This window comes from Theropithecus gelada, chromosome 20 (genome assembly GCF_003255815.1).
Source record: "Theropithecus gelada isolate Dixy chromosome 20, Tgel_1.0, whole genome shotgun sequence".
Classification (NCBI taxonomy): domain Eukaryota; kingdom Metazoa; phylum Chordata; class Mammalia; order Primates; family Cercopithecidae; genus Theropithecus; species Theropithecus gelada.
Window position 1 is genome coordinate 23,694,011 of NC_037688.1, and position 144,179 is coordinate 23,838,189.

Consider the following 144,179-nt stretch of genomic DNA (forward strand, 5'->3'; position numbering starts at 1 on the left):
ATTACATTCTGGTATGGCTGTATTTGTAAACTTCTTCACAGTGGAGATAGGGATTCTTGCACTCATGTATTCTTTCAGCAGATTTGGTTAAGGACCTACTGTGATGGTCAATTTTATGTGTCACCTTGACAGGGCTAAGGGAGTCCAGAAAGTTGGTATGACATTATCCCTGCGTGCATCTGTGAGGGTGTTTCTGGAAGGGATCAGCATTTGAATCAATAGACTGAATAGAGAGGATCACTCACCCTCACAATTTCAGGTGCTTATTACCCATTCTGTTGAGAGTCTACATAGAACAGAAAGGTGAAGAAGGGCAAATTTGCTCTCTGTCACTCTCTCTTTCTCTCTCTGCCTCTCTCTCAGCTTGAGCTGGAACATCCATCTTTTCCTGCCCTTGGACATCAGTGCTCCTGGTTCCTGGGCCTGCAGACTCAAGCTGGGACTGACACAAATTCTTCCTCTGTTCCTCAAGCCTTAGAGCTTTAACCAGAGCCACACCACCAGCTTCCCAGGCCCCCAGCTTGAACACACCAGACTCTGGGACTTCTTAGCCTCCATATTTATGTGTGTCAATCCCTCATTAAAAAAAAAAATGTTTTTCAGGATTCATGTGGTGGTTCATGCCTGTAATCCCAGCACACTGACAAGCCAAGGCAGGAGGATTGCTTGAGACCAGGAGTTTGAGACCAGCCTGGGCAACATAGCAAGACCACATCTCTACAAATCATATTTTTAAAAAATTATCCTGGTGTGGTTGCCTGCACCTAATCACTTGAGCCCAGGAGTTCAAGGCTGCAGTGAACTATAATCATGTCACTGCATTCCAGCATGAGTGACAGAGTGAAACCCTGCCTTTAAAAAGATGTTTTTCTATTCATCCAAACAATTAGTTTTGTTTCTCTGGAGAATCCTAATATACCTACTATATCTCAGCTATTATGCTATCTACTAAGGCTTCAGAGATGAAAAAGAAATAGTACCTGACCTACAGAAAGTTTCAGATTAGAAGTGAAAATAAGAAAGGGATTAGAAAAAAAAAGGAAATTTGAGCAGGTTAATATTGGGAGGATAACCCTTGAGTGTTTCCAGAAGTGACAAAGCTCACACGGCTCTTTCCTATGTTCCCAAAATGGAAGAAAGTTGTATTGAGATTGAGGTCATGCTGTATCACTTCTGGTAATTTTGCTACCACCAAGGCTGATGTATAAGCTGCCAGTATGATCCCAAACTCAACAGAAATACAACTACTTTTTCTACCTTTCAACCCAGTTCTCAGAACCTGGAAAGAGGACTCATGGTGTTAATCCTGAATGTGTGGCAGAAAGAACTAGGTTTGTAACCTCATAAACCTTACTTCACATTATCCTAGACATCATATCCTTCACATTATCCTAGAATAATGTAAACTCTGAATCTCAGTTTCATAACTTAAAAATAGGAATGAAACCTACCTCATGTGTTTGTTGCATTAGATGACGTAATACAAAAGTATCTAACACATAGTAGATGTGTAGTTACGTTAATTCTTTTTCATTCGTAAGTGTTTCTTTAATGTTACTATTGCAATCCATTTTCTAATAATTAGTATATCATGCCATTAGTTGGCAATAAAGGTATTAGTTTAAACAGGTAGCAGGAAATACAGTAAAATAAAGTTCAGCCCGAGACCCCAAAGGTATCTTGGGCTTTGCTTCCTGAGTAAAAAGATCCGCTACCAATAGTCATTAATGATTTAAAATTGAATCACTTACAAAACAATCAGTAAAAGGGTGATAATTTTTCATGCTCAGAAACGATGACCCGTTTGGGGCTTCAATATTAGCAGTAACAGTGTTGTCAATATGACACCAACACAGTCCGTAATTAATCAGATCCCAACCCCTTTTGTCTGCTGGGAAATCTCCGAAGTCTGCTCCCAGTGCCTTAAAAGATAAAGGTTGACCTTGCCCCACTTGCCTAATAATAATTTATAGATGTGTAAACATTTACCACAACAATTACAGGTCAGCCTAATGAAATTCGAAGAGTACAAGTCACGAAAGACCTGAGCATGCATCATAAATTCAGAATCAATCCCACAGGCTGAGATCTGCAAATAAATTACAAGTCAAGTCAAACCCTTTCAAGAGCAGACCTTTTCCAGGGTCTGGGGAAATTGGGGGTTTTGTGGTCTGACTTCCTTAAAGGATCTGAATGTTCATAGGCCAGGTTTTAAATGCTAACTCTGATATTCTTCACTTGGAAGTCATTTATCCTTCATGAGTCTCTGTCTTCCTAATCTGTAAACTGGGTGGGTGGGGTGGAGCTTCTATACACAGTAGTTGTGAGTGTAAACAGTCACTTCATTCATCGGATAGGTGCTTATTAATTATCATCCAGATCCCAGAGATCTAGCATTTAACATAGTACCAGGCATCTGGCAGACATGAAACAAATGGTGACTATCACATTATATTTGATTTGTTATTCACAATAATAACTGGCATTAGGGTGATTATTGGAAATTTACTCCTTGCAAATTTTATCCTGTAGCAAGTTTATTGCTTAGGGAGTTAGAGGACCAGAAGAGAAATATGATACTGGGAGAAGGTAGAAAGCTGCCAGTAAGTAGGAAACCCCCAGGAGACTGGTATTGCTGTTCAGCAAGGGGGAAAAAGAAACAAAGGAAGCTTCTCTCTTGCTTCAAACAGAATTACTAAGGAGGAAGAACTGACATGAGCTGAGGGTCTCCCATGCCAGGCTCTTTGCTAGAGATGCACTTAAGCCACATCACTGACTCCCTGCAGTCATTCTGCTGAGTTCACTATTGTTATTTCCATGGAAGTGGCAATGTAATTGACAGTCCAAGAGACTAAATGCAAAGAAATACAAATAAGAGGAAAAAAAGGTCTTCAATTATAAACTAATACATTTGGGAAGAACCTGTGGGGACATATGACTCCCAAAGTCTAATGGCAAGTCCCAAGGGGTGTGTGAGTCCAGCATAAAGATTCTCAGGGTGTATAAAGACCCTGATCCCCGATCTAGGGAGAAAACACTTACCCAAGCACAGGTAAGAAAATCCCCATTTAGAAAGCAGGAAACAGCTGGAACCTGTCAACCTCCTTGGGAGGCCCCTTGAATGGGACAGAGACTTGAAACACCAAAGTACCACCTGCCTGTTGCTCCCCGCAGCCGTGCATCCTAAATCCTAAATCACGAATGAGAATATTCAGGAATAAAGCTGCCCCATCTAAGACTTTACAGACAGCAATTGTCATCTGCTCTTAGCAAAACCTGATCCTGTTTTTTTTGTGTGTGGTTTTTTTTTGTTTTTTTTGTTTTTAATGCAAATGTAAGACAAGTACCCTGAATGTCACACTTAAGGAACACTTTGTCTCTGATTAATCCTAAATGTGGCTATTCAGCATGTGTACTATTCTCCTTAAGTATAAACCCCATTTGTGAAGAAAGATTTGTTTCAGCTGATTGCTTGGCTACAAATCTCATCCCTGATTTTCTTTCTCTCCCTTGTTACTTAAAAGAACCAAGTTCAGACCTCTGATTGTTAAGAATATTTTGAAGTAGAGAATCTTGTCTCTTACATATTGATCCATTTCCTGGGTAACCCACACCTTATTTCAAGCCTCTCAGATTTGGGGTATACCTTTTTTTTTTTTTTTTTTTGAGACAGAGTTTCGCTCTTGTTGCCCAGGCTGGAGTGCAATGGCGCAATCTCGGCTCACCGCAACCTCCACCTCCCAGGTTCAAGTGATTCTCCTGCCTCAGCCTCCCGAGTAGCTGGGATTACAGGCATGAGCCACCACACCCGGCTAATTTTGTATTTTTAGTAGAGACAGAGTTTCTCCATGTTGGTCAGGCTGGTCTCAAACTCCGCCCACCTCGGCCTCCCAAAGTGCTGGGATTACAGGCATGAGCCACTGTGCCTGGCCGATTCGGGGCATACTTTAAAGAAATGTCCCCCAGTATAGGCCAATGACAAAAAGCCAGGTTTGTGAGGCCAGTTCTTTTAGGATAGAAGCTGACTGGGCTATGGGCTACTTGTGTGATGGTTGACAAGTTGCTACCTCTCTGTGCTCCAGTCACTTATTGTCAAAGTTGTGAGACTTTAAAGAAAATATTTATAAAGAGCACTTAGTGCCCGTTGTCTATCAAACCCCCAACAGATGTTAGCTAGCATGATCACCGTCCTTGTGAAATGGGAGGAGATAGCTGATGTGTTCTCTTCTGCAGTTTGTCAAGATCTTCTCTTAAACACCTGGCATCCATTTCTGTGCTCCTCCACCTGTTATACTAAAAACGAAGCCTGAGCCCTTCCTAAGTGCCAGGCACCTGTTACAAATTTTACAAGCCTCATCTCACTATAGCTCCCAGAGGAAGGTGTAACCCTGTGGTCTGCATTCTACAGAGGAGGCACAGAGAGGTGACCTGGGCCAGAACGCGAGCCTCTGGGCTCTGCAGACTGTCTCAGAGGTGCTGCTTCCTGAAGTCCTCTGACCTGCCGTCCCTCTTCAAAATCAGGATAAGCATCATCAATGATTGCCTATAGGGTCTGGGAAAACTTTCTGGGAGATGTGAATGTTCTTCTTTATCTTGTTGGGGTTTGGTTACATGAGGATGCATTTGTCAAAAACTGTAGTATTGTGTGACACTGTACATGAATTTTAACCTCAACTAATAATACCTCTTTAAAACATGCAAGGCAGAGAAGGGTAGAGTAGAACTGGCGGTAGGGTGGTAGGAAACCATTGGCAGTGGTGCAGGGTACAGAGGCTGGGGCCATTGTGTGGCTGTGGTTCAGGAGGCACTGCTAGTGGAGAGAACCAGAGCCAGTGTTCTCAGCCATCTGTCCCTCGTATGTGCATGGTCTGAGTTTTGGGGGTCTCTCAGGGACCCCTAAAGGGCTACTATACCAGTGCCCTCATCTTTCACCCTATGGTCCTACCTCAACTCACATCCCCTTGGAAGAAATTGAACGGAACTTCCTCTTCCAACAACTGCAAATCCTGAGCACCCCCCATCAAAAGACACCCAGTGCATGGATCCCCTGCAAATCCACCCTGTCTCCCTCTGTTATGCCCATCTTCATGGGAGGGGCGCCCTTGAAACTGACGCTGAAGGTGGGGCAAGGTGAGCCACCAATCTTTTCTGCAGCAACATGACCAAAAACTTCAGGGTCTTGACTCCACCCCTCTGGGTAATGGTGGTGGGGGTGGTTTCCGGTGATACTGAGATGAGTTGGTGTTGATGTCAGTCTCCATACCCCATCATTAATTGTGTGATCTAAAAACCTTATAACCTTATAGAGGCTTGTCTCTCAATCCATTGAAGCCCAGGATCTTGAGCACTCAATTTATTTTTATAATTTTTAAAAAAATTATTTAATAAACGTTGTTCTCCGTTCCCAAACCCCTCCCCCAGTTACCTGCATCCCAGCCATTCTTACCAGTGGGAGTTATCAAAATATATTAAGCTCTATCTCACCTCCACACTTTTACATCCTCCACTATTCTCTCTACCTGGGATCTGTTTCTTCCTACTTCATCTTTCCAGCAATTTGCTAATTCCTCTCAAGATTCGGCTCATGTCCCTCAGTCTGCAAATGCAGCAGATCGTGCTGACCCCACTCCTAAGTCGCAGCCTTGGCAGGACTGCACTGAGCATCAGTCTCCCTCACTGGTCACAGCCTGTTAATAACAGGGAATAGGAATCCTTCACTGTCTCATCCTCAGAGCTCAGTACACAGTAGGTAATCAGCACATGTCCGTTATGGACTGAGAGCAAATACCTACCCACAAATAAATAAATAAAGCAGTGCACTGCAAAGATCCCCACCTTCTGGGTCTGGGACTCCCGGCCAGAGAGGCCCTTCTGGGCGGGAGTTGGGCTGAAATGATGTTCTCCCACCACACCTCTTCCATCCACCGGAACTGCCAGCGCTGCTGAAGGCAGGACCCCTGCGTGTACTGGGCCTCGGAGCAGGGAGCCTCTTCCAGCTGCTGCAACAGTTGAATTGAGGAGGGTAACGCCCTCTCCGAGTTTTAGGTGGCAGAGGGGAGACAGCTTCTCACGTCATCCCCAGTTCACATGGATAGATTTCTTTGTATTATTATTATTTTCATTCTGAACTCCCAAAAGTAGAGAGCATCAAAGTGAGCAGTAAGTAGGAAGACTGGAGCTTTGCTAAACCTAAAATTCTGGGACATTGGAGCAAAGGAAGAGGCTGACCCAGAGGGTGAGCGGCCCCACCTCCGGAGCCCAGGGCAACACGGCCAAGGATCTCAGGAAGGCCTGGATGCAGGGTTACCATGGCAACAGAACTGTCACAGGCCCAAGGTCTTGCTGGGTAAGCACAAATGGATGGCATGCAGGATCCCTCTTTTCATTTGAAAATTACCACTAATTTGCAATTAGTTGGAGGAAAATTGGAGATGGAGGAAAGGGAATTGCTCTTTTCAGCAAACAACCATGACCACTGAAAACTGACTTTTCACCAGAGTCATAATGGAGAGCAAAGAAAACTTGTCTATAAAGAACACAGGCTTTGGACTGTGTTCAGTCCAAGGACTGAATCCTGGTTCTCTCATGTCCTGACTCTGTGACCTTGGAGAAGTATCTTAACCTCTCTGGCTTTGCTTTCTTCTCCTAGAAAACATTTCTAAAATACCCACTTGCAGGATGGATAGGAAGGTTAAACAAAATAATAGAAGTCAAGTCCTGGACACATAGTAAGTGCCCAGCTAATGATGACTCTTATCACTATTTGAGGTTTTCATTCATTCACATAATCTTCTTTCCTTCCCTTGCCATTTTCTTAATTTATCCAATTCATCCATTCCACTAATATTTATTAAGCACCTATCTGCCCAAATGTCTTCTACGTACCATAGCTCATCACATCAGAGACCCAAGAGCAGCCATCAGTGAGAATTACATCCTACCTGCGGCCCCAGAGGCCCCCTCACATTCACTTCCTTTTCTAGGACTCTTTCATGTCCCATCAACACCTCCTCCTCTGCACTCCTGCCAATTGGCATCACGTGTCTCTCTTGGTCCTTTCAGGAGCTGAAAACATGTGAGGAGCTGTGGTTCACAAAGTCAATAGCATGAGGCAACATCAAAGGCAGAAACTGTGGTAGGGTCAGGGCTCAGCTAAGTCCAGGTGTCTCTGGGCTCTCAGATCTGAGCAGAAACTGGGTCCTCATTGTCTCTGAGGTCTCAGCCCCAGGACCATTATGCAGCGTGGGCATCACCAGTGTCTGGGGAGAACATGCTGGAACAGCATGCTGTGAGGCCTTTGGTTGTCCCAGTGAGCTGTTCACTCTGCCTGGAGGGCTCTTCTCCCTGTGCCTTGGGGAATATCCATTCTTCAGCCCCCAAGTCTGAGTCCCCAGAGTATGTAGGAAAAGTCTCTCCCTTCCTCTCTCTTTCTGTGTGTGCAACCCCACCCCAAACCAAGAAAGGGAGCTGACAGCCAATCCCAAAGACAGAGGTGATGGAGGCTTGTCAAAAGAGCCCCTGTTCTCCAAGGCCATGTAGCATTGCAGCTTAGGAGGATGGGCTGCCACCAAGTCCTGCCTCCCACTAACCGTGTGACCTTGAACAAGTTACTTCTTGAAGCTGCAGTGTGTTCGTTTGCAAAAATGAGTAATGGTGATTTAATATTTCCAGGGGGCATCCCTGCTGTCCAAGCCTGAATTGTGGGGCCAGGAGTTAAAACTTCTCTTTCAAGAATCAGGACACAACTACTAAGCGTGGCAGCAGCTTGATAATGATGAGGATGAAAAACGAAAGCCCCCTAACCTGCACATGGTGGCCAGTAAACCAGAAGAAAACCAAGATCATTGTGCTGTGCCCAAAGAAGTTGGCATCCAGAACAGTGCTAGCTGTTGGCATTTCCAGCTCACCTTACTCCCATTAGGATGGATGACGTTAACTAATGAAGAATTATCCACCCACATTGCAAGCCGCAAGCAATTATGAATTCCATTACCCAGCAACTTGGCCAAGATTCCTCCTGGCTCATCCACAGATGAGAGAAGTTCCACCCAGAGAACAGAGGCACCTGGGAAACAGGCAGTTAATTGCTGTGGAAGACTGACTAATTAAGTCCTTCCCCAGTGCCAGCCTGTGCTCTCACCGCGATGCCTTGCTCCTTCCCTATGGTGTGAAGGTGGCAGGATGGAAAGAGGGCAGAAGGTCAGAACGACCATGTTCAAACAACTGTTCTGCTGTGTGATCACTGCAGACATGGTCTAATCTCTTCGAGCTCTTTTTGCCTCCTCTACCAGATGAGGCTGATACTATCCTAAGGAAATATACATGTGTGGAGAATGCCCTCTGCATCCGAGCATCCTTGTTGATGGACACAGACCATAATAGTGACAGTGACCTGGATGAGGCTTTATCATAATGCTCATAACAACAGCTCATATTTTTCAAACACTGGTTCTTCCAAGCATGGGGACTTACCATGCATTATTTTATTTAGTCTGCAAAATAATTGTCAAAGGTATTCTTATTACCCTCTATTTGACAGACAGTGTAATTGAAGCTTAGGATTAAATGGTTTGCCAGTGATTATATCACTTTTTTGCACAAGCTAAAATTTGAATCTAGCCCTTCTGACTCCAGATCCATTGTTCCTAACCCGCATCCATGCTGCCTCCACTAATCTAGACCACTCCACTGTTGCCTCTGAGGAACTTCAGTGGCCTTTAGGTCTGCATCTTACAGTGCAGTCATGCACCATATAATGACATTTTGGTCAACGATGGACTGCATATAGGATGGTGGTCACAGAAGATTATTATGGTGCTGAAAAATTTCTATCACTTAGTGCCATCTAAATGATCCTGACCCTGTGCAGGCCTATGCTAATGTGAGTTTGTGTGTCTTAGCTTTTAATTAAAAAGTTTAGAAAGTTAAATAAATACATTTTTAAAATAGAAAAAAAAAGTTTATAGAATAAGAGTATATTCTATAATATCTTTGTATACCTGTACAATGTGTTCATGTTTTAAGCTAATTATTACATGAGTCAAAAATTGTTTAAAAATTGAATGTTTCTAAAGTAAGTTATAGTAAACTAATTTATTAATAAAGAAAATAACTTTGTATATATTTCATGTAGCCTAGGTGTACAGTGTTTATAAAGTTTACAGTAGTATACAATAATAAGGCCTTTCACATTCACTCAGCACTCACTCCCTGACTCACCCAAAGCAACTTCCTCTCCTAGAAGCACCATTCATGGTAAGTGCTCTATGGTATTTACAGGTATACCTATACAGGTACACCCTACACAGGTGTAAAAATTTTAATCTTTTACAGGGTATTTTACTATACCTTGTCTATGTTTCAATAAACAGTTACAATTGTGTTACAACTGCCTACAGTATGCAGTTCAGTTACATATGGTATAGATTGTATCCTAGGAGAGAAACCCCAAACATGTAACCTAGGTGTGCAGTAGGTTATACCACCTAGGTCTGTGTAAATATACCCGATGATGTTCACATGCCAAAATTGCCTAGTAACGCATTTCTCAGAACATATTCCTATCATTAAGCAATGCAGACTGTAGTAACTTAATAGCATCACAGATGTTAGGCATGACAAGTCCTAGTTGAGATTTTGCTTTCTTTTAACAAGGATCACAGTGTACAGGGCATGTGAAGGAGTATTTTGCATCTGTCACACCAGGGTGCAACCAATCTCTGATTAATGCTGTTAATTCAGCTAATGTTGACTCGTAAATAATTCAACTAACACTGAAACACTTTTGTCACTGCCTACCACTGAACACCAACTAATATTGGCACTCCTGTCCAAGCATGACTTTCTGAAGTCGAACAACCATTGATCCAAAGGGTTGGCCCTAGAAATGTTCTCCTTACTCATGTCTCCTAAGCAGGCATTTTCCACCATCACACATCAGCTCAGTCTGCCAGTGAAGACTCAAGCTTTGCTGGCCAGCATTATTCATGATCAAGACATGGTCTTGAAGACTCACCCTGAGTGCCAGCAGAATTTCAATGGCGCACTTGTTCATCCTTTAATTCAACAAACACATACATCTAAGATGCCCCTCCACAACCATGGTCTCCCATCATGGCTGAGGTGCAGAGTCACCAGCAAGTGGGTATAAGTGGATCCCTGAATGCAAACCCAGAATTATTGAATGAACATCTCACAGATGGAGTCTGAGCATGCGTTTACAGAGCAGGTGCTCAATAAATCTTTGTTGAGTAAATCTATAGCAACAATAACAGGTGCTGCTTCTTGGGCTAATGCAGTAATACTGCTCAGATCCTGGCTCCACTATTTCCCAGTACTATGTGACCATGGTGTTTCTCAATCTCTCTGCACCTTAGTTTGCTCCTCTGATATAACCATAGTACCTAGACTGGATAAAGAAAATGTGGCATAGATACACCATGGAACACTATGCAGCCATAAAAAAGAATGAGATCATGTCCTACCTCACTGTTTTTTAAGTTTTTTGAGATATAATTCACATACCATACAATTCATCCACACTATGTAATTCAATGGCTTTTAGTATAGTCACAAAATTGTGCATCCATCATCACAATCAATTCTGGAATATTTTCATTAACCCCAAAAGAAACCCCATATCTAAGAATAATCACTCCCCCAACCCTCTTCCCATGCCCCTAAACCTAGTCAACCATGAATCGACTGTCTCTGTAGATTTGCCTATTCTGGGCACTTCATGTAAGTGGAATTATACAATATGTGGTCCTTTGTGACTGGCTTATTTCATTATCAATGAGCATAATATTCATGAGGCTCATTCATGTGGTATCATGTTTCAGTACTTCATTCCTTTTTATTTCTGAATAATGTTCCATTGTATGGATATGCCACGTTGTTTATCCATTTATTGTTTGATGGGCATTTGGGTTGTTACAACTTTTGGGCTATTGTGAATAATGCTGCTACAAAGATTCATACACAAGTTTTGTGTAAATGTACATTTTCCTTTCTCCTAAGTGTATACCTAGGAATGGAATTGCTGGATCATATGGTAACTCTATCATTTAACCATTTGAGGAATTGTTTTCCAAAGTGGTCATAACATCTTAACCTCCCATCTGCACTGTATGAAGGCTCAATCACCCTCATTCTCTCCAACACTTGTTATTATCTGTCTTTTTTATTATAGTTATCCTATTGGGTGTAAAGTGGTATTCAGTGCTATTTTTAATTTGCATTTCCATGACGGCTAATGATGTTGGGCATCTTTTCATGTGCTAATTGGTTATTTATATCTCTTCTTTGGGGAAATGTCTGTTCATATTCTTTCCCCATTTTTAATTGGGTTTTCTTTTAATTATTGAGTTGCAATAGGGTCTTTATATTTTCTAGGTACACATCCTTTTTAATTTTGATCGTGTCCAGTTTAAATATTTTTTCTTTCATTACTGTGTCTTCAGTAGTATATCTAAGAAACCATTGACTAATACAAGGTTATGAAGATTTATACCAGTGTTTTCTTCAAAGAGTTTTATAGTTTTAGCTCTCACATTAGAGATTTGATCTCTTTGAATTAATTTTTGCAAATGGTGTAGAGTGACCACCTTCATTCTTTTGCATGAGGATATCATTTTTCCTAAATCATGTATTAAAAAGATAGTAATTTCCCCCACTGAATAGTCTTGAACCCATTTCAAAAACCTTTTGAACATGTTATGGTTTATTCTGGACTTCCAATTCTGTTCCATTGATCTATATCTCTATTATTGTGCAAGTTCCATACTGTTTTGATTACCACAACTTTGTAGTAAGATTTAAAATTGGGAAGTATGATTCCTCCATACTTACTCTTTTTAAAGATTCCTCCATCTATTCGGAGTCCCTTGAATTTCCATATGAATTGTAGGATAATTTATAAATTTCTGCAGACAAGTAAGCTGAGATTTTGACAGAGATAGTATTGTATCTATAGATTACTTTGGGTAGTATTGCCACCTTAACAATATTAAGTTGTCCAATCCTTTCAAACAAGCTGTTTCTCCGTTTGCTGAAGTCTTCTTTAATTTCTCTCAAAAATATTTTGTAGTTTTCATAGTAAACATATTGAACTTATTTTTTAAATTTATTTTTCAGCATTTTATTCTTTTGGTGCTAGCTTAAATACAACGTTGTATGGAAGCAGTGAGAGCGGACATTCCTATCTTGTCCCTACTCTAAGGGGAAAAGCTTTCACTATTAAGTATGATGTAAGTTAGCTGTGGGTTTTGATAGATGCCATTTATGGGGTTGAGTTAGTTATCTTCTATTTCTAGTTTGTTGAGTATTTTTATTATTAAGTAGTGTTTAATTTTTGTTGAATGCTTTTTCTGCAACTTTTGAGATGATCATGTGGTTTCTGTTGTTTATTCTATTGAGGTAGCATATCACATTCATTATTTTTTAAATGTTAAACCAACTTTGCATTCTCATTTGGTCATAGCATATAATCTTTTAAGATATTGTTGGATTTTATTTGATAGTATTTTTTGAGGATTTTTACGTCTATATCATAAGAGAGATTGGTTTGTAGTGTTATTTCCTGGCAATATCTTTATCTGGTTTTGGTAGCAGAGTAATGCTGACCTCACAGAATAAGTGGAAAGTGGGGGTATCCTCTTCTATTTTTTGGAGAACTTTGGGAATAATTGGCATTAATTCTTATTAACTAAATGTCTGGTAGAATTCACCAGTGAAGCCATCAGACCCTGGGTATTCTCTACGGAAATTTTTAAAATTCTAATTTAATGTCTTTACTTGTTAATGGTTCATTTGGACCTTTCTATTTCTCCTTGAGTCCTTTTAGGTAGTTCGTATCTTTATAGGAAGTTTTCTATTTCATCTAAGTTTCCTAATTTGTTGGCACACAGTTGTTCATAGTATTCCCTTATACTTGACTTATCTATTTTTGTAAGGTCAGTAGTAATGTCCACACTCTCATTTCTGATTTTAGTAATTTGAGTCTTATTTATTTTTTTCTTAGTGGGGGTATTGAACATCTCCAACTTTTGTTTTTGAATTATCTGTTTCTTCCCTCAATTCTGTCTGTCTTTGCTTCATTTATTTTGTGGCTCTGTTGTTAGGTGCATACATACTCATACTTGTAACTTTCTGATAGAGTGATCTTTGTATCATTATAAAAAGTTTAACTCAAGTAACATTTTTTGTTAAAATCTAATTAGTCTGATATTAATGTAGCCATTTCAATCACTGGATTTTTATGAGAAGTTAAATGAGCTAATCTATATGAATCACACAGAAAAGTATGTAGCAAAGGGCACATGTTTAATAAATATTGGCTAATACTGTTACCTACAGGACACTATTGGAGTGGATTTACATGTCTGATTTCAGTTAAAGCTCTCCACATCCACCCCTGAAGTACACACAGTTCTCTGTATCTTATAGAAGAAAAAAATTGAAAAACAAAAGTTCAAGTAGATTACCCAAGATCCCCAAGCCAAGAGGGTGATTCTAATTGAATCTGACTCCAAAACCCATTCTCTCTTCTGTGTGTTCTACTTGAGATGTTGTGGCCAAATCTGTTATCTATAAGATACTAATTCTATACTTCAACTGAAGATAAATTGTAGTGGTCAACAACATGGACTTGGAGGCATGACCTGGAGCCACCATTCATTAACTAAAAAACTTTAGCAAGTTATTTAGCTGCATGTCTCAGTTTCCTCTTCTATATCATAATGATTCTGATGGTGTCTGCTCCAAGGGGTCACTATGAGTATTAACTGTAATGATATCAGTAAATTTCCCAGCACCTAGAGATCAGTCAATAAGGACTGGTTGTTACTAATATTAGAATTATTACTATGGCTACGTAATGGGTGAAGATGTACACTAACATATTAGTCCGTTTTCATGCTGCTGATAAAGACATACCTAAGACTGGGTAATTTATAAAGAAAAAGGGGTTTAATGGACTCACAATTTCACGTGGCTGGGGAGGTCTCACAATCATGGTGGAAGGTGAAAGGCATGTCTTACATGGTGGCAGGCAAGAGAGAATGAGAGCTAAGTGAAAGGGGAAACCCCTTATAAAACCATCATATCTCGTGAGACTTATTCACTACCATGAGAACAGTATGGGGGAAACCACCCCCACATTGGCAATGATTTGATTATCTCCCACCGGGTCCTCCCACAATACATGGGAATTACAAGTGCTACAATTCAAGATGAGATTTGGGTGGAGACACAGCCAAACCATATCACATATCTACCAGGGAATGTAAGAACTGCCACAAGGTAGACAGGAGGAAGATATGTGTGTGTGTGTGTGTGTGTGCATGCGCGCGTGTGTAGAGAAAGAAAGTCTCCTCCCAACTCAGGGACCATCAGAGGCATCCTGAGAAGTGTGACATTTCCTTAGGACCGTCGATAAGATAGAGTAAACCAGACAAGCAAGGCAGGACTGACCCGATGAACAGCAGAGTCAAGGCACCAAGGCAGGCAAGTGCCTAAAAGCTAAGGCCTGGGAAATGTGCTTGATATTCCCCATCAGCACAGCCCTGGCCTCCTCTGAGAGTGCTCTCCTAAACTCAAGGTGATATAAATATGAAAGTACCTCAATAAAGGAAGAACAGATGGCCCAAGGTATATAAGAAAGGAGCTACATCACAAGGTAAGAATCTACATTTCCCCACTCCACCACTGCTTCTCACCTGTGCTGTTTGCCTTGATCTCTGATGAGTTTATTCAGAGCCCATCTGCTTGGTGCTAAAAGCTCTGTGGGGTGCAGAGGATTGGTTTTGGAAGTAACATCCTGGAAAAGTAAAAGCTTCCCTCAGATCTGTGCTTAGCTGAGAATGGCCCTGCTATGGCATCCCTCAATACTGGACTAGTGCAAAGAACCAATGATCCAGCTGAGATCTGGGAAGGGAGCATGAGAGGCACTGGGATGTCACATCTTTCAGCACTACCTCAAAGAGAGGTACACTCTGGTACTGTACCCCAACCCTGCCATATCAATTCTGCCACTATGATCAGCTCTCACAGAGCACCCTGACCTGCAGAGTGGCAAAAATCAGGATGGCCTCCTGAGGGACATCAGCATGTCTTGCCACTTTCTGAGACAAATTCTTCCTCCAAATTGCTCCAAGCCTGGCTTTGGGCTTAGGCACTTCACAATCACGACTTTGTTTTCGCCTAACAGCCTAGGTGTTGGTTGTTCTTTTTATAAAGTTCATATAATCCACATGAGTCTCAAAGAGGAAAGGTCACTTACCTAAGGCCACAAAGTCACAAACAAATGAGCCAAAGGTAGCTCTTGAATGCCATCAATGCTTTTTGTTTAGGGGCATGGAATATCAGGCAGCTCAGTGTGACTCCCGGAACACACCAGGTGTAGCAAAGTGGAATCTTTTGGGCTCAGATCATAGGCCCGTCTCAGAATAATGGAACAAGTAAAGAGAAGGAGGCAGGGGCAGTAGGGAAGGGCCAGGGGACAAGTGGAGAGTCTCTTCAGCAGCCCCCACAAGCTGGGCAAGGCAAAACCACCTGCAATGCCAGATCAGAATGTGGAAGGTGCCTTGTCCATATCTCTACAAAAGGACACAGAGACTCAGACTTGGGTTAAAGAGTCCAATTCATGGGAGAATAGACTGCCAAAGACAAGCAGTAGGATCAACATTTATTTAGCACTTACTGTTTGTCAGAAGCACTCATATGTTTAATTCCTTTGTAGCCCCTGCTGTGGCCCAGTAAGGGGGTGGTTTGTACTCTTGTTCTGCAGATGAGGATGCTATAGCAGTAACAAGCTGGTAGCTCATAGTTCCACGTTTTCTCTTTCGGTGGCATACTGGATAGGTGACACTTTTCAATACCTGGCTTTTAGGGGGCCACATAATCGAGTTTTGTTTGGTGGAATTGGGAAAAGGGTATATAGATTTCATACACACTCCCAGATCTTCACATTTCCCCACAAGATCCCCCAAGTTCCCTGTTCCACTGCAAGCTGGATGAAGATGATAAAGTGGGGCTCAGGAACCCCAGCCAATGGCCGAGCCAACAGACCAAAGGAACCTGGGTCCCTGGATGACAGCATGGAACATGTTGATGTAGACAGAGCCCTTGCAGAAACCCAAGAGACACAGCCCTGAAGATAACCTGCTGTGAGACCCAGTGTTCAGTCACTTCCTGACTCTGAGCCTCAGTTTCCCTTTCTGCACAAGATACAGGTGGCACTGGATGATGCCCAAGGCTTCTCCAAGGCTGCCATTCAGAGATGTGTGTGCTCCTTTAAGCAGGAGAGGAAGAAGAAAGATGCTGAGGACTCCTCCTCCTTCCTTTCCATGGGCTCTGGCTGGCTTTCTTTGAGGTTGTCTGCTGGGGCTTGTGTGGAGCTTCCATTTAAACTCAGCAGAACATGCCAGGTGAGGGATTTGGATACACCCAGGAGCATGACTGGTACCTACCCTGCCTTTCTCAGCATTGTCCCTGATGAGTTAGTTCATTTTTCACCTCCAATAGGCATGCCCCACTTACCTCCATCTCCCTGGTGAGGAGCTCACCAAGATGACACCAAAGCCTCCAAACACGGGCTCTCCGGCCTCCTGTGAGCCGGCAGGTGCAGCTCCCCTGCAGGCACCAGGCTAGAGATACTTGTCATCCTTCCTCCCCTCCTGGACACTCATGACAGGGCAGTGACATTTCATTTGCCACGGAGAATCACAGCCAGTCCCCCTGCACTCCAGACCCTGGAGACCTGCTGAAGCGGCGGGAAAGCCAGCCTCTGCCTGCAAGGGCCACGAAGCCCATTTCTGTCGCCTGAGTCCTAAACAAGGGACACGCCTGGCTTCCTAAAGCCCTCCCTGGCTTATTTGATGTTGGTGCATTTCGCTCCCCACTCTCGCTTCCCCGTCTCCCTCCCGTGAATATCTGTCTCTACCACTCACTCTCCAGAGGCATTTGTCTGCTGGGAAAATAGCGGCTGACAGCAAAGGTCACCGCGACCAGCTCTGACTCGCCGCATACAAATAGGCCTTTCAGCGAGGGGCCCTGCAAAGCAGGCCCAGGTCCTATTACTGATAAATCCTTGAAAATACTCTAATGTATCTTCATTTCAGGGAAAACAACTGCCTTCAAGGTTGTACTGAGAAAATAAAGCAGGCGGCGTGGTGAGGGATTCGAGAAGTTGGCATTTTCCCGAAGATTAAAAGATAATAACACTTCTATTAGGATCACTCCGCCACGCTGTATTGATCTCATCAGGGAAGCCACTGCAGGTCTAATATGAACAGAGCGCATTCTGGAATTAATCACGGGGGGTTTTATTACGGTTCATAGGGCGTTTCGTTCAAACTCCATCGTTTGCAATATTTATGGCCGCACTCCCTGGCCGTTATTAAGTGCCAGTGTGCCACGTGGAGCTGGGCCTGCTGGGTTAGAACACAAAGCCATTCTTCAAAAGTAAATCTTATCTAAACTGTGCACACAAAGCCAATTATGTTTTGATTTACATTTTAATTCTGCTACAGATGCCCCACGCTGGAGTGGGAGGGGCCAGAGATGAAGACCTGATTGGAAGGACCCCGTTCATAACCTGACCCATGTCCCCCCAGAGATGGGACCTCCTCAAGGAGCTCATTCCCTTTGCAGAGCCTCAGCTTCCAGATCTGTAAAATGGGCATGATAGAACCTGCCTCCCAGGGCAGCACAAGAATTAAGTCAGACAGCATTTACAGAACATATGCCACAAAACTGGCTCCAATGAACACCCGGTGATAAACACTGCTCCTCTTTGTCACATAGTTTTTTCTTCTTTTGGAGACTTTACCCGACTTGGATTCAGGAGAGACTAATCTAAGCAAAATATCCAATGAAAATAGATTTTTTTTTTTTTTAAATACCAAGCTTAAGATAAACACATGAGTATGTTTTATAATCCATGGAAAGGAGCTTCTAGTACCCTGGTTTCCACCTCCTTTTTCCTGTAGATTAGGGACACCTTTACCCCCACAATGTGGGATTAACCATCAGCTTTTGGGTAAAAGACTTACCATAAATCTCCTGAGTTTTTGTAAAAAAATAAATAAGATAGAACTGGAACTGGGCATGGTGGTTCATGCCTGTAATCCCAGCACTTTGGGACACCTAGTGGGGAGGATCGCTTCAGCCTAGGAGTTCAACACCAGCCTGGAAAATATAGGAAGCTCCCACCTCTACAAAAAATTTAAAACTTAGCTGAGCGTGGTGGTGTTTGCCAGTAGTCCCAGCTACTTGGGAGGCTGAGTTGGGAGGATGGCTTGAGCTCAGGGGGAAGAGGTCACACCACTGCACTCCAGCCTGGTGGCAGAGTGAGATCTGGTCTTAAAAAAAAAAAAAAAAAGATAGAACTGGAAAGGGTTTAGTCCAGGACATCACACAGAGTATGCACTCAATAACTCAAGGCTTTGTGTCATCAGTAGAAGGAACAAGAGGAACAAATAGTAGTTGTAAAACTACTAGTCAGAGTAGCAGGACTAGTAACCATGGCAGTAATTTTAAAAGTTATAGTAGTAGTAACAATTGTATAAGCAAGTAGTATTCATAGTAATGGTAGCAATAGTAGGAGTACTGATGGTAGCAATAAAAGTAATAGCAGTAGTAATAATAGGAATATTCCAGCTCCAGATCGTATTACCTCTGTGATGTTAACCAAGTCATTTAACCACCCTGAGCCTCAGGCTCATCACTTGTAAAATGGCAGTAAAAATATCTAACTCTCATGGATCTTATCCATAAAAAATCAGATGCTGTAGGTAAAACTCTGCCTGGCCCACCACAGGCTCAGGAGGCATTAATTTCCTTCCCCATCACCCTTCGTCTGTTTATAATCTCTGCTTACTCCCTGCCCTGTGCTTCTGAGGCTCCAGCGTTTTGTGACTGCATGTCTGGAATGTGCCTGTGTGAATTGTTAGAATGTGAAGAGCATCAGGAGTCTGGTGAGTCTTGCTGCAGGATTAAAACACTAATAGTCCTATCTTCATCCCAGGGCAGATGTGAAGACTCAATGAGAAAATGTAAGGAAGCCCTTCCCATGGGACCTGCTGCACCATGGGCACTCCATGCCAGATGCCAATAGAAAAAGACTCTTCACTCTCCTGACCTCAGTTTCCCCATTTACATGATAAGACTCATGTATATATCTTCTATTTCATAGGGACCACAAGCTCAAGAAACCACTAGAGCCCTTCTTGAGGACAGAGGACTTAATTGTCTCTTCTTTCCAGAGGCCAGTATAGTCCCTTGCAGATAACAGGCATCCTATTAACAATTATTACATCAATCACACCACATAGAAATTCACTCCCACAGCATCAAAATGAGGAGGTCATGTGGCCTATTCTACATGAATATCTCTAATGTGAAGAAGTTCATCATCCTGGGATTTAGCCCATTTCCTCATTAAACAGTGATAAGTTCCTGATGGGAAGCTGAAATCTATGTCTCCATAACTGCCACCCTTTAATCCTAATTCAGGCCTTTGGCATCACAGGAAACACTTTCATGTGACAGGGCCACAAGTGTCCCATTAGATTCCCCCGTCTTCCTCTTTCACTGGCTACACAACACCAGTCCTTCAACTGTTATGCTTATGATATGGTTCATTCACTTACCAACTCAGCAAGCACCAATTATGTGTGCAGCTGGATCAGGCCCGCACTGGATGCTAGGAGGACAGTGCTGGAAAACGATGGGCCCAGGGAGTGAAGAACTAATGGCCCTGTTTACAAGTGTCTGCAGTGACTCGGCTCTCCTCTCCACTGCTCCACTATGGGTTCCCCTCCACAAGTACAGGCCCTAGAGCTGAGCCCCAACTCCACGCACAGTCTGACCAGTTTAGAGAGAGACCCTAATATACAGTAAATATCCTGTATTTTTATACAGGATATTTTATACAGGAAGAGGCCGGGCATAGTGGCTCACACCTGTAATCCCAACACTTTGGGAGGCTAAGGTGGGCACACTGCTTAAGCTCAGCAGGTTGAGACCAGCCTGGGTAACATGGCTAAACCCCATCTCTACAAAAAAATACAAACAATTTAACTGGGCATAGTGGCATGCTCCTGTGGTCCCAGCTACTCAGGAGGCTGAGTTGGGAAGACTGCTTGAGCCTGGGAGGTAGAGGATGCAGTAAGCTACGATTCTGCCACTGTACTCCAGCCTAGGTGACAAACTGAGATCCAGTCTGGAAAAAAAAAATTCCAAGAAAGTATGGTTGAGTGAATGTTTCCTAAATGGATATTACCTTCCTCCTTCTATTATAAAGGTTATGTGATTGCTAATGTATTTGTCTTGCAGGAAAAGCCAAGTGACAGGCCAAACTGGAATGGGTCCCATGGGAAAGAAACCAAGTGTTTGAGCATCTCTCACCTAGGAGTGTGCAAAACCAGGATGCAAGAGTGCAACAGCAAGGTCTGCTAGCCAGAGACTGCTGGGTGCCTGCCTGGAGGCGGCTTAAGGCAGAGTCCTTAGCAGGAAGGCTGATGCCAGAACCCTGGGTGGAATAGTGGGTGGTGAGCTCACAGGGCTCATGGGGACAGGGTCAAAGAGCTGGGACAGAGAGGGAAGAGGTGAAAGTCAAGTGTGCAAGTTGGAGGGAAAACCAAAATCAATAATTGGGACAGGGATGGACTTCTGATGCATTATGTCTGTTGGTTGTGGCCAGTTATGGTTGCAAAGGTAAAGAGGCATATGAACTTAGTCTGTGGAAGACACCCACCTGTGCTTCAATAAGAAGACAGGGGAGAGAGAGAACAAGTGAGGAAAGGAGGAGGAAGAGAGAGAGAGCACACAAGGGTGAGAGTAGAAAAAATAGGGCAGCAGATAAGTTGGACTAGAAGAAGATGATCTATGGCATATTCGAATATTAAACATCAACCTTGTGAGCACTCTGATAAACTGGGTTTATTGAATAAGTCATCTTACCATAAAATAGATTTGCATTTCCCTCCCCGCAGTGTCCTGGTTCTGCGGCCTGATAAACACAGCAGCATTGCCACCGTAATATGCACCTCATAAATCCACAGATTCCGGTGGCTTCACTAGAAACCCAGAGAGCTTTTCCAGAACTATTGCCTGAAAGCCTGGCTGCTTCCTGAGAACCCCCTTCCTGCCCAGAACAAGCCCTTGGAGCAAACCCTAGAAATAGACACAAACTTCCGTGGAGGAAAAAAGCATGCATCACATCTTCCTATTTTAGCTGAGCAAACCCACCACTTTAGGAAGTGGCATCAATATAGCATTATGGATTTTGAAGAAACACACAGGAACACATCACTTAAACACCAAAATACTGGTTTCTACCCTTACATCTAACAGCAGAAGGAGCAGGCCGAGGGCATAGAGACAAGAAGCACACCAGGGGTTACCCTTAAAGACCAGTCCATTTTCTGTTATGCTGAATCCAGAGGCTAATTCTCAGGGGTTATAAAGGAACTGTAAAAAATATATTTTGATTCACAGGCTTTCATTTCGGCTCAATTTGAGAATACTCTTACTAAATCTATAGCTCCCAACCTTCTCCATTAAAGTCTGACATACTTTATATTGAATATGCAGCTCACCCTTGAACAATACGGCCTTGAACTATGAGTGTCCACTTACACATGGATTGTCTTCTGCCTCTGCCACCCCTGAGACAGCAAAACCAACCTCTCCTCTTCCTCCTCCTCGTCCTCCTCCTCTTGAGCCTACTCAATGTGAAGATGAGGAAGATGAAGACCTTTAGGATCATTTACTTCCACATAATGAATAGTAAATAAGTTTCTCTTATTTAAGATTTTCTTGGTAACATTTTCGTTTCTCTAGCTTACTTTATTATGAGAATACAATATACAATACACATACAAAATATGTGTTAATCAGCTATTTATGTTATCAATAACGCTTTCAGTCAACAGTAGGCTATTAGTTTATTTCTGGAGGAGTCAATGTTATACATGGATTTTTAACCATGTGGGGGGTCAGTTCCCTAAATCCCTATGTTGTTCAAGGGTCAACTGTATATCTGTGTTGAATATATAGACATATATATAAACAAACATAATTGAATATATATGTGTATGTAATATGTATATATGCATGTGTATGTATACACACAGGCACACACATATATGAATGAAATAACAGAAGATAGTCCAGTTGAAAACTCCTGTTGATTTTTGAGTCTGGGTTTAATTCTGCACATGGTGAACAAGAACAGCATGTTCTATAATTGTAATGCAACACAGATATACTAGCATGAGTCTGAGTGTTGGCTGTTTTGATTTGTGAGTTCACCCAGAAGAAAAACCAAAAAATAGATTTGCATTTCTGGGGGCGGAAGAAAATGCAAAAACATTAATTTATTGAGGTTAAAGATAAATCCCAAAAGGAGAAATGCAAATGACCAATCAACATGAGGAACTGCTCAGTCTCTTGGATAATTAAAGGAATAAAACTGAACCACTAATGAAATTTTATCATGGTTTGTCTTTTAATTTGGCAAAGCCTAATAAAAAGTAATAATACTCAAAACTGGTAAGGCTGTGATGAGACAGTTATTCATCGATGAGTCAAAAATAGATGGGCATATACTGCAATTTGGGGTGTATATTAATATCCTAGAAATTATTTATTTGACCCACTTAATGATGTCTTCAGTAAAGAAAGAGTTTTGTTGTTTGTATAATTGCAGACAGAAAGTCTGGGGATCACCCAAGATGAGAAAGTGATATTCCAACATGAGACCTGGGGAATAAAAAACTTAGGATGAGAAGAGGCTTCAACAATGAAAGAAGAGGACCTTCCAATCTAGGTAAGTGACTAATCCTGGAAGTGACATTTCTCAGAGCCACTTTGCCTGCAGGTTTTACCAAGTGCCCTGTGAAGAGGGATCAGAATAAAGATCAGAGCCACTCTGAAGGCTACCTATCATTGTGGAATTAGAGTAACAGAGAGTTCCTAGCAAGAATATGCATTGGTGGGCCAGGTGTGGTGGTTCATGCCTGTAATCCCAGCACTTTGGAAGATCGAGGCAGGAGAACTGCTTGAGACCAGGAGTTTGAGACCAGCCTGGCCAACATGGTGAAACCCCATCTCTATTAAAAATACAAAAAAAGTTACCTGTGCTTGGTGGCATGTGCCTGTAATCCCAGCTACTTGGGAGGCTGAGGTACATGAATCGTTTGAACCCAGGAGGTGGAGGCTGCAGTGACCCGAGCCAAGATTGTACCACTGCACTCCAGCCTGGGTGACAGAGTGAAACCCTGTCTCAAAACAAACAAACAAACAAACAAACAAACAAACAAACATGCCTTGGTGGAATCCAGGCAACCTTATCCAGTCCCTGTGTTGTCATGAGGTAAAGGAAAACCTTGGGAATACCATAAAGCACAAAACCAAGCTGGCTTTATGTAGATTCTAGGGGCTGAGTGGGGAGAACAGGATAGCACTCCCTAAGAGCTCCATAAGAACTCCAAACCCAAGGGCCCTCATTGCTGTCTGCAGCAACATTCCATTATGTAGGGACTTCTTGAAGGGCCAGTGAGTGCCTTTCCAGCTGCCAGCCTGCGGTCGCAGCAGTGCACCTGGTCACCAAAAATAAGTAACATCTAGAAAACCCAGTGTCACTGAACTTAACACATTTCTCTTAAAAACTATCTTCTAAAACAGATAAAAACTTTATTTTGGCAATAGAAGACAATTTGGGAGTGATTTCAAGGTGCCAAAGAGCCACAGATCTTTGCAACTTCCTTGTCCTGTCCCTCATTGAGGTGTGCGGTTTTCTCATGTTCTCTTGATACTAAAAGAATAAATGCAGATTTGTAAACAAAGTTGCTTATGGTGACTGCATGCTGTTGACACTGGACATGCATATTTTCAGGTTTTTCCAATATTATTTGGCCAGAGGCTATTCAAGGGCTTCGTTGTTGAAGAAGCCACTGGCCCCTTCTTTCCTGGTGCTCACTTGAGTGACTTTCCAGGATCAAAGGGCTAAAATAGAACACCTCAACTAAACAGAAATTAACCATCTGCTGGAATGAATTTCTATATTTGAATCTGTTGAGAATTTATTTGACAAATTCAACGTATCCATTCATAAAATGTGTATTGAATTCTCATCAGACCCTGTTCTGGGTGCTGGAGGTTAAGCAGTGAACCAAAGAAAACAACCTTGCCTGTATAGTTACTGCACTTCAGTAGGGGGAGGACAGAGGTGATGCACATAAAAACCCCATCTCCACTAAAAATACAAAATTTAGCTGAGCATGGTGGCATGTACCTGTATGTAGTCGCAGCTATTGAGGGGGTTGAGGCTGGAGAATTGCTTGATCCTGGGAGGCAGAGGTTGCAGTGAGCCAAGAAGATCGCACCCCTGCACTCCAGCCTGGGTGACAGAGCAAGACTCCGCCTCAAAAAACAAACAAACAAACAAACAAACAAAGATTCATATCTTGCCCGTGTCTCCACCTCTTCATCTCTGTGGCTCATGGTGAAAGATGTATGACCATCACTTGCCTCTGTAGCTCCATTCAAGACCCTAAGAGTCACTGGCCTCAGTTGGACCCCACATAGAGGCCCCCAAAGGTCTCTGCATCCAGGCAGCCTGACTTCAGCCTTGCTCTGACAATGTAGGGCCTAGTAACAGGACCCTGGCTTGGTGTAGGGGTCAAATCTATAGCACCTGTCTCAGTTTTGCTACCACACTCCTTCCCCTGAGATAAAGGACTGATAATTCACCAACAAACTCAGACCCTGGAGAAAGGAGGCCCTCAGTTTCTCCCTAGACTATTTGGAAGGATTTGTTTCATGCAGAAGCTCAGTTTGAATGCAGCAGGGAATTCATGAATGGGGAATAATTATGAAAAGATCTCAGGAACAGACTGGAAAGGGCTTTTTTTCTCCCAGCTTTATTGAAGTATACATGGTATGCAAAAAATTGAACATAACTAAGGTGTACAATTTCATGAGTTTGGAAATATGCATACTCTCCTGTTACCATTGCCACAAAGTAATAAGCACACTTATAACCTCTAAAAGTTTCCTTAGGTCCCTTTTTAGATTTTCCATGGTAAGAACACTTAAACATGAGATCTCCCCTCCTAACAAATTTTTAAGTGCACAATACCTTATTTTTTAATTACAGGCACGATGTTACACAGCAGATCTCTGGAACTTACTCACCTTGTATAATGTAACTTTATACCCATTGAACAGCTCTCCATATACTCCTTCCACCATCTCCTAGTAACCATCATTCTGTTGCCTGCTTCTATACATCTGACTATTTTAGATGCCTCTTGGCATATGCAAAGAATAATAGAGTATTTGTCTTTCTATGACTGATTGATTTCACTTAGCATAATGTCTTCAAGTTTCATCCGTGAGGTTACAAATCATAGGTTCCTTCTTTTTAAGGGTGAATAATACTCTATTGAATTTATGATTTTGAGCACTTTTTCATACCTTTGTCAACCATTTGTATATCTTCTTTGGAGAATGACTGTTCAAGTCCTTTGCACATTTTTAAATTAAGTTATTTTGGGTTATTTTGCTATTTGGTTGTAGGAAATGTTTATATATCTTGGAAATTAATCCCTTATTAGATAGCTGGTTTGCAAATATTTTCTTATATTCAGGAGGCTGTCTTTTCATTCATTCTGTTCATTGTTTCCTTTGATATACAGAAGCTTTTTATTTTTTTGAGACGGAGCCTCACTCTCCCAGGCTCTCCCAGGTTCAAGTATTCCCTGCCTCAGCCTCCCAAGTAGCTGGGATTATAGGTGTGTGTCACCACGCCTGGCTAATTTTTGTATTTTTAGTAGAGACGGAGTTTCGCCATGTTGGCCAGGCTGGTCTCAAACTCCTGACCTCAGGTGATCCACTCGCCTCAGCCTCCTGAAGTGCAGGGATTATAGGCTTGAGCCACGGCACCTGGCCGATATACAGAAGATTTTTAGTTTGATGTAGTTCCTTTTGTCTATTTTTGCTATAGTTACCTGTGTTTTGTTGTCACATTTAAAAAAAAAAAAAAAAAAGATTGCCAAGACCAATGTCAAGAAGTTTTTTCCCTGTTTTGTTCTAGGAGTTTTACAATTTCAGATCTTAGGTTTAAATTGTTAATCCAATTTGCATTGATTTTTGCATATGGTGTAAGATAAGAGTTTGATTTCACTCTTTTTCTTGCAGATATCCAGTTTTCCCAACATTACTTTTTGAAGAGACTCTCATTATCCTATTCTGTGTTTTTGGCACCCTTGTTGATGACCTGTTGACCATATATTCATGGGTTTATTTCTGTGGTATCCATGTTGTTCCATTGTTCTATATGTCTATTTTTATGACAGTACCATACTGTTTTGATTACTATAGCTTCATAATATATTTTGAAATCAAGAAATGGGATGCCAGTAGCTTTGTTCTTCTTGCTCAAGTTTAGCTCAATAACTTGAGCTATTCAAAGTCTTTTGTGATTCCAAATGATTTTCAGAATTTTTTAAATTTCTGTAAGAAATGTCTTCGATGTTTTCATAGGAATTGAATTGAATTTATAGATTGCTTTAGGAAGTATAGATATTGTAACATGATCAATCTATGACCACAGTATGTCTTTCCATTTATTTGTGCCTGTCTTAATTTCCTTCTTCAGTGTTGCCACTTCTAGTCACCATTTTACTGAAAGTGCTGGCCAGAACAATTAGGGAAGAAAAAGAATAAGAGGCATCCAGATTGAAAGGAAGACGTAAATTATCTCTGCCTGCAACTGGCATCATCTTGTATGTAGAAAACACTAAAGATTACACCAAATAGAATAATTTGCCAATAGAATAGAATAATAGACTGCCAATAACACCAAAAATAAAATAAAATTTTGGAGAATAAACCTAACCAAGAAGGTGAAAGGCTTGTATACAGATAGGGAAAGTTCTGAACGTCAGGCCATAAAGTTCAAACTTTATTTCATAGGCAATGGAAATCATGGAAGGTTCTGAGAACATTACTGAAAATTTGTAAATGCCATTTAAGAGGATGAATTTGGTGACTGAATATGTGACAGATTGGCTAAGGGAGAGAATAGAGGCAGGAAGACCATTTAAGAGCGAGTTGCAAAAAAACTGAGCAAGAATTGAAAGGGAAGCAAACTAGGGAAACAAATGTAGAAAGAAGTGTCCAAATACTGCTCAGGTAGAAGGGGCAGGGATGGAAAACCAACAAATATGAGGGTAAGATACATGGTAAAACACCAACAACTCAAGTTTTCCACATCTCGATGGCTGGAGGAATGGAGGTGGCATTAATGGCAACTGGGAATTTTCTACATAGAAACTCCATGCACCTTTCAAACTGACTTTGTGTGGGAAAGATCTCCTTCCCAGTACCTGAAAGTCTGATTTCCTCCAGAGTCTACAGTTGTTGGTACATGATCAATATGCTATCTCAGGGGAAGGAATTTGGTAGAAAAACTGAGACACTTGCTACAAATCTGGCCTCTAAACCAAGCCAGAGCTCCATTACCAGGTCCTAAAAAATATAGGCTTGTGAGAGAATGCCAAGAGTTTTATTTCAGATATACCACATTTGAGGTACATTCAGACATGGAGGCTAGGGGTGTGCAGTTAGTTGCAAGACCTAGTTCTGGAGGTAAGGACCAGCATGGAGATGTGGAAACCACCTACATGGAGTCTTTCTTGACACACACAGATGAGATTGAAAAAAGAAATAGTGCAGATAAAGAGAAGAAGAGGACAAAGGCATTCAGAGGAAACTTACAAGTGAGTGAAGGAGGGGGAAAGAAGAGAAAGCTTCAATATGGTAGACAGCATGAATAGTTCATGAAGGCCACAGAAGAAGCAGCTTTGAGCAAAAGAGCACAAGTGAAGGACACTATATCTGGGGACTAAAATGGATCCATTGGGCTTGGCAATTTAGATGTTTCTAAAGACTTTCAAGAGATTTCTTAACAGAGGGATGGAGTTCATGTTACAAGAGGAAAAAGGGCAAGGTATTAGAAGGCCAAGGATGCAGGTATGCAAGTCATTCCAAGAAGCTTGGGAGTGAAAGGGGCAAAAGTAGCAGATGAGTCCACCCCGCAAATACCATGGAGTCAGGTCCAGCTGAACCGCTGACCATGTCCTTCTCCACTAAAACACCGGTACCATGGCTTGTACAGTCATGATGAGAATTACATGAAAATATGACAACGTAATATTACAACAGTTAATATTTATTAAATACTTATTAGGTATTCTTCACTGATCAAGTGACTCCCTTCAAAATCATACAGAATGTGGCAGCTCCATTCCAAGATGGCTGAATAGGAACAGCTCCAGTCTGCAGATCCCAGTGTGATTGATGCAGAAGACAAGTTATTTCTGCATTTCCAACTGAGCTCTGAAGAGACCAGTGGTCCTCCCAGCATGGCGTTTGAGCTCTGAGAACAGACAGACTGCCTCCTCCAATGGGTCTCTGACACCCTTTATAGCCTAACTTACAGACACCTCTCAGTAGGGGCCAACAGATACCACATACAGGCAGGTGCCCCTCTGGGATGAAATTTCCAGAGGAAGGATCAGGCAACAATATTTGCTGTTCTGCAATATATGCTGTTCTGCAGCCTTCACTGGTGATACCCAGAAAAACAGGGTCTGGAGTGGACCTCCAGCAAACTCCAACAGACCTGCAGCTGAGGGACCTGACTGTTAGAAGGAAAACTAACAGAAAGGAATAGCATCAGCATAAACAAAAAAGACATTGACACCAAAGTCCCATCTGTAGGTCACCAACATCAAAGACCAAAGGTAGATAAAACCACAAAGATGGGGGAGAAGCCAGAGCAGAAAAGCTGATAATTCTAAAAACCAGAGCACCTTTTCTCCTCCAAAGGATTGCAGCTCCTTGCCAGCAACAGAACAAAGCTGGACCGAGAATGATTTTGACAAGTTGACAGAAGTAGGCTTCAGAAGATCGGTAATAACAAACCTCTCTGAGCTAAAGGAGCATGTTCTAACCCATCACAAGGAAGCTAAAAACCTTGAAAAAAGATTAGACGAATGGCTAACTAGAATAAACAGTATAGAGAAGACCTTAAATGACCTGATGGACTGAAAACCATGGCACGAGAACTTCATGACGCATGCACAAGCTTCAATAGCTGATTCAATCAAGTGGAAGAAAGGGCTTCAGTGATTGAAGATCAAATTAATGAAATAAAGTGAGAAGACAAGGTTAGAGAAAAAAAGAGTAAAAAGAAATGAACAAAGCCTCCAAGAAATATGGGACTATGTGAAAAGACCAAATCTACATTTGATTGGTGTACCTGAAAGTGACAGGAAGAATGGAACCAAGTTGGAAAACATTCTTCAGGATATTATCCAGGAGAACTTCCTCAGCCTAGCAAGGCAGGCCAATATTCAAATTCAGGATATACAGAGAACACCACAAAGATACTCCTCGAGAAGAGCAACCCCAAGACACATAATTGTCAGATTCACCAAGGTTGAAATGAAGGAAAAAATGCTAAGGGCAGCCAGAGAGAAAGGTCAGGTTACCCATAAAGGGAAGACAATCAGACTAACAGTGGATTTCTCAGCAGAAACGCTATAAGCCAGAAGAGAGTGGGGGCCAATATTCAACATTCTTAAAGAAAAGAATTTTCAACCCAGAATCTCATATCCAGCCAAACTAAGCTTCATAAGTGAAGGAGAAATAAAATCCTTTACAGACAAACAAATGCTGAGAGATTTTGTCACCACCAGGCCTGCCTTACAAGAGCTCAGGAAGGAAGCAGTAAACATGGAAAGGAACAACTGGTACCAGCCACTGCAAAAACATGCCAAATTGTAAAGACCACTGATGCCATGAAGAAACTGCATCAATTAACGGGCAAAATAACCAGCTAATCTCATAATGACAGGATCAAATTCACACATAACAATATTAACCTTAAATGTAAATGGGTTAAATGCCCCAATTAAAAGACATAGACTGGCAAATTGGATAAAGAATCAAGGCCCATCAGTGTGCTGTGTTCAGGAGACCCATCTCACATGCAGAGACACACAAAGGCTCAAAATAAAGGGATGAAGGAAGATCTACCAAGCAAATGGAAAACATAAAGAAGCAGGGGTTGCAATCCTAGTCTCTGATAAAACAGACTTTAAACCAACAAAGATCAAAAGAGACAAAGAAGGTCATTACATAATGATAAAGGGATCAATTCAACAAGAAGAGCTAACTATCCTAAATATATATGCACCCAATACAGGAGCACCCAGATTCATAGAGCAAGTCCTAAGAGACCTACAAAGAGACTTAGACTCCCACACAATAATAATGGGAGACTTTAACACCCCACTGTCAATATTAGACAGATCAAGGAGACAGAAAGTTAACAAGGATATCCAGGAATTGAACTCAGCTCTGCACCAGGCAGACCTAATAGACATCTACAGAACTCTCCACCCCAAATCAATAGAATATACATTCTTCTCAGCACCACATCACACTTATTCCAAAATTGACCACAGAGCTGGAAGTAAAGCACTTCTCAGCAAATGTAAAAGAACAGAAAATATAACAAACTGTCTCTCAGACCACAGTGCAATCAAATTAGAACTCAGGATTAAGAAACTCACTCAAAACTGCACATCTACATGGAAACTGAACAACCTGGTCCTGAATGACTACTGGGTAAATAACAAAATGAAGGCAGAAATAAAGATGTTCTTTGAAACCAATGAGAACAAAGACACAACATATCAGAATCTCTGGGACACATTTAAAGCAGTGTGTAGAAGGAAATTTATAGCACTAAATGCCCACAAGAGAAAGCAGGAAAGATCTAAAATCGATACCCTAACATCACATTTAAAAGAACTAGAGAAACAAGAGCAAACACATTCAAAAGCTAGCAGAAGGCAAGAAACAACTAAGATCAGAGCAGAACTGAAGGAGATAGAGACACAAAAAAACCCTTCAAAAAATCAATGAATCTAGGAGCTGTTTTTTTGAAAAAACATCAAAAAATTGATAGACCGCTAGCAAAACTAATGAAGAAGAAAAGAGAAGAATCAAATAGATGCAATAAAAAATGATAAAGGGGATATCACCACCGATCCCACAGAAATACAAACTACCATCAGAGAATACTATAAACACCTCTACGAAAATAAACTGGAAAATCTCAAAGAAATGGATAAATTCCTGGACACATACACCCTCCAAGACTAAACTAGGAAGAAGTTGAATCTCTGAACAGACCAATAACAGTCTCTGAAATTGAGGCAATAATTAATAGCCTACCAACCAAAAAAAGCCCAGGACCAGACAGATTCACAGTCAAATTCTACCAGAGGTACAAAGAGGAGCAGGTACCATTCCTTCTGAAACTATTCCAATCAGTATAAAAAAAGGGAATCCTCCCTAACTCATTCTGTGAGGCCAGCATCATGCTCATACCAAAACTTGGCAGAGACACAACAAGAAAAGAGATTAGACCAATATCCCTGATGAACATCGATGCAAAAATCCTCAATGAAATACTGGCAAACCAAATCCAGCAGCACATCTAAAAGCTTATCCACCACGATCAAGTAGACTTCATCCCTGGGATGCAAGGCTGGTTCAACATACGCAAATCAATAAACGTAATTCATCCCATAAACAGAACCAATGACAAAAACCACATGATTATCACAATAGATGCAGAAAAGGCCTTTGACAAAATTCCACAGACCTTCATACTGAAAACTCTCAATAAACTAGTTATTGATGGAATGTATCTCAAAATAATAAGAGGTATTTATGACAAATCCACAGCCAATATCATACTGAATGGGCAAACATTGGAAGCATTCCCTTTGAAAACTGGCACAAGACAGGGATTCCCTCTCTCATCACTCCTATTCAACATAGTGTTGGAAGTTCTGGCCAGGGCAATCAGGCAAGAGAAATAAATAAACGGTGTTTAATTAGGAAAAGAGGAAGTCAAATTATCCCTGCTTACAGATGACATGATTGTATATTTAGAAAACCCCACCATCACCACCCAAAATCTCCTTAAGCTGATAAGCAACTTCAGCAAAGTCTCAGGATAAAAAATCAATGTGCAAAAATCACAAGCATTCCTATACACCAATAACAGACAGAGAGCCAAATCACGAGTGAATTCCCATTCACAATTGCTACAGAGAGAATAAAATACCTAGGAATCCAACTTACAAGGGATGTGAAGGGCCTCTTCAAGGAGAACTACAAACCACTGCTCAATGAAATAAAAGAGGACACATACAAATGGAAGAATATTCCATGCTCATGGATAGGAAGAATCAATATCGTGAAAATGGCCATACTGCCCAAGGTAATTTATAGATTCAATGCCATCCCCATCAAGCTACCAATGACTTTCTTCACAGAATTGAAAAAAACTACTTTAAAGTTCATATGGAACCAAAAAAGTGCCTGCATTGCCAAGACAATCCTAACCAAAAAGAACAAAGCTGGAAGCATCACTCTACCTGACTTCAAACTACACTACAAGGCTACAGTAACCAAAACAGCATGGTACCGGTACCAAAAAAGATATATAGACCAATGGAACAGAACAGAGTCCTCAGAAATAACGCCACACATCTACAACCATCTGATCTTTGACAAACCTGACAAAAACAAGCAATAGGGAAAAGATTCCCTATTTAATAAATGGTGCTGGGAAAACTGGCTAGTCATATGTAGAAAGCTGAAACTGGATCACTTCCTTACACCTTATACAAAAATTAATTCAAGATGGATTAAAGATTTAAATGTTAGACCTAAAACCATAAAATCCTTAGAAGAAAACCTAGGCAATACCATTCAGGACATAGGCATGGGCAACAAAACACCAAAAGCAATGGCAACAAAAGCCAAAATAGATAAACCGGATCTAGTTAAACTACAGATCTTGTGCACGGCAAAAGAAACTATCATCAGAGTGAACAGGCAACCCACAGAACAGGAGAAAATCTTTGCAATCTACCCATCTGACAAAGGGCTAATACCCAGAATCTACAAAGAAACAAATTTACAGAAAAAAACAACCCCATCAAAAAGTGGGCAAAGGATATGAACAGACACTTCTCAAAAGAAGACATTTATGCAGCCAATAGACACATGAAAAAATGCTCATCATCACTGGTTATCAGAGAAATGCAAATCAAAACCACAATGAGATACCATTTCACGCCAGTTAGAATAGTGATCATTCAAAAGTCAGGAAACAACAGATACTGGAGAGGATGTGGAGAAACAGGAACGCTTTTACACGTTGGTTGGAGTGTAAATGAGCTAAACTCTTGTGGAAGACAGTGTGGCAACTCCTTAAGGATCTAGAACTAGAAATACCATTTGACCCAGCAATCCCATTGCTGGGTATGTATCCAAGTGATTATAAATCATGCTACTATAAAGACACATGCACATGTATGTTTATTGTGGCACTATTCACAATATCTAAGACTTGTAACCAACCCAAATGTCCATAAATAATAAACCGGATTAAGAAAATGTGGCACATATGCACCATGGAATATTATGCAGCCATAAAATAGAATCGGTTCATGTCGTTTGCAGGGATTTGGATGAAGCTGGAAACCATCATTCTCAGCAAACTATCACTAGGACAGAAAACCAAACACCACATGTTCTCATTCATAGGTGGGAATTGAACAATGAGAACACTTGGACGCAGGGCAGGGAACATCACAAACTGGGGTTTTTCAGGGTGGGGGCTGGCGGAGTGATAGCATTAGGAGAAATACCTAGTGTAAATGATGCATTAATGAGTGCAGCAAACCAACATGGCATATGTATACCCATGTAACAAATCTACACGTTGTTCACATGTAGAGAAGGAGAGGGAGAAGGAGAAGAAGATCATCATACAAAATGTGGCTCATGCCTGTGATCCCAATATTTTGTGAGGCTGAGGCGGGCACATCACGAGGTCAGGAGATCAAGACCATCTTGACTAATACAGTGAAACACCGTCTCTACTAAAAATACAAAAAATTAGCCAGGCGTGGTGGTGGGTGCCTGTAATCCCAGCTACTCGGGAGACTGAGGCAGGAGAATCGCTTGAAGCCAGGAGACAGAGGTTGCAGTGGGCTGATTTCGCCACTGTACTCCAGCCCGGGCGACAGAGCAAGACTCTGTCTCAAAAAATAAATAAATAAATAATTAAAAAATTATACAGAATGGTGCCACTTCCCCATTTCACAGATGGGGATTTGAGGTGCAAAAACATCAAGTAACTTGCCCAAGGTCACACAGCTAGCAAACAACAGAACCAATTCAACTTCAAGCAATCCGGCTCCAGAAGCTGTGCTCTTGGTCACTACAGTGCAGAGGTCAACAGTCTGTTACTGTATGGCCTGTGAGCTAAGAATGGTTTTCCCACTTGTAAAGGGTTTGGGGTGGGGGAAGAATATTTTGTGACATGTTAAAAACGATATGAAATTTAAATTTTAGTGTCTGTGAATAAAGTCTTACTGGAACACAGACACAAACACAAAAGAAGTTTGGAAGTGAAAAGAAGTGGTAGGTTGAAAAGAAGTGGGATAAAAAAGGGTTGTAGCTGTTTTTTAGGCTGAAACTTAAACCAGCAGGAAAGGAAAGATCTACTGAAAGGGAGATCCCACAAAAGGCAAGTCACTGAAAGAACAGCACAGATGCTTTCAGTTCCAAGTAGTGAAATGTCCCACGAAAGGGGCCTTAACAATACAGCCTTATTTTTTACGCACACAGTAAAAATTGTCAGCCACATGTTTTAGGAAGCTATGGAAGGGCTAGAACAAGATGTGTTTTTCATGCAGTCAGAATCCAACTGACATCAGATGTACACGATTGGCATGGAAACCAGGAAGCTTGAGGGACTCAATTTTCAAAATTTGTTTTACAACTATATTTGCATTTTGTGTGGGTGTGGATGGTAATTGTGATGCTCAGGCCAGTGCAAGGACAAAAACATATTTCTTAATGAGTCTCCTAATGCTGTCCTCACTAGCTAATCAATACTTGTGTTTTGGGACACCAAACATATTTATGCTAATGATTTTCCCATCTAAATGTAACTATAAATGTTGCTCTGACAGCTTTGCTGCGGAAAGGTCCATTTATTGTGTGCGGGGGCATCAATAGAACGAACAGGCCTGCGATCCCACGTATGCGCTGCCCTCCTTTCCCATTCCCCAGGCCCTCCTAGTATCCCTCCTAAAGGATCCAATTCCAATTTCTGGGGCCAATACCACTTGGCTTAAAGTGATGAATCGCTCTCATTAAATTAGGGTTGGTCACCTTCGTGTGACTATTTATTTTGCCCTGTGCCTATCGACCGTAGATTTTATTGATTACTAATTTCAGCTAAAACAGTCCTCAAGCGTCACAAATTCTGGCTCACTCTGCTAATACTGAGAGAAAGAATAGGAACCAATGGATGGAAGGTGTCTGCTCAGGGAGGATTTTCTACAATCAAGATGACCACAGAATGGGACCATTGAGCTTGAGAGAAAGTCATTCCTCCTTACTGGAATTTGTTTAGACATTTGACAGTTTTCAGTTTATCCCACATTGGGTTCCCCAGGAGGTGTCTAGCATGTAGTATGTTTAAGAGTATTGATCAGATCAAAGCCCGTGGAAGGGAAGGTGATATGGTTTGGCTCTGTGTCCCCACCCAAATCTCATCTTGTAGCTCCTATAATTCCCACGTGTTGTGGGAGAGACACAGTGGAAGATAACTGAATCATGGGGGTGGGTCTTTTCTGTGCTGTTCTCATGATAGTGAATAAGTCTCATGAGGTCTCTTGGTTTTAAAAATGGGACTTTCCCTGCACAAGCTCTCATCTCTTGTCTGCCGCCAGGTGAGACGTGCCTTTCACCTTCAGCCATGATTGTGAAACCTCCCCAGCCACGTGGAACTGTGAGTCCAATAAACCTCTTTCGTTTGTAAATTGCCCACTCTCAGGTATGTCTTTATCAGCACCGTGAAAATGGACTAAAACAGAAGGGAGGGGAAAGGAGAGGAGGGGAGGGAAATTGGTTAACAAAAGGAGAAAATCAAGCATGATGCACACCAAATACCAAACTCAGCTGACGCTATGGGGAGCTCCAGCATTAGAATGACCTTTCATCTTTGCCTCAAGTTGAGCCAAGAAACTTTATACTCCCATATCTACTATTCATTGGACAGGTCACCCCAAGAAGGGATGTGATCTTAAGTGGGTAGTTTCTGACAGCATCCTTAAAGAGGTTGACAGACTTCAAACTTGTCTGCCGACACTACCCTCTACAGCTGAGATCATCAGACCTTACTGAAGGGAGACTTCAGCAGCACATCACAGCATCCACCACAGTGCAACAAGAAGTAAGCCTGTCTCCACCAGTGTGGGAAAACAGCATGCCCCTCACGCCCAACCCGGAGCAACCAACATGTATCAGGGCTGGAATCCTTGGACTCAGATAAGGAGACTTGCCTTCTGAGAGACCACTCGTAATCCCTGTCTGGGTGGGCTAACTCCTACAATGGGGTGCTGGCCTCCAGTTCCCTGTCCCAGCTTTTTAGTTCTCCACTGAGGCTGCAGTTGGTTCTGACACCTCCCTGATTCCAGAGGACCATAAGCCCTGGTCAGTCTTTTGAGTCCTTACTGAGGCATCTGCCCTGCTTCTCCTCCACCACAGGTGGTTGAAGCACAGATCCCCACCCACTCCCAGCATCCAACTTCTCTACTGTGTTGTCCCTTGTCAGATAACAAGGCCTGCTTAGCTCTACACAGCGCTCACTTCATTAGGTTAACAAGGAGCCACTGAGGCCTGGGGCAGTGGCACAGTCAGGCTCTTGGTCCTACCTTCTGTCCACCTCCCAGTGCCCACCTAGCAGGAGCTCATCTTAGATGACAACACAACCTCATGATGGATGTGACAAAAGGTGAGGTTGCAAAAGATTCTGAGGGGCTTTCAGTGACAGGTTTGTGAAGTTGAGAATGAGTTCCATTTATACCACAAAGCCCAGCGATACTAATTAGTAACTGGGAGAAATGGAAAGAAGGGCATGACCACAAATTCATCAGCCACTGTCACTCCTCACCCATTCATCCATTCCTTTTTTTTTTTCCTGTTGTCATAAGTCTATGGTAATTTATTTTTATGCTTTTATTTTGATTTTTAAATCAATGTATTTTCATATATTTGGGGGGTTACAAGTGCAGGTTCCTTCCATGCATATATCACATAGTGGTAAAATCTGGGCTCTTAGTGTACCCATCACCTGAAGAATGAACACTGTACCCAATAGGTAGTTTTCAACCCTCACATTCCTCCCACCCTCCCACCTTTTGTTGTATCCAGTGTCTATTACTCTACTGTCTATGTCCATCTGTACCCTTTGCTTAGCTCCCACTTTTAAGTGAGAACATATGGCATTTGACTTTATGAGTTATTTCAGTTAGGATAGTGGCCTCCAGTTCCATCCATGCTGCTGGAAAGAATATGATTTCATTCTTTTTCACGACTGAGTAGTATTCCATGGTCCATTCACTCATTCTGTCAGCAAGCGCTGATACCTATGTTGGGCTGGTTTCATGCCAGTGGCTAGGGACACAAAAGCCAACAGGCCTGAATGAAAAGCCCCATGTGCTCTTTCCCCCATGTTCCCACTTCATCTCATAAACGTGGAAACTTTTGCTTTTATCCACCCATTTTCCTTATGTAGGGAAATGTCATGGTGGGAACTCTGATTCTCCACCTTCTCACTTGCCACTCTGTTTCCTCCTTCCATCTAATCCAATTAGTCAGTTTAGATTTAATGAGCTCCATTTTCCTAGTGGTCAGGGATGCTGCCTCAAAGACTCTCCCTCTTCCCTTTGCCATCCAGACTCTGGTGCTACACATCTCCTTCCCTTCCCCACCTTCCTATTATGATCCCAGCAGGGCAGGACTTCCCTGTTTCAGGGGAAAAGCCCACCATTCTCCCTCTCTCTCTAATCTGCTCTCTGTTGACGTCTTTGGTTGATGATGGCATAACTGCAGTCCTTTTTTACAAAGTTGGATAGCTAAGGGATTTGGAACTCACTCTACAAGCTATGCTCTATTGCCTGTGGTTTGTGCAAGTCTGTGTGTCCTGAGGTTTAAACACAGAAAGGCAAGTAGTAGATACCTCTCATTCCCAGGTCTAAGCCATAAGCTCGGATACAGTTTACTAGAGTCTCCAGGTTTGGTGGTCACTAAGTGTTCTGCAACCATTGTTAGAATAGATAAGGGGATCCCCATTTGGCTATCAGTTCTTTTGAATACATCTGTATATGTATTCTTTAATAGTCAGAACCTTGAATGGGAAGAAGAGTATTTATTTTGCCCAAATCTCTAAGAAAACATGGTCTGGAGTTTATGGTCTTGTGGTTAAAGGAAAAAAAGATATTGTAAAAATATACATAACCTGGCTTGAGGGAGGCCATTGGGAAAGGTTTCCTGGAAGCATTGAGTGCAGAAAAGATAGCTCAGTGGATGAATAAGTTAAATGAAGGTCAAGGAGCAGAGGGAGACACAGTTCAGTCAGAGGCAATGGCACGAGCAAATGCTCAGGGGCTGACCAGGGCATGCTTGGAGGGGAGAGTCACAGCTAATCGGGGCTGGTGTGTGAGAGCTTGCATCCAGCCAGAAATAAGCTCATGTGACACTTGCAGGCTGGAAGGAGAAAGTGCATCCCTTATTTTCTGATTTCTGTCTGGATCCCTGGAGATGTACAAGCACATTAAGCCATCATCATTCACCCATGATACATTCATCTGTGGTCTTGATCGGCTCTCCCGTCTTGGAAAACAGATCTGACATGAACTTCCTTCAAATGCTCTGAACAAGAAGTAAATGCCAGTCAAGCTAGGACCATGCATTGCTTATACCGGAATGATGTTGAGTTTCCCAGAGAAGAGAGAATTCAAGAGAAGCCTTGAGTGAACAATAACTATTAACAACGAGGCCTCCATTACCTTTGCCTACTCTCCCTATGTCTAACTGGTCTCCCTGCATCCAGTCTGACCCTCTTTGATTTGCCCTTCAAAGCAGCCACACTACAAATCATACCACATCAGAATATGAGGCTTCAATAGCTCCCCAAAGTTGTCCAAATAAAGTCTGATTTCTTTATTATAATGTCACAGGCTGAGTTCTTCAAGAAATAGACCCTGAGACAAATATTAGCATGCAGGAATGTATCAGGGAGCACTCTTGTTAACAATTCATGAGGAAGAGAAGGGGTCAGAAAGAGGTAGGATTGAAGAGAAGAAACTGGGTTGTGATGCTGTCCCGACAAAGGCCTCAGTCAACTGCAAAGGAAGCTCTAATGCTAGATGACCTTTCAGGGTTGACCCAAGTTGGGCAGGAGGACCAAGCCTTAATACCCACATGCAACAAATCTCAGATTCAGGCTACCGTAGGTACAGAGGCATAGCCTTGGAAAGGGCAATCCTTGATCCAAGACAAGTCCTGAAGAGAACCAGCAGCTGAGAGAAGTCTGCCAGCAGCTAGGGGAATAAGCCGTCAGTCCTGAAGGGAGATCTGAGTGGTACCTCAGCACATCCAGAATCTATGTTATTCAGTGATTTTTATAGCTTTTTATGACCTGCTGTGTTCATTTTCTAGGGATACTATAACAAAGTACCACAGACTGGGTGTCTTAAACAACAGAAATTTATCTTCTCACACCTACAGAAATTTAAAAGTCCAAGATGAAGGTGTTGACAGGGTTGATTTCTTCTGAAGTCTCTCTCCTTGGCTTGCAAATGACCATCTTCTTCTTGTGTCTTCACAAGGTCCTTCCTCTATGTGTATCTGTGTCCTTGTCTCTTCTTCTTATAAGGACACCAGTTCTATTGGATTAGGGCCCACCCTGATGACCTCATTTTATCTTACCTTTGTGTTTTGTTTGTTTGCTTGTTTGTTTGTTTTGAGACCAAATCTTGCACTATCACCCAGACTGGGGTTCAGTGGCATAATCTCAGCTCATTGCAACCTACACTTCCTGGGTTCAAGTGATTCCCCTGCCTCAGTCTCCCAAGTAACTGGGATTACAGGTGCATGCCACCATGCCCAGCTAAGTTTTGTGTTTTTAGTACAGATGGGGGTTCACCATGTTGCCCAGGCTGGTCTCGAACTTCTGGGCTCAAGTGATCCACCCACCTCAGACTCCCAAAGTGCTGCGATTACAGGCATGAGACACCGTGGCCAGCATACCTTTACTTACCTTTTCAAAGGCCTTAGCTCCAAACACAGTCGCATTCTGAGATACTGGGGTTTAAGACCAGCATGTGAATTTTGAGGAGCACCGTCTGTCTAATTCTTTTTCCCCCCAGAATTTTGTTTACTTGTAATAGCTTTTAATCCTTAAGGGGTACAACACAACACAGATTCCATGTCCTATGGCCTTCACAGAGAGGTTGCTTCAGGATTTGGGACCAACCACGCTACTGTTTCCACGGGAGCAAGTGACCTTTTCCCAGATAACTCAGGCTTTGGTTTGCTACCAGGACACACTGTATTATCCTTTGCTTTGTACACATAAACATATCTCTTGCCTAACTAAAATCCGGCTTCATCTCAGGCATCTTAGGCACCTTCAATTTTAAGAAGAGCTGTGTGTTCCCTCTGGTTTGGAAGACGCTTCCAGCAAAAATGACCTTGGGCCATATCCTTTCAGGCATATTTGGCATTTTAGAGATCCTGATCCCAGCAGGCCTACACAGGTTCCGCAATGGCAGAAGGAGAACTACTGGCTGATTCTTGAACATGCTGTATACCTTGCACATTCTGTGTCCTCTGCTAGAAATGTCCTCCCAACCTTATCTGTCCAGTGAAAACCTCTGTATGACCTATGTCTCCTTCAAGAGTCAGCAGATGTGTGCACTCCTCTCAGAAGCCTTCATTACTGTTTCATGTCCCTTTAGGCCCTTCCCTCTCATGCCCCGTGATGAGATCAATTGCCTCAGAATCTTTAGGTATCAGTCAGTGCATGCTGTTTGGGTAGCTGATTGATGGGTTTTGTGTTGACTGATTTATCAATGGTTCAATCATGGCCATGGCCCACAGTCTTTCAATAGATGAGACCTCCATGTGGATATCTCTTACATATATGAATGCCTTCACTCTGGGTGAAGAAAAAGTAGATTCAGGAACCATATATCTTAGTTTCTATTTTTGGGAGGCATAATAATGGCTCTCCCAAATATGTCCATGCCCTAATCCCTAGAAGCTGTGGATATGTTAGGTTACAGAGCGAAGTCAAATTAAGTTTGCAGGTGGAATTGATATTGCTAATAAGCTGACCTTAAAAAAAGGGACAGTATCCTGGATTATCGAGAGGGACCCAGTGTAATTACACAGGCCTTTAAAAGCAGAAGAAGGAGGTGGAAGAGACAGTCGGGGGAGATATAAATATGGAAGAATGATCAGTGAGAGGCAACATTACTGGTTTTGAAGAGGGAGGAAGAGGCCATGAACATGGAAAATTTCTATAAACTGGAAAAGTCAAGAAAATGGATTCTCCCCTAGGGCTCTAGAAAGGAACACAGTTCTGCTCATACTTTGATATTAGCCTAGTGAGACCTATGTCAGATTTCCAACTTGCAGGACTATAAGATAATAAATTTGTGTTGTTTTAAGTCACTAAACGTATGGTAGTCTGTTACAGAAATGGAAAACACAGGTACTATTCTAAACAAATCCCTTCCAATCACTGTCTTCATGCTTTGATCCTATTTCGTATGTGCCAGGGAGGGATACCTGAGCTCACCAGCATTTGGGGAGTTTCCTGATTCAATGGCCAGGGCCTCGAAAGATCTATGAGAACCCATGATTTTAATGCATTTAGTGAATTTTATTGAGAGTGCACTCTATGTGGACACTGTGATAGAAGCTATGTCATTTTACAGAGTCAAATATGTCTCAACTTGCTCAGCCTATAAGATAGATGAGGTATGTAGGTAGCAGCCAAGCAAGTTCATAAGAGGGAGCAATTGTTCCTAACAGAGATCTGTTAGAGCACAGTTACCAGGATCTCTTCATTTTGAAAAGCAACCCATCTTGTGAGAACTTTCCGACTGGCTGTGAGTATGTACGACCTTAAGGGGCATGGTCCTCTTCTCTGTTCTATGTAGGACAAATTCCTGCAGAAAGTGAGACTGGCACTGAATAAAGTATAGAAAGCACATCTTTCTTGTAGGAGAAAAGGCACGGAATGTCACGATGGCAGCACTCTGCTGGAGGTGCACCTCGGGGATGCTAATCTTACAAAAACTAATGTGCAAGTTGACAGTAAATCTGTAGGAGAATGCAGTGCACAAAGACCCAAACACAGATCACCAGCAGGAGAGACTGAGAGAAAAATGTCAAAGAAGGAGGACACCAGCCAGACTTTGGAGAGCCCATTGGACAAGAGGGAGCCATGACAGATTCTTGAGGAGAGGAGTCAGAGTGAGGAGAGGGGGCAAGACGAAACAAAAAAGAAGAATCTTGAGCCAATTATCAGCGGCCTCCCTGAAGCCAGACCATCGACTTTTCTTACCATTCCCAACTCCTTGAGTCTGAGAGAGCTGATGTAGTTTTTAAATGAACATTGACAATATTGTGAACTTTATTCACTTAATCTCCATTAAAGTCATTGAGGATGATGCATTGACTTTTTAAACTAAAAAAAGAAAAATCCTGAAAATAGATTCTCAAAACTCGGACCAACCATCCAAATACCATCCAAACACCATCCACACATGCCGTTAAAGGTTAATAAAAAAGTTCATAAACATTGAGGGATTTTTATTCCTATTCTCTATGAATGACTTGAAAGATTAATTATATTTTAACAAAAATAAATTGTCACACTCTTGAAACCTGTCATTAAAATGTGAGTCTTAGTCTATAGATTGGAAGGTAATAAATAAAACTGTAAATAATATCTATATAACTCTTTGCATTTTGCATGACATTTTCACATGCATTATGTCACTGGACTTCACAAAACTCCTGAGGACTTGGTATCATAAAGACTCAGAGAGGCTGCAAGTCTGAAGACAACCTCAGGCAGCCTCACTCTAAACTCTGCTCTTTCCACAGAATCACTGCACCTCTTATGTTTGAACAAATGGTACGACATGTGTGAGATGAAACATGACATGAAGCCAGACAATATCATAACCAAGTGAAACACCAGACAAGGCCAGGGTATAACACAGACTTCCCACAAAGCCAAAGCAAGGATGGGCTCTCGCTCGGACACAGTGACCTTATTCCAGGTCCAGAAATGCTAAAATAAAAGCTGCCAGTGAAGAACAGGCCTGAATCATCTGAAAAAATGTATCTGCTGTGAAGAATGCAATTTCCATTCCCTGAATGGTAAGGCATCATGGACTATTTCACACTGGGTTTAATCACAACGTCAAGGATTATTGTCCAAAGCCCGAGTCAGGCAGATCCGACCACGGCACATTCCAGACCAACAAAACCAGGGAAGGAAGCAGGATAGAGATTTGCTGATATGAAATAAAGGAACAAGCTTTGAAATGAACTCTTTCAAACTCTTATCCTGCTCCAGTCAAAATCTCCACATCTCCCAGCCAGGTTAATTGGACACACAGCCACCCATGGCTGCCAACAACCTTCAGTGCCTACCATGCGAGTACAAAAGAGACATTCCCACTGGCCACTGCGCTGCAACTAGCTTGCCTGTTCGTCTGGGGAAATGACATTTCTCCATCAGGAACCTCAGGGAAGAGGAATCAACAGGTTTGGATGCAGCCATATGCCAGGTACTATGCTAGGCCCTTACTAATATTTTCTTACTGACTTCTCATGAACATCATGCCAAGCTGATAAAAGCTCCACTGTGCAGAGAAAGAAACTGAGGATCCAAGAGTTTAATAAATTTTTCTATGGTCATAGCTCCCCTATCATTTGCAGGTTAAAAGCTTCACTCATTTGTGTCCTCCATAGGATGTGATGATGTGACCTATGCCTATACGCATACCCCACAGAGCTGGGATTAAACCCAAGGCCACCTCACACCAAATCCACATTCCAGTGTTTTCCAAATAAACAAGTGAATAAAGATATTTCTACCACACCATGCTACCTTTTAATGATGAGATAAACAGGGAGAAAAAGGCCAGGTATGGTGGCTCACATCTGTAATCTCAGCACTTTGGGAGGCCAAGGCAGAAGGACAGCTTGAGGCTAGGAGTTTGAGACCAGCCTGGGCAACATAGAGAAATCCTGTCTCTACCAAAAAAAAAAAAAAAATTCTTAAAAATTGGTAGGCACAGTGGCATACAAATGTGGTCCTAGCTACTCTGGAGGCTGAGGTGGGAGGATCACTGGAACCCAGGAGTTCAAGGCTTCAGTAAGCTATGATCACACCACCGCACTCCAACCTGGGTGATAGAGCAAGACCCAGGAAGGTAGGTAGGTAGGTAGGTAGGTGGGTAGGAAGGGAGGGAGGGGAGGGGAGGGGAGGGGAGAGAGAAGAGGAAGGATCTACATTAGAATGAGAAAGAGAATAAAAACAATTGGAATAATTGAACCAAGTTTGGAAACAACCAGAGTATTCCTAATATCAGTTGCCTGGACCCAGACTGTCCCTGGAGAATTATCTGAGGAAAGCAACTACACCATTTGAAATGTGTCCCGGGCGCTGACACCTCATGGAAAATAGGGCTCCAGGGAGACTTTACATGGTGGTCTGATGAGGCAGTGTGGAGAAGAACACAGAAGCCACTATCCTCCCAGGTCACCGGGCAGCCCTGTTTGACAGCACTTTCACTGTGGGAGGCACTCCCCTCCCCTGACAAGGAGCAGCCCATGTCAAGGCTGAGTCCTGCCGCATAGTACCACTGATGGCTGTGACTTGAATCCTGTGCAAAGGCCAATCTCCAGTCCCCAGACACACAGTCACAGCCTCAGGAAGCTCAGCTCCCACATGAGGGTGAGTGACATGTACAGCAGGTGACTCACTGGCTCTTTGGAACCCAGAATGGAACTGGCCATTATGGAGTGCCTACAGGGAGTGGGCCAGCATGGGCAGATTGATGCTTGGCTATCATTTTGGTACAGCTCAACATGTCATATGAGACTCGGTCCCAGTTTTATCCCCTTCCTCTCCAGTCTAACCACTGCCATTATCCTAACAGACATGCATAGAGTAGACCTAGCTAACTGCTGCCAGGGTGCTAGGAGTAGCAATTGGGAGTGGAAGACACCACGGGGCTTCACATCCCAGCTATTGACAATGAATAATCATTGTGCCCTGAGCAAGTTGCTTCTTCCCTCTATGCCTCTGTGTCCTATCTTTAAAATAGGGATTGTTATAAGATTTAAGGAGAGAATCCATCTAAATCATTGAGTGTTGTACTTAGAACCATGTTCTGTTTTGTTTTGTTTTTGAGAGGGAGTCTCGCACTGTCGCCCAGGCTGGAGTGCAGTGGCCGGATCTCAGCTCACTGCAAGCTCCGCCTCCCGGGTTTGCGCCATTCTCCTGCCTCAGCCTCCCGAGTAGCTGGGACTACAGACGCCCACCACCTCACCCGGCTATTTTTTTGTATTTTTTAGTAGAGACGGGGTTTCACTGTGTTAGCCAGGATGGTCTCGATCTCCTGACCTCGTGATCCGCCCGTCTCGGCCTCCCAAAGTGCTGGGATTACAGGCTTGAGCCACCGCGCCTGGCCAGAACCATGTTCATAGTCATTTTCACTTCTCTGCTGTTAACCCACCAACATCCTGGACCTCAAGGTCACCCAGAAGTTTCTGGCTCTAAAATCTTAAAATCTAATGCCTGACTCCAGCCTACTTCCTCTCAGCTCCCTTAATCATGAGGCATCCTTTGTCTGACTTTATCATGATGTCCAGTCCCCTGAGTTGTTCTGTAAACACATCAGCTCCCGGCCTAATCCTCCCTTCATGCCGCTGCTATCATCCATCACTCAGTCATTCTCTGAGCTCTTGCTCTGTAGCTCCTCTGCTGCGATTCCCAAGAGCACCCAACCATCTGCCCCGGTTGCTGCCCCACTAGCCCCTCCTCATGCTGGAGAAAATGACCCAGTCATGCCCTCTCCTGGGTCCCATCCCAGCTGTGACATTGGCACACCTTGGTCTCCAGGCAGATCCCCTCCATTGTTCTAAGCAGACTTGCTCCATCCGCTGTCCTCCAGCCTCCAGCCCCAGCTCCATGCCCGGCTCACAGCAGACGGCCCCACTTTCTACCCCAAAGTGATCATTAGAAGGGTTGGGTATAAACTTCTCCAACAGTTTGCTTCACTGCCCACACAAGCCTACACATCTCTTCTTACCATATCCTCCTCCTCACTGGAAGATGTGTCTGCTGCCACCTTTCTCTGTGCCTGGGCATCACTCAGGACTTTTGCTCATCAATTGTCACTTCCGCATTCTGTATGGCTCAGCTTCCCCCCACCAGGAAGAACCTTTCCCTTCAGCATATCAGTGTGCTCAGAAGGCAGGGCACAGTGGCTTACGCCTATAATCCCAGCACTTTGAGAGGCCAAGGTGGGTGGATCACTTGAAGTCAGGAGTCGAGACCAGCCTGACCAACATGATGAAACCTCATCTCTACTAAATACACAAAAACTAGCTGGGCATGGTGGTGCACACCTATAATACCAGCTACTCAGGAGGCTGAGGCAGGAGAGTCACTTGAACCCAGGCAGTGGAAGCTGCAGTGAGCCAAGATTGCACCACTGCACTCTAGCCTGGGTGACAGAGGGAGACTCCATCTCAAAAAAAAAAAAAAAATTAAAATTAAAAAAATAAAAACATATATGTTCAGAGCTCCTACAGCTCAAAAATAAAACAAAACAAAACAAAACAAAATCCCCCTTGGCTTTCTCTCTCCCTCCAGCCCCATCACACAGACAAGCTTCTTCAAATGGTTATCTATACTTCCCCTTCCCTCTCTGCTCCCTCACCCGCTACTGGCCCTGTAGTCTGTCTTTCCACAAAATTGCTCTAAGGTCAGTAACAAATGTGGAGTTGCACTCGACTCCCTTCTCTTCCTCACTTCTGTCTAATCATTAAAAGTTCCATCAATCCAGACTTTATCTGCTTAATAGCTTTTAAATCCTTTCCATCTCTCCATGCATCAGTGATGTGTTCTGGCCTTCCAAGCTCATCCAAAGACATCTACTTAAAACCCCCCAGTCGGGCCCCTACTCCATGCCAAAGAAAGAAAATAGAAATGTGATTCTCCTTGCTCAGCATTCTAAAATAGTCCCCACTGTGTCGCAGGACAAAAGTCTGCTCTCCTCTACATGGTGGAGACCCTTGTTGGCCTAGCGGTAGTGAACATGTCACCAAAGGAATAACTGAAGTATGATAACTAAGAATCTAACTGGACATAACTGCCCCTCAGCCACAGGCATATCCCCCTTTTGTAAAATGCTTTTAGTAGGAGATAAAAAGTTTTTCAGAAATTTCAGAGAAAATTTATCAAATACGGTATAAATTGAAATTTTTATGGCATAATATAAATACCCATTTTTCAGGAACTATTTTTATGTAGTTATTTCTCGAGATGGTTCTTCCTACCACAGAGGGTGCCACCCAACAGAGAAGATGCTATAAGGGGCAATTTTCATATGATCTGGATGTTACCTCACGTGGTATTTGCAAGCTCAGGATCAAAGTGTCCTTCTTTCCTTCTGCCCACAGCATAACCAACAATTTGTTGCAATCCTCAACTCTCAAATTCGAGCATGCTGATTTAGAAATACAGGACAGCCATTATTATCCTCCTTTCCAGATGAGAGCCTTGAAATTTTTAAAAAAAAAAAAAAAAGAGGATTTTCCTTAGGTTTCATGTATAGTGCCCATAGCAGAGTTGGGACCAAAGCCTGGTTCTTCACCACTGTGGGGTGGGGTGTCTGCCCCCAGGAGCCTGGGGTCCACAAGGTCCCATAGGAGAAACCCCTCAGGATTAGGGACCCCATGTGTGTTAGTACAGAGGCTGTGATAGATACAAAGTCCTGGTTAACCATACAGTTATGTGATGAGGAGGACAGGACTGAAGAGGAGACAACAGAAGAGGATCCAAAAAAAAAAAAGGAGTAGGGAAGAGATGCACCCAGCCCCAGGAATCCCAGGACAGAGAGGAAACAGGACATGCTGAACTCTCGACTTTGGCCCCCACCAGGAAGCAGAGCCCTGCGCTCACTGCTCTGACTAGGGGAAGCACTGTGTTGCCTCAGAGTGAGAAATCATTTCACCAGTGCATCTGGTCCTCGCTCTAGAACACCAAGCAGAAGGTAGTCCAATAACTACTCGTTCATTTTTGTTTCCTTCCCATCAGCATTCTACTGAGCCAGTTAACCATTCTAAATCACTTCAGACCTCTGGTGGCCAGGCCAACTCCTGGCCCTGCCATTCAAGCCAAATGTACACCACCATTGACATCACTACACAGTCTGCCGTGCAGCAAGGATTCACTTCCCTTGCTAGTGTGCATGTACACACATACACACACATTTTCATAACATGCTTTCTCTAACCACGATCTCAGAGTCAATTAATGACCAGATTCTCCACTGAGTTCCTCAGCTTCAGTTCTCTTCCCCAGGCATCTCATAGCAGCAAGTCTATGTAATCCCATTGATATGTCTCCCTCTCCCCAATCCCCACACTCCCTGCCTTGGCCTAGAACCTCCTCCTCATCCCTCACCTGGATTGTGTCTTCCTGATCCTCTTCTGCCTTCCACACAACCACTTGAGAAGCATCTCTGAAACAAAATATGACCACATAACTCCTCTGCTTAACTTCGTCAACTCCATTGCCCACAACAACAAATCCGAAGCTGATGTCATCAGCCACATCAGTGAAGTCCAATTCTTCAGCTTGCTCATCATTGAACCATTCATTAATTCATTAATCATTCATTAATTCATCTACTCAACAAATATGCACTCAGTGTCTACTCCATGCCAGTGCTGTTCTAGGCACTTGGATAGATCAGAGGTGATGATCCTTGCCTTTATGGAGCTTACATTCCAGCTGAAGGAGAAAGCCATGATTAATAACCCTATAAGGATGTATATTACAAAGTATGTTAGAAGATGGTAAGTGCTATGGAAAAAGGAAGAAGTAGGACAGGGGAAAAAGGATCTAGAGTTACTGGGATGGGGTAGGAGGGCTGCAAAACTAGTTGGTCCAAATTAGCCTAAATAACACTGGAGTAGACTTGGAAGAAGTGGGATTGCTAGTGTCAAGGCTCTCGAAGCAAAGATCACTCCAGGCAGTTTGCATTGGAAAAGCCAATGCAAAAGCCCTGAGTTGAGAGTTCAGCGGGGATATTGGGGGAACAGCATAGAAACCAGTGTGGCCAAAGTGAACAAGAAGGAAAGGATAAGGAGATGCCATGACAGAGGGAAAGGGCCACATCATGGTCCTCTGTCATTCCCCAGCCTGATCCTCACGGGTCTTTTCTCTAACACTTGTCAATGCTGCAACTCCAAAGACTGGCTTTCCTGATGCCTTAGAGCTGTGCCTATGTCCTGATGCCATGGTTGTCTGACCACAACCCCCTTCCCCAGCCCAGAGCCCTGACCATCACACTCTCTATGCTCCCATATTCCTTGACCATAATGTTATTATACACTAAACGCACTGAATGCAATTACCCTACTCACTGGCTATATTACCCACTGGACAGAGCTCCTGCAAGAAAGAAATTCCGTCATCTCATGCCTCTTTTGTCCTACGAAGCACCACCTGGCTGGCTAAAGAATGGGTGGATGGAAGGAGAATAGGCAGTAGAAGGTTAGGTAGAGGTTAAGTTGAAAAATGCTGCTTTGCCTGAAAATTGAGATTATCTTGGCCAAAAAGACACTGAACCTCTTTGAATCTCAGTTTCTCTATATGTAAAATGAATATGGCAATCCTGGCTTTACTTGCATTCCAGAGTGATTCTACACATCAAAAAAGAGACTAGGGCCAGGCTTGGTGGCTCGTATCTATAATCCCAGCCCTTGGGGAGACTGATGAGGGAGAATCACTGGGAGTTAGGGGTTTGAGACCAGCCTAGCCAACATAACAAGACCCCAAGTCTATAAAACGTAAAAAATAAAAAACAAAATTAGCCTGGCATGGTGGCTTGTGCCTGTAGTCTCAGCTACCAGAAGACTGAAAGGTGGGAGGATCAGATCACCTGATCCCAGGAGTTTGAAGCTGCAGTGAGGTGTGATCATACCACTGCACTCTTGCCTGGGCAACAAGTCAAGACCCTATCTCTAAAAAGAGAGAGAACCCATATGCATATCTTATGGATTTTGGGGGGTGGGGGTCCAAGTGAAGAGGATCATCATTATTGTTCTCATTGCTGTTAATTGCAAAATCCTGTGTCCCTGTTTACAAAAATTATAAAATCCTGGATGCCTCTGGTTCCAATTATAACCCAGTGATGTGTCCTTGGTTGCAGCAGAGGCAATGCTGGGGCAAAGTTTATCTTGTGTCACATGTGATTTGTTCTCAAAATGGAGCAAGGAGAGCCTGACTCTCCATGGAAAAGAGCCCTTGGGTGATAAATTAGTAGGATCTTTCAATGCATCCCAACCCTTATCTGTGCAGGCAGGGCTGGCAGGCACCAGCTGTCTGAGCCACACCTGCCGTGGGAATGCCAACCAGCCCTCCTCCCCCAACCAATCCCACCCCCACAAATTGTCAAAAAGGCATCATGACAGATAGAGCTCCCGCATGCCACAAGGTAAGTGTTTAAATCTTTTATAAGACAGTCAATGGCCTTTATAAACCCTCAGACAAGAATTACAGTGTCTGAGATGGAGCTGAAAGTCAATGGGAAATTGATTCTGTCTAGCTGGTGCTGTTTCAAAAAGGAGGCTTGCTGGGTGCCTTCGGGACCAAACGTGCCATCTCCAATCTGTCCCCAGGGCCCGGCGTGTCACATGCAGAGAATGCTGTGATGCCAAGGACCATTTCTGGGCAAAGCAACACCAACGAGGCAGCCGCAGGCTCCCACCACAGGAAGGCCCTGGAGAGCACTGACGAGCACTGGGGATGGTTATAAAGTGTGTTTACCTTCCCAGAAATTGATGTCAGTACCAATCTGATGTCATTGCCTGCACCCCAGGCAGGGAAGCCAGAGGATGATAAACAGCCATTGATCTGGTGGCCACCATTGGCAGGGCACACCTAAAATTACTCTCCTTTGCTAATGACCCCATTAGCCATTGGATCAAACACAGTTACAGGGTGTGATGATGCTGTGGTTATTTCTTTGCCAATACCCATTGGCCTGATCCATACCATCTGCCAGGGGATGCCAAATCTGGCAGCAAAGACCCTCTGTTAGGGATGAGGGAAGCCCAAGGGTCATAGCCTGGTCACAGCCTAGTCATGACAAGGATGTCTCTGGGGTCAAGGTGAGTGCATGGACTTTGACAGGTAAATCAAGGCTGGGTGTGGTGGCTCACACCTCTAATCCCAGCACTTTGGGAGGCTGAGGCAGGCGGATCACTTGAGGTCAGGAGTTCAAGACCAGCCTGGCTAACACAGTGAAACCCCACCTCTAAGAAAAATACAGAAATTAGCAGGGCGTGGCGGTGGGGGCCTATAATCCCAGCTGCTCCACAGGCTGAGGCAGGAGAATCGTTGGAACCCAGGAAGTGGAGGTTGCACTGAGCTGAGATCGCACCACTGTACTCTAGCCTGGGTGACAGAGCAAGATTCCATCTTGAATGAATGAATGAATGAATGACAGGTAAATCAAATAGCCCCAGTCTGAGGAGGTGGCAGGGTAGAAAGAGCACCCACTTTGGAGTCAGGTAGACCTGGAGTGGAGCTCTGCTCACCATCTTGTGCCAAAACCAGAATATGAGAAAGCAGACAGTGCTCTCTCATGAAGCAGATGGCCTGAATTAAGCAATGAAAATGGTAACTCAGTCTTAAGTACTGACCAGGTGCCAGATTCTGGAGCCACCACTTGCCATCCGTCACCTCGATCCTTCCCTACCATCTTGAGATGTACAAGGTATTATCTCCATTTTCTAGGTAAGGACACCGGAGCCCAAGGAATTTCAAGAGATCGATTCTTCCAACAAGAGCAAACACTAAGCTTATGTTTATAGCAGGTCTGTTCTGTGCTGGGCACTCTCCAAGGGACACAGCTATGAGACATGCAAGACAGATGGAGCTCTAAGGTCAGGCTTGTGGCAAAGCCCAGACTGGAGTCAAGGCCTCCTGAAGTCATGCGCTGTATCCTCTCCCCTGCAATTCTCCCCAATAGGAAGGACTTCTCAGTCCTTCCCCAGTTCAACGTGCCCTTTGTATTTCTCCAGACTCTTCACCTTAGTTTTCAGATGAGATCAAGGGAAGTTCTGATACTTTCTCAAGGCCACACAGTGGGCAGGAAAAGCATCTGCAATCTTGAAATGAGATCAGTAGAATTTCAGGTCAAGTCTGTTTTCTTCATGAGCTGCTTGTTTCCTGAAATATTGCACTTTATACCTCCACCCCAGGTCTAAAGGAAGCCAGCAGTGCACGATGTGCCATAGACAGTGGTAGATAGGCAGAAGGTGAAGGTCTCTGTGCACTGCTCAGAAATATTTGCATGGCCTACAAGGAGAGCCATCTCATCAGGTCAGCTAAAGGGATGGAATGAATTAGCACCCCAGCATCCCATTTTTGGTTAAGTAACACCATTGGTACTACATGGTCAGGTGTCTTTGAACTTCAATAAAGGAGCTTTATTTGAAAACCCTTCAGGGTGCCAGAAACACAGTCATTTCCCACAACAGCTGTCTACCCAAGGCAGGCTTAGCAAAGAAAGGCGAGTATCACTGGCTGTTATAAAGGGGTGGGAGCAGGAGCAGTGTGGCGGTGGGATTATTAAGGATGAGGTCAGGCAGGAAGGGACAGCAAAGGCGAACTTTCCTGTTGTCAGACAGAGACACAAATAAACACTTGCTGGCAGCTGGAAATTCAGTTCTTAAACCCTGCAAAATGAGAAAAACCTAGTATGCTCAGAAAAGGCATATTTTCTGGCAGGATGAGACAACACAGAGCTGGATTTAAGCCAAGAGCCACTCAGCTGTTTGAGTACACAGTGAGAGGCCCAGAGGTCAACTTCAGTCTTTCCTTCCCGGAAAATGGGTATAAAGCAAAGACCTACATGTTTAGGGGTCTGATAGATCTATTCATCTATCAGACAAGTATCCAACACCAGCACTATGCCAGGCACTGGGAAATCAGTTCAGAATGGGACAGACTTGCTCCCTGCTTTCATGGAATTTATCATTTAGCAGCGAAACCAAACATGGAAAAATGCAATTACAAGAGGGCACCCTTGCTTTGACGACTCCTGGGACAATATCATTCAGAGCAAACCAATGAAGATGTTTGAAGCCAAATGTAATGAAGCCAATGATGAAGCCAATGAAGGTGTTTAGTTCTTTTGACTTCTGGAGGGAGTAAATTGGTGGATCAAGGTAACATTGCGCCCCACAGCTTACAATTGCAACACTTCTTAGAGTCTCATATTCACAGCTGCGGCCAAGGAAACCAGCTGGGTGGGTGGTCACTTCTTCCCAGACTAGTCAACACACATGTCCCCAGGAGCCAATGGTGATGTAGCTTCCTTATTTATTTGGTTAAAAATAAATTGTTCTTATTTATTAAAACATTTTTTAAAAACCTTAAGACACTACACATGAAATGAAAAAGCCATTTCCACCTATTAAAGTGCTTAAAATGCGATATTCTCTTTGACTTTTGCTATTATGGCAACTGTATAAGCATTCCAAGTGTATAGAAAAGATGAATAAGTCTGCCAAAATGAAAATAATTCTACATAGTAGTATGAGTGTCTTCACTAAACCTCAATGTTTTTATTCTCTGGGTCCCTTTTGTTAGAAGTGAAGTGAGAGGCAAAAAATATACATGGAGTATTAAGATTACATAGTGTTAGTGCTACTAGGGACATAAAAGACAGCAGAGACCGGCGCAGTGGCTCACACCTGTAATCCCAGCACTTTGGGAGGCTCAGGTGGGTGGATCTGGAAATTCAGTTCTTAAACCTTGCAAAATGGGAAAAACCTAGGAGAGGTCAGGAGTTCGAGATCAGCCTGACCAACATGGTGAAACACCATCTCTACTAAAAAACACAAAAAATTAGCTGGGCGTGGTGGCAGGTACCTATAATTCCAGCTACTTGAGAGACTGAGGCAGGAAAATCACTTGAACGTGGGAGGCAGAAGTTGCAGTGAGCTGAGATCATGCCGTTGCACTATAATGGGCAACAAGATTGAAACTCTGTCTCAAAAAAATAAAAAGGCAGCAGAGGCCAACCATGTCACTTGAAGCAGGAGAAAACAAGTCTTAGAGTGCTGACACATCTTGTTCAATGTCACACAGTCACTTTGTGGTCCAACTGAGACTCCAAGTCATAAATCTTGAACCATCAGGACTCAGAATTCCTCAGACTGAAATCAATTCCCTAATAGAGTTGGTAGCCATTAGACAATAAGCTCATTGAGGGCAAGATATTGACTCCTGGGACAGTATCATTCAGAGCAAACCAATGAAGATGTTTGAAGCCAAATGTAATGAAGCCAGAGTCCAGTTGCTGATTTATAATCCCACCCAATGTTCTGGCACTTAAAGTCTCATTGTGCCTATGACCCTTGTAAGTACCAGGCAGGCATTTCTCAAGCAAAGAAACACATCATTTTCAACATCATTTTAGTGGAATTATATAAACATTTATAAAAGTATCTATTTAAAAACATTTTTATTTGCATTTTAAGTAAACTTTCTATATGACCAAGCCCCAGACGGGTCCCATGCACGCGTTTTCTAAACAAAAGATGACTAGTGCTGTGATAATTAATCAGTTGGCATTGACTGAAGCACTTAATGAAATGAAGCATGAACTGTTTGAGAAAGCAATTGAAAGTCATCATACATGCCATGAATCATCTCTTGAATGCACATTTATTAAATCAGAATTCATAACTTTGATATTTTATCTAACAGGTTTGTTACCCTTTTGAGACTCTATTGGTGGATAAAAAAGACAGATGTTTCCAGAGCTAAATTGAAGAGGGGTGGGGGAGAAACCAGCCAGACATCAATTAAATAGAGCAGGCAGCAAAATGCCATCACCCAATGTCTGGTTTTTTTGCTATTGTCTTGAGATGAAATCCAATAAAAACTTTTGCAAGTGAGTAGGCATTGAAGCAGGGTGCACTGCTGAAGGTTTTGGGGGTCTGCCTGACAACAGGTGGATTTTGTGATGATGGTTTAGGAGGCGATGATGAATTTGGGGCTTGCAGACATGATTGTCATTAGGGGAAACTTCAGTCAAGCAAGAGACAGATTGATGCAAAACACTATTTTTACTTCCTCAGGGTGCCAGGGAGCTAGAGGGGAATCAGAATCCTCTCCTAGTTTCAAGCTCTTCAAAGGCACCTGCTCCTTTTAGTTGAAGCAAATATATATCACATCAATGTCACATCCCAGGACTATTGTCCCAGGCACCTCTTTGGGTGATCAAATGAAAGTGGACTGAGAAGTGTGTGAAGATGTTTAGCTCTTTTGACTGCTGGCAGCAGTAAATTGGTGGATCAAGGTGACATTGTCCCCCATGGCTTACAATTGCAACACTTCTTAGAGTCTCATATTCATAAAAGCAGACCTGGAATCCTTATAGGCAGCCCTCTTGTGCTGAAAATAAAGGAGACCTTCCCTTTTAACTGCTTTGATACAATGTGACCATTCTCCTCCAAAGCCTTTTAAACCCACCCTTTTACCAGCCAGAATCAGAGTCCAGTTGCTGATTTACATTCCTACCCAATGTTCTGGCACTTTCTTTACACAGAACAACACACCCATATAATGACTTTTCTCCATCATAATCTAAGTAGACCGCTAGAATATGCAACAATAGGATCATCACAAGAGTGAACCTGAGCATTGACACATTTAGAGAAAATTATATAATGTGTTAGTCATCCTACATGGTGACAGTGCCTCTTCCCCTTTATCTATGTTAAGCAAAGGATATGCAACTTCATTTCAAAACCAAAAACAAGTAGAAGAAAATATGTATAATTTGAGCAAGGCAAAAATTGCCAATGAATGTAACAAACACAGACTGCCAAACTCTCTTCCATCTCTTGTTTTTTTTTTTTAAGCCAAACTGGACAACAAGGTATTCTACAGAGACACACAAAGTTTGCAATTAAGGTCAACTCCTTGTACTCAATTGGGAGTGAGGTTGAGGAGGGGCTCCCTGCCCAGGAGGGAGCAGCATTTCTCCAGCACAGAGCTTCCCACACTGAAGGTCTCTCACAACCACCTGATTGCTGGGCCCCAACCCTAAAGTTCCTGATTCAGTGGGTCTAGGGTGGGGCTCAAGAATTTGCATTTCTAAAAAGTCTCTAGGGAATGCTGATGTTGCCAAACCGGGTACCACAGTTTGAGAACCACTACTGTAGGCAAAGAAAGCTTCATTGGCAAAACATGCTACTTTCTCCAAGGCAAGATGGATGAGATGGAGTTCATGGGCCATCGAGCCTGTGTTGTCATCGGGTGTTATGCCCCCAAATAACCAGGTTCATTGTTTTGTTTGGTTTTTCACTTTTCCTTCATCGTTTGCAGTAATATGCCAACCCTTAAGTTTATTAATACCTGCAGTGAGATAGGAATTCATCCTCACGTCATTAGAGTCATCACTGTAGAAGGGGGAGAGGCACTGAAATCCTCCAGACCTGCCATATCACTGGGCCTCTGAGGAAACTGAGATCAGAGAGGCTGAGACATTTGCCTGAGGCCACAAAGCAGAGACTGAACAAAAAACCCAGGGCTGCTAACACCCAATTCAATCCCTTCGCTCTAACTCAGCCCAGCCACTTCCCTGAGGAAGTTGTTTGAAATATCCTGCTGCTTCTAAAAGAGCGATTTTCTGTTGATAAGACTGTTCTTTCCTGGACCAGTGGTTCTAAACCTTGGATGGCTACACATTAGCATCCCCTGGGGAGCTAACAAATGATAATACTACTAGGCCCCACTTCAGAGATTTTGATCAATTGCTCTGGGATGGGACCAGGCATATAATTTTTTAAAGCTCCCTAGATGATTCTATAACATGTAGCTGAACTTGAGAATTACTACCTAGACTGTGGATTCTCAAAGGTAGTGTCCATTCCCTACTCTGTTAGTAGCAAGATCTTAGAAGATTCTTAGTAAGCATGTATTGAGGGAAAGACTAGAACAATGCTAACCAAAAAAAAAAAAAAAAAAAAATCATCATCAGCATCACCTGGTATATTAGTCCATTTTCTTGCTTCTGATAAAGACATACCCACAACTGGGCAATTTACAAAAGAAAGAGGTTTAATGGACTCACAGTTCCCCATGGCTGGGGAGGCCTCACAATCATGGCAGAAGGCAAAAGTCATGTCTTACATGGCGATAAGACAGAATGAGGGCCAAACGAAATGGGTTTCCCTTTATAAAACCATCAGATCTCATGAGACTTACTAACTACCATGAAAACAGTATGGGGGAAACTGCCCCCTACGATTCAATTATCTCCCACTGGGTCCCTCCCACAACATGAGGGAATTATGGGAGCTACAATTCAAGATGAGATTGGGTGGGGACACAGTCCAACCACATCACCTGGGAACCTCTTAGAAATACAAGCTCTCAGTCTCCACTCCAGATGCACTGATTCAGAGGCTCTAGGGATAGAGCACAGCAAACTGTTTTAACCATCCCACTAGAAACTAGATCATTCTAATGAATGCTATCACTGGGAATCTCTAGAACAGAGGAATCCAAATATGCATGGAAACATTTAGTTAGAAACATAAAACTAAAATTAGAGTCTATGGGAAGACAATGAAGCATTGTCCCCAAAAGGTGGTGTGATAATAATTGTGTTAGCAATTCAGGGTTGGTGAAAGAAAAGGGAGAAGCCCAGGTACATTATGGATGCTGTGAAGGGAGGGGTGGAGACAAGGCCGGAGAAGTCACTGAGACCTCGAATAGCAGACTTGGGAACTGAGGATCTTGAATTGTGGACTCAGGAACTGAGAGTTACTGTGTGTCTAAGGGAGCAAGGGATTGGGGACAGCAGTCATCTCACTGGACAGTAGAAGGCCATCTCCAAGGGTACAGGTCCCAGGGAGGTCCTCTGATCCTCACAACAGTGGGTGAAATCCTGCAGGTAAATGGTGCAGATACCCAATGAGGGATCATGGAAAACATGGACTTAGAAACCCCCAAAATCCTGGCTTTGTAGCATACTAGCCAGAAGTCCTTGAGCAAGGGACTTATGTTTTCTGAACTTTAGGTTCATCATCTCTAAAGTGAGTACAATCACTACTTGGCAAGGTTGTTATAAAGTTTAAATTATAAAGATATGTAAGCAGCTGGTGCAGTGCCTGGAGAGTGAGTGTTGCTCACACCTAATACCTAGAATCCCATTTCAGATGAGAAAGCATAAACCCCCAATCCGTTGTTCTTCTAGTGCTGACCATAAGGAAAGCTGGAGAGGTACACAGCTCACCAAACCACAAGAAAGGAAGTGGACCCTTTAGAAAAGGACAGGTTTAAGTATGTTTCTTCTAGAACCCTTCCTGTATTTGGTGGTTGAGTTCCCAGGCCAGCTCGCAAAACCCATTTTAACTTGGACTCTCTGAATTCAGGTCCACAACCCTGAGAGGAGAAAGGCACTGGGCAAAGAGAGAGCAGTAAATGACCCACGCTGTGTAGTACCCCTGGCCTCTCTCCAGACCAGGGCCAAGGCCACCAGCACCATTGAGTTAAGAAATTGAAAATGTCATGAGTGTTTCCCAGCCTGGTGTTTACCCACCGTTTGTGCCCAAGAATACTGAACTTAAAGGGACTGGCAGGAAATAAAACCAAGGGAGACATTTCTTTGTAGTGTTCTTTAAAAAAAAAAACAAAAGTAAAAGAACTCCACCTAAAGTAATTAACTTAAAAGCATATGGAAGTCACAGCAAAACTGAAAGGGCACAATCTGGCTTTGAAGATGAGCACACGCAGCAGGTGTGCACTGCTCGATGAAATGCGAAGATGGTTCTCATTCTACCGTTCCCCAATCATGTCCCTTGGGAAAGTGGCACTTCCTGGGTGCATTCCATGCATCTGGCTTCCGGAGAGCCCTTTCCCATAATCAGGAACTGTTTGTTTATTCAGTAATCAATAAGTGCTCATTGTGTGCCCAGCAACGGACTGAGAACTAAGGAACGAAGATGAATAATGTGAACTGTGGTGCGGCAGGGAGGGTACTTCATCCATCCTTCAAGGGGTTCACTGACTAGATTGCTAGAGGCAATTGTTCTCATTTAGTCCCAATAATAACACTACTAGATGGGCATTACAATCTTTCCCATTTTGTAAATAAGAAAATAAAGACTCAAAAGAAAGAAAAATACTACCTGAATGATTAAGTAAAGGAGATGGGATGTGAATCCAGGACTTTATGTCTCCAATAACAGGGCTCATGCCATATATACTGTTCTCCTCTTTCTAACCCTCAGGAATCCCATGTGTAAAAGCAATGACTTGAGGAAATAAATAAGAGATGGGGTGTTGCTCTGTCACGCAGGCTGGAGTGCACTGGCACAAACAGCTCAGTGTAGCCTCAACCTCCTGGGCTCAGGCAACTCTCCAGCCTCGGTTCCCCAAGTAGCTGGGACTACAGGCACGTGCCTCCATACCCAGCTGATTTTTATTTTTTGTAGAGATGAGGTTTCGCCATGTTGCCCAGGCTGGTCTCGAATTCCTGAGCTCAGCAATTCGCCCACCTCACCCTCTCAAAGTGTAGGGATTACAGGCGTGTTTCCTAAGAAACACCCGGCCGTGTTTCTTATCAGACTAATGCCAGAGAGGTATAATGAGACATGTTCCACCCCCGCTTTGCATTATAGCTTGGAACAGTCTCTCAGGTTAAATTTTAAGAGCCCTGGTTGAGGAGGAAGTCCATTCAGATGGTTGGCAGGGGGTCTTCGAATTTTATTTTTGATTTACAAGGTCTATTCTTCTAATGCTTTGGTCTATTTTTAAGCACACAGACATACACATGTTGATGAAAAATGCCAAACTGTAAAATAGATTGATGAGGTTTATTCTGAGCCAAATGTGAGTGGCCATAGCCCATGACACAGCCTGAGCAGGTCCTGGGAACATGTGTCCAAAGTGGTTTGGTTACACTTTTTGATTTTATGCATTTTAGGGAGGCAGAAGTTACAGGAAAAGACATGTATAAGTCAATATGTGCAAGGTATACATTGGTTCTACCAGGAAAGGCCAGACATCTCAAAGCAGGGTATGGATTCAAATTGCTTCTTGGCAATTGGGTGAAAGAGGTAAGCAGTGCCTGCAGAATTAAAGTCAGCATAAAGACATGCTTGAGTTAAGATGGAGGGGGGTTGTGGAAGCCAAGGTTCTTGTTGTGTAGTTGAAGCCTCTAAGTAACAGGCTTCAAAGAGAAAAGATGGTAAACGTCTCTTACCAGACCTTAGACCTTAAAAGGTGTAAGATTCTCCAGAAAAGACAGCAAAAGAAGGAGATTCTCTACAGAAAGCAACTTTCGCCTACCAAAAAAAAAAAAAAAAAAGGCTTTGCAGGACCGTTTCAAAGTATGTCAAAGACATATATTTTGGGGTAAAATACTTTGATTTCCTCCAGGGCCTGCTGTCTGTCATGCAACGCTATTCCAGGGTCAGGTTGTAGTTGGGTATCTTGTTGTTACAAGGAGTCTGTTTTGTCAGTCAGGAGCTCTATTCTAATGATAATGCTGGTCAGCCGTGCCTAAACTTTCCCATGACCTCCTTTTCCATCATATTATGGCCTGAACTAGTTTTTTAAGTTTTCTTTGGGATCCCCTTGGCCAAGAGGAGGGTCCATTGGGTCGGTTGTGGGGCAGAGGGGCTTATAATTTTACTTTGATTTACACGCAGACATGAAGAATGCCATTTGTCATCATTAGTTTCTTGGTTTTTTGGGGTTTTTGTTGTTGTTGTTGTTGTTGTTTTGTTTTGTTTTTTAAGATAGCATCTTGCTGTGTTGCCCAGGCCAGTGGCATGATCTCAGCTCACTACAGCCTCAACCTCCTGGGTTCAAGTGATACTCCCACCTCAGTCACCTGAGTACCTGGGACTACAGGCGTGCACCAATACACCCAGCTAATTTTGTATTTTTTGTAGAGACAGGGTTTTGCCATGTTGCCCAGGCTGCTCTTGAACTTCTGAGCTCAAGTAATCTTCCTGCCTCAGCCTCCGAAAGTACTAGGATTACAGGCATGAGCCACCACACCTGGCCTAGTTTTTACTGCTAAGAAAACCTAGGAGAAGAGACACTATCTTCCTCTCTAGCTAGGGCACTAAGGATGCTCCCTGCTTTGCGAAGAGGAATCTCTGGAAAGCTTCACCCAATTCACAGGAATTCTAGCTCTGCCTAAGGCAGGCAAAGGGACCCAGGGGCTCATGGAAGTCTATCAGATAAAGCCTGGCTCTTTCATTCTCCAGCCACAGGCAGAAGATGAAATAAAGAATGCTGTAAATCAACCATCACATAATCACACATTTTTGGAGTTTGCTTGTAATTAGTCTATATTCATAGTGCTGTGTGGGTAGAGAAATCTGCGCCCAAGGAAACTCTGAAAACCAACATGTTTGTTTCAACTGACTGATCTACAGGAACCATATGCCAAGTGACAGACAGCTGAATCCCTCCCCTGTCTGCAGACCTAGGGCCATGCATATACAAAATATACCTCAGGACAGTGTTTCCTGCTTCTGTTCCCCAGGCTCACATCCCACATCATCTCATCTGGCTCTGCCTTATCCCGTTTGCATTTGCCAAGATTTCCCCTCAAGAAAGCAAGTTTTTATTATCACGCTGACTTCTCAGGGACAGTGACATCAGTCAGGGGATGGGGACAAATGGCCACCAGGAAGAGTGCCAGATGTTTCATCCATCTTCAGCCCTCCCAGAGGCCCTACAAAGGAGGCATTCTACCACCTGAATCTCCTATGACTTAGGCTGGGTCCACACACTGCGTGGACTGGAGAGCCTGGACTAAGATTGAATTCACGGGACCATCTTATTTCATGCAGTAATAATAATTAAAAAACATGAAAACTAAAGTACAGAGGATTTGCAGTTTCCAAATTATATGCACATCTGACATTTCGTTTGAGCCACATAAAGACTTGAAGTTTGACTTTGTCTTTACCTAGTGATTTTGGCCTCCTATTGACAATGTGACTGTGTTGCATCATCTAGGAAAAGTCACAAAACCTTCATCTGATCCTGCTGGATCTCCACATATGACAAAGCCCAAAGGTCTTTTTCTCCTTTCTAGCAGGCCTTAGCATAGCACTTAGTGTAGGAACTATAGGAGTATGACCCATGTATAAGGTTTATGTATGTACAGGAGAAGGAGGTGGGTTTCTCCCATCTTGAAGAAGTGTTGTTTATCTGATCAGCTTTCACAGAGTGTCGACTCCCTGTCTGCAGACTAGTTGCATTGCCCCTGTTTAGCCAGACCCAGAAAGACCCTAGGACACTATGCAAACAGCAGAGGGGTTTGTTGAGAATGGATGAGCTCAAATTATGTGGTAATATACACAGGTATGTTAGACATTTAATTCTGAAAGTATCTCCTGCAACTAACAATGTCGCCTCCCCACCGCCCAACCTCACCACAGTGATGTCTGTGGTCTGTTTCATTTTTCCACCTCTAGTGCCGAGCCCAATTCCTGGCACACAAGGCATGCTCAATAAATATTTACCATCTGACTTGTTGAATCAAACAAAAGAATTAGAAAAGCTATATCTGTTTTGTAGGTTTATTTTGCTGGATTTTTGCCCCCTGCGGTGGTCAAAGACAGTAATTCTCAACCTTGCCATCCACATTAAAATCAGAAGCTTATTGGATGAATGGGGGCACTGAGATGGTGTGTTTGTAGACTGATACAGTGGAATAAACTGGGGAGCTTTGACCATGTACCACGTGGGTCTGGTGTCCGTGATAGCAATGGAGGCCAGAGGCTGGTTTCTTGTGGCTCCGGGCCCAGCATGGGAAGATGGGGTGCGATGCCTTCCTTCAGCTCGGAGCCTGAGATACAGAATCTACTGCTGAAGAAGGCAGAAGCCACAGTAGCCTCAGGGTATGTGTCACTATTCTCCTGTTCTAAAAATTGCTACATCTGTACATGAACAAGCTAATAAAAATGTCTGTGCCACACGGTTGAGAGCTTTATTACCCACTGTCGAGCTCCTCGATTGTTTGGGGCCCTCTCTTTCTAGCCTAAGCACTTGCTCACCGAGGGCAGGCTGGCGCCCAAGTGGGTACTCTTGCATCCAGGTACCAAACCAAGTGGACATCCCATGAAGGCTCCATTTTCTGCTGGCTCTCCCGGGATCTTCCTTTGTCCTTGGGGTCCTGTCTGTTTCACTTGTTCTCTTTACTCACAGTCTCGCTCCCTTACCCTCATGCCCATGCAGCCTCTATCTGGAACTTTCCAAAGGGCAATCCCCATGAAGAGACAATGTCCTACCTGCCCAGCCTCAGGCAGAAGCCTCAGGACAACTCAAGGACTTGAAATAGGGACAAAGGGGAGAAGGGGAGGGGCCCCTCAGAAAAACCAAACAGAAAATCAAGGCCAGAAGAAGAGACAATAGCAGCTTACTGACCTGTGAGGGCGACTGGGTGAGAGCGGAGTGAGGTCAAGATTTCATCACCTCAGACTTGCTGCTGGTCCCCGCTCCCCTCCAGTGAGCTGCATGACCTAATCACATCCTGTATCTTGGTGTAATGTGCACATCTGTACAACTAGAGGAAACTACCCTCAGTGATCTGTGAAAATATTTGATGCTATGTTGCTGCTTTCCCAGGCCCTTACACAAGGAAGGAAGGGGGAGAGAGAGGGAGGGAAAAAGGGAGGAAAGGAGGGAGAGAGGAATGGAGGGAGAGGGAGGAAAGGAGGGAGAGAGGAATGGAGGGAGAGGGAGGAAAGGAGGGAGAGAGGGAGGGAGGAAAGGAGGGAGAGAGGGAGGGAGGAAGGGAGGGAGAGAAGACAGGAGGGAGAGAGGAAGGGAGGGAGAGAGTGAGGAAATGAGGGAGAAAGGGAGGAAAGGAGGGAGAAAGGGAGGGAGAGATACAGGGAGGAAAGGAGAGAGAGAGGGAGGGAGGCAGGGAGGGAGAGAGGAAGGGAGGGAGAGAGGAAGGGAGGGAGGCAGGGAGGGAGAGAGGGAGGGAGGGAGGGAGGCAGGGAGGGAGAGAGGAAGGGAGGGAAAGAGGGAAGGGAGAAACAAGGGAGAGAGGGAGGGAGAGAGAGAGGGAGGGAGAGATACAGGGAGGAAAGGAGGGAGAGAGGGAGAGAGGGAGAAACAAGGTAGAGAGGGAGGGAGAGAGAGAGGGAGGGAGAGATACAGGGAGGAAAGGAGGGAGAGAGGGAGGGAGGGAGAGAGGGAGGGAGGGAGGCAGGGAGGGAGAGAGGCAGGGAGGGAGAGAGGGAGGGAGAGATACAGGGAGGAAAGGAGAGAGAGGGGGAGGGAGGGAGGTAAGGAGGGAGGTAAGGAGGGAGGCAGGGAGGGAGGGAGGCCATACTCTGGGATAAAAAGTAGACACATTCCTCTACCCTTTCAAGACATCCTTCTGGGTCCAATGTGAGACCTTGGGAAGAAAATGAACATGATATACGCCTAACAAACCTGGTGTGATTGCAGAGTCTTTTCAAAACATTGTGCTTAAGGGACCCCCAAGCCAATAATGAAAGCCCCTGGGCTGGAAAAGGAGTAAAGAGAGGAGAGAGAGAGAAGGAGAGAAAAGTAAGAAAGAAGACAAAAAGTTGGCGTGACAATGATAGTTAGAGCAAGAGGAGTAACAGCTGCCCAGGGCCTCTGTGGGCCGTGCATGTGCTAAAGGCTTCCTGTGGGCCATCTCGTTCTTCCTCTAACAGCCCAGAGAGGGGCTTTCTAGGAGACGATCACCAGGACTCAAAGAAACCTGACCAAGGACACACAGCAGTAGGTGGCAGGGCTCAACTCCCTGGTGGAATGTCTGGGGACAGTCCGTGATGGTGGCACTGCTCCCACACCCGATTGTGCCTGCCTGTCCTCTTGTCACTGTCTCTCACTAAAATGCAAGCCCTTCCATGGCCCAAGTCCTTACGAGTAAAACAGTAGTGAGGACACCCACCCCTGTGGTGTTGTCGTAAGGATTAAATGCATTGATTGACTTGCGGAACTTAACAGAAAGCCTGAAACCTAACAAGAGCTCAATAAATGGTGGCTGTGATGAGAAGGCAGATGAGGACCACGAGGGAGAGGTGTCAGGATGTTTCCGTTCACCTGTGAAACCTCAACATGCAGCCAGACCTAGCACCTGACTGGCATCCAGAAAGTGTGCTTGGTTGAAGGCACGCATGCAGAAACACAAGTCTAAAGTCTGAGGCCCCCCAGCTGGCCCAGTCCTGAGTCAACCCCAGCCTTTCTCACTCAGACGCCCCAACTCCCGTCATGGCCTGGCCAGTGTCAGAGCACAGCTAGCAACCCCTACTGCTAGCAGGACACAAGTTAACACTCATCTCCTCTGCGCAGGAGTCCTCTCCCTCTCCTTGCCCCTTTCTGGAGCCCTGTTCTTCTTCCACTCAGGAGTCAGCAAGGAGCTACTTCTTACTGCACCGGAGGCTTTCAATCACAGGACAAGGCAGAATCAAATTGCAGGAGTCTGGGGGAGCCTCTCCCCACCGGAAATGCCCACAGACTCTGCACCTGGCTGAATGATTGACTGGAAAGTCCAGCTGTCAGTTTCTCTAGCCTCCATTTCCTCTCCTGCAAAATGTCTACACGGCCAGGTATTGTGAGAATTAAGTCACTTCCTGCTTTGGAAGCACCAGAAACAGAGGTTCATTTTCTTTTTTTTGAGATGGAGTCTCGCTCTGTGGCCCAGGCTGGAGTGCAGAGGCACAATCTCAGTTAACCGCAACCTCTGCCTCCCAGATTCAAGTAATTCTCCTGTCTCAGCCTCCCAAGTAGCTGGGATTACAGGTGCCTGCCACCACACCCAGCTAATTTTTGTATTTTTAGTGGAGTCAGCATTTCACCATGTTGGCCAGGTTGGTTTCGAACTCCTGACCTCAAGTGATCCACCAGCCTCAGCCTCCCAAAGTGCTGGGATTACAGGCGTGAGCTACCGCGCCTGGCCCAGAAGCTCATTTTCCCTTTTCTTTAACCACACAGATGTTTGCACAGACACAGTCTCTCTCAGTTCCCGTGCCTGTCCTGTTCAGTGTGCGGCCTCTCCTCATTTGCCCTCCAGATCTGAGCCCTGGGCTGCTGGGTCGTGTGAACGACATTGGCAGGCTTCTTGCCCTGGAGCTCTCACTTGGGTCCATCTGGCAGGTGCTGACAAGAGATCAGAGGTTGGAAAGGGAGCAAGGTATTCACTCTGGAGCTCGCCCTTCCAGCTGCAGGTCCATGGCAGGTTCTGGGAACCCTTTCTTGCCCTACTACTGAGGCCTAGAGATGATCATTGCCCCCAGTGTTGCTAGCCCCAAAAGTGCTTCACCATCCCTTGCTGATTTTCCCTTCACCTTCCCAGACTGTTACAAATGGTTTATTTATTGACCTCTCCTCAATTCCCCCATTTGAGGGTACCATCTGTCTCCTTCTGGGATCCTGATGGATACCCCAGGCTCCTCTCTAGGTTCACAATGTTCTCTGTTACTGGAAGCACATTCTCAAGGCCCACTTTTTCCAAGAACCGTCCCCATCTCAGCCGTAAGGTAGATCTCCGTGCTGACTTTCCACCTACCATTTGGCTTGCATCACCCTCTCCCTTTCACTATCAGACCTCAGTCTATGAACACAACCTCTCTTGCAACCATTCAAAAGGAACTCAGGCTCTCTCAAGCCTCTCTTCATTCCCCCTCGGTGCCCGGCACAAGCCCTGTGTGCTCTGGGGAGTTTTAAGAGACCGATAAGCATTTCCTCCCTCACTCCCACTCTGGCGACATCGCTTTGGCATTTCTGTTTTAAACACCAGTGATCTTATATGCTGACCTTTTCTCAGTCCCTGACTCATAGGAAGATTTCGCACGGGGATGCACCTGTCCTATCCTCTACCCCCAACTACCTGCAGGGGGATGCCTTCCCAGAACCCCAGAACACTGAGCCTGAAGAACCCCTAAGGACCTGTTCCTATCCCCTCATTCTGCTGATGGGGAAGTGGAGAATCAGATTGTGTAAGGGACTTCCCAAAAGCTGCAAGATGAGTTTGTGAGAAGGGAGACCGATCTAACCCATGGCCTTCAGGGTGCGGCGTTTACAGAGAGCCCGAGGGCACCTGGCCTTGTGTCAGATGCCTCACGCATCTAAGTGCCTCTTCAATGCAGGTGCCCAGCCAGGTGTGACCACATGGGGGCCACAGGAATAACACGCGGCATCTTCCTGAGGGTCTATCGTCTTTCAAGCTTTGAAGGAGAAAAGTGAAGAAGGGTTAAGTACACTAGGGTGAGGCAAGGGAGGCCCCTGCCTCGGAGCAAAACTTAAAAGATGCCAAAACCTCAGTAATCAAGATAAATTATATTTTAATGCAGTACTTTTTAAAAATCCAAATTAATGCCCCAAAATTCATTATGAACAAAACATCAAAACTGTAAGTAAAAATGGCATTCCATCCTGTATTTGCACAACTCTGCCTCACTTGCTTCCCCCTAATCCCAGTGCTGGTTCCAATAAAACTTTATTTACAAACAGGAATGGCCAGTTTGACAATCTGAGTCTTTAAAATATTGCATCCAAATGTTATTTATCTTGATCACTGAGTTTTTTGTTTTGTTTTTTGTTTGTTTGTTTGTTTTGGTTCCTCAAGGTGAGGGCCTCACTCTCCTCACCTTTTTCCTGGCTGGCTCACTAAGCTAGTAAATCATTTAAAATAAGCACAAATAAAGCAAACCAAGTTATACCGACAAGTGGAATACAAAAACCCTGTGACTTTTTTAAGATAAAACAACAGACTTGTGCTTTGGGCAATACTGTCAAACTCCTGGAGCTCTGCGTTCACCCTCTCCTCATTTAGGGGTATTTCACAGCAACAGAATTGGACAGGATTATCCTGATAAATTAGGTGAACCATTCTGTTCCACTTTTGAGATGAGGAAGCCGAACCTGAAAGCTGCTGGGTGAACCGTCACACGTCACCGAGTTAATGGATGATGAGAACCCAGGTAAACTGTTGGCTGGCTGGCTGAGTAAAGACACACTTGCATCTGAATCCCTTTCTTCACGTTAATAAAAATAGACAAGGGAGTGACCTGAATATGCCTCATTGAACTTGTCAACCCACTTCTCCCCAGACCAAGCGCACCAACCTTCTGGAAGAACAGGTTAGGTGACATAATTGTTACTTTGGTTAAAAAAAAAAAAAATCGGCCAGGCGCAGTGTTCACACCTGTAATCTCAGCACTTTGGGAGGCCGAAGCGGATGGATCACCTGAAGTCAGGAGTTCAAGACCAGCCTGGCCAACATGGTGAAACCCCGTCTCTACTAAATACAAAAAAAATTTGCTGGGCATGGTGGCGCATGCCTATAATCCCAGCTACTCGGGAGGCTAAGGCAGGAGAATCGCTTGATCCTGGGAGGTGGAGGTTGCAGTGGGCTGAGATTGCGCCATCGCACTCCAGCCTGGGCAACAGAGTAAAACTCCATCTCAAAAAATAAAAAAACAAACAAACAATCCAGGAGATTGGTAGATATCAAATACTATCACAGTTATAGGGACTATCAGCATTTTGGAAGCTCCATGTAAGTTTCAAATCTGATCCAATTATGTCCTAAAGGTGGCCTAGAAATGAAAGCTGGGGCTGTGTCAGGGGACCTTGGTGCCACCTGTGCCAAATTCATCACCCTCCATTCTTCCTCTGATGGCTTCTCTCTCTGGAATGACATCCTCCTTCTCCCCAGTCCAGGCCAACTTCGCATGAATTTCAAGACTCAATGTCACCCACCCTTTGCATAAGCCTTCCTGGACACCTCTTCAGCATTTGTGCTGCCTCTTTTGCATTCATTCATTGACTTATTCATCCAATTCATAAATATCTCAGGAATTTCTTTAGCTCAACACAGTGCAAGGATCTGAGGACACAGTCGAGAATAAAGAGACTTTGTGCTCTCATGGAGCTCACGGTATTGTTCCCATGGGTTCCAGTATCTCCCTGTCTCTTGTGGTGGGGTGGCGTGCTTCCCTCTTGCTCTCCCCAGCTTGACCAGAGCACCTCAAAACCATGTGCTATTTATCTATTAATCCTCAGGGCATAGCTGGACTCAGCCCAGAAGAGATGCTCAATATAAATGTGAATGAGTGAGTAAGTGACCTAAATTGGTGTTTACCTTGCACTGGTGTTGCAGGTTGTCTGATCATCATGCCCATGAGCTCTGCCCTCTGGCCATTTCTATCATCACACAAATTCCCACTGGGGACATCTACAAGAAACAGAGCTGCTTTTCCATCTAAGGCAGTCAGCATCAACCGGCTGGGGCAGGAATATTCCCCATAGCTCCAATCAGTGCACATCTTGAGCCAGTGGTCCAGCAGGGCCTCAAAGACAGCATGCCTAATGCAATCCTTTTGATTGGAAAGTGGGCAAAGAGCTCTCAACGATCCACTTTCCCTTAATTACATGAAGCAAACACCTCCTCAAGTACAGCCACAGAAGCCTGTTTGAATCTTTTCCCCCCAGCCCTCCCATCCTGCCCACTGACCAGCATAGAGGAGTTAAAAAGCCAAGAGCTGCCGAACGAATTGAGAATAGGATACACCAGTCCATCTGCCTGGGGCAGTGGGTTCACATGTGAGTCTGTAGCATCACATCCAGATTTCTGCTCTTGTTCCCAGATTCCTTATGTAAATCTGTAGACTGAGTTCACCTCGAAATTTCAACATGCTTCTAAAACCCTAAACCTTGCTATAAGTTATGGATCAACTCAGAAGGGGTTAGGCAGGCCAACAAGCCCTCAGCTAGCTTACGAGGGATGAGTCAAGTCTGAACAGCCACAGATCTTACAAGGGAAGCCCCAGGGGGTGGAGGGCCAGAACCCCAGATCTTCACACGGGAACACAGGGCAGCAGGGCCCACTCCTTTTCCTCTGCTGGCTCGACCCTGCTCCTTCCTGGCCTCCTCCCTGGCTGCTTCTCTGACCTCCCAGCCTGCAAGCAGACAATTAAGCCTCTGCAAAGACTCATTTCCCTCTGCTCTAGCACTCCATGACCTGACCTTGACTTGTAAACTGACCTTGGTATTTGAGGCCTTCCCTAACCTCATTCCCTCACTCCCAAAGCGGCTGTGTTTCAGAATGTTCTCCAAATTTAAATCTCTGCATTGATTCAGAGACATTTGTGGGCAGACCACAGACCTCTTTTCTAGTAAAACCCTCCTCCAACCCCTGGGTATTCTCCCTCTCTCTCATATATATGTGTGTCTCATATATATATGTGTGTGTGTGTGTGTATATGTGTATGTATATATATGTGTGCACATATGTGTATCTATATGTGTATATATGTATGTGTATACACACACACATATACACACACGTACATATGTGTGTATTTATGTAACATTAGTTGAATGCATAGCATGTGCTGGGGGAGAGAACTAATGCTTCACTGAGAACCTACCACAGGAAAGAACTTTATCTTGAATTTCATTCCATTTTGGGGGCCAGATATTATTATTGTTCTCATTTTCAGTTGAAGTTGCAAAGATAGAGACAGACTCAACCACTTGCCCAAGGACCCACAGATAAATGGTGCGCAGCACTCACATCTTGGCCTCTTGACTCCCACCACACCATCCAGTCACCTGCCCACCTGCCCAGATTCTGCCCGTCTAGATCCCACCCTATGTCTGTGAGGTTGCCAGTTGCATTAGTCAGGGCCTGGTGGGAAAAGGGTGATGGCTCACTCCAAAGGATATTTAAGGAGAGTTTGATAAAGCTATTCACCTATGTGTGGGTAGGAAAAGCCACTGGGACTGTTCAGGGTGGGATCCCAAGGCTTGGGGCAGGAAGGAGCCATCACCACTGCAGCCCAGAAGAGGGAAGGGGAGATAATGGCCAGAAGCAGAATCAAGGGGGCTGTGTGGTGAGGGGTCTGTGGCTTTATGCCAATAGGTGCAGCCAGCTCGTGGGCACCCCCAAGAAGATATCATAGAGTATAAACACCCCAGCACCCTCTCCCCCAGGCCCCACTTTAACCTCTGATCTCCTGTATTTGCCATTGACCAAAACCAATAGTAAGCCAGAAGGCAAGGGGGCCAGATGGGATTCCAGACAGATCAGCATCCCAAGACAAAAAGCCAGGGGCATCCACCCTTGTCTAGGTGAAAATTCCACATCTTAAGTACAAGAGGACACATAATGTCCCATCGGCCACTGAGTTGTTGCAGGGTAATGTCAGTCTGATCATACTCACACCAGTCCTCTGATCACAAAGTTTTAGTTTGTAATCATAGTTCATCTTCCAATGTGCATTCCACATTCCCCTTAGCCTCTGCTTGGGGGAACTTCCTTACCTTGGGAGAGAACCAACGCTTTATTTCTGTGAGGTGTGAGTCTTTGATAGCCTTGTTTTTATTGGGTTGCCACAGTTGAATTTACTAGGACTTTGGGAAAGGGAGTATTAAGAGTTAAGAGGTGTCCCTGCAAATATCCTGAGCTACAAATATAATCCTCTTTGCCCACTCCCCCAATTCGCCTTGGTAATTGGGACCTCTTCCTGGGGCCAATTCAGTGGCACTCTTTTTTGCTTGTTGATTGAATGGCATGAGGAACCCCAAATATCCAAAAGATGTTTTGGCCTTCAATTGCACCAGCGTTTCTCACTGTAAAATATTAGGACTAACCTCTGTTTGGAATGGTGCAATGCTGTTTACATAAATCATCACATCCAACTCTCAGTACAAACTTGTGAGATTAACACTCATTATCCCAGTCTATAGATGAGAAAAGGGAGGCTCAGAAAAGTAGACTAATTTTCCCAGTATTACACAGAGCTAGTGTCTGAATACTGGTACTGAATGCTAAAGCCTGGGGCCCTTCCCTTGCCCCAGGCTGCTGCCTGCAGGAGTGCATAGGCCAAGATTGTCCCAGGAGTGTTAGATATGTATGTCCAGACAGACAGCCCTTTGGGCTTTTAGAAAATATCATTTATTTCCCTCCATGACCCTTTCTTCTGCAAGCCCCAAACATCACAGAGCTGGTGGGAGCAAAATGCTCTTTTCATATTTTGCAGAGGACCTGATGCGGTTTTCTAGTCTTGACTGTCCAGGCTCAAGACAAAAAAAAAAAAAAAAAAAAAAAAAAAGGTCACCTGGAAAAAGCCCCCTCTTATAACCACTGCAGCCCCTGACAACTGATTTCTAGGCCTTTCTTTGAGGGGTAGAGACTGATAACAGCAGACACATCTCTCGAGGCTGGATTTTTGAGTTTTTTAAATTAATTTATCTTTAATTGACAAATAATAATTATGTACATTTGGGTGGTACAATGTGCTGTTTTGACCTATGTATATGCTGTAGAAAGATGCAATCAAGGTAATTAATGAATCTATCACATTGCCCACTTAACATTTTTTTGTGGCAAGGATATTAAAAATCTAATCTTTTAGCAGTTTTGAAATATGCATTATTATTCACTGCAGTCATCATGCAGTGCAACAGATCAGCAAAACTTCTTCCTCCAGTCTAACTGAAACTTTGTACTCTTTGATGAACATCTCCTCTTTGCCCATCCCTCCTGCTACCCCACCCCTGCCCCATCTCTGGTATCCACCTATCTACTATTTCTAAGACAGAATTTTAGATTCCACAAATAAGTGAGATCATAGAGTATTTGTCTTTCTGGGCTAGGCTTATTCACTTAATGTAACATCCCCCAGTTCCATCCAAGTTGTCACAAATGATAGCATTTGTTTCTTTTTTAAGGCTGTATAGTATTCCATTGTGTATATATACCAAGTTTTCTTTATCCATTCATCCCTTGATGGACACTTAGGTTGTTTCCATATCTTGGTTATTGTGAATAAAGCTGAAATGAGCATGGGAGTACAGATATCCCTTCAGCATACCTATTTCAATTCCTTTGTATGTCTTCCCAGTAGTGGGATTGCTGGATCATATAAGAGTTCCATCTTTAGTTTTTTGAAGAACCTCCATACTATTTTCCAAAATGGCTATACTAATTTACATTCCCGCTAGCAGGGTACAAGAGTTCTCTTTTCTTCATATCCACACCAACACTTGTTATCACTTGTATTTTTGATAACAGCCGTTCTAACAGGTATGAAGTGATATCTCATTGTGGCTTCAATTTGTATTCCCATGATGATTAGAGATGTTTAGAATTTTTTCCATAAATCTGTTGACCATTTATACCTCTTCTTTTGAGAAATATCTTGTTCCTGCTCTTAGATGCCTTGCCTATTTTGTATTGGGTTATTTGTTTTTTCACTGCTGATTTGTTTGAGCTCCTTATATATTCTGGATATTAGCCACTTCTCAGATGTGTGGCTTGCTAATATTTTCTCCCAATACATAGTATAACCCATCACTCTGTGGATTTTTTCTATGGTAATGCAGATGCTTTTTAATTTGATGCAATCTCCTTGTCTATTTTTGTTTTTGTTGCCATGCTTTTGGAGTCCTATCCATGAAATAATTGCCCAGGCCAATGTCATGGGGCTTTTCTCCTTTTACTTCTAGTAGCCTTACAGTTTCAGGTCTTATATTGAAGTCTTTTATCTATTTTGAGCTGATTTTTGTATATGGTATAAGCATGAAATTTCATTTTGTGCATGTGGATATCTGGTTTTCCCAACACCATTTATTTTTAAAAATTGTCCTTTCTCCATAGTGTGTTCTTGGCACCTTTGTCAAAATTCAGCCCAAATGTCCATCAATCAAAAAGTAGATAAAGAAATTGTGGGGTGTGTGTGTGTGTGTATATATATATATATTATATAATATATATATTTTATATATATATATATATATATAAAAAAAGGGATACAACTTGGCCACAAAAAAAGGAATGAATTAATGGCCTTAGCAGCAATCTGGATGGAACTGGGGACTATTATTCTAAGTGACTAACTCAGGAATGGAAAACCAAACATCTTATGTTCTCACTCATAAGTGGGAGCTAAGCTATGAGGATGCAAAGGCATAAGAATGATACAGTGGACTTTGGGGAATCAGGGGAAAGGGTGGGGGGGGTGGTGTGAGGGATAAAAGACTACAAATTGGGTTCAGTGTATACTGCTCGAGTAATGAGTGCACCAAAATCTCAGAAATCACCACTAAAGAACTTACTCACGTAACCAAATGCTACCTGTTCCCCAAAAACCTATGGAAAAAAAATTTTTTTTAAATTATCGATAGTAAATATTTGGGTTTATTTCTGGGCTTTCTATCCTGTGCCATTGGTCAATGTTTTTATTCAAGTACCATGCTCTTTTGATTACAATAGCTTTATAATATATTTTGAAATCAGAGCATTTGATACTTCCAGCTTTGTTTTTTTTCCTCAAAAGATTCCTTTGACCATTTGGGGTCTTTTGTGTTTCATGCAAATTCTTAAATTGTTTTTTCTATTTCTGTGAAAAATGACATTGGAATTTTGATAGAGATTGCATTGAATCTGTAAATCTCTTCAGGTAGTTTGGAAATTTCAACAGTATTAATTCTTCCAATCCATGAACATGAGGTATCTTTCCATTGTTTTTCTTCAATTTCTTTCATCAATGTTTTATAGTTCTCAGTGTACAGATGTTTTACCTCTTCAGTTATTTTATTTTTTAAAGCCTATGGTAAATTGAATTGTTTTCTTAATTTCTTATTCAGGGAATTTGTTTTTGTTTGTTTGTTTCTGAGATGGAGTTTCACTATGTTGGCCAGGCTGGAATACAGTGGCATGATCTCAGCTCACTCCAACCTCCACCTCCTGGTTCAAGTGATTCTCTTGCCTCAGCCTCCTGAGGAGAGTTTGTTGTTAAACTATAGAAGCACTACTAATTTTTGTATGTTGATTTTATAACCTGCAACTTTAATAAGTTTGTCATTTCTAACAGTTTTTTGATGGACTATTTATGGTTTTCTATACATAAGGTCATATCATCAGCAAACATACACAATTTCACTTCTTCCTTTCCTATATAAGTACCTTTTTTTTTCTTGCCTAATTGCCCTGACTAGGACTTTCACTACTATGTTGAAAGGAAGTGGCAAAGTGGGCATCCTTGTCTTGTTTCTGATCTTAGAAGAAGGGCTTTCAACTTTTCACTGTTTAGAATGTTAGTTGTGGGCTTGTCATACATGGCCTTTATTGTGTTGAGGAACATTCTTTCTATATCTATTTTGCTAAGAGTTTTTATCATAAATAGATGTTGAATTTTTTCAAGTGCTTTTTCTCCATCTATTGAGACGACCACGTAGTTTTTTTCTTCATTTTGTTAATATGGTGTATCACATCTATTGATTTATGTATGTCAAACCATCCTTGCACCCTTGGGATAAATTCCACTTGATCGTGGAGAATTATCTTTTTAATGTGCTGTTGAATTCAGCTTATAAGCATTTTGTTGAGGATTTTTATGTCTATGTTCATCAGGGATATTTCCCTGTAATTTTCTTTTCTTAGAGCGTTCTTGTCTGGCTTTAGTATCAAGGTAATGTTGGCCTTGTAAAATGAGTTAAGAAGTACTTCTCCTCTTCAAGTTTTTGCAAGAGTTTGAGAAGGATTGCTAATAGTTTTTTCTTTAAATATTTGATAGAATTCAGTAGTGAAATCATCAGAAGAAATTAAAAGGTAAATTTAAAAATATCTTAAAAATGGAAACACAACATACCAGAACTTGTGAGATGCAACAAAAGCAGTCCCGAAAAGGAAGCTTATAGCAATAATTGCCCACATCAAAAAAAGAAAGATCTCAAACAAGCAACCTAACGTTACAACTCAAGGAACAAGAAAAAGAGCAAAAAAGGCCAAACTTAGCAGAGGGAAAGGAATAAAAAAGATCAGAGCAGAAATAAACAAAATAGAAACTAGAAAAAAAAAAACAGCTAAACTAAAAATTGGCTTTTTGAAAAGATAAAATCAACAAACCTTTGGCTAAACTAACAAAGGAAAAAAGAAGACTCAAGTAAACAAAATTAGAAAGAGAAGATATTACAACTGATACCACAGAAAAAGATTCGTTAGAGACTACAACGCACAACTATACAACAACACATCCCAGCATTCTGGGAGGCCGAGGCAGGAGGATTCTTTGAGCCCAGAAGTCCGAGACCAGCCTGAGCAACAGAATGAGACCTCATCTCTACTAAAACTACAAAAACTTAGCAAGGTGTGATGGGGCACATCCGTAGTCCCAACTACTTCGGAGGCTGAGATGGGAGGATTACTTGAGCCCAGGAGGTCAAGGCTGCAGTGAGCCATGATCGTGCCACTGCACTCCAGCCTGGGTGACACAGTGAGACCTCATCTCAAAAAAAAAAAAAAAAAATGCCAGAGAAGTAGGAAATCTAAACAGACCAATAATGAGTAAGGAGATTGAATCAATAATAAAAAGTCTCCCATTAAAGAAAAGCCCAAGACCTATTTAATGGCAGATGGAGCCACCAGATAAAGCATCTTTGCAAAACTCCAAAGCCTCCTTTCCATGCCCCTTCAAATTAAAAGAGTTCCCTCTACTAATATATTAACTAAAATGAAATATTAATGGCTGTCCTCTATTATTTATTGGCTGTTTTTGGAGAATAAAATATTGAGACCCAAAGAGGAATCAATTTCTATGAAACCTCCCTTTCCTGAGAGGGCTTGATTCGTGCCACATAATAAAGAGATAAGCTTATCAGCTGCATCAGTTCAAAGACGTGTGCTGTAAATGTTGATTTTGAACCAATAAGAAGATTATAAGCACTGTCATAAAATATCCTTTCAGGATGTAAATTACTCAAAGCCCTTCATGGGCAGACACAGTATCTCATGCCTCAGTGATCCCACTCTATTCAACACATCTCATTTATTAAAGCCAGAGAGGCCCTCTGTTGATAAAGCCCCCTAAATAAATGATAACCTTCATCTCCTTCTTCCAAATTATTTTCACGATTAGAATTTGAAATGTTCATGATGGAGGTGTCATGTCAAAAATTATGGCCTCTGTAAACCATGTACGCATCTTCATTGGCAAGCTCAGCTTCACCTGACAGTCAAGCCCCAAGCCCCTATTTGTTAGAGCAGGACAATGGGTCTAGCAGTGCAGACAAGCTCTGAGGGCTCATCTTTACAATGCTCAGCTGTGAGATGCAGGATGTAATGGAATGAAAGGGCTTGGGCTGCAAATCTGCCTTGCCGTTCAGTCTCAGCATGACCCTGCATGACTCAGGGCGTGCAGTATGCCCTGGACAAATCACTTAACCTCTCTAGAACTGAGTTTCTCTTACAGGGAGGTAGGAAATAATATGTGCACCCACCAGGCACAGAGTCTGGCTAATAGTAGGTTCTCAGTAAATACTTTTCACTGGATCGCCAACCATGGTACAGACCCCTTGGGGCAGGCTTCTTCTTGTCTCAAGGGCTCTCAGAAACCATGGAGTATCCTGAGCAGCTGTGCCTGCCTCAAAAGGTTCCAAGAGACAGCCCATCCTGGACTCATCTCTGGCCTTCGTTCACAGAAACCCCACCTGACTTTGAGGGCCCAATGCAAATGCTATCTCCTCCTTGAAGTATCTCAAGATTCCCTCACTTGAATTTTATCTTTCCTTTTCATCCTTTCCCAAATATTCATAGAGTGCCCCCCATGTGTCAAGCATCGCTCTGGGCTCTTTACAGATGGGAGCTTGTGTAATCTTCATTACAACCCTGCAAGACAAGTCTTGTTGCCTCTATTTGAGAGAAGAGGGAATTAGGCCTGGGGAAATTATCTTGCTCAACATCACACATTGAGTAAGAGATGGGACCAAGATCTGAACCAGGTTTGACTTGATTCCAAAGCCCATGCTCTTTCCTTTCTGTTCCACTGGCCACCCTGCTGTTGCTGGACCCACAGCTCAATGCTATCTATCTGGGCTTCACTTACCCTGCTGAGCATGCCTCGGTTCTACTGGGAATAGGTCTCAGAGCTTGTCATGGATGCTACAGCTTCATCTGCCTGGCTTCCAGCTGGAATAGCATCCATTTACTCATGATATCTTCAATCCCTGCAAGACTTCCTCAGCCAGACCTAGATGACAGCACTGACTTAAATTCATTTCTCCCATTTCTCCATTAACCATGCTGTTCCTCAGTTTCTTCATCTATAAAATGGGATCAGAATGGTACCTATCTCAGGCAATAGCTATGAAGATCAGATGAGATCATTAATACAGAATGTTTTTTGCACAAGCCTACCACAGTCGGTGCTCAATAAATGTTAACTACTATTTGTTGGTATCTTAAAGGTTTCTGGCTAAGTCATTCTGACTCCAAATCCATTCTCTCCCTGGTATTGCACTGATAATTTCTCATGCCCATAGCAAAAAGCTTGGCATATAATGGTCAGCAAGTCATGAATTGCTGGAAAATTCTCTAATGTTTTCCAAAGAACATGCTAATTAGTGTCAAGAGCAGCTACATAGGACAATGGAGGGTACACAGGCTCCAGAATCAGACAGGCTAGAGTTTAAGTCTTGGCTATGATACCTTCTAGTGGGTGGTCCTGGGTGAAGTCATTCAATCCTTCTGGAGCCTGTAATTTCATGTCTGTAAAATACGGGGTGGGGGACAGTCTAGATACCAAAGCTGCTAGGTCACCATAGGTAGAAAAAGAAACTGTCATCAGGAATACCATAAATGCTCATTTCCTTCCTCCCTTCCACCTTTTTCCTTCATTTTTCCTCTTTCCTCTCCCAACTCTCTACTTCCCAGTTTCCTGCCTCTGCATCTTATGAATGTCATCACCAGGACTGTGCTCCATCTCCTACCTGTTCTTGTGTTTTTGGTGGGGGTCTGGTGTGGACCCATTCATTAATTTGACCTCATCTCTCTGGAGGGACATAATAAATTCTTCAGCAACAAGGACCAAAGCCTACCTCATCTTAAGTGACAGTAGCTGCTTAGACATGTTCCACAAATGCCCATGGGAGGAATCATTCCCATCCACAATGAAAGGGAACTGCTGGCAAAAAGAAGGCCCTCAAACCAATCCTTAAAACTCTCCACCTTTCTCCATGCTATAGGTTATATCACAGCAAGGACCCATTATTCTAACACAATACTGAGAAGACAAAATGGTGGTTCATTGTTACGGTGCCCAAACCAAGCTGTACTATTCACAATAGCAAAGACATGGAATCAACCTAGATGTCCAGCAACAGTGGACTGGATAATGAAAATGTGGCACATGGCACATATACACTGTGGAATACTACATAGCTTTTTCTTTTTTTTTGAGATGGAGTTTTGCTCTTGTTGTCCAGCTGGAGTGCAATGGTGCGATCTCAGCTCACTGCAACCTCCACCCCATGGGTTTAAGCGATTCTCCTGCCTCATCCTCCCAAGTAGATGGGATTACAGGCATGCACCACAATGCCTGGCTAATTTTTTGTATTTTTAGTAGAGACGGGGCTTCACCATGTCGGTCAGACAGGTTTCAAACTCCTGACCTCAGGTGATCCACCCACCTTGGCCTCCCAAAGTGCTGGGATTACAGTCGTGAGCCACTGTGCCCAGCCACAGCTATTTTTTAAAATGAGATAATGGCCTTTGTAGCAACATGGATGGAACAAGAGGCTATAATTCTAAGTGAATTAATGTAGGAACTGAAAACCAAATTTCACATGTTCTCACTTATAAGTGGGAGCCAAACATTATGTACACATGGACACAAAGAAGGAAACAATAGATGCTAGGGTCTATTCGAGAATGGAGGGTGGGAGGAGGGTGAGGATTGGAAAACTACCTATTGGTATTATGCTAATTACCTGGATGATGAAATAAACTGTATACCAAACCCCCATGCAATTTATCCATGTAACAAACCTGTATGTGTACCCCTTGAACCCAAAAGTTAGATAGAAAAAAATGTAACGCTCCCATGTGTACAACAAAATACACACAAAACATAAACACAATGAAACAATGCAAGAATTACTAAGTGTTCTTCATATGGAGATTGTAAAGTTCCTTGCAAATTCTTCAGAAGGAATGGGTTCTCTGAATTACTACTACCCAGAACACAGAAACCATTTGATTCATTTTGTTCACACGGCAGTTCTGTCTTGTCAAGAGCTGACAATCAGACATGCAAAACAAGTGCTATATATGAATTTTGCAAAAGTATCACTTTGGGAAAACAGAAACCAAAACAAATTGAAAAATCATATAAATAATTACTTGGAGTCTCAGCTCTAACATGAAAAAGGAAGGTACAGAAGCAGAAATGCTAATTAATATGACTGTGTAATTACACGGGCCCAAATTAATAAACTAGAATTACTCCAGATTTCCAGCAGGCAGCCCATCTTCGAGTGTGATCTCAGAGGTGTGGGCACAGAAGGGAAAATGCTTGGGTTTCCTTTGCCAGGTGCCCAGCTGGAAAGGCATCAGGAAAGGGGAATGTGAGGCCCCCATGCAGGAGAACTAAGCCCTCCTAGCCTCACCTCTCTGCTCAGACATGTTGAGCCCTCATCTACATCAGCAGGTACAAGCTTCCACCAAGACAACTTCTCTAATTAGGAAGTCATTCCTCATGTAGCTACAACAGCCCAACCACAACTTGCTAAGGACAAAATTAAACCCAACACAACCAAAGGATGGGATTTATGAAGCAGCCAGTACATGCTCTTCTCCCTTCTCTCCCTGTCTTTCTATATCTATGTCTCTCGCCCTGCCTCCTAGTTCCCCTACTTCTCTCTCAATTTGTTTTGGTTTCTGTTTTCCCAGACTAATACTTTTGCAAAATTCATAGGTATCACTTGTTTTGTATGTCTGATTGTCAGCTCTTGACAAGATATAATTGCTGTAAGAATAAAATGTATCAGACTCAGTCAGGTAGATGGTATCATCTATAAAAAAGTAATTATCTCACTCTATAGCAGTGAAAACCAAGCCTCCAAAGGTCAGCTAATCTGATTTTGCTTAAGCCACATAACTGGAAAACAGAAGGTTCTGAATTCAAAACTCTGGGCGTCTGAGTTCAAACTCTTTTAATTACAGTAAGCTTCTTTCTAGAAATTAAAAATGCTTCCACCTCCCCTACTTAGAGCTACAGCATTCATTTGATCATGTGTTCATCCAATAAAGTCAATCATGTGCCTATCATGTGCCAGCTTTGGGCTATGTCCTGAGAATACAATACTGAGCAAAAATTGACCCAGACCCCACTTTCAAGGAACAAAGACAGTGAGATAGAATGTCATAAATAAAATGATCACACAAACAAATACGTTTCCATTGTCTTTGATCACAGCTACATAGCAGAAAGACATAGAGCTATAAGAACTTGTAAAAGTGAGGGTCAAGTGATCAGGAAACACTCTGCCGAAGAATGGTTGATGTGTGATCTGAAAGATAAGTGCAAATGTATAATATGTAAAGAGAAAATAATTTATATGAATATAGAAGAGTGTTCTGTACTTGCTCCATTTTCTTCCTGTCCATTGACCTCTTAACCTGCTCCAAACTAACCTGGCTTCTGCTCCCATCATTCTGTCATTGAAGTTCATACAATAAATTTTATGGACGTGTTCAATCCTCAGCTTGAGCCTTCAGGCATTTTGGACAACACTGCTACTTCCTTCTCCTTGAAATCACCTCCTCCTCGGCTTCTGAGCCAGAAATTTTCTGGTTTTTCCCCTGCCTTTATGGATCCTCTTTGAAAATAGTCACGACTTCATCAATTTCCTCAAAGTTGTATCTCTCGCCCCTTCTTCCGGACTCCAGATCTCTATTTCCAAGTTGCCTGATAGACTACTGTTCTTAGGTATCTCAGAGGCACCTCAAACTTAGCAGAATCAAAACTGAGTTCATCTTGTGACCCCCAACTCCATCTCAGCACCATCCATCCAAGTTGCAAACCAGAATCCCAGGCAATATCCGTGATCTCTTTCCCTCCCTGTCGTATATGGTAGAATGAATAATGGCCCCCAAAGATATCTAGGCCCTAATCCAGGGAACTTGTGATGTTACTCTATTGGCAGAAGAGAACATTGAAGATATGATAAACTTAAGGTTCTTGAGATGGAGAGATTATCCTAGATTATCAGGGTAAATCCTAAATGTAATCACAGGATCCCTTATAAGAGGGAGGCAGAGGAAGATTTAATGGCAGAAGAGGAGAAGGCCATGTGATGGCAGAAGCAGAGATTAGAGTGGTACAGCCACAAGCCAAAAAATGTCAGCAGCCACTGGATGCTGGAAGAAGCAAGCAATGGAGTCTCCCTTGGAGCTTCCAGAAGGAACTAGTCCTGTCAACACTTTTATTTTCAGCCCTCTAAGACTCATTCCTGACTTCTGGCCACCAGAACTGTAAGACAATACATTGCTGTTGGTTTAAGCCATGAGTCTGTAGCAATTGGTTATAGCAGCAGTAGGGAACCAGTACACCCTACTAATCCACCCCAACCAGTCCTTTTGATTTTGCTATCTCAATAACTCCCAGATGCATCTACTTTTCTCCATCTCCCCACCTCCTTCCCTTCCATTATCTCTTAAATGAGTAGGTTCCACAGTCTCTAGCTTCCCATGACTCCTAAGATAGAGAGCAAAATCATTGGCATGACCCACGAAATCTTGCTTTTCCTGGTCCCTGTCTCCCTTCCCAGGCTTGTCTCGCACTCAGGACACACACAGGCTTTCTTTCAGATCTTGGAGGGTACTAATCCCCATCCCCCACAAGGCCTTTGCACAGCTTTCTTATTAGGTATAGGATGCTTGTTAACTTCAGATCATAACTGAAGTGGCATGACTTCACCATATTCCTTCTGATCTCCCAAATTGGGTTCTTCTGGCACATAGAAGACTACACTTTTACATTAATTTTTAGGATTGTTTGGTGTGTGTCTAACTCCTCAGCTGGCCTTCAGAGAATAGGGAGAGAGTGGGGCTATGACTGGTTTTGTCCACCACTATATCCCCAGCATCTAGCAAAGTGCCTAGCACACAGCGAGTGTTTTGTTTGGATAAATAATTGGATAAATATTGGATAAATAATCCAAATATTGTTTGGATAACTCCCAGAGTCCAGGGAAGTGTCTTTGAGTGCGTGTGTGCACAGGGTTAGCAGTCTTAGTATTTGGCTTTGTCCCAGCACTTCTAGGCAAGTGGTTCGAAGAAGGGAGGTAACAGGAGAAGAACCTAATTGCACACAGCAGTGGCCAAGGAATCTCCAGAATTAGAATTTCATCTTCCCCAGTGTCGTCTTCAAAGGATGGGTGCTGGGTGGGGTTATTGTTCATTTATGATTCACAATCGTCAGTGTATTGGGATTTTCTTCACCACATCATCTACTCCCTCTATTTTTAGGCCTGTATAGTCTCCTCGGCCATCTTCCCTTGGGTTTCTTAGATTAAAGCACTTTGGAAATTGCCTATAAGAAGGCAGGTTCTTCAAATAGCTCCTCCGGGTCCAGATTTTAAGTGAAGGCACTCATAGCCCAGCCCGGCTGGGATAGGAATGGCTCTGAGTTAATCAGATAAACCCCTCTTTATCTATTTTATATACTAGGATTCCAAATAGGAATTTTTTAATAAAATGTTTTTCTGACTAGAAAGAAAAAAGTTTGTAGACCATTATTATTATACTTATTTGCACCACACTTTATACTTTTCAGAGTGTTTGCTGATTTGTTTCATTTGGTTCTCACATGAACCCTTCAGGCTAGGAGATCATTGACTTCAGTGGACAGATAACAAAACGACTCGAGGAGCTTAAATAACCTGCCCAAGATCACGCATCTCGTATAGGACAGAGCTGGGACTCAATCCTCTGACACAGAACTTCAAGCAGGCCATGGAATGGTGGCTGGAGCCAATTTTATCTATTCATTAAGGCACCAGATGACTTCAGTGAACATTTAGGTTCTTATGCCTGGAGAGAAAACAGCATACCATTTTAACACTGTTTTCCTCCAGGTGGCAAGATTGTGAGTAAATTTATTGTCTTCTTTATGCTTCTCTGTAACATCTACACTGTGCATGCATTAATTTTATAATCAGAAAACATTAGAAAATAAGGAAGTATGATTATAAAGTAAGTCAAGGGAATAATGGAATATAGGAAGATCTCCCCTCACCCTGGGAGGGGACAGGGGACGTGACTGATATTTGGTGCTGGCTCGAAGCTTGCTTTGCCAATTACCATTTCTTTAATCCTCAAGTCTCTTAACCTCTCTGAGTCTCAGTATAGCTCATTGTAAAAAGGAGAAAATAAACCTACCTGCATTGGTCAAAGCTCTTAGCTGCAAATGGCAGAAATACAACTTAAGCCAGCTTAGAGTGGAGAAGGAATTCACTGAGTCTTACGAATGAGGGGCTGAGGAATTTCACTGCAGACATGGCCACCTCTCCATCTGTGTGATCTGCCTTCCCGTTCTTCCTTCTTAAGCACTCTCTCACCCTGTGCCTGGAAAGATGGGACCCAGCAGGCTTCTCTTACCCACCCACATTAGCAAGTCTAGTGGAAAGAAAATCTACTCTCAGAGCTCATATACCAAGCCCAAGGATGGTTCTGATAGGTAGCCCATGCTGAGATCTTGCACCATCCCCAAAACCAATCATGGTGGCCAGGTAATAACCAATCCCATGTACTTACCCGAGAACCCAGTAGCCTCCTTCCGGGAGAGCTGTCTGTCCTGTGCTAATTACTGAGTGAGACAAACTGCTGGCCAGTCCAGATGAGGTGGGCATTTCCATTAGCCAGGGGATCTAATTTATATGTGCTGCTTGAGGGTTTAATTAGCTTGTGAAATGCATTTAAATGATAAGTTTTGCTTAAAAAAAATTTCAGTACTTGGCAGGTGAAAGAGAAAATCCTTAAAATCAAGGTGACAACACAGAAACAAAGAAATGTTTTGTCAGAAAAAAAAAAAAAATAGAAACATAAGAAACTGGGTGTGGGAGAAAACTGTCATGACCCCGGGTTCAGAGACAACATGTATGTAGCCCATTACGTAGACTAAACCCTGTGTGCCCACCAAGTTCTCTGCTGTGAGCTCCTTTTTGGAGGGCGGGGGCCTTAACTACGCTTTGAAAATTGGAGACAAGCATTGCAGAAGATGCTCCTCTCTCGATAAAACTCCAAATAAATTAGATATTGAACAAGATGCCGAGATCCTGGCAAGAATGCACAAAAAATTGGGCCTCGGGCTGTTGGGAGATGATAAATTGTCAGTTTCTCTTTAATAAGATTGTGTCTCATCACCATCTCCTGTAAGGGATTTGATAGCTTTTGTTTTAACCTGTGAAGATTAAAATCAATTCCCAACTACAGCTGGGAGCCCCAAGTCATAGAGGCACAAAGATACCAATTAATCAATCAATCAGTCGGTCAATAGATCAGCATGTCCAGATTGAGACCAATTTTTGCTGGGCATCTGGGGCAGGAAGAAGAATTAGAAAAATGATCCTGCAGATGCTGCCTGAGGGAAGCCATGCTTCAGAAGGCACTGTTTACAACTTTTAGGGGAAGAGCAAACCTATTTCCATTAGAATTACACTGGGTAGGCAGTGTTCTGTTTACTCATCAGTCTTATTTTATGGACATACTTGATTTGGGATCCTGGATTAACCACAGACTTTGACCTACCCTTTTGACCTGCTCAGATGCCCACACTGGCAATGTCACTCTTCATGTATCAGCTGGGTTTCTGGGTCCTACCTCTGCTCCCAGGGCATTACAAAAGAGGCAGAAATGAGAAAGAGGCATCAGACAGAGGCTCAAATTCCACTGCCACCATTTTCTACTTTTGTGACTTTGCATAAGATATTCAGCCCCTCTTAGCCCTAGTATGTTTAACCACCAAAGCAGAAATATGGACTTTATATGTTTATAAAGTCCATTTAAATAATATGGACTTTGAAGCCCTTCAAATGAGATCATGTATGTGGAATGCTTGCAATGAGACACAGTTAATGGTAGTTTGTTAACATTACAATCAATTGTCATTGGTGGTAATAATGTTCTTTCACCTACCAGGTTACTCCTAGGTTGGATTCTTTTATTTTTTATTTTTTTATTTTTAGTATTGATAAAAAATGTATATTGGCATGTTTTGCTTCTCTGTTTTTTATTGTTTTTCCCCACCTCCGAATGGACTTTCTTACTCTACCATAATCCTATTAAATTCTACAGACTTCTACTTACATGACACAAATACCCCTCTGGCTTCAGCCCAAACAGAAACTAATTGTCCCCTTGTTCGCCTGTGTGTGAGTTTGTTTTTCCAGATGAAACATTTCAGACTCTGTTTTCTTGTCCCTCGGCATTTTTTAACAACCAACACTGTATGAGTTAGCCACAAAGACAGGGTTTCTTGGAGCAAGGAAGTAGGAGTGTGTGAAGCAAGTGGCTGTGTTTGAAGCCACATTTCTTAATTTCAGCTGAGAAACAGCTGAAAGAGTATGATATAGAGCAGAGCATATAAACTTGGAGATCAGAAAAGGCAGCGTGTTAATTAGCCCTGCCTCTACCTCTGTAAGCTATGTGTCTCTGGGCTTATTACTAAACCAGTGTAAAATCAACAATTGTTCTTTCCCCTCGAAGAATGAAACTGGCATGATTAAGTGACACCATTTCCTTAAATATTTTGCAAAATAACATTAACAAGCCTTGAGAGTCATTACTTCCCTTGAAGTGAGGAAATCAAAGGAAGGACTTCTATGGGAGGCTCCAGAGAAAGGAGACTAAGACAGAAAAGTGGAAAACACAAGTTCAAGTCCTCGTCCTACCATCAGGGTACCTGTGATCTCGAACAAACTTCCTTCCCACTCTGGCCTCAGTTTACTCATTAGAACATGAAGAGATTTAGAGAACATGATCAATTAGGTATCCTTCCAGCTCTGGCAGTCAGTCACATTCTGGTCTGAGACTTCTCATGCCATGAAATCTTATTGCTATGATCTCTCTTCTCTGTCTTAACAGCCACACACCTGTTACCTCTTGCTTGTCAACAGTAATAATCACCAGTATTTATTGAATGACAAATATGAATCAGAGACTGTGCCAAATACTGTACACACCTCTTCTTATTTAATTCTCACCACAATCCTCTGAAGCACACTCAATTGTTATCCCCAGGTGAGGACTGAGGAACCCCAGGCTATGAAAGGTAGCAGGACTTCTTACTTACAAAACATTTCTGGGGCTTGAAGTACCGAATCCACATTGCTGTACCACCTCTCAACAATTATGACTGTAGGAGCTAAACTCTTCCTTTGTCCTCTTGAAGTCTGACTGAAAAACCAACTCACAAACGGCAGATTGATAAGAGAAAAGGCACTTCTCAAAGAGCTAAAAGTAGATCTGACACTCTATTGAGCCATCCTACTACAGAGTATCTACTCAAAGGAAATTAAGTCATGATATCAAAAAGACACCTGCACGCAATACTTATCACACCACAATTCACAACCACAAAAACATGGAAGCAACCTAAGCGCCCAGCAACCAAAGAGTAGATAAAGAAAATGTGGTATATCTCTACCATGGAGTACTAGTCAGCCATAAAAAGAACAAAATAATGTATTTTGCTGCAATTTGAATGGAACTGGAGGCCATTATTCTAAATGAAGTAACTCACGAATGGAAAACCAAATACTGTGTGTTCTCACAAGTAGAAGCTAAGCTATGGGTATGCAAAGGCATACAGAGTGGTATAATGGCATACAGAGTGGTATACAGAATGGTATAATGCAGGGATACAGAGTGGTATAATGCATACAAAGTGGTATAATGCAGGGATCCCCAACCCATTGGCCATGGACTGGTACCAGTCTGTGGCCTGTTAGGAACTGGGCCGTACAGCAGGAGGTGAGCAGCCAGTGAGCATTACCACCTGAGCTCTGCCTCCTGTCAGGTCAGTGGCAGCATTAGATTCTCATAGGAGCCCAAACCCTGTTGTGAACTGTGCATGCGAGGGATCTAGGTTGTGGGCTCCTATGAGAATCTAATGCCTGATGGTCTGAGGTGAAACAGTTTCATTGTGATAGCATCCCTTCTCAGCCCTGGTTCTGTGGGAAAATTGTCTTCCATGACACTGGTCCTGGTGCCAAAAAGGTTAGGGACTGCTGGTATAATGGGCATTGGAGACTCAGAAGGGAAAAGGGTGGGAGGGAGATGAAAGATAAAAAACTACATGTGGGTACAATGTACACTACTCAGGTGACAAGTGCATTAAAATTTCAGACTTTACCACTATACAATTCATTTACAGGTACACAAATGTATTAACGTGTATACAGGGAGAACCACAGGTGATCACCTCCCCTCACCCCCACAACAGGGTTCAGAAGCTTATAAACCATCCTAGCAAAACAGGTTATGGGAGGCAGACAAGAGGAATTCTGTTGAGGGGCAATAAAGGATCAGTAAGGAGATTAATGGATCCTGGAACAGGATTAATTTGTAAACATTTTTCTTGGGAATTTGAATGAGCCCGAGAGACAGATATTATTTAGTGAAATATCAGGTGTGGTTACATTCTTGGTATTACAGGGAGATGAAGAAAAAACGATTGTTCCTTTTGGTGGGTCTGAGTCTTAGGCAGATAAAGGAACTTCAACTTCATCCTGTGCTTTGGGAGAGACAGTGGTGCAGGGTAAAAGGCAAGAGAGACTTTGAGGCTTCTTCATTTCAGCATGTCAAAGAGCTACACTTTGGGGTATCAGTTTCTGAGCCCCGACATGATCTAGGCTTCCAAGACACAGAACTTGCCAAGGTCGCCTCTACCATCCAAGGTGTCTCTAAAGCATCTTCCTTTCTTCTCAGGTCTTCCTGCTCCCTCCATCCCCCCCTATTGTTTGGGCTTTGACTTAGGTATTTGATAAGAGGCAACATGGGGCAAGGGATAGTTTACCCGTGGAGGTGAGCTGAACAGAGTTAGAATCCCTCTGTGCCACGCAGAATGTGTACTCTTAGAAGACCTCCCCAAGCCTGGCTGCTACCCTACAGAGCACTCCTGTCCATGAGGCTATTGGGAGAGTTAAGCAGGATTCTGTAAATTAAAGTGATACCAACCAGACATACCACTGAGCATTGGCCCTGTCTCCCCCTACTTATATCCCAGTCTGTTAAGACACAACCCTTGAAAACTGCTTTCCTTATTTTAGAATTGACCTACTCCTCCTTGAATCAATCCAGATCTCAAAAAGTAACAAATTGCACACTGAAAATAGAGTGACTCAAAAAGTTTCTTTCTGAAGGGCTGTGTAGGAAAATGTGGGTAGAGGATACTAAAGGGATAAGAAAATATCTGGGGATTGGTACAAGTAGAAGTTTACCACCCCTAGGACCAAAAGGCTAAGAGGCAGATAGTTACCAGAAACCAGGGAATGAGAGGCATGGAGAGTCAGCTTCCTTAGGAGGAGCCACGGTCTTCAGTCAAAGGACATGGCCAGCCAAGAGGGGACTCTGCAGGAAGATTGTTAGGGGATACTCTGACTTCATCCTTGGCTGTGAAAATTAATTCCTAAAATATAGAATTGACCCAAACTATTTTGATCAAGTACCAGGATGACATTGACCCTTAGTCAAGCCATGAAATGTACTGATTAATAATGTTGTTTTGTAACTATCAGCCAAAGGCATTTGGAGCTGGTTTGAATGAGTTTGTTAGCATAGTGTATTGACAATGGTGAGATGGATGATTTGCATTCTCTGACCTCCCTCCAAATGCTTTGTGTGGCTCCACATTGGATGGACCCAGTTGGAAGCAGCAGGAAAACGAACCCATTGATGTCATTCATACAATTCGGCTTCTGGGGCAGAAAATAGACAGGAAAATGGTAGGGAGCAGATCTTCCCATTGCTCTGCTGTCACAAAGTCTATATCCCTTACATTACACTTGCTGGGCACTCGTTTATCAGGAATATCACACGTATGGGTGTGCTGGCCTCACCCACCTAATGGTGAGCCCCCTAAGGGCATGCATTCCCCTTCCTTCCCATGGGCATCTCCCACCACCCATCTCAGTGGCTGGCATAGAGGAGGTGCAAGGCTACGTGTAACTGAATCTCCAGGAGAAGCATCAAGCATCATGGGGAACCAGCCAGCTGCTTGCTTTCCCCAAGGCTGTTTCCAAACATTGCTGCTAAAGACCTTGCCAGTTGCTGAGCAGCTACAGAGACATTCCAGAAGGTAGAGAGAGATCGCTGAGGGGAGAGAGTGGGTTTGCCGGTTGATGCCTGGTCGTAACAATTCTCCAAGTGCCTCCTCCAGTGACTTTAGATAAATAGAGATGGGAATCACATTTCAGTGTGACAGCTTAAATGACATGTCAAGAAACAATTAAAAAGATCTAGTGCAACATGGTCCTGAGAGATTTTTGTCAGAGTGAATATGTCTCCCGCCAGGGCCGATGTGAGGGTGATATGGCCTGTGAGCCCACGTTCAGGGCCTTGAATTCTCAAAGGCAGGCTCCTGTGAAACCTGGGACCGCAGACTATGTGAGCCTGGAGAATTTGACCCTTTACTGCTTGTCAGTGTTTTTTAAATCACCTGTAATCAGCAGCACAAAACATCCACCTGGCAAATCTCCACCAGGACATGCTACCTTCCAATCCCAGTCAAAACCCCAACTGCGAGAAATAATATTTATGAAGTATTGCCTGAAGGACATGCTGTCCATCACTCCTTTAGATCAGCAGTTTTTCAGATTACCTTTCCCAGAGCCCCGGAGTTCCTGAGGGTATCCCTGAGGTTCCCTAGAAACCAATTCCCTATCTCTACCCCAACGGAGAGAATGGGAGGTCTGATCTGTTGCATAGTAGGTACTGGAGTTGCATATAAGAAATGAGCTTTTTCAAAAAGGATGCTTATCCCTTAAAAGGACAAAAGTCACCAATTTTGCACTATTTTTTTTTTCCTGCAATCAAGACAGATGGTGAGAATTCTGCAAGCCTCGGTCATGTTACTTTGCTCTGCTGCCCTTAGAATTTCTGGAAATAAAATAAGCTTCAGTGCAATCCCATCAGCCCACATTGTGGGACCCCAGAGGAAACAGCCTGTCGAAATTCCTGATGTGTCTCTTGGAGGGCTCCTTTTGGTGAATCCATGGCAGCATTTCCTCTTCTGTATCAGGAAAGGTTGATTCCAGTTTGATTGTGTCATGTATTCACTATGGACTGGGAAATTCAACTTCTCCCTCTTAGCCTTGGCCTCTGGAACCCTCAGTGCTATTTTGGCAGCAACTTGCAATGGTACAGGACTTGTGCTCTCACAGATTCTAATCCCTGCCCCAGCTCCCTCGGTAATGTATTTTGTTATTTTCAATTGCATTTCTTTGTATGATTTAATTCAGAAGATATGCATTATCACTCATTTGTTAAAAAAAAAAAAGAGAGAGAGAGAAAGAGAGAGAAAGAATATAAATAAATAAGTGTAAGTGGCTCTTAAAGAAAAAGAAAGCAACTTTCTTCATTTGGTGAGGCTTTTGTCCCTCACCTCCACCCCAGACATACTCTAATTCTCATCTGTGGAATACACTGTCTTTTCTCACTCCCTGCTGACAAATCTCCCAGCTCCCTATGGGTGGAAGGACCACACCTTAGATTCAAGTCTTCACTGGGGATGGAGCACAGAGAGGGCTGGGCACAGAGGAGCTAGGGCCTTGGCTCATGTTGGGAAAGACAGGCAGGGCCAGGTGCAGTGGCTCAAGTCTGTAATCCCAACACATTGGGAGGCTGAGGTGGGAGGATCGTTTGAGCCCAGGAGGTCAAGACCAGCCTAGGCAACATAGTGAGACCCCATCTCTACAAAAAATAGAAAAATTAACTGGGCATGGTGGCACGTGCCTGTAGTCCCAGCTACTCAGGAGGCTGAGGCAGGAGGATACCTTGAGCCCAGGAGGTCAATGCTGCAGTGAACCTTGATTGCACTACTGCACTCCAGCCTATGAGAACTCTAGCCAAGTTCTGTTGTTGTTAGAAAGATGCTCTCCACCTAACCTCCATGCCCCTGCCAAAGGCTCTTGCAACATCCTCTGACTAGATTGAAACCCTGTAGAGAGAGAGAGAGAGAGAGAGAGAGAGAAAGGGAGGGAGGGAGGGAGGGAGGGAGGGAGGAAGGAAGGAAGGAAGGAAGGAAGGAAGGAAGGAAGGAAGGAAGGAAGGAAGGAAGGAAAAGAGAGAAATAGAGAAAGAGAGGAAGGACGGAAAGGAAAAGGAAGAGGAAAGGAAAGACCCGGAGATATTTCATTACTCACTTTCAACACAAGTTTTAGAAATAAAGACAGAGCCAGGGTCACTCCCAGCTTCCCCAGTCCTGCATTCCCCAGGACCATCATGTCTGACCTTAGGATATGTCCGCAGATGGGAGGTCTGGAATTTGTTTTGCTGCCATTGACCCAGTCTCAGGCTTTGATATTTTTAAATTTCTGAGTTGAAGAATCCTTGTTTTGCTAAGAAGAGAGAACATAACCTGGGGCCTCCTGGAAGCAGCATTTGTTTCCACAATTCTGCTGTCTTGATTGATGACATGGAGTGAGCCTCCTGTGATAGCAGGGTGCCCAAGAGGGCTGCTTCTTTGTATTTGGACGTGCATGGCACATACACAAACACATATACCCATGTGCTGAGACTTGCATGAATTTGGAGTCAGAAAGACTTGAGTTCAAACATTGGTTCAGCCACTTACCAAATGTATGTGTGTGCCTTTTGGCAGGTATTCTAATCTGTATAAGCCACATTTTCCTTTTGACCATAGGTAACACTGTTTCATTTCCCCTACAAGCCGAGGCAAGCATTAGTATTAATAACAGCTCCAGTTTAACTGGTTGCTTAAGCATTCTGTGCCTCAGTTTCTTACTTATAGTGTGGGGATTATATCCACACTTACCTCACTGGGCTGCTATGAGAACTAAATAAGAAAGTGTATGTAGAGAACTCAGTGTGCAGCCTGGATAGAAAAGTATGTTTATTATGTGTACATCTTCAGAAGGTGAAAACTTACAGCCTTTTGGTATGTTTTCCTTGATCCAGGGGGAACGTGACCTATGGTCGTGCCATGTGTTGTGCCTGATGGCCATACGGATGCTCCAGGGAAGGAGCCTTTTATTGCCGGTTTGGGCAGGTCCTTTTGATTTAGCTGTGGACTAAAGCCATGGTCATTTTCTGCCAATCAGTGCCTTAATGTCTGTGTCCGTCTGAAGCTTTATTGCTAGGTAGTGCCCCCTTGCCAAGTTCTGTTGTTGTTGGAAAGATGCTCTCCACCTAACCTCCATGTCCCTGCCAAAGGCTCTTGCAACATCCTCTGACTAGAGCGCTGGGCACCACTAGTACTACAGTCAACCTGCCAACCCGCAGTCCCTCTCTCATCTTCTGCTGTAGCTGCCAACATCCCCTCCTCCTCGCCTCTCCAGTAGGGGGCTCTACACTCAGGGCTCTATGCCACCACGCCCCACTGCAACATGCACAGCCATTCTTGTGAAGTGACAAGCATGGATGCATTCAGAACAGCTTCACTGTACTGGAGCCCAGTGGAAGGAGGAATGTGCCTACAGCCAGGCCTGGGGAGGCTGCCATTTTTCTTCCTGAACCCTCCCCTCTCCCGAAGGGGCTATATTTAATTCATAATACTGGAGCTAGCACCATTGCCAGATATATTTCCTTGCTGATTAAACATTAAACACACTAGTATTTCAAAGCATTTGAAATAACTCAGAACTAATGAAGGACTAATTGCTTCACTCTGTATATTCAAATTGTGATGTTATTTTTTTAAAAAAAACGCATTCTTATGTCAACTGTTGCATCAATTAATTGCAAATTTTCCAACAGTTAGCGGTAGTGTGATTAAAGCATATGAAAATAATCTTTTAATTAGCTTTCATTTTGAAACAAATAGACAATTAAACCAAAGAAGTAAGTGTGAAAATTCTGTTGATCTGCTCTTCTTGGGGAGGGAATGCTTGTACAAATAATGACCATATCATTGGAAATTATTTCCTTGGCTAGCCTAGTGGTTGCTCAGTAACTCCATCTTTTCCCTTTTACATCTCTTCTATTTCTTACAACCCTGGTACCCCTACTGTTTTCCCCAGAAGCCTAAAATATATAACTAGATGAATAATAGCCTTTTTCAAGCATGTATTTTTGAGTAGAGCTATTTAAAGTATCAGCCAATTCTTATTAAAAATATCATTGCTCACATTCCTAGCATTTAAAAAGAGAAAAAAAATAAATCTGTTTTTGGCCACTAAGTCATTAATTCTTTCACCCACCCTGTGGAGCAGGGCTGAGATTATAGAGAGAGAAGAGGTACTTCGGGCATAAGATTTAAGGAGGACACGCTCTCAGAGCCCCAGCCTGCACGTGCACTACCCTCAGGGCATGTGCCTTCTCAAATCTGTGACCTAGGCATTTTGCTGGTCTCACCCCAGTCCCAGCCTTACGAGTAAGAGTCACATGTAGGGTACCTACTATGTGCTTCGTGCTATTCTAGAACCTATTAGGCAAAAGGATAATCTTTTTGGTCCAAGGAGAATCTTTTTGCATTTTGTTACATGCAAGGGTACTGTGGCCCAGAGAAAGGGGAAGGGATATGCCTGATCTGCTACAGAGAAAACAGAGATGGAGATGACAAGGTTCTGGTCCTTGTCCATTCAGTCAAAAGGAATTTGTTGGGTATCTCCTGTGTGTGTGGCATGTGTGAGAGATCTCCAGCCTGAGATGGGCAGCATTGCCAGGAAAGGCACACTCTGTGAGGTAACACAGGGGAGCTGAACTTGAGGTAATGGAGAGTGAAAGCCACTCTTTGAGCTGGGTGACCTTGGGCTACTGGCTTAACATCTCTTAGGCTGTGGATCATTTATTTAAACATAGATAATACTTAGGTGGCTGTAAGCACCATGAATAATAATGTAACATGTATTGCATAGTGACTGACATAGAATAAATCATAATAAGTAGCATTTTATAAGTACTATGTGCCACTAGGTCAAATGCTTTCTTTGCATTGCATAATTCTATCTGTAGAAAAACCCATGGAATAGGTATTGCAAACTTCATTTTATAGGTAAGAAAATAGGTTCAGAGAAACAAAATGACTTGCCAGCATTCACAAAGCTGGTAAGTGGCAAGAGCCAGGACTTAAACCAGTTCCATCATATTCAAATGTTCAAGCTCTTAACTGTTATGCTAAAAGAAAGGGAGAAAATGATGGAGCTCAAATTTGGGAACATACCCATGGTGACCAGGATTCTTAGGGAAAGACCTAAAGATCTTAAATTCATCATCCAATCCCTTTCAGCTACCATTGCAAACACAATTAATGGTGCCTGTTAGCAACACCAGCAGCAAGAGTAGGATTGTAATCTCACCATGACGGAAACAATGTGTAAGATGGGAAAAAATCAATTTCCACATGATGGTACAGTTGCATACAGATATTTTTGGACCTCAAGAATAGAACTATGGCATGAAACTGAATCATAGACTTTAAGAGTTGGAAGCAATCCTGTCTACTGTGTAACCCAACCTCCCTGGCACCCTTGGCACAGATGGCACAGTTTTGTTCAGCTCCAGTAAGAGGGACCCATCCATCTCACCAGAAAACTCTTTCATTCTATTGAACTGAAATCTGCCCTTCTGTCCTGTGGACCCACACAGAAACATAGCACCCCTGGACCAGGCTCATGCTGCCTCTTCCTCAAGGTGAAAAGCCTCAGTCTTCTACCCATTCTCTACAGGGCGCTTTCTATATTCCTCATCATCTCAACAACTCTTCCTATGACCACTGGGAATTTGACAGATGTAGGGTTAAATCCAGCTCCACCACCACAGCTAACCTCAAGGAAACGAATTAACCTCTCAGAAATTCGGTTTTTTCTTCTATAAAGTAATAACAGCTACTATAGTTATTTAGGGTTGTTGCATTAAGTATCTAAAATGAGATGAAGCATGTAAGCATATGACCTGCCCTATATATGTAATCAATAAATGTGAACCCCTGTCATCACTAGTGTGATTATTTCAGAGAGGCCTGAAGCAATGGAGAAAAGGAGGGACCAGCCCATCAACCTTAAAGGGACAGAGCAGAGGTGAGGTCAGGTCCACTGTTCCAAAGGGTAGTAAGTAAACGAACAGTTCTATTTCATAAAGCCCCCTGTGGGAGTCCTTCAGCTCTGACGTCTCTGCAGTTCTATTCAAATATCATTTTGGTTCTGCTAAATCATCACCAGAATGTGTTATCACAAATCACTCTGTGACTTGGCAGAATTGAGTGAAATGTGATCTCAAATCCTAAACTAAAGGAGTGGGGCATTTGCAATAGCACATTCATTTACACCATTTCATTTTGTTATTTCAACTGCTAAGATGTTCAAAGCTCCCAGCATGAAGCCTTGGCCACAACAGAAGGAGGACACTGAGTTATGACAAGTCCTTGTCAGTCTTCCTTGCAAAAGCAAGAGTGAGCATGTGCTGCTGATATGTGGTGATTTGCAGAGGAGGGGGGCTCAACACTGGAGCCAAGTTAAACACACAAGGGCTTTCATAGAGGTCAAAACAGAGAGAGCAAATTACAAGAACCCCAGGGTACCTCCTTTCTGCATCAAGCATTGGTGAGTACACAGAGTAAATGGTGAATGGAATTTCGGAGTGATGTGGTCTGAATGTCTATGTCCCCCTAAAATTTCTATATTGAAATTCTTACCCTCAGAGTGATGGTATTAAGAGGTGGGACCTTTGGGCGGTGATTAGGTCATGAGGGTGGAACACTGATGAATGGAATTAGTGAACTTATAAAAGAAGCCTGAGAAAGACCCCTCACCCCTTCTGCTACATGAGGTTAGAGTGAGAAGGTAGCTGTCTCTGGGGAAGAGGCCCTCAGCAGACACTGAATCTGCCAGTGCCTTGATCTTTGACTTCCCAGACTCTAGAACTATAAGAAATAAATTTCTGTTGTTATAAGCCAACCAGTCTGTGGTATTTGGTTGTAGCAGCCCAACAGACCAAGGCAGGGAGTGTCTACTTCATTTCCCTCCCATCTAGTTTCTACTCTACCTGCTGGGATAAAAACTCTAATGCTCCCAGTCTTAGAGACAGCAAAAGCCAGGTCTGCTGGCAATGCAACAGGAACATCTTAAGAACCCAACATAGGGATCTGGAGAGGACTATGTACCCAGTGACCTGAATCTCAGATCTTAAAACCATGGGGTCAGTGAAGACCCTGACCCCTCTAGATCCACCACCACCTACCCTATCACTCAAACTCTGATTGAGATATTCCCTTGGGCTCATCTGGTCAGTCACACCCAATTGTTCTGTCTTTCCTATGCCAAGCCAACCTGATTTTACTGGCTTCCTGGAGCATCGAGTTAGAAAAGCTGGGGTGGTTTCATCTTGCTTTAGAGGGAAATCTACATTAACAACAAATACCTGCTATGGGCAAGGGAGAAATCGAGAAATAGAGTGACACGTGTTTGCCGAACTTGTGTCTCTGTCCCCACAGTCTACTTGTTAATCTAATCCGTAGCAAGTAGTTTGTATTTTTTTATTTTTATTTTTATTTTTTAGATGGAGTCTCGCTCTGTCACCCAGGCTGGAGTGCAGTGGCGCCATCTCAGCTCACTGCAAGCTCTGCCTCCCAGGTTCACGCCATTCTCCTGCCTCAGCCTCCCAAGTAGCTGGGATTATAGGTGCCTGCTACCGCACCCAGCTAATTTTTTGTATTTTTAGTACAGATGGGGCTTCACTGTGTTAGCCAGGATTGTCTCGATCTCCTGACCTCGTGATCCACCCACCTCGGCCCCCCAAAGTGCTGGAATTACAGGCATGAGCCACTGCACCCGGCTGTAGTTTGTATTTTATTACAAATACAATAGAAATCCTTGAAAGAATGAATGGGACACTGGAGAAAAGGAGGAGAGGAATCTGGGTGTTTTTAGCTTGAACACTGGGGTGACATTTACTGAGATGGGGAAGATGGGCATCTGGAGGTCTGGAGTGGATACTCAAGTGTTCTATTCTCAACACGTTAAGTTCCAAATGCAAATCAGTCAAACAAAAATGTTGAAAAGGTATTTAGAAATAGCAGATCTGGATATTAAAATGTTGATGTCATGGGCACATAAAGTCACAGAGGCCAAGGAAACAAAGGGTTTCAAGTATAAAAGTATGGGCAACTCTGCCAAATGCTACTTAGTGGTCAAGAGGAAGCAGAAAGAGAGATTTGTTGGAATTAGCTACATGGAACTATTTGGTGACCTCAAAATCTGTGGTCTCAGGAGGTCAGAAGGGGACCAATCACCCTTGGAAGAAGCTGAGTAGAGACTGGAAAATGGGAAAGTTCCGACCACAGAGGTAAATTCTGAGACAATTTGAATGAAAGGAACAGGACAGTGGATGGTGTCAATGGGTCAAGGTTGTTTTCGCCCTTTTTTTGTTAAGATGGAAGATATTAGGTCACATGTGTATGTTGCTAAGAATGAATCCTTAGCAAAGAAAGGAAATAATGAAACAATGTTTAAAGGGATTATTAAATAGAAAGCATAGCTTTTATTGTGAGAAGTAGTTCTGTTTGTTCATTTATTCATTAACACATTCACTTAAATACTTTCTGAATGGCTGCGATGTCATGTATCAGACAGACCAGTGTGGGTAGCAAATGGGTTAATTAAATTACTCTTGGCCCCTTCAATGGATGCTAGAAAAGCCATCTCTCTTGGATCTCAAGCTGGAAGAAATGTTTAAGTATTTAACCATTGGGCTGATTTTCAGTGTCTAGAAGGCATTTATTGCAAAGATTTTCAAAGGTTGTAAGTAGCATAGAATAAAACTGTGAGCCTTTTAAACAATTATAACTACTATAAGGGATATAATTGGAGAATATATATAATACAATTGGAAAATGTAATTGGAGAATTATAGTCACCAGAGAACGTAGGTCCTCACATAACTAAGGTGTATGGTTTATCCTCAGCTGTTCTATGTGGGAACACTTGCAGAAAGCATTAACATGCTTCTCTTCTAATCTATGTCCATACCTACTAGACTAAATCCCAGCAGGAAGTGGCTATTCCCCACCTACACCACCCTGTTTTGAAGGACCATCCATGCTGGGATACAAAATGTCACCACCATCTCCTGTTTTTCCTGACCACTGCATTCTAGAAGCAGGGATCCAAAAGCAGACACAGCATGAGAGAAACTGACACAGGTGAGGAGACTCAAGGTACTGCCACAGCTGCTGGGTGCTCTAGACAGGGCATTGTATCTCAGTGCTTACACACCAAATGGATTTAGGATGGAGCCTCTTACATGGTTTCACGTCTGACCTTTGCAGAGGGTGAATGGCCATCTAGTTTTGTTCTGAGAATTCTACCTTCTCATTCATAACTGGTAGAATGCCTCCAAGACTCTGGCAAATGATTGGCTGCTTAAGTAACCAAGGGAGTTTGGTTTTTTATTGTACTTCAATATTTCACCCTCTTGTCTTCAAGTTTGCAGTAAGAATGACTAGCTTGGCATTTTCTCAGCATGGAAATAAATTTTTTTAAAGAATTATTCTATGCATTACTTTACCTCCACAAGAGAGTGTGAGTACTTTGAGGTAAGTACCAATATATTGTTTTATAAACAATAATATCCATAAGAACCTTAGGAGACTCCAGAACAATAATTATTAGTTAAATAGAAAGAGACTAATTGGGGAACAGAGCCAGAATGAAATGAGATGAGTTGGATGGGAATTAAATACTGATGAGGAAAAGGAAACTCAAGGTTGTCCACTGGGATATTCTACTTTTAAACCAAACTGACCCCCTCACCACCCTCCACAGATGCCACAGAAGAATGCCCATCTCTGGCCTACAGTCTTCACCACACTTAGTGTCATGCATGTGTCTGCCTTGTTGCTGCCATTGCTGTTCCCCTCAACCCTTCTCTAGAGTCTGTCCTGCTTTGGACACTTTTGGCTTTGCTTTTGTTGCTTTGTTGTTGTTGTTGCTTTGTTTCCAACTCCACTGTGATTCTCACCCTGGGGATGAGAATATATCTGACTTGTTTAGCCATCAGCATTCTGAGCCTAAGTCATGGTTTGCATTCATCCTCTGGCTTCTCTCACTCTAGATTACTCATCATGAAACCCCAGGACAGTCCTCTCCCCAGGTCCATTGCCTACCTCGCTGGCCCCTGACATAGGAACAGACACGTGGAGGATCAACATAAGGAGGTACTATTAAAAGATTATAGTACCACCTCACCTATAAAGTAGAACCGCAAGGTTCATAGATCCCAGAGATTCTTGCAGAGTCCCAAGTGCATTTATGAGACACTGCTCCGGCTACAAATCCTGCATTTTGGTAACATCTTATGGGAACTAATAGAATCAGCTGATTTGAACTCTGAGATACACTCTGATCACCAGCAGAACCAAATCATTGGAACTTTTTAATCCAGGGTTTATCTTATGAAGACATTCATTCAACAATATTTATGAGTGCCTAGCACTGTGATAGGTTCTGAAGATATGATGGTAATCAACAACACAGAACAAGAGTGATCCCTGACAGCTGCAGTCGCCAGACTTTTTGGCACCAGGGACTGGTTTCATGGAAGACAATTTTTCCATGGATGCTGGGCTGCGGGGTATGGTTTTGGGATGAAACTGTTCCACCTCAGATCATCAGGCATTCGATTCTCACAAGAAGCATCCACTCTAGATCTCTCACATGTGCAGTTCACAATAGGGTTCATGCTCCTGTGAGAATCTAATGCCACAGCTGATCTGACAGGAGGTGGAGCTCAGGTGGTAATGTGAGTGATGGGGAGTGACTGTAAATACAGATGAAGTTTCACTGGCTTGCTTACCAACCACTTATCTCCTGCTGTGTGGCCCAGTTCCTGACAGGCCATTGACCAGCACCAGTCCACAGACTCGGGGTTGGGGACCCCTGTGGCTTATAGAACTCATGATCTCAATGGAGAGGCATGGCACTAACCAAACAATACACTAGTAACTGTAAAGTTGTAAGTTTGGTAAGGGCTATGATCAAGCACGGCATACTGTGTGGGTGAATAATATGGGAAACTGACCTAGTTTGAAAATCAGTAAAATATTTATATGAGGAAGAAAATAATTTCTGAGGTCTGAGGAATGAGTTGGCATTAAATAGCCAAAGTGAGGTTAGAGGGCTGGGGCAAGAGAGACCAGTGTGTGTGAAAGCTCTGTTGCAAGAAGGAACCTGGTGAATATGAAGAAGTGAAGGAAAATCTGTGAGTTGGAACCGAGAATGGATGGGAATTGGAAAATGAGGAAGCTGGAGATTGGGGTGGGCCACACAGAGCCCAGGCCATGATGAGAATTTTGGTTGGAATAACAGGTCAACATGATTAGATTTGAATTTTGAAAAAAAAAAAAAGTACAATAAATCTTGCTTCTGTGCAGGGACTGGCCTGTAGCTTTTGTCAAGAGGGAGGGAGGTAAATTGAATAGGAGGCTATTACAGTGATCCCAGTGAGAGTGATGAAGTTGGGCTTGGAGTAGGATAGCAGCAGTGGAGATGGAGTGGAGAGGATATACCTCAGAGACATATTCCAGGAGGCAAAATCAGCTGAACTGGCAATGAACTGCCTAGAGTGCGCAAGGAAGACTACAGTGTTAGGTTTGGCCCTAGTGTTCATCCAGTGCTCACTCACGCAAGGTAATTCAAAGCCAAACAAAACAGCTTCGGCCAGGCACAGTGGCTCATGCCTGTAATCCCAGCACTTTGGGAGGCTGAGGTGGGCAAATCACGGGGTCAAGAGTTTGAGACCAGCCTGGCCAACATGGTGAAACCCCATCTCTACTTAAAAAAAAAAAAAAAAAGAATTAGCTGGGCATGGTGGCATGTGCCTGTAATCCCAGCTACTCAGGAGGCTGAGGCAGGAGAATTGCTTGAACCTAGGAGGTGGAGGTTGCAGTAAGCCGAGATGGCGCCATTGCACTCCAGCCTGGGCAACAGAGTGAGACTCCATATCAAGAACAAAACAAAGAAAGAGCTTCATGAAAATAGATTCGATCAAAAAGTAGGACTGGGGAAGGCTACTCGACTGAACAACATTGAAAAGTGGCAGCCGTGCTGCCCTTTCCAGGATTCTCTGTGTTGTGAACTGGTCACTGCACTGGGTATCTTCAAACATATTTTGTCCTTAGATCTGTTCTGGAATCTGTGTGATGCAAAATTATTTTAACATTAGTCCACAGAAAAAGAACAGTTGAATATCCAGTGAAATGGAAATTCAGAAACATACATTTTTAAAAATCTCATCAAAAAGTTACATCAGGATACCTAAACCATTCCCAGCTCTGCAATTAACTTGCTCTGTGACCTTGGGCAATTTCCTTTCCCTCTCTGTGCTTCCATCTCTGCACTAAGTAATCTGTAAAGCAACTTCCAGCCCTAAAATTCTTTACCTATGTGACTCCATCTCTACTCACATGGAGAAGAGCATGCCCGTAATTGCAGGTAATTTAACTTCTGTTTAATGTTGAGTCTTGCGTACCCAGCTCCGTGTATTAACTTAGAGAGTTATTTCAAACAAAATGCAACATAATCTACCGTCAATTTTGAAACAAATTTGTTCTAATGAAAAATGTTCTTAGCAACAACAACCTTGTGTAAGAGTTACATTTTCCTAATGGGCAGTGGGCAAAGGGAAACATCAAAATATGTTCCAACTCGGCAAACCCTGAGAATGCACGCCACATAAACACGGCTGTTTGTTCCCAATAAAATTAGCTACATGTTAACCTGCACAGTCAGACTCCTTGGATGATTTTTCAGAGTGCTACCAATTTATATCTCAGGCTTCCCTAGTGCAGCACACCTGATTGCCTCCTCTGCCACATCCTGCAAAGGAACATCTGTTCATAATGTCTTGACGCTGCTTCCAGGAATATACCTGCACTCTAGGCACAGACTAGATTAAATGCCCCCCACCTTCCACCTCTGTTGCCAATTCCTTACTTTAGATCATCGCCATCCACTGCATGGACCATGGCAACAGCAGAGTCACTGGTTAATCTGATTCCAGTTATCCTATCCCACTATTCTATGTTCTGTGCCAGTTTCCATAACAGGCACACCTGTCTTCTCACCCCTTTCCTCTAAAGCCTCTCTGATGCTCAGAATTAAACCCAGTCTCCCAGACATGGCATTCTAGGTCCTTCGGGAACTGACTCCAGGCCACCCGTCCAGGCTTACCTGTCCAGATCCAGCCACATGTGCCCTTCCTCTGAGACACACTGGCTGTTTCCCTCTTCTCACGATATGACATTCTCCTCTGTATCAGCTAATCTTTACTGTGACTATTCCCTTTTCCTGCAATGTCCTCTTTCTCTTCTTAGTGTATACCCACTCATTCATCAACAAATAGTCTAAGCAGCTGCCATAATACAGATGAGGTTATTTAATTATGCCTCCTCAAGGAGCTCTGAGACAAGTGGGAGAGACATGCAAATGGACAATTAGGGGATAGTGAGATGTGTGCTGTTCTGGGGATACAGACCCAGGGGGAGCTCAGAGGACTTTCAAAAGAAGGCCATCCCTGATTTGAACGTTAAAAGGAGAATATGAGCGAACCCGTCTAAGCTGTAGGTAATTCTGGTGGAGTGAGCAGCCTTGCTAAGGAGAAAAGATGAGCAAGACGAGGAGAGGAAAAATAAACTGGTTACGTCTGCAGGAGAGGGTGCATGCTGGAGAATAGGGAGGATTCAGACTAGAAAGGTAGGCGATGACTAAGTCATGATGACGGGGCTTGTATGTCCCAAGTGGAGGTTAGCATCCCCTTGAGAACAAAGAACAAGGTGGAGCTACTGGGGACTTTAAGCAGAGGGGTGACCTGGGCAGATTTGGTTTTTAGTTTGATATCCTGTGCTGCCACATGGCAGGAGCCAGACAGGAGGAAAAGTGAGGGGAGGGAAAGTTGTTGCAGTGAAGGACTGGTCATGGGCTGTAAAAATGTTAGTTGAATAAACAAATAGGTGAATGCATGAATGAGTCATTCCCTTTCTTGTAATTCACTGAATTCATTCCTAATATTATAAATAGCCCAATAATATAAACATACGCATCTCACTGATCCAAGTCCTGCCAAGCAAACCATAAAAAATATTAGGATTTAGTTTTTAAAAATTTGTTTTTCATTACTAATGTGGAGCAGCACTCTAATTTTGCTAGTCTAGCTAGAGAGAAATTGGCAACATTGAAGAAAAAGTGGCTGCAAAATGGCAAGACTGTCAAACTTTGTCAAGCTCCTTACACTAGCAGGAAAATATTTTTGCATGCTTCATCTTATGCCAATCATCCCCGCAGCCCTACAAATAAGGAGCACAGATAGCTTCGAGGCAATATCCCCAGAACCCCAAACACTCCTATGTGGACTTGCAGCTGCTCCAAGAGAAACTTTACATTGGAATGCAGCACACGAGGAAAATGAAAAGGTATTTGTTAACTTTGATGGAGTTTCCTTTATTCTGAGATTATATACTTGATATCTAGGGGTTGTGGTTAAAATGTCCCTCCTAATAGATGGTGGAAGATATTTCTTATTGTTTTATGGCCCCTTGCTTTATGCTCTTACTTAGCTAAGGAAAAAGTTGGTTATTCTAATGTGCTCCAAAAATATTTAACATTTTAAAGGTTTATAAAATTCAAAAGTTTGAGGTCTACTCTTCTGTGCCATTTGGAGGTCTTATCAGGCCACACTGGACCAAGGTCAGCTGATTTTATTCAGCAAGTTTTATTCCATGAGCTAACACCAACTCATTGTACTGAAAAGGATCCTGAGCTTCATATGTGCTCAAAAGTGGGGAAAATGTGCTGGAATCCATTAATGAGGTCTGCTGTGGATGTGAAGGGGGAAATTGCAACCCATTTGCAGTGGTAAATATTTAACAACTACCCTTTAAAAAGAAGAAAAGCCCTGATTTGTGACATTAGCCAATATCTACGGTGACGATGCTCTCACCATGGCCAGTTCCAAGCCACTAACGTGGCATAATAAGGAAGAGCTGTTAAGAAATGCACCTGATTGGCTCTCACAAGCTGGTACAAGCCGGGCTCAGAGCACCCTGGCATACTTGCCTCATATTTTCGGCTCCGATTCTGGACAGTGGGAGCCATGGCATGCGTGTGGTTCAGTCTTCCATTCACAAACTGCAACTCTTCTTTACCTCACCCATGTGTTCACATGATATTCCTTTGATGGGAAAAGTATCATACGTTTCTGGGTTTTATAGTAATATGCTTAATTTATTTCTAGCGTGAAATGAAATGGATGATCTCACAGATTCCTTGCTGGCAAGAACAGTGGCACTAAAATGTGAGTGCTGACACGCAAACATCAAAACATGAATGACGACATTGAAACAAAGCTACTGAAGTGAATTCCATCAAAGGGAACTGGTGTTAGGTGGTGAAACTGATGGAGGCCTAATTGGGATCTGCCTTCTTGCTATGGATGCCACAGAGACTAACAATTATTAAACAACCGGAGCTTGTTATGTAGTATCCAGAATGAATGGACTCAAGATGCTATTTCTAGGCTGAGCAAGCAGCTTTCTGAAGAGCACTAAATCCTAATATTTACTAAAACAATGAGTCATGTCATTAAGCCTGAGGTGTAGGGCCCAAGAAAGGCTTACAGTACTGAGTGCCGGTTTTGTCATCTGGCTTCACGCACATTCAACTCATGCCCTACTTCTCTGAGTGCTAGCCCAGCCTCCCCCAGCTTCACTCTGGAGCTCCAATTCCCTTGGTTGAAGAAAAGCCAGAAGCCTGGTTCATACTGGGGTTTTAAAATCTAGGAGTCAATATAGAATTGGAAGACTTTGGAATCGAGAGATTGGGTACTGTTGTCCAAAGCAGTAGGTCTATGCAGGCTCCAATGTATGGCTATGCAAGGTTCCAATGTGCAGTTGTGCAAGCTGTGTACTGCACAATTCCAGGAGACACTATTTTATGTGAATATTTCAGCCCTACATCTATAGAGCCTGGAAGTGGGGCAGGATATGCAGCAAATGGTCAGTGACAAAGAATAAGGAAGATTAATGAAAGGAATTCGGGGAGAAAAAAAAAATGTTGGGACTGCTGTAGCTGAGCCCATCTAAGCGAAAAACTGTCCCAGAAAAGCTTGCTTGAATTAGACTCAGCATTGTACAGATGTGGAAACCAAGACACAGAGAGGGAACTGCTCATTGCTCAGAAAATGAGGTGATCGACAGGAAGAAAAAAGTTGTTGCTTGGGCTAACAACCTGGGGACAAGTAGCTCTTGCAACTCAAGCCCAGGAGTGCTTGTAAACTCAACAAGTGAGTGGACATGCAGGTGTGGGAGCAGGGACAGAATAAGAAATCAGTTGGGAGCCCAGGGAATGCTCCAAGAGCAGGACAAGGGTGGAATGACAAGATCCCAACCACTCCATAATTAGTGTAGATCATTGCGCATTGGCAGGTACTCCGCCATCACATCCACACAACAATCCTGAGTTCTGTTCTGTAGTCTCAATATCAAAGAACTGGAGTTCAAAAAAGTTAGGTAACTTGCCCAACTTCCCACAGCCAGGAAGCAGCAGAGCTGGGACTTGAATCTAGTTATGTCTAAGTCTAAAGGTAATCCAGTTAAGTCTAAGTCTAAGGGCCTGGGACTGGAATCCAGTTAAGTCTAAAGACCTGTACCACTCAAAGTCCTTTGATTGGCATCACCAGCACCATCTTGGAACTTATTAGAAAATTCAGACTCCCTGGTTCCATCTGAGACCTACTGAATTAGAATCTGCATCTAAGCAAGATCACCATGTGACTCAAGTACACATTTAAATTTGAATATCATTATTCTAGAAGAACCCTTTCCAAGTATCCTTCAAAGTGCTTCTGCCTCCAGAGAATTAAATCCTGATTCTTTTTTTTTTTTTTTCCAGTATGGTTGGACCAAGATATTCTACGATTCCTAGCTGAGATTTACCCTGGAGCAAGAAAAATGTCAGGGGGTTGAAGCTATTACTTCCTCTTCAATTTCTTTGCGAGTGAGAATGAAAACAGCACAACCATGTGTGACTTCTCTCATGATGATGACACAGCCAAGATGAGGCTTGTTTTAAGGTAAAATAACAGTTCTGAGCTGGCCACTGTCCCAGGGCTTCATCTGGCTTTATGTGACTTTTCATCACCTTGGCTGTTGAGCAGAATGAAATTCAGTGTAGCTTGTGATGCAGATGCCGGGAAAAAGTAGGAGCAAGGCTGAGACCATCGGGTTTCACCTCTCTTCTCCTCAAGCTGCCAGAAGAAACCTACTTCCATCACCCTAACCCATAGGAAATTATATAAAAGATTGACCACTCAAATGGACCTTCCCCTCCCAAAGGCCTTCATGGAACATATGATCCCTCCTTCTTGGCCATAGCTGATCAGACCAAGGATGGAACAGAGATGACATGCATCTCCCAGATTCATATACCCATTCCTATTTATTCTGTCTCCCTCTTTCTCTCCTCTCTTCCATCCCTTCCTCTCTTGCTCTCTATTCCCTCCTCTCTTTCGTTCCTCTCCTACACCTCATATCTGGAATTGCAGAATAGAGAGACAAGTTCTGAGTCAGCAGTGAGGGGATTCCAGTATTACTCTAAATGTCCCCCTCCCATGCTCTCTAGGTCCCCACCTTTATATACTGAAAGCTGCTGTCTGCAAACATCTGCAACTCTGGCTGCAGGAACACATTTGGCCAACATACAGAGGAAGCGGGAAGTGCCAAAGAGTTAATGCCTCTACAAGCAAGAGTTAATGCGGCCCTGAAAGACGACTAACTATATTTGGTATATAAATCACCCAAGCTCTCTTGTCCCTTAGGTAGACTATCTCAGGAGCACATACTCTACACTGTCTTGAGTTCCTCAAGAAAGATTAGGCTCCAGTTGCCCAGAATGGTAACTTGCTTGATAAAACATCCTTCATTGGCTTCCTTCTCTCTCTCTCTAGCCACTTTCCGACATTTCCCAGACTCATCTTCCAAATAACCACTTGTATTTGAATCTTCACATCAGGATCTGCTTCTGAAGTCCATCTCAAGGAGCCCTCTAAGGTGAAGGAAGAGGTCATGGAGAGACATGGGGAACCAAGTTATGGGGAAGCAGGAGTGGCAGAGGCAGAGGAAAGGGTGAGGGAGTCAAAGGCCCAGAGTGGATAAGGGGAGGCTGGGGGTTCCTCCCCTAAGCAGCCTCAGTGCCACATGGCTCTCCAGGTGCAGGCCTAGGTCCAAGAGACCTTACAGAAAGCCCTCTTCTTCAAAGGCCAGAGAAAAGTCCTGGTCTTTGCACCCTCTGGAGAACCTAATTATATTGGCAAGCCAAACCAAGGCAAAAAATGGTGTGTTGGGGGCAGATGATGTTAATAGAGCAACAGTACTAGCTAGCCCTTCTTGGGCATTTCCAAGATGCCTAACATTCTCCTACACACTTTGAGGGTGTTGACTCATGCAATCCTCACAACCACTTATGAGGTAGTTTATATCGTTATCATCAGTTTACTAATGAGGAAACTGAGTCACTGAAAGTTTGAGTGATTTGACACAGCTCTTGAGTGTGTAAGATTTAGGCTCAAACTCAGTTAGTTGAGCCCCTAAGCACCACACTAAACCAGTCAACATAGCACTAGCTGAGGTCTGCCCTCCTTTTAGAGGTTGGTCTTCACACCTTCAGAACTTATATCGTCAATGCAGTATTGTTATGGTCTCCAAAAGTTTTTGGACCTGGATCTCTTCGCTTAAGGGGATTTTGTCCCAAGCAAAATACAGGGGCCTCAGGGGACTGGATGGAGCCAGAGAGAGGCTTGAGTGAGGCTGAGTCCCTGGCCCAGCACTCAAGCCAGAGCCGAGGGAGATCAGTTGCAATGCTTGTTATAGCCTCAGACAACGAGCCACTAACCACGAGCTGGCAATCACGTGATGAATGCAGAGCCAAGAGCTTTATCAGTTTTATAATTTACATGGTCTACATCTCTGTTGAGTACATTATTCCCCTTTCACTTTTGGGAAAACCGAAGCTCAGAGAAGATAAGCGCTAGAGCCCGTTGGGTCTGTTCGCCCTACAGAGCTTGAGTCCTTGCCCAGAGGTTTTGGGCTGACTCTGGGCTTAGGTCACCCAAGGAGCTTGACTGGGTGGGGTGGCTGGAGCATATGGACAGGACTATTCAGAGAGTGGTGTGGCCAGCCACTAGACATGGAGGGCATGAGGAGCAGGGCCCAGAACTCAGGAATAATGCCTGGAGCAAACAGGTGTCAGTGCCCCTGCTGGGGATCTCCAGGGTTGGGAAGGCTTTCACGAGACCAAGATTTTCCCAGAGACACTCCAGCATCTCAGCTCACATTGTGTTCCCTCTGAGTCTGCTCTGCTCAGTCCAGGGAATCCTTTTCTGATGCTGTGGTGGGAAGCCTTGCTCAGATCCACCATTTACTCTCTCCAATCTATCTCTAGTTGCTACATTTTGAAAACTCAAAAGCCAGTAACAAAATGATGACTGAAAGAGGAGTAAGGGGGAGCTAAGGAAATGGCAGGAACACTAGTTAAGTCTTCAAACTTGTAACACCACCACACCCCCCTCCACCAAGAAATACGTTACCTCGGTTGTTAAGCATTGATTCATCCAGCATTTAGAAGTGCAAACCTCCAGTTGTTTTGGGGGAATACAGTTCCTCATTTTTTCCTCTCCTTTATACTTTAAAGGCGAGGAAAGATCTATTCTAGTTTTTTTTTTTTTTTTAAATCCCCAGAGACCCAAGAAGTCAAGAAGGAGCCTGAACCAAAGTCCCTGATTAGAAGGTGCCCCTATAGGAGAAGCTGAAAAGAAGTTTTATAAGAAAATAAAAATAGAAAAAGTAATACCAGTGGCATAGGATTTTTTTTTTTTTTTCTTGCCACTAAGAATAGCAGCAGTCGACTCCCTGCGCTCTGGGCCCATCTTCTGAAGCTCATTGTGGTGGGAGCTAGAATCCATTTTCTGTTTCAATTGACGTTAATTTCATCCCAGCATATTTCGGGCCTCTCATCACAAGATGATTCATTGCTGCATGTAAGCGAGTACAATCAGCTCAAATATTTGTAGTCTTCATGCAATTGCTGTAAGAAAACAGGGGATTGCGTGCCGCAGATCGCTCCCCTCCCCACCGGCCCCTACGCTGGGCCAAGGTGTCAGGTTAAAATGACAGGCAGCTGCCTGGTTCATCCTCTTCTGCTTTGCTGACTTAGAGCCACACAAAGATCCATCTCCCTGGAGACCAGCAGCTTCTGTCAAGAAGATATTTTTGTGGAGAGGGTTATGCCCCCAACAGCCTAACCAGGAATATTTCCAAAGTCACTTTGGAGGAAAATCTTGTCAGACCTTCCCCTCACATGGTTTTCTAAACTTTATGTCCAAGAAACTCTTAGGGTAAGTTTTCTTAGTGATTATGCTAGCATCCTAGACTCATAGGGCATAGGAAGCCTCAGACCTCTTCCTCGCCATTCCAGAAATGCTACTGGGGAGGCAATTGAGAAACACAGATTGTGCAAAGACTCATCAAGGGTGAAGTGGCAAGAGAATCTAGATTAGAATCCAGATCATCTCCCAATTCATGGTCCAGTGTATATGCGGCTGTATTCTTTTGTTTGTTTCTTGAGATAGAGTCTTGCTTTGTTGCCCAGGCTGGAGTGCAGTGGCATGATCTCACGTCACTTCGACCTCTGCCTCCCAGGTTCAAGCAATTCTTGTGCCTCAGCCTCCTCCCAAGTAGCTGGGATTACAGGCATGCACCACCATGCCTGGCTAATTTTTGTATTTTTAGTCAAGATAGGATTTTGCCATTTGGCCAGTCTGCTCTCGAACTCCTGGCCTCAAGTGATCTGCCCACCTCGGCCTCCCGAAGCACTGGGATTACAGACAGTAGCCGCCATGCCCAGCCAGCCGTTCATATTCTATAGGTTTTATTGTTTTTATTTTTCTGAGATGGAGTCTCACTCAGTACCCAGGCTGGAGTGCAGTGGCATGATCTCAGCTCACTGCAACCTCTGCCTCCCGGGTTCAAGCGATTCTCCTGCCTCAGCCTCCCAGGTAGCTGGGATCACATGCATGTGCCACCATGTCCAGCTAATTTCTGTATTTTCAGTAGAGATGGGTTTCACCATGTTGGCCAGACTGGTCTCGAACTCCTGGCCTCAAGCAATCCCCTCACCTCGGCCTCCCAAAGTGATGGGATTACAGGCATGAGCCACCGCACCTGGCCATATAGGTTTTATTTTAGAATAGCTTTCTTCTGATTAAAAGTATGTTCCTGACACAGAATTTTTGAAATATTAAATATTTATTCCATAATCCCAGTCCTCAAAGATAATATCACCAAGACTACCTTCGTGGTCATCTAACCTGTGCAGCCACAAAAACTTTGCACTCAGAAGGTTCCTATGCTTGATTTAAGCCTCGCTGTCATATCTTGAATTTCTTAATTTTTTTAATGAAGGGCCCTGCATTTTTATTTTGCATTGGGTCTGCTAATTATATAGCTGGTCCTAATCACCATTAACATTTTAGTGCTATCTTCTCCAATGCCTTGAATCTTGCTTCATCCCATTCATTCATCTATTCATTCATTTGCTCACTCAACAAATGTTCATTGGGTGCCTAGGAGGCATGGAATCCCATGAAAATATCATTGAAAGGAGGGCATGAGTGCATTATCCCATCAATACAAATTATTATGTTGGGATTGTTGATCCAGGAAGATTAAAATGACTGTGCACAGAGAAAGAATGGACTAAAACTCCTTGGAGGCAGAGGTCAAGCAGAGGGAAGAAGGTCAGGCATGGTTCTGTGTCGTCAATGGTAACTATTCTGCATGTGCACGTGTGTGAGAGGCTCTGATGCAGATAGTGAGGGCAGAGCTTGAGTGCAGACAGGTGTTACTGACATGTAAGCAATGGCTCACACAACACACCTGTTGTGGAAATAGGATTACTCTCTATCCAGTTCCTACAAAGTTCAGCTCCACAGCCATGGCCCAGCACTTCCAGTAAAAATTTAGTAATTGCTCTGCTGACCTTGCTCTTTCCTGAGTTTCCCAGCATTTTTAGGGCCAGACAATGGGAATGAATTTATTTGCCCTAAAGTCTAGAGAAAGATGGCTTCAAAGCAATGGAGAGCTATTTCCTCCAAGTAGCAGGTAGAAAATGTAAAAGAAAGAGAAGAATTACCTCAATTACATGGTAGACATTGGAAACGCAAGGACAAAGGTCTGTAGGGTCTAAATGTTATTTCTCTACTAGAAAAAAAAAAAATGTAACCTTTTTCTGGACCAAAGGCATCTGATATGAATGCTCCACATTTATAGTAATATACCCCACAGGATATTTGAAAGCTCTGATTTAATCTTTAATTTCCCCCCAACAAGGTGTGGGCCTGAATTGTGCCACAGCAATAAGATAGAAGTTCTGACTCTAAAACTAGGAGTTGTTCCCACTCCATAAATTTTCTCCAGAGGCTCTAGAAAAGAGGAATGGTCAAAATTCCAATTGCCTTCTTGATGTCTGACTCTACTTCTCTTGCTGTTGAACACCACCAAGGAGAAAATTCTCAAGACCCAATGAGTTGAGAGAAAAACATCCTTTATCACAGACCACACTAACTTTGCCTTCATACCCTCCACCTTCCTCCTAGATAAACTTATTCTCACTACTTCCCTGGACATTTTCCTGTAGATGGACCAGGCTTGACACCAATAAATATTCAAGTCAAATAGCTCTGATGAGATTTGAAATAACTACCGGAGGATGTCTCACGTAAAGTCAGCCTGCCTACCACTTTTCTTGCCCCCTCCAATTAACACTCCTTACTAAGACCAAAGTGACATTCTAAAAACTAACTCTGACCATATGCAGAACAGATGTCCCACATCCCCAAAGCCCACCTAAGTTGAAGGCAGCAGTGATGGATAGTCCTGTCCACATACCCAGCATCCCACCTCAAGGATGCACTGAGATGTCTCTCTGCTTTTCTAGCTCTAGGCTTTCTCTGAAGTTCCAGAAGCCAGTTAATCCATCGGTAGATGCAGCCCAATGTGCAAGGAATTACTGCTTCTGAGAGCACCCTTCTGCTAATGAAGGATAGAAGTCAGTGCATCAATGGCCCCAGTTCCCATTCTTCTGTAGGACAATTCAAAGACATGTTCCACATCATTCATTAAAGGACCTCCAGCAAGATTAAGATCTGCCTGGCCCATGGTAGTTTCTAGCTCAATAACATTGTTGCATTGCTTTCCCATGCTCCCTCTGTTTCCTGGGATCACCTTCCACTTAAACCACATGTACTGAAATCCTCATCTTAGTTTCTGCTTTCAGAGAAACCCAAACTAAGAAACCGTCTCATTCCCTTCCTTAAAACCTTTCAAAATCTCTTTGTGTTTCAGATGAACCTGAACCTGAAGCTCCTTAGCTTAATATTCAAGGCCCTTAAGAGTTTGCTTCTTTTTTTTTTCTCCCAAATTTTATTTTAGGTTCGGGGGGTACATGTGTGAGTTTTTTTATATGGATAAATTACCTGTTATGGGGGTTTGGTAGATGGCTGACTAGATGCAGCCAGGAAGAGCATCTCCCATGGAGAGATCAGACCATCAGGAAGAATGGCACACTCTGAGCAACTCTTCTGAAGGGAGGCATTGACAACAGATTGAGGTTGAATTTGCTTCTTGACTATTACTCCTCATGTGAACCCTGAATGCCAGCTGCACCCACTTACCCACAGTTGAAACCCGCCACCCAGCTACACACCCTCACATCTTCTCAAGCTGAGCTCTCTCTTCTCCATCTCCTCGTACCCATCTCATTCCTACTCAGGTCTCAAGACCCTGGTTTAATGCTCCCTTATCTGGGAATCCTTGCCCACTCCATCCTCTGCACTCAGATGCATTTTCCTGGTGGCTCTTTCATGGCATCAACATTTGTGTACTGGCTTACCTCCCTGAAAGAAAGTGAGCTCCTCAAGGGTAAGACCAGGTCTTCATCTGTCCATGGAGCCCCAGGCTACATGCAGAGCTTGGCACACTGTAGAGGTGCACCTACACATTTTTAAAGAGCCATATGGCTTTCCCTTCTATCCTTAGCTACATTTGGTGTCCTTCATGAGTCCTGGGCATTGTTGGTATTTTATGTTGGCAACAAAGAAAATTTTTGTTGTTGTTGTTGTTTTGTTTTTTTTGTTTTGTTTTTTTGAGACGGAGTCTCGCTTTGTTGCCCAAGCTGGAGCACAGTGGCCCGATCTCGGCTCACTGCAAGCTCCACCTCCCAGGTTTGCTATTCTTCTGCCTCAGCCTCCCAAGTAGCTGGGACTACAGGTGCCTGCCACCACACCTGGTTAATTTTTTGTATTTTTAGTAGAGACGGGGTTTCACCATGTTAGCCAGGATGGTCTCAATCTCCTGACCTCGTGATCCACCCACCTCAGCCTCCCAAAGTGCTGGGATTACAGGCATGAGCCACCGTTCTTGAAAAATGTTTTTTAAAGAAGTGGCATAGGCCGGGTGTGGTGGCTCACACCTGTAATCTCAGAACTTTGAGAAGCCAAGGCAGGTGGATCATGAGGTCAGGAGTTCAAGACCAGCCTGGCCAATGTGGTGAAACCGCATCTCTACTAAAGATACAAAAATTTGCTGGGCATAGTGGTGCATGCCTGTAATCCCAGCTACTCGGGAGGCTGAAGCAGGAGAATTGATTGAACCAAGACCTGGGAAGCAGAGGTTGCAATGAGCCAAGATTGCGCCATTGCACTCCAGCCTGGGCTACAGAGGGAGACTCCATCTATAAAAAAAAAAAAAAAAAAAAAAGAAGTGGTATAAAGGTGACATAAAGTGGCTCACTCAAACATTTACTGACATATCCACCAAGCAAAATCCCCCATTCTGGAGTGAGGAGAGTGGATAATGTTGCCCCACAGATATTGACACACCGGCCAAGGCACACAGAGAGCCTAAGTGGAAGTGTCTGAGGGTCTTAGAATGTTTGTGATGTGCAAACCCGAGAAATTATACAGCCCAGCCAACAGCGGGGAAGTGACTTGTTTAACGGGACAAAGCAAGGACTAGAAACCCAGGCTCTGAATTCCCAAGCGAGCATCCTTTCCACTCACCCACATCACTGCTCACAAAGGGCGAGCTGGAACAAGGCTGGCTGGGCCTTGGTCATTTCTAGCAGGTCAGAATGCAATATTTTTTGAAGGGTAAGGAAGTAGCAGGGAACCAGTACTTCAGGAAAACTAATTGTCCCGTGCACCCCAATTCAAACTGAATCTGGCGAATTTCCCCAAAGGAATTCTAGAATACAGCTCAGGAAAAAAAAAAAAAAGAATAAGCAGGGATAATTGAGTTGATAGATCAGGTTTTCTGGTGTGTGCTATGTATTCTAAATATTTTTTCCTTGTTTTCTTGTTGCTACATGTACAGAACAAAAGCTTCCTTCCTGCACTGTGCATTGTGCAAAATATAAAGTTGTGAAGTCTGTGATGTAGGAAAGGCCTTGTTTAGTTCGTTTCCATTGCTCCAGCACTGACTAGTTAACCCTATTGCCACCTTAGGTCAATAGAACTGAATTATGTATTCAGCAAAGTGGATGGAAGAGAAGATGGATGAGTGGACGGCTGACAGAGGGGTGGTGCATGCATGGGTGGAGGGGTGAGGTTTCTCCTCAGGACTTTACTTCTTTCCCTGTTCCTTCATGATCTCTTTTCTGTTGCGGGGAAGTCAGGGACCTCAAACAGAGGGACTGGCTGAAGCCATGGCAGAAGAATATAAATTGTCAAGATTTTAGGGACATTTATTAGTTTTTTAAATTAATACTCTTGTGATTTTTTATGCCTGTCTTTAATCTCTTAATTCTGTTATCTTTATAAGCGGAGGATGTATGTCGCCTTAGGACCTTGTGATGATTGCGTTAACTGTACAAATTGTTTGTAGAGCATGTGTGTTTGAACAATATGAAATCTGGGCACCTTGAAAAAAGAAGAGGATAACAGCGATGTTTAGGGAACGAGGGAGGTAACTTTAAAGTCTGGCTGCCTGTGGGCCGGGCAGAACAGAGCCATATTTCTCTTATTACTGAAAACGGGCAAGAGAAGTATTGCTAAATTTTTTTCCCAGTAAGAAATATTAATAATTAACAGCCCTGGGAAAATAATGCATTCCCAGAGGAGGCCTCTAAAATGGCCGCTCTGGGGGTGTCTGCCTTATGCAGATGTAGATAGGGATGAAACACGCCCTAGTCTCTTGCAGCGCCCCCAGGCTTGCTAGGATTAGAAAATTCCAGCCTGGCAAATTTTAGTCAGACCAGTTTTTTGGTCTTCAACCTTGTTTATCAATGACAATGCATGTACAGCAGGACATGGAAGTTTGTTAGTGATTTCAGTTTTGCCCTGACCTTGTGATCTTGCCCTGACCTTCTGCCTTGTGATCTTTTGTCGCCCTTGAAGCATGTGATCTCTGTGACCCACAAGTATTCATACACTCCCTCCCCTTTTGAAAATCACTAATAAAAACTTGCTAGTTTTGTGGCTTTGGGGGCATCACAGAACCTGCCGACACGTGATGTCTCCCCTGGACATCCGGCTTTAAAATTTCTCTCTTTTGTACTCTTTCCCTTTATTTCTCAGACCAGCTGATGCTTAGGGAAAACAGAAAAGGACCCACGTAAAATATCGGGGGCCAAATTTCCCCCAATACTTCTCTACTCTTAGCACCCTAGATTCATTACCCTTTTGCATTTTTCAAGATGACTTTTGGGACAGAACTTAATGTTTTTCCCCCAGTAGGTAGAACGTCTCAATAACTCAGAGGTTTCCCAGGCTTTCCTCGTCTCCTGGAGAAATGAGTTGTCTCCACTATGAAAAGCCTTTCTTTATATCCTTATCACCCAGTTGGGCTGGTCCTCAGAAGTCTGTTAAGTGTCAAAGGCCATCACCCAGACATTCTGCAAGAGAGAAGTCCTGAGACCCTTCTGAAGGGAGGAGTCCACCCTGGTCCATGCTGAGCCCTGCTGTTCTTGAGCCCCATGATCTGATGCCACCCTCCTCAGGCAGTTCACTCAGAAGCAGCCAGTGCCTCCCTTTACCATCACCTCCCCATTCATTTTAGCATTTTGCATAATGTGGTTTCCCCAGACAGTTTCCATCATGTTTATTTCAGGAACTCCAGCAGTCACTATTAGCATGACCTACATATTTTTTGAAGTCCTATGTGTTCTCCAATTATCATTAACGCAGTATGTTTTAAAACTAGTCTTAGAAGTAATTATAGCAGGGAACTAGTTTTACTTTTTTCCATCAACAGGAAGAAAGAATAAGAGAAGGATTTCAATCATAAGCTGAGAAATCTGCTTCTTAAGCAAAAATCCAGGAGAAAAATTGGCCACTAGGGAAAGATGGAAGCGAAGATTTCTTGATCCCTTCTTCCACACTAGATATTTTCACCCATTATTGCCCACAATCCTCCTAACAACTTACAAAATAAGTATTTCTATTACCACTTTTACAGATGGAGGAACTGAAGCTTAGAGAAGTTGGAATTGTTTTCAAGGTAAAAAGGCTAGTAAATAGAGAAGCAGAGGTCTGAGCTGTGCAAACAAGCTTTGCAATTCCACAGGCTTACCCAGAGGTGGTCTCTGGTTGGGTCTGATCGCCAGGCCCCACCAGCACCTTCTCTGCAAAACAGCATCCTGTGGCTTGAGAGAATGCAGCTGATATGGTTTGGCTGTGACCCTACCCAAACTCCATCTAGAAGTGCAGCTCCCATAATTCCCATGTGTCATAAGAGGGACCTGGTGGGAGGTAATTGAGTCATGGGGGTGCATCTCTCCCATGCTGTTCTTGTGGAAGTGAGTAAGTCTCAGGAGATCTGGTGGTTTTATAAATGGGAGTTCCCCTGCACAAGCTCTCTCTTGCCCACTGCCATGTAAGAAGTCCCTGTGCTCTTCTTTCATCTTCTGCCCTGATTGTGAGGTACCCCCAGCCATGTGGAACTGTAAGTCCATTAAACTTCTTTCCTTTATAAATTCCCAAGTCTTGGGTATGTCTTTATTAGCAGCCTGAGAACAGATTAATATAGCAGCCATGTTCTTCCTCAGCTTTGGCCCTGCCCAGCGCCCACTAAATGCAGTTGATTGTCCAGGGTTTGACATTCAACCCAAGCCTGATCAATCAGAATCTTTCTCTGGGATTTTTCACATTGGAACTGAAAATCAGAGCCGGACCCTCTCTGATATCTGGCAGAAGAAGATGTGAGACTGACATGAAGGCCAGGAGCAGTGGGCAGTCATTCTCAGGAGAGAGTAGAGATGACACAGAAGCAGAGAGGGATGGCAGTGTCTGAGATCCGTGTATGGTCAGTGCCCAAAGTCTAGCTGGGTCTCCTCTCTTCCTGGGGCTTAGTTCTTCAATGAATTCTCCCTTGCAATCCATGAGCCAATAAATGTTCCTCTGTCTAAGCCAGTAGTAGTTATATTTTAGTTTTTGACAATCAAAAAGAGTTCAGATGGATACCGAGGTCCTGTGTGCACATTTCCTGGTCCTTTGTTGGAAACGAGGTAAGTAAAACTGGGATCAGCTGAGTCTCTTCTACAATGATGCCTCTTCGTTCTGTAACAGGAGGGAGATTCAGCTGAAAAGTTTTCCATGCCTGAAGATTAGGCATTGGTTTCTAAGGAATCCAAAAGGCTGGTCCTAACTCAAAATAGCTCAGGATCTGAGGAAGAACAGTAGCCAGAGAGTTGAGAGATGCAACCTCTCAGGCACACATGGAATGGATGTGGCCCATCCCTCATCTTCCCTCCCTTGGCCTCAATCTCCTCATCTGTAGAACAAGAGAGCTGCCTAGATCATGGTTTCAGTCCCTTACCTGCCACCCTCACCATGGGAACCAGTGTTTGTATGCCACTTTTTAAAAATAGGTTTTCTCTGTTGTCCTTTATCTGTGAATAATGAATTTGATATGCCAGCCCACTCTTCCCAATGCACTTTAAAATGCATAACTGCTCAAATAGAACAGGTTTGACTGTGTACCACCCAAATCTCCTTGGGTACCACAATCTGGAAAACAATGAAGCAGATGATCTGTAAGAAGCCAACAACCATGTCATGGAAGGCAAGGTCAGAGGCCAGTCTATTCAGCATTCATTCAGCATACATTTACAAACTTCCTGCTCCAGACTGACCACTTTGAGAAACCATAACACACGTTGTTTTAGCTGACAGTAGGTGAGCATTTATAATGGGCTGGGCACTGGGCTAAATGCTTTACAGGTGGTCTCTCATTTTAATCCACTGAAAAATCCCATAGGATAGATATAATGAACTTCTGAGTCTCAGAAAGGTGAATTACTCATCACTTAGACCCAAAGCTAGTGTGTTAGTTTTCTATAACTGCTATAACAAATCATCACAAATTTAGTGACTTAAAACATACATATTATCATCTTACAGTTCTGCGGGTCAGAAGTCCAACACAGTTCTCACTGGGCTAAGATCAAGGTATTAGTAGGGCTTGTTCCTTCTGGAGGCTGTAAGGGAGAATCTATTACCTTGCTTTTTTTCATCTTCTAGAGGCCACCCCATTCCTTGGTTCATGGCCCCTTCCTTCATCTTCAAAGCCAGCAATACAGGCTGTCCCTTCTCACGTTTCAGTCTCTCTGGTTCTCTGCAGCCAGGAAAAGTGCTTGACTTTGAAGTACCCGTGTGATTAGATCAGGCCCTCTGGATAATCCAGGATTCTCTCCCCCATCTCATGGTCCTCAGCCATAATCACATCTTCAAAGCCCTTTATGCTATGTAAGGTAACATATTCACAGGTCCCAGGGATTAGGACATGGACATCACTGGGGCCAGTGATCCCATCCAGCACAGTAGTAAGGGGCAGAGGGGAGACTGAAACCTTCATTTGATGGTTTTAACCACTGCCATATACAGAAGCAGTCCTCAGGGGGCTTTGCTTTACAGGAGTGGGGAGGGGTGACACAGAAAGGGTGACCACTTGATATTATAGACATATCATTGTGTTATCATCTCTCTCCAACTAGAATGTAAACTCCATGAGGGGAATTCCATACACCCTGCTCACTGCTGAATCCCATCACCTACAGTCCTACCATCTAATATGGTAGCCACATGTGGTCATTGAGCACTGACATGTGACTCAAATTTAGTATTCACAGTGATTTCAAAGACAGTATAAAAAAGAAAAAAGAATTTTTGTTACATATTGATGTTTTGGAAAATCTGGATTAAATATAAATTCCTGAAATTTATTTCACCATTTTTTTTAACCTTTCTTTTCCGGCTACCTGAAAATTTAAAATTACATAAGCAGCTTGCACATCTATGGGACAGTGCTGATCCGGATGAATAGTTGGTGCATGGCAGACACCCAGTGCATATCAATCAAGTGAATAGAGGGACAAAATAGCGGGAGATAAGTGGGGAACAAAACAGAGTCAGGCGTTTTCAAATATTCTGTCTGATTGGGAAAGTCATGGGCTGTAAACCCAGAGAGACAGGCAGTGGACGCGACATGGATTCATACAGTGAGCCAATGTTTCCTGAATGCCTCATGCAGGTTAAGTTGGAGTATATTTATTCTATTTGCCAGGGTAGAAGCAGCCAAGTATGCTAGGAAATGATATGGCTGAATTTCTGTTTGAGAAGATTCTTTTATTTTTCTTCTTCTTCTTAATTTTTCTTCAGAGATGGGATCTTGCTATGCTGCCCGGGCTAGTCTCAAATGATCCTCCCATCTTGGCCCCCTCAAAGTGCTGGGATTACAGGCATGAGCTACCATACCCAGCCCTGAGGAAGGGCATTCTTTAACTTAGGACAAGGCTGGACTGGGAAGAAGGCTCGTCTTCCGGCAAACACGAAGCATGGGGAGATGGTGAAGCATGCCCTCTTTAAGATAAAGTAGCTGAGAAGCAACATGAAAGTGCTTGTAGAGAAGAGGGTAGCTTTATGTATCTCAGAACCAAATCGGGTAAGAAGCAATGAAATGGAACTGGGTAAAACTGTAAATGGAAAGATCACATCAGAGGGAGTGCTGCATCTAAGTTCTACCCTGTGAGGACGATGGAACAAAGGGCACCCAAGTACAAAGCAGAGACGGGTGAATCCAGAGCAGACAGCAGGAAGAAATGTTTCATTCTGGACATCACAAACCCCGAGACAGCTTCAGCAGAGGTAATGTGGACGCCCGCAATCAGGGTCAGCACAGCGCTGGGCAGCAGGTGCCGGGTGGGTCAACGCCAACCTGACCGAGAGGAGAGGACACACCTCGCCAGGGCCGCCGAGCACCAGCCAGTCCTCCAAGCGCTTCCGAGCTCTTTGTTACAGAATCAGGGCAGCGCACTTTAGAAGGGAGGCCAGTAGGTTCAGAGACCTTCTCAAGCCCTGTCTGCAATGTGCCTTCATTAAATATTTCACAGAGCAGAAAGCCCACTTCAAAAGAGGAAAGCCTTTGCAGCCTGCTCCCTGGAAGCTCCCCAGTCAGGGTGAGCAGCCCAGAGCTGCTTCAACTCCACACGTTTTGTTTTGTTGTGTTTTGTTTTGTTTTGGTGGGGGAGGGCTTTGTTTTGTTTCACCCTCTTGTCCAATCCCAATTAATTTCAAAACAGGACTATAACCCACAAATGTTGAATTCATTGAAGCACACAAAGGAATCAAGATGTAGGTTCAAAGTGGGGGGTTGAAGCTGCATTCTGAGCACTAAGAGGAACAACAGGGAAGTAAGGGAATAGGGATGTCCCTAGGTGTGAGACAGCACTCACCCTCTTTCTACAGTTCGGGGAAGCCCACCAAGCCCTGTTTCTGGATCCAAAATGAGCCAGGGCATATATTTATGCCCCCATTCCCGAGTCGCCAAATACCCTAAAAAGACAAGACTTTCCTGTACAAATGAGGTTACAACAAGGCCAGGAAAGGAGGAAAAAAAATTTTTTTTTTGAGAAGGAATCTCACTCTGTTGCCCAGGCTGGAGTACAGTGGCACAATCTCAGCTCACTGCAACTTCTGCCTCCCAGGTTCAAGCAATTCTGTTGTCTCAGCCTCCTGAGTAGCTGGGACTACAGGCGCATGCCACCACACCCAGCTAATTTTTGTATTTTTCACAGAGACAGGGTTTCACCATGTTGACCAGGATGGTCTCAATCTCTTGACCTCATGATCTGCCCACCTTGGCCTCCCAAAGTGCTGGGATTACAGGCGTGAGCCACCGCACCCGGCTGGAAAAAGTTTTAAAAAGGAGCAACTTCAGGACAGGTGTGGTCACTCACATCTGTAATCCCAGCATTTTGGGAGGCTGTGGTGAGAGGATCACTTGAGCCAGGAAGGTCGAGGCTGCAGTGAGCCATGATTGCACCATTTCACTCCAGCCTGGGTGACAGAGATAGACCCTGTCTTAAAAAAAAAAAAAAAAAAAAAAAAAAAAAAAAAAAGCAGGGGAGGGAGAGTGGAATTTTACATTCATATGTACTTTTTCTCTCTCTCAAAATCTCATTGAAATGAAAATAAATGGATTTTTAAAAAGAAATAAGCAAATAAACCAGCAAACATAAAGATAGTGAGCAAGGAGACAATAAAATATGGGATGCAGAGAAGCAAGTGGAGGAGGAGTAAGTGACTTAGACCCCAGGAAACAGGCTCCTAAGTCTTCAGGAAGCTGAGAGGCAAATTCATTTACATAACAGGGTTCCCAAAAGGCTCTGCACCAGGAACCTCTGGAATCCTTCACTAGGTCTCCTAGCTTGCGGAATAAAGTCCAACTTAGCACATTAACCCAGTGCGTGGCACTCTGTAGATGTTGGTTGACTGTCCACTACTTCTCTCCCCAAGCAGTAGGAGATCACAGCCTGGCTCCTGGCTCACAGTGAATATTCTAAAATTCCAGACTCCCTTTAGTTCCTCCACACGGGAGTGGGGAGCTGATAGGGTTTGGCTGTGTCCCCACCCAAATCTCATCTTGAATTGTAGCTCCCATAATTCCCACGTCATGGGAGGGACCCCATGGGAGGTAACTGAATCATGGGGCAGGTCTTTCCTATGTGGTTCTTCTGATAGTGAATAAGTCCCATGAGATCTGGTGGTTTTACACAGGAAAGTTCCCCTGCACAAGCTCTCTCTTGCCTGCTGCCATGCACGATGTGACTTTGCTCCTCCTTTGCCTTCCACCATGATTGTGAGGCCTCCCCAACCATGTGGAACTGTGAGTCAGTTAAACCTATTTCCTTTATAAATTACCCAGTCCCAGGTATGTCTTCATTAGCAGTGTGAGGACAGACTAATACAGGAGCTATGGTGACTTTATTTTCATTTGCACAACTTTTTTTTATTTACCCCTTGATTTAATCATTGCTTTATTTTCATGTGCTTAGTTTCTAGGTGTGAATTGTTAATTCTACCCCCAAATCCCTGCTAATTGTCTAAATCTCCTCCTTCTATGCTTATATCTAGCATTTCATCTTTTAAAATAACTCTCTCCTGAAACTGTAGGCAAGAAAAAACAATCAGACTATAATGATGGCTCAGCTGTGGATATCATTTGCATGGTCAAAAGAATGCAAACTCTGAAGATCAATCCAATGGACACTATGATATAATCATGTTGAGAGGATGAGGCACTGAAAGAATGCATGAGGGTGAGAGACAGCTACACCCCATCATTCACAGATGAGACAGCGTCCGATAATGTTGAAAGCTGAGAAGTCAAGAGACATGATATGGACATGGGATTAGAGATATGGAGATGCATGCCAAAAGAATCAACTAAAAGAGTTGAAAGTGATTGCTCCAGGGAAGAAGAAATGAAGAAAAAGTGGAGGATTGCAGTTTTTCATGACCTATCTTAGAAAACAATGTAACCCTTTAAGTGTAGGAATAACTATGAAAGATATGTATCTAATTAAGTTATCACTCACAAAAGTAGTGCCATGGGTAAGAGAAGACGATGGGAACAGCCCCAATACTTACCAGCTGGCAGACTCACGTGCTTAACTCATGTGTCAACTGCTCTTCTAGGTGTTGGGGACCCAGAGTGAACACCACCAATTCTGGCTACTGTTCAGTTCTAGTCCTTTGGGTTCCCGACCTTAAGCTAGCCCTTCTGGCTCCAGCCTTCACCTCCATCTGGTCACACTGGCTGAGTCGTCTGTACCTATTCTGACTCATTGCTTAACCTCTCCCAGGACTCACAAGACGAAGAGACCCATAACCCCATGACCTCCCTGGGGAACCCCACACCCTTTCATGTGCACCTCCCTTCCCCCTGAATGACTGCGAGGACATAGGACTGCCCCCTCCTTAAGAGTGCCCCACAGCAGACACAAAGACCAGCTGATAGAGAAGAGAAGCAGCCCCGATCATGTAAATGGTGAACCTGACCCTGTTCTTGTGCAATTGACCAGACACATCAGCCCTTCCCTCTTGCCCCATCCCTGCTTCTGAGCGTCCCCCTCCCCACCAAGGCATGCTTCCTCTAGGAAGCTTCGGCTACCATGGGACAATTAGAGGCCACACAGTGAGCCCACCCAGCTCTGCCTACCCTCCCATGGTGGCCCTACCTACACTATGTAACAGCCCTTTACTTGATCTGTCGTGTTTCCAGACTGTACCTGAGCTCCCTGAGGCCAGGAACAACACCTGCCTTGTCCACTCCACTTCCCCAATACCTTCCTTGGTGCCTGGTGTTCAATAAGTATTTGCCCAATGGATTAATTTGTGGGCAGACCCTATTGGGGCCCTGTGAGCTGAGTTAGAGTGACGTGTGCCTGAAGGCCCATGCATGACCAGCCAGAGTCTGTCAGCTTCCACCATGAACTCAGAACCCTCAAGACTGAGACTCCTCAGCTACTTGTCTAGCACCTGCCACCCCTCCACCATCCTGCCCACCCCCTGAGTTCACCATCTGAAATCCTAGACACACCTGCTCCCACCTCTCAGCAGTCCACACAGGCATTCCTTACCCCCAACCTCATTTTCCCTAGGACTTTTCTCAAAATGTTCAGCCCAACAGAAAAACTGAAGAAAAGTACAACAAACTCCCATATCCTCTTCACTGGATCTCTATTAATGTTCTACACATTTTCTTTGTGTATGTGCGTGCTGGGCAAAGCATTTGAAAGTATTTTGGCCTTCATCCTAATAATAGAGGCATTCCCCTACATAATCACATAAGAAATTTCACAGGAAGTTGATAATTCCATCTAATATATCATCCATATTCAAATCTCCCCAATTGCTCCAATAGTGTCCTTCATAGTTTTATTTGAGTCTAAGACCAATGAAAGCCCACACATTGAATCTGGTGGTGATGCTCTCCAACCTCTCTAAATCCAGACCCCTGTACTCAAACTGTGGTTGTCACAACAGCAGCAGCAGTATCAGCTTCGATATTGTTAGAAAGGCACAACCTCAGTCCACCTGCTGACCTTCTGAACCAGAGTTTACCTTTTAACAAGATCTCCAGGGAATTTGTATAAATGTTAAAGTGTAAAAGCTCTGCCTTGAAAAACACACACATACATACATATAGACGTACATATACACACATACCTACATACATACACATGCATATGCCCACATGTGTATACACAAACATAAACATATGCATATACCCACATATCCATACATACTTACATGCATACACACATATACACATGTATATACACATACATATACACACATATACACACATGCACATACCTACACACATCATACACACAAACCTACACACACGACACACACATCTATACCTTTTTTGTTTATTTCTTGTGACTGTGACTTTTTTTGTTGGTTTTTTGAAGAGTCCGAGCCAGTTGTCTCATGGAATGTCCCACATGTGTATCTGTCTACTTGTTTCCTTGTGATTAGATTCAGAGCAACATTTTTTGTGAGAAAACCATGTAGACGATGCCTTCAACTTCTTACTGTATCATAGAAAAAAGCTCATAATGTCAGATGTCCCGACTTTTGATGATGCTACATTTGATCATTTAGTTAAGGTGATGAATACCAGGTCTCTCCACTGGTAAAGGTCCATTTTTTCCTTTGTAATGTGTAGTTAACATGCGGGGTGATTCTTTCAAACCATAAGGATATACTGTTCCCCAGCACCTTTGACATGACAGTTTCAGCATCCCTTGTGCTCCTTGCTTGAATATATTATTGCAATGGAGGTTGAAAAATGATAATTTTCTCATTCTATCTACATTGATTAGTTGGCATTTTTCTGTAAAGAAGAGCTCCTCTCCTCCCCCACCTCTTCTCTCTCTCTCCCTCTTTCTCTTTCTCTTTTTCTCTCCCCTGGTCTATTATCAACCATAGAGTCATGAATATAGTATTGTTCTGTTTGATGCTCAAAAATTGATCTAAATTTGGCCTGTGGGAGCCCATGCAAGCTGGCAGCCATGTGCTTTATTCCTCTCTGCAAGTCTAGTAGCTCTGCTACTCTGGGCAAATGACTTCATCTCTTTGTTTCTCAGTCTCCTCTCTGGAAATGAGATAATATAACAATTGACCTTGATAGGTTTTTTGTGAGGATGAAATGAGTGAGTACATGTGAAACATTTGGAACCGTGCCTGCCACATGCTAAAGTCAATGTAAGTGCTTATTATTACATATTCTTATCATTATCATCTTTATCATGATGATCCTCACCATCACCACCATCACCACCTTCTAGCCCAGGCTTTGGCACAGCTAGAGCTCCACAAGCAGCTGAGGAAGGGATGGAGGGAGAGAGTTGAGTAAAATTCTTTAAGAGGAAAGATAATATGTCAGCAATCCCTGGAAGCCCCTTTCTTCCCACCATTCCTCCCCACTCTTCCTCACTCCCCTGCTCATTACCACTTCCTTGCTAATATCCAGCCTCCAGAGTAGCTGTGAAGTCCAGCCCACCCCCTCACCCATGGAGAAATATTTGGTGAACTGAACTAACACGGGGCTGTTAGATAAACCCGAGTTCTGGCTGACGAGACGTGTGCTCTTTCCCATCTGCTGCCTTCTAAACAATGCTGGTCTTATTATTTCAAACGACACGCAGTTCTCTCTGTAAATTTGCTTGTCGTGCCAATTCAGATTTTATGTAAGTGCATTTCTCATTTCATTTTCCTCTGCATACAAGTCACTGATGCAAGGCAGCTAAACCCCAGGTCTGCCACACTCCCTGAAGGATGACCTTGGCCTAGTTTTCACTTCCTTGACCCCAGAAGGCACCCTGGTTTCACTGCAGAGACCATGAGGAGCCTCTGAAAGTTCGGGTGTGGGCGAAAGTATACACCCGAACATAAAGGTAAATTATGAAACACGAACAACAGGAAGTTGGTGCTTGTTGAAGCTGGCAATGAGTGCATGAGAGTTGGTTGTATTATTCTCTCTAATTGCATATGTTTGAAATTTTCCATAAGAAGTTGAGAAAGAAAACCTCTAAGAGCTGGGCATCTGGACTGAGTTTTGCAGGCTGAATAAGAGTTTCTGGTCAAATAAGGAGCAGAGGAACAATCCAGACAAAAAGGGATGTCACAAGAGTAGAGCCCAGAGCTGGGCAGTCTTGTGGAAGATTATTTTATTTCAACCTAAAATGGTAAAGTGTGATTCAGTTCTGGCACTAACCACCCATAGTGCAGACCCCAGAAGATAAGGGCTCCATCCTCCACAAGACCGTCTTTACCTCAGACACCAGTTCAAGTGGGGTCCCACATCATCTGCCCTTCTGACCAACTGGCTACACATGTGGAGGCTCCTAGCATTCCCTTCAGATTTGATAATTCACTAAAATAGATCACAGAACTCAGGAAAGCACTATACTTATTACTATAATTTTATTATAAAGGATACAAATCGGGACCAGTCAAACAACAAGGTGAGACCCAGGAAGGTCCTGAATATGGAGCTTTTGTGCCCTCTCCCTGTCCACCTACCCATTTATCCATCTATCTGCCCACCTATCCATCCATTCATCCATCCACCCATCTATTCACCTATCCATCCATCCATCCCTCCATGCATCTATTCACCTTTCCATCCATCCATCCATCCATCCATCCATCCATCCATCCATCCATCCATCCATCCATCCATCCATCCATCCATCCATCTACCTATCCATCCATCCATCCTTCTATCCCTCCATGCATCCCTCCATCCATCCCTCCATCCATCTGTCCATCCATCCATCCATGCCCTCTCCCTGTAGAATCAGGGCCTGCCACTCCCTGGCCCATCAGTGTATTCACCAACCAGGAAGCTCCACTGAGCTTCAGTGTCTAGAGTTTTTATTGGGGTTTCATTACATAGACATGATTGGTAACTCAATCTCCATCCTCCCTCACCTTACTGGAGGTAAGGCTGGCTCCAAGCTCCAACCTAACTACCTAATTGGTCTTCCTGGTGACCAACCTCCAGCCCAAGTCATCTCATTTCAGCATAAACTCAGGTGTGATCCAAGGGGATCCTGCATAACAAAGATACTCCTATCACTAAAGAAATCCAAGAGTTGGCCAGGCACGGTGGCTCACGCCTATAATCCCAGCACTTTGGTAGGCTGAGGCAGGTGCATCACGAGGTCTGGATATCGAGACCATCCTGGCCAACATGGTGAAACCCTGTCTCTACTAAAAAATACAAAAAATTAGCCAGGCATGGTGGCGCATGCCTGTAGTCCCAGCTACTCAGGAGGCTGAGGCAGGGGAATCGCTTGAACCCAGGAGGTGGAGGTTGCAGTGAGCTGAGATCGCACCACTGCACTCCAGCCTGGTGACAGGGCAAGACTCTGTCTCAAAAAAAAAAAAAAAAGAAAGAAAGAAAAAGAAAAAGAAATCCAAGAGTTTTACAAGCTCTGTACCAGGCACCTAGGGCTAAGACCAGACAAATGTTGTTTTACACAACAAAGGTACAAGGCAACAGAGAACACTGGGCAACAGGCACATGCTGAGTTTCCCATCTATACCTTTGCTGCTCTGGGTGCTCTGGTTTGTGCTATCACCTGATCCTCAAGACATCACTGTACAGTGTATGTGCAGGGGAGGGAGAGAGGAAGGGAGAGAAAGAGAAATGGAGAAAGAGAAGTGGAGAAAGTGACAGAAAGTAGAAGAGAGGAGAGAATGATAGGAATGAAGATAACAGAGAGGGCAGAGAGAGGAAAAGTGGGGAAGAGAGAGTAGAAGAGAATGAAAAGAGAGCAGGAAGAAAGAGAGACAGAGGAGGGAGAGAAGAGAAAGATTTTAACTTCATTTTACAGGAGACCGAGCCCCAGAGACGATGAATGTCCAATTCAAAATCACATGAAAGAAGCAGCAAGACTCAAATCCAGGTCAGTCATATTCCAACATGTACTTATTCTGGTCTGCAGCAGAGGGCAAAGTAAGGGTTTTATATGAAAATAAGGAAGTTTCTGACACTTTATTCTAATGGGTAATAAGAATCGGCAGAGGCTTGTAAACAGGGGAATGCAGTAAGAGCTGCACCTGCAGCTCCATGGGACATGGGCAGGAGGGAGGCAGAGAGAGGTGGCATGCCGAAAAAAAAGAGCCAGGTCTAAAGGGGCAGAGATGAGGCCCCACCTAGAGGAGTCATAGGGGAAGGCAATGGGAGACAGAGCAGAGACAAGGGATGTGCTGCTGGCTGACCCATTTCCATTTAGAAGCATGAGCCCTGGCCGGGCATGGTGGCTCACACCCGTAATCCCAGCATTTTGAGAGGCTGAGGCGGCTGGATCACCTGAGGTCAGGGGTTCAAGACCTGCCTGGCCAACATAGTGAAACCCTGTCTCCACTAAAAATACAAAAGAATTAGCCAGGTGGTGGCGTGTGCCACCTGTAATCCCAGCTACTCAGGACTCTGAGGCAGGAAAATCCCTTGAACCCAGGAGGCAGAGGTTGCCGTGAGCCAAGATCATGCCAACGCACTCTAGCCTGGGAGACAGAGTGACACTCTGTCTCAAAACAAAACAAAACAAAAACAACAACAATAAAAAACAAAGAAGCATGAGGCCTTCCCGAGCCATGTAAAGACAAGTTGGCTTACTATGTTATATAATATCCAGCCTCTGCTTTCTGCACGTGTATATGTCAGACAATTCCGCTTTTACAAAAATTGCTGTGTAATCCTTTCATCATCCAAGACATCACTGCTGCTGAATCCACCTGGTCCTCCTATCCCTGACAGTCTATACTAGTCATCCTACAGCAAAGAGGTCTATGGGGATATCCCCCAATCTTGAATTGCCAAATGAAATCTACCAAGAACCAAGTGGCTTGAAGCTTTCGCACACTGTCCCAGACAGGTCAGGCAGAGCATTCAGGGGCAGCCCAGCCCATCTCCTTTAGAGAGCCACACCTCCCTCATGCTACAGTGTTCTGGAGAGAATGCTGGGGACAGCGCACCTCACACACACTTGCTGCAGTGCAAGGCTCACATTCAGCTGCAGCCAAATGTGGCTCTTCATCCTCCAGCAACAGTGATGTGTCCAAGGGCAGCCAATCAGAATCATAGCTTGGAAGGAAAGCTGTCCTATTTCTGTTTGGGCTTATGCCAATCACATTCTATAAAGGTATGAAGGGCATCCTTCAGGCAAAGGCAAGAAGGGATTGGGGGTGAAAGCAGAGGGAGATAGAGAAGGAAAGTGAGAGAGATGACAATGTATATGAGGCCCTGGCTCAACCCCTGACCTTTCAGGTTATGTGAATTGATTATTCTGCTTTTCTTCAAGATAGTTATAAGCAAGTTTATTTCACTGGAGAGGCTCTGCTAATCTATGGCATTGTTTTGAAATAGGTCATTTTCCATTTACTATTGTTGTTAGTAGTTATCAGTTGCGGGCAGTGGCTCACACCTGTAATCCCAGCACTTTAGAAGACTGAGGCAGGAGGACTGCTTGAGGCTAGCAGTTCAAGACCAACCTGGGTAACAGTGAGACCTCATCTCTACAAAAAAAAAAAAATTAAATTAAATTAAAGTAGCCAGGCGTGATGGTACATGCCTGTAGTCCCAGCTAGCCAAAAGGCTGAGATGAGAGGATGGCTTGAGCCCAGGAGTTGGACACTGCAGTGTGCTACGATTATGCCACTGCACTCCAACCTGGATGACAGAGCAGACCCTGCCTCAGAAATAAACAATAATAATGATAAATAATAACTACGAGCAGCATCCCCTGGACTGTGTGTCCAGACAGTGAACTATTGGCTGCATTTGTCATTTTATTCCATTCTTGTTTAACTTGGAGAGGTGAGCAGCAGTATTTCTTTCCTTTCTTTCTTTTTTTTTTTTTTCTTTTTTGGAGAGAGACAGTTTTGCTTTTGTTGCCCAGGCTGCAGTGCAGTGGTGTGATCTCGTCTCACTGCAACCTCCCCGTCCCAGGTTCAAGCGATTCTCCTACCTTAGCCTCCCGCGTAGCTGGGACTACAGGCACATACCACCATGCCCAGCTAATTTTAATATTTTTAGTAGAGACAGGGTTTCATCATGTTGGCCAGGCTGATCCTGAACTCCTTACTTCAAGTGATCCACCTGCCTCTGCCTCCCAAAGTGCTGGGATTACAGGTGTGAGCCACCACACCCAGCCAGTATTTCATTTTATAGATGAGGATACTAACCCTTGGAGAGGTTTAGTGAATTGTTCTCAGATTCTTACCTTCTCAGCTTGTAAGTGATAAGGCCACTATACAGATAGGAAAACTGAGGACCAGGGGGAGAAAGTGATCCACTCAGTGTCACAGAGCAAGTCAAAGTAGCAGCAGGATGCAAACTCAAAACCCTGAGTTCTCAGGCTAGTGCTCTCTTGGTCAGATCTGAACTATTTCAACAGACCAGAGGAACTCTCCAAGGAACACGATATGCCATTAGGCTGACTGCTATTCTGCCTTCCTGGATCCTCCCATTCATGTTTTAGCCAATGTCAGGGGCTTAGAGGAAAGGCACATTCAGGATCCATGGGCTGAAGTGTTTTTACTTTGTTTATAGAGTAGCACAACAATTTGATTCAATACCTTACAATTGTGAGATTGCACACTCAAATCTGGGCTATATCTTAGCAGCAGATTCCACTGGGCTTGGTGATGGATTGAACGTGGGAGTCTGGACCCAGACTGAGAGCAAAGTGTCAACCAAGCACAGTAAGTCCAGAGTTTACCCTGCCTGTCCCTGTTTCCATTCAGCAAATTGTTTTGGCATTTCTACTACATACCTAAGATCTGAGACAGCCAGAAGCAAATACGACACAGCCCTGGCTCCCAGATGATCCCTATGATAGGCAGATGTTTTTCTGCAATCCCGCTGTGTAATAAGTCCAAACTCTCAGTGGTGCAACATCATTTACTGCTTTTAAGTCTGTAGATTTACTGTTCTGGCTATGGGGAAGTGGGGCAGGTTGGGGTCTGCTCCATGTCTCTCTCCAAGACTAGCAGCAAATATGGGCATTGTCTTCTCACAGCAAATGGCAGAATGGCAAGAGTCTGAGCAAAACTCCACAAATACAATTAAGCCAGACATAGCGGCTCAACCTGTAATTCCAGCACTTTGGGAGGCCAACGTGGGAGGATCTCTTGAGCCCAGGAGTTCAAGACCAGCCTGGGCAACAAAGCAAGACCCCATCTTTACAAAACAATACAAAAATTAGCCAGGTGTGATGGCTCACACCTGTAGTCCCAGCTACTTGGGAGGCTAAGGTGGGAGGATCATTTGAACCTGGGAGGTCAAGACTGCAATGAGCCGTGATGGTGCCACTGCACTCCAGCCTGGGTGACAGAGTGAGACCCTGTTTCAAAAAAAACCTGCTTTTGCCACACCTACTAGCATTTTATTGGCTAAAACAAGTTTCATGGCCATGTCCAAAGTCAAAGAAAAATGAGACTGAGATAAATATACCTTTCCTATAGAAAGATACTGCAAAGTCATATGGCAAAGGCATATGGATATATAATACTATTATATGAGAAGGGAGTAAAGATATGGTAATATTCAGTATTCATAATGGATCAGTCTTTAAAGTCATTGATTTGCCACTGTGCTGGGCCCTGGGGGAAAGGAGGTTGGAAAAGCAATAGAGTGGACTGATGTCAGTCTCTGTGTTAAGCCAGAATACTCCCGCCACTGTTAAACAGAGAATAGGAGATCGCAGTGGAAAACACACTGGAGAGAGTGGAGCAGGTTGCATGCCCTAGCCTTTGGAAGGTGGAGAACAGCCAGGCTTGGTGGTTCTGGGACTCACAGCCAGAGGCAGGTGTCAAACATCAAAGAGCCAGCTCCTCTCACTACCAGAGACCAAGTCAAGGCTAATGAGGAGGAGGCCCCAGTACAGGCCCTGGTGGGCAAATGCAGCTGGCTCCACCAGAGGCAGTTTTCACTAATTGTGCTGCTTTGGCAGATGACTCACCAAACAGAGGACTCAATCCCAAGCCCAGTGAGGGTCCAGCAGCCTTCAGGTCAGGGCCTTGGAGACGGGCTGAGCACTGGGCAGCCAGCCAGACCAGATTCTGCTTGAAAGTGCCTGAAAACCTCCAGCCTGAGTCGCTCAGGTTCTGAAAACCCTGCTTCAACTCACTTCAAGCGTAGGCTTCATTGGAGAAAAGTTACATGATGAGAGGAAGGAGGAAAGGAAAGATAGCGACTGGAAAGGAATTTTTACAAATTCACAGACTGGTTCTTTGAGGGGGTGGAATCCCTCCTGGATGTGGTTCTTCTGGACTACACAGGAGACCATCCTCCTTTCTACCCACCCCTACCCCTGACTCTTTAGAACAGCCTGGCAGAGGGTCCTTCACAACAGCATCCTTGCTTCCTTGGTGAAATTCACCAAAGCAGTGACTTATGTCTGCATTAGCTGCCAAGACACATCCAGATGCCTCACTTGGGGCTCTGGTGGCAAACCTGGGGTGGAGAAATAAGCTTCCCTCCATTAAACTGGCCCATGCAACCAGGAAGTCTCATCCATGCCAGGCTTCAGGCCTCAAATCAGCTTGAGCATGTGCTTGGGAAGAAATGCACAATCAGTTTCAAGGCTGAGTCCTCATCTCCTAGATTCAAAAACCACACAGATGATCCAAGTTCGTGAGAATAGCAGACATGAACAAACCTACTTCCTACACTTTACAGATGGGGATACTGTGGCTTTGGGTTCAAGTAGGTCCTCAAATATTAATTTTCCTCACAAGAAAAGTAAATAAAATGAGGACTTATTTCTGGGCCAGATGCTATGCTAAAGACCAGGGCAGCCACCAACCCTTACTGTACATTTGTAAGGGACCTGGGACAGGACACATGGCTTGGTGAGCAGAGTATGGGCCGGATTTCTGCCCCCGTTTGCCGTTCAGCCAGGCGCTCTTAGGCAGTGTGTGACAGGCACAACTGTACATGGCAGCCCTACTCAGCACTCTCCTTATGAAGAGTACACTATTTGTAGCATCAATTTAGCGACAAGAAAAATGGGGATTAGAGAAAGTAATTTGCCCAACTTTGTGTAACTATAATATACAAGTCTCTAAAGTTTGTGATCTTAGAAAACAGAATAACACAATCGTTATCTGCCTCACTCCATTTTGCTTTTGGATCAGCCAAATATTTTATTGGTTTAGGGTTATTTGGCAAAAAAAAAAAAAAAATGGGTTTCTAGGAATGAATGGTTAATAACATATTAACTAACACAATGTCAGAGATCTAGTTGTATGTTTAGAAGCACAAAATCATGATGGGCAGATCTCGGGGAGACATTTCATCTAATTTCACAGCCTCCTACCCCACCCCAAGAATTTGAGAAGTCATTTGCCCAAGGTCTCACTTGGAGTCAGGGGCTGAACCAACGCTGGAACGCAGGCCCTGACACTGAGGCCAGTGGTTCCCACTCCACCAGCCCAAGTAAGGATGCCCTCCCAGCTTTGTGCTGTGTCTGGAGACAGGGCAGGCAGAACAGGGAAAGGAAGGTCTAAGGCAGCCCCTCTAGAGTCCAAGTCCTTAACCAAAGCTCAGGACCAGGGCTTGGAAGGAAAAGGGCTGACACAAGAACCACTGTATGGGCCCTTGCCAACTTACTGCCCCGCTCCGTCCTTGAGACGAAAAGGCCACCTCATTCCACAACCATATTCTAGGTTTTCATAGGCAAGAACCCATCCACGGCTCTCTGCACAGCAATGTATTCTTACTGTTACATAAAGGAAGGAGTGCTCTACCAAGGGAAACTCCCATATTGTCTTCTCCTGACATCCCTTAAACAGACCCATTACCCCGAGAAAAACCAAACGACCTGTAATGCCCTACTGCACAATGCACCATGCCTCTAAGCCTTTGCCTGTGCTGTCATCTCCCCCGCCCCCTCTTCCTCCTGATGGCATTCTTGGCTTACCTAGGTTCTGTGTATCCCCCAAGACTCGGCATGGGAAGTACCCTTTCTGGGAAGCCTAGTCTAATACCTCCCACCTTGTGCTCTCAACACATGAACTACTGAACTAAATGTCTTTCCTTATGGGCTCCCAAAATGCTTTCTCACTCATTGATTGAGATATTGTGACTTTCTTTTCCCTCATAGCTTGTAAAGGACAGGGACCATTTTATGTTAACACTAGGAAGCATATAGCCCTTGTGCACTGCACACTGTATAATAGATGCTCAATAAACATGATGAATGAATGAATGGGGAATGAATGAGTAAATGAATGGGGAATGCTTATTAAGCACATGAAGAGTAGACGTGGTAAGCTGTAAAGTGCTGCCCCACTGCCAAGGATAGCCACAGCCAACAGTGGGTGCTTAATAAAACTTGGTTTGAATACAACTAAAAGGCCAGCCGGGACCCCCAGATGGCTGAGGGCATCCTGATGGCGCCTCCAGCCATCTGGACTGTGAACACCATTAAGCACATCCATCAGTTCAGCGGCATCTCTGGGCCTCAGCCCAGAAGGAGTTCATGCACCCACGGCCTATGGTCCTGCAAGAATAATGAGGAGGGAGGAAGAGTAATAAAGAGAGGGCGATGGAATAACTAAGCAGCCACCAGGACATTTACCGGAGCCATGGGGAGCCCCTGGAACCTCAGACAGGGCCTGGAGAAATGCACCTGCAGAAATCAGGAGGGCTTGTAAGAAACCAATGGCATGCACAGAAGTCAAGGTTAGAAGGGACTGTTTTTCTCCTGATGACTTCCAGGTACTTCAGAGAGGGGCCATTACAAAGATTCATAGCCAGAGGGCCCCTCAGGGAGACTGCCTCCTCTTGAGGACAAAATATTAAGCCATCGGTCAAATTTAAACACCCTCCCATCAGGAACCTTGTTGAGGATAAAGCACTGTGATTCTACATCATCCACAGCCTAAGAACTAGCAGAGGAAGGGAGGCACAGGAAAGGTCATTGATGGAGGAGCTCAGGTTGGTGCTCAGGTGGAATGACTGATTTCAGGAGGGCATAGCTGCTATGCCATCATCAGGGGGCCACCAGGCTGCAGCTCCACCCCAGGGAAAGATGTTGAAAAGGACAAGAATTTACTCTGAATGTCCATTGGCCACAAGGAGCTGATATGTATCTCAACCATACCAGACACTGTTTATTGAGTTCCACTCATGTGTTTAATTTTTGGGACCCTGCTCCTCATCTTCACACAAAGAAGGGGCCAGTACACCCACTCTAGAGGCTGAGACCCTGAGGCACAGGGAGGATACCACCTTGCCCTAAATGGCACATCTAGGAAATGTTGGGGGCCAGGATGTGAACCCTGCATGTGTCGCCAGTGTTCCTGGTCTGTCTTCTGCCCCACATCAGCTGTTTTCCCTGGTCATTCTTTGACCCTAGTGGTCAAGACTAACCTATTCTGGCTCAGCATAGGTGGAGAGCCTCCAATGCACCAAGCACCTTATTCATTCTCTTGTTAGAACTTCATTGCTCTAGGCCAGGCACGTTGGCTCACGCCTGTAATCCCAGCACTTAGGGAGGACAAGGCAGGCAGATCACTTAAGGTAAGGAGTTCAAGACTAGCCTGGCCAACATGGTGAAACCCCATCTCTACTAAAAATCCAAAAAATTAGCCAGGCATGGTGGTGTGCACCTATAATCCCAGCTACTAGGGAGGCTGAGGCAGGAGAATTGCTTGAACCCAGGAGGCAGAAGTTGCAGAGAGCCAAGATCGTGCCACCACACTCCAACCTAGGCAACAGAGCAAAACTATATATATATATATATATTAAATAAATAAATAAATAAATAAATAAATCTTTATTGCTCCATCATTCCTTCAACACATATTTATTATTTCTACTGTGTCCCAACCTCTGTGCTGGGCATGAGGTAGGGGAAGAGTGATGATAACATCTCTGAGGCAACTCTAGCTTTTTAAATGTTCAGGAAACCTCACTTTTCTGGTTGTTGGAGCAGTTCTGTGAATAGAGAATGGCCATGTCCACTGGACAAGAGAGAAACTGAGGCTCAGAAGGGAGGGGGGAATCAACTGTGTGTTCTCTACATGCCTGACGCTGTGCATGGAACTCAGCATTCTTCATTCTGTGGATAGAGGAACTGAGCCATGGAGGTGAAGCAGATGACACAGAGGTCATAACTGCAAGAACCAGGAACTCAAGACCACTTTTCCTGCCTCCTCCATCCACCATCTCTCAAATATGGAATTTTTAATTCGCTGTCATGGACTGAACTGCGTCCCCTCCAAATCCATATTTTGAAGCCCTCATCCCCAAAATGACTGCTTTTGAAGATAGGGTCTTTCAGGAGACAATTATAGTTTAATGCGGTCATAAGGATGGGGCCCTATCCAGTAGGACAGGAGTCCCTATGAGAAGAGGAAAGGACATCAGCACGCTATGTCTCTCCACGTACACAGAAGAAAGGCCACATGAGAACACAGTGAGAAGGTGGCTACCAACAAGCCAAGAAGGCAGACCTCACCAGAAACCGACCCTGCTAGCAACTTGAATTTGGACTTCCAGCCCCTCAAACTCGGAGAAAAAAAATATCTGTTGTTTAAGCCACTCTGTGGGGATATCTTGTTATGGCAACCACAGCCGATTGATATAGCCACTTTCAAGGAAGGGACTTCTTTTTGCCTGCTGGGATCTTTTACAGCCCTCTTACCCCCTTGTTTTCCTCACATCATGGCCAGTTTATTTACTCCATCTTGATGACGGGGCTTTTACTACGATCTGGTCTGCATGTGCCACAGGGATCTGTCCCTATTCCTAACGCCCAGGGAAGGAGGCTGCCTGAAGCCTTTCTCAGGCCTGGCCACTTACAGCAGTGATTGGCAAATCTCTCAAGAAGAGCAGGGATGTTACCTAGGACTAAGGGTGCTGAGAGCTGGAACAGTAGAGGGGGCTGGTCCCAGACCACAGTGTCACTGCCATCAAGGTGGGACCATTTCCCATTGCAGAAGCCAGCAGACTCAGGCTCCACAGGCCTTCTCCCACCTCCCAGGCCACCTCCCACCTCCCGGGCCACATGGTCTACTGGAAACAGTGTAGACTTGAGAGCCTGACCTGAGTTTAAACTCTGGCTCTGCCACCGGCTGAGAGACCAATAATCAATAGGGCTTTTGGCCAACATTCCAGCACTCTCCTCTCAGGCATGCGGTAAGAATGATCTTCCCACCAGCTGGGAGCTGAGTGTGGCCATGGGACTTGCTTTGAACTAAGAAAGAAGAACTTTAAGGACCAATGCATTGTTTTTTTCCATTTGGCATGGCAAACAGCAAACTTTCAGATTGTGTCTGCTCCACCATCCTGGGTTCCTACATAAGGAAAATAAGAAGAAAAACTCACAGCTGTCCTGCAATAGATTCATAGAATGATCAAGAAATAAGTCTTTGCTTTCAGTCACTAAGATTCTGGGGCTAATTGTTACTATAGCATAACATAGCTCATCCTGACTGCTACAGTGACACTGATTAAATCATAGCCTCCTTGAGACTCAATTTCTGCACCTGTAAAACGGGGACAATTGTATCTCATAGTTTTCAAAGTACCATGCTTGGTACACTGCAGGCCTTTGACACGTCAGCTTGCGCACTCTCTTCTCTGCACTGTTTTCCCACAAGTCCTTCTCATGATGGGATTAGGCATTTTGAGACATAATTTCTTCAGGTCAGATGTTTAGGTACAACCATCTATGTGTCCCTAGCACCCTGTACTGCGCTGGCACCATGGCAGATAATCAGTAAATATTTATTATTAAGCAAATATACAATGATTAATCACTTACTGAGTGGTTGACTCTGTGCTTGTCACCAGAGACCAAAGTCTCTGATCATTTCTCTTGCCTTTCACCTTTCAGTGTAGGTATATTTACTTTCTCCCCAGTCCAAGGTAGCACTTAATTCTAGCTCTCCTGGCTAGGTGGGCAAATCCCCTTCTCTCTTCTAGTAGTAGAATCCCCTCAGCAAGGCTCCTGCCCATCGATCTCTCAATCTCTGCCAAAACACTTTCAGCATTTGAGAACTCACTACCTACAAAATGCTCTTCTAAAATTAGAATTACACACCAGTAGGTCTGGCTCTGGACCAAGTCCATGAGCCCTTCCAGCAACCCTGCAAAGTATGTATCATTGCTATCACCCCATCCTGTAAACAGGAAGCTAGGATACAGAAAGGAAATTGTTCAAGGTCACACAACCTTGGTGAGGTATGACTGTAATTTTCTAGGCACACATGCATGGTATACATGGTATGCATGCAATAAGTATTATGGGTTGATTGACAGCTCCGTCCCCAGGAGGGGGTTTCTAGGGACTCCAAATCTCTATGGAACCCCAACCCCAGAATTTCCAGTTTGGCTTTTGGGGAATCTTAACAATGCAAACAGCCCTTCATCTCTATTAGAATGTAAATCTCGGTAAATGATTTCCAATAACACAGTCCTTGCCAGGAAAGGAAGCATTCACACTGTTGCTCGTGCATACTATTGGTTAATATTTCAGGATGCATTAAATGTGTAAATGTTTAGAGTGTGGCAAAGTTCCAGTTGTGAGCCAAGCCACTCTACAGAAAAAAAATGAGATGCTGAAGGAGAATATTTTTAGACTTGGACCCAACCTGACACTACCCGTAAGTACTTTGTGTTCGTGGGCAGAGTATGCAATCCTGCTACTGATTTGCCAGGAAGGAAAATAACATGTTGGTTTCAAACAGATGTTCCTGAACCCTTGATGGATGCTGATGACTTCAAGATGGGCTGGCTACTTTGTGGCTTTTTTGGAGACAGTTGAAATTAAGACGGGATCTGGGGCATGACGGAGCACCAAATTTGCCAAAGATGTGCTGGAATAACTAAGCAACAGACATGGGTCAGATGAGCCATGTGCTGAAGCCAAAGGCACATGCAGGAAACTGGAACATTTTGTTGGCCCTTGGAGGACACAGGAGGAATGCTGATGGGCAATATATTTTAAGCAAATATGAGATTGAACCATATAAAATTGCTGATATTTAATCTTTCTTGACCAAAACTATGGCACTTGGAGGTGTTTCAATCAGATATACACATAACCCCACATCCCCGGCAGCAGACACGTAACTGTCTGTAATACAGACCATTGTCCACAATTTAGAACACCAGCCGAGTAAACTCTGGAGTTTCTGTGATGGAGTCAGACCCAAGTATTTTTGCCAAGATAGGAGAGGGGGGAAAAAAGGCAGAAAGGCTATGAGCACACTCTGGGGGACAGACCAATTAAAATCCCAACCAAGCTGTCTGAGTTTGGCAGCTATCAGCAGCTGGCATCACCATTGTCCTAGCACATGAGCTGCGGAGCAGGGAGCCCCAGACCTACAGACAAACTGCCTGGGTTAAGTCCTGATTTTACTTCTTTCAAGCTTTAGTAGGTTGAATGCTGACCTCCAAAAAGATATGTTCATATCCTAATTCCCTGAACCTGTGAGTATTACCTTGTATAGTGTATTAGGGTTCTCTAGAGGGACAGAACTCATAGGAGATACACACACATATATACATATATGAGTTTATTAAGGACTATTTGACTCACATGATCACAAAGTGAGGTCCCACAATAGGCCATCTGCAAGCTGAGGAGCTAGGAAGCCAGTCCAAGTCCCAAAATCTCAAAAGTAGGGAAACTGACAATGCAGCCTTCAGTCTGTGGCCAAAGGTTCAAGAGTCCCAAAGCTGAAGAACTTGGAATCTGATGTTCGAGGGTAGGAAGCATCCAGCATGGAAGAAAGATGGAGCCCAGAAAACTCAGCCATTCTAGTTTTTCCATGTTCTTCTGCCTACTTTTCATTCTGGCCACACTGTCAGTTGATTAGTCTGCCCACCCAGATTGAGGGTAGGCCTGCCTTTCCCAGTCCACTGACTCAAATGTTTATCTCCTTTGGCAACATCCCCACAGGCACACCCAGGAACAATACTTTGCATCCTTTAATCCAATCAAGTTGACACTCGATATTAACCATCACATATGGGGCAAAGTTAAGGACATTGAAGGAAACGACTTCAATCCAATGACAAGTGTTTTCCTACAAGACAGACACAGAAAGGAGAAGGCAGCACACACGACAAGGAGGAAGCAATGTGACTGCACAGGCAGAGGTTGGAGAATTTGATGTGGCCACAAGCCAAGGAGTGCCTGGAGCCACTAGAAGCTTGAAGAAACAAGGAACAGATTCTCCCCTAGAACCTCCAGAAGGTGTACAGCCCCGCAAATACCTAGATTTCATACTTCTGGTCTCACAATTGTAAGAGACTGAATTTCTGTTGTTTTAAACCAATAAGTCATTTGTCACAGCGGCCACAGGAAACTTATACACGAGTCCTCTGACTCAGTTTCCTTGTCTGTAAAATGGGATAAGAGCTTCAGGAGATGGTGCACTGGAACATTTTAGCAAGGAATCTAGTATATTCTAAGCACCCAATGAATGTAAGATGAAACAAGCAAAACACCACAGGAACAGAGAATTGCATCAGACCCAAGGAAATGAGATAATGCTGCTGTGTGTGTGTGTGTGTGGAGCTTCAAAGATATGAAAAGGTGCGGTGTTCTTGAGACCTGTCTACCTTGCCCCAGCAGGAGTTCCTCAAGTCACAACTGGGAGCCGAGAGGCCTTCTCAGATAATTCAAACAGCCACCAGCAAAAACTACTTCTGTTTAAAAAATTTGTTTGAAAGTATTCAGGAAGAGTTCGTTTTCCTTACAGAACTGCATATTGGACACAATTTAAGCAATCGGGAACCTGGCATTTTGAGCTTGCTCAACCATCGGAAAAAGTATCTTTCAAAAATATAGTTTAAAAAATAGCACGCGGGGGAAGAAAATGGTTATTAAAAATGCTTAAGAGCCTTCCTGAACTTCAAATGGGCTCTTCACAACAATAATACTGATGATTTAAGGGAAAAAATGAATCAAGACTCTATTGATTAAATGTTCCTTAAATTATATGTGGGTTTTAAAATGTGTGGCAGTATGCAAAGCACGTTGGAGGTAAAACGTTTGAAAAATCACCCAAGACATTTAAAGAATTTGAATGTAGCTGCAGCTTCAGCCCCAGGAGGGAGTAGCCTGGGCTCCAAAGAAGAAAAGGACCCTCAAGACCATCTATGACCCAGGCCAGTAGTGCCTAATTCCAGAGTCCCAATGGCAAGGAGGGATGTCTGCTTCCTGCTGTCATGGCCCTGGTCTCCCTTACTCCCTTGCCGTGGCTTTGCATACACAACCTCAGTCCATCATTCATTCCAGAAACCCGTCTTGAGCACCTCCTAGGTACCATGCCCTGTGCTCGGAGCCAGGGTAGATGCAGCACACAGGCTAATGTGGCCACAGATGTGAAAACAACCATTATGATTCAGGGGGTTGATAGCCATGAAATGAAGGACCTAATGGGATAGTCCCTCCCCCATCCAAGGAGATCAGGGGGCTTCCTGGAGGAAAGGAAATTGATGATGAGATCTGAAAGGTGAGCCAGGATGCAGAAAGAATGCAGGGGAAGAGAGAAATTCACACAGCAGGCAGGGGAGTGGCACATGCAACGTCCCAAGGTCAGAGACACCGGGCATTTAAAAACAAAAGCAATGCAGCCAGGCCTGCTTCAGGGCCCTACATCTGGGTCACCTGCTCAACCTCCCCTCAGTAGCCATGGACTCCACTTCCCACAAGACTCTGGGCTCTGCTCACCCAGTGGCTTAGTCTCAGATTCCTGAGTGAGAAGCTCATCTTCCCTCCTCTCCCCGAGAATCCCACCGGCTCACCTCAGACCTCATGGTGGGGACACTCAGGCGGCACGCAGGGAGGCCTAGGGTACATATGGAAACATCGCAGCTTAGAGGACAAAGCATCTCTCCAGCAACCTGACCCTCTCTGTGTGATGGATTCCCTCTTCCCACTGCAAGTGGTGTCAATTCCCAAGTTCTGTCCACCCCTCCACACCTCCCCATCCCACCAGCGCTGGCTGAGCTGCGGTCTTCCTCCACCCCTCCAACCCAACCTATATAGAGTTTCAGAGGAAGAGAGCCTGAACATAAAACCCTTGGGAACTGCTGGAGGAAAAGATGGAAGTCTGGGGGCCAGGATCCTTTCCTCCTCCGTTAGTTCTCATTGTGAACAGGGACCATTCCCTCCTGGCCCGTGAAGTAGCCTCTGGAGGCCCAGCAATATCCTGATGCAAAGGCAAGAGCAGCTCTCTCTCCCCTGGGCAACATTCTTCATGCACTATTAGGATCCCAATTCAACCCCTTCCACTATGAGCAGCACAAGAGCAGGGACCCCATCAATTTTGGGTTATCTTTGTTCCCCTCCAGGTAGCCCCATGCCTGGCACAAGAAAGTGCTAATTACATGCAGTGAAGGAATGCATGAATGCATAGACATCCTAGTTACTATGCACTGGCCCGTTCATTATGGTC